This window comes from Apostichopus japonicus, chromosome 9, assembly GCF_037975245.1.
Source record: "Apostichopus japonicus isolate 1M-3 chromosome 9, ASM3797524v1, whole genome shotgun sequence".
In the NCBI taxonomy this organism is placed as follows: Eukaryota; Metazoa; Echinodermata; class Holothuroidea; order Aspidochirotida; family Stichopodidae; genus Apostichopus; species Apostichopus japonicus.
In genome coordinates, this window is record NC_092569.1 from 33,016,585 (window position 1) to 33,135,349 (window position 118,765).

The 118,765-nt window shown below is 34.9% G+C and overlaps 4 protein-coding genes across 7 annotated transcripts; all 4 read left to right on the forward strand.

Moving 5' to 3' along the window:
* The first annotated feature begins 4,567 nt into the window (after positions 1–4,567).
* LOC139973178 (uncharacterized) lies at positions 4,568–70,010 on the forward strand. Of its 3 annotated transcripts, none has more exons than XM_071979667.1 (8): positions 4,568–4,704; positions 10,315–10,345; positions 63,567–63,739; positions 64,085–64,349; positions 65,586–65,797; positions 66,338–66,649; positions 67,618–67,879; positions 69,466–70,010. In XM_071979667.1, the coding sequence occupies exons 1-8, from the start codon at positions 4,639–4,641 to the stop codon at positions 69,837–69,839; spliced, it is 1,695 nt and encodes a 564-aa protein (XP_071835768.1). In that variant the 5' UTR covers positions 4,568–4,638; the 3' UTR covers positions 69,840–70,010. The 3 variants fall into 3 exon arrangements, with proteins under 3 accessions (XP_071835768.1, XP_071835769.1, XP_071835770.1); XM_071979668.1 differs by lacking the exons at positions 63,567–63,739; positions 64,085–64,349; positions 65,586–65,797; positions 66,338–66,649; positions 67,618–67,879 and adding exons at positions 10,999–11,171; positions 11,546–11,810; positions 12,663–12,874; positions 13,570–13,878; positions 14,614–14,875 and having other exon boundaries at positions 4,573–4,704; positions 69,466–69,996; XM_071979669.1 differs by lacking the exons at positions 4,568–4,704; positions 10,315–10,345 and adding exons at positions 61,010–61,036; positions 62,663–62,693.
* Positions 31,416–33,775, forward strand: LOC139973809 (fibrinogen-like protein A). The gene is made up of 3 exons (XM_071980678.1): positions 31,416–31,608; positions 31,951–32,221; positions 33,525–33,775. Exons 1-3 carry the CDS (start codon positions 31,534–31,536, stop codon positions 33,773–33,775), a joined length of 597 nt encoding a protein of 198 aa, XP_071836779.1. The 5' UTR covers positions 31,416–31,533.
* Positions 41,217–54,827, forward strand: LOC139973810 (uncharacterized). Its single transcript, XM_071980679.1, has 9 exons — positions 41,217–41,333; positions 48,646–48,676; positions 49,563–49,735; positions 50,118–50,382; positions 50,727–50,935; positions 51,424–51,633; positions 51,888–52,187; positions 52,431–52,692; positions 53,904–54,827. The coding sequence occupies exons 1-9, from the start codon at positions 41,217–41,219 to the stop codon at positions 54,404–54,406; spliced, it is 2,070 nt and encodes a 689-aa protein (XP_071836780.1). The 3' UTR covers positions 54,407–54,827.
* Positions 70,011–85,631: 15,621 nt separating the features above from the next.
* On the forward strand, positions 85,632–117,178 carry LOC139973179 (uncharacterized). 2 transcript variants are annotated; one of them, XM_071979671.1, is made up of 8 exons: positions 85,632–85,783; positions 91,352–91,382; positions 92,034–92,206; positions 92,576–92,840; positions 93,686–93,897; positions 94,436–94,747; positions 94,946–95,207; positions 116,838–117,178. In XM_071979671.1, the coding sequence occupies exons 1-8, from the start codon at positions 85,718–85,720 to the stop codon at positions 117,161–117,163; spliced, it is 1,647 nt and encodes a 548-aa protein (XP_071835772.1). In that variant the 5' UTR covers positions 85,632–85,717; the 3' UTR covers positions 117,164–117,178. The 2 variants fall into 2 exon arrangements, with proteins under 2 accessions (XP_071835772.1, XP_071835771.1); XM_071979670.1 differs by lacking the exon at positions 116,838–117,178 and adding an exon at positions 96,796–97,454 and having other exon boundaries at positions 85,634–85,783.
* The last annotated feature ends 1,587 nt before the right edge of the window (positions 117,179–118,765 follow it).

The following is a 118,765-nucleotide window of genomic DNA, read 5'->3' on the forward strand; positions in this document are numbered from 1 at the left end:
TTTCCAGTCTTACATATCAGTGCTTGCATTTTCTCCCATCCCATTAAATACCAGGATAAATAGTTTTATGTCTATAAATACCAGGATAAATGTAATAACGATCAATTCTTGTTCATTTCGTCTTGCGTTTACCAATATGGAGAATCGTCATCCAATCACATACAATCAACAATACAACAAGAAGCTTTGCAAAAGTTTGCCCTCATGATAAGTAGCTATCTTTGCCACAGTCTTTCAGACACTAACTGTTGTAAAGAAGTCATCATCGTTACTACACTTGATACCCGTACCAGATTGCCTGGTTTCTAATGAACTATCATCGTATTTCACCACTATGTATGTTGCTGTAAAAAAGGTTTGACATTCAATTCAATAAAACATAGATAATAAAAAAATGCACAACGTTTGCAAAAAAGTCAAATAAGTAATACTAAAGGATCAAACAAGCTTAGAAACTGTGAAATGGAAACCAATGTTTTTGAACATTTTAATTTTGGTTTCCACCTCATTTCTCTTGCTTCCTGATTCGAGGTCAATCATATTAACAAAGCATTCCTATCAACATAAAACATTATTTCAAATTATCATGGAAATAAAAATATGTCCTTTTTAACCGTTTCAGAATGTTTTCAACTTTATTCAGGTCACAATCCGTGTTGGCTAATTTTAAACAAAGCATGGAAAACAGTTATTAATAAAAGAAAAAGTAGAAAATGATCTAACTTGGCTTTCTTTCTTGTCCCAAACATTTTATTAGTATTTCCTCTACTACTGTCTTGCAAAGTATATGAGTATGGTATTAAGATAACTTCTATCATCACGAAAATTGTAATTATTCTTGCAGTCTTCAGAGTGAAACATGTCACCATGTGACAACCTACAATAGCTATAGAGCACGCCGGTTAGACTTCAGCAATCCTTGGTTCTATTTGATTTCTTTGAAAATATTTTCTGAGGATATCCTCTTATTTAAGGATATTTATCTCAGTTAAGACGGGTTCCCATCTTCTGCTTCTTCTAATTTTTTGACATATAGTTGGCAACCAAAATAAAAAATATGATATTCAAAAACTTAATATAAAATGTTTAATAATGACGTAATTTAAATAAAATGACGAGATACACTTTAAGTTTAAATAGCAAACTTTGTTAAATTTGTAAAATTGACAATGATTGTATCAAGTCTTGCATTTCTCATTTTCTTCTGACGAGTACTTTACAAAACAACTAGATAATTCTTGAGATTTATTGTAAAACTTATTTACTGAAGTTATTTTGTTCGAAATTTCTGTCAACTCTGCAATTTCTCAACGGTTGAATTATTGTCGCATGAAATAATTGGTAATATATGATATGATATAATATGATGTCAAATTTTACCCCAAAAATTGGGAAATATGTTTCTTTTACGTGTCGAAATTCGGCTATACACTATTCAAAGGGGAGGTCTAAAAGAATTCATATTTCAGAGTAAAGTGTAAATTACAGACAAAACAGCAATATTATAGTTTCTGTTCCGCGCCCGAAAAAGGACAGCTCACATGGGAAATCCTGTTTTCTTTTCTTTCCAACTATAGTCACTCCAGAAATAAGGAGGAATACTTCCAAAATTTGGTTCATGCTTCTTCTTTTTTTAAGATTCCTACTGAATGCGCTCAAAACTTAATGTAGGGCATGACAAAAAATCGACTTTTATCGAAACGTTCCAATTCTTATTACCACCGTATCCCAAAAGTTCAACCAGTTTACGTATTTGTTTCTGTAAAATGTACAAAGAGAGAGTTAGACGATTTAGCACTGCCATGGATTGCACCTTCATAGTTTAAAAGAGTAAGAATTGTATTTATTTATTTTTTATTTTATGTGCATACCAGGCATTGACGAAAAAATTCAATTAATCTATGATTGTACTATTTTAGACCTACTCACGGAATGTGTGTGAATTGCATAATTGCGATGGAGTTTGAGTTGACGCTTGTATTGATAAGATTTTGCATAACAAATACAGCCTGTACTATGATAGGCAATTCAAATTTAAGGGACACAAAATTGTTCTGACGTCCGTATCAGGACGGGCTTAAGGGGTGGGGCCTACGGTAAGTAGTGTCAGAGATCTTAGAAGCAATATGATACTATCATTACCATTATTTGAACTACATTAAGGTGCTTTATAAAATACTAACTATTGCAAGAAACCTTGGGTTCAGGGCAAGTACTTCTCCCGTGGTCCCAATGGCTACGGCCTTGTTTATATTAACGATATCAAACATTTACAAATACATATTAACACTGGTAGGTAAACACATTTATCTCCTTTCTCACGGATCTTATATTAAAGACGACAATCCACTGCCGTACGACACGGAAATTTTACTAGAAGTATCGAATACTGACTCAAAGTTAACTTAATGAGGTAAATATCTTTCTATGCTAAGGAGACTATATCTAAAGAGGGAAACCTGAGTAGCAGATCACACCGTGCTGTTAAATTAGCTAGCCTATCCAAAATCATACATCATAGCTATTTATTCTTTTGTTTAATTTCTTTGCCATCCCAGTTTTCACACCGCAAATCCTGTGTGAATGGGGGAGAGTATACATTCCATCTACCCCTGGCTACGCCACTGTCACCGAAATAATACTTTGGTGTAGGCATGCTGGTACTCATTTAATTATTCATGCTAGAACATCGCGGGCAGTTGTCATCCGTTGGCTAATACTGTTGGGAACCAACCCTCAGGACGCTCCTGAGAACTGCGGGCCAGGATAAATTAACTGCTTGAACCACCTATAGCTACGCCTTACAATGTATAAAAGGTTTATGTCAAAGCAAAGTATAATATGAATGTACCATATGTACCAAACGTATAAAGAAGATATGGATGTAAATCCTATAGTTCATTTAAAAGTCCTCGTCCAATAAAACAGCTGACATTGTTGTTCAATGAGATGTGAGAATACTCGATCCCGCACACAGGATGTGACGTAGGCACAATAAAACAAGGAAGTATTGTTCATACAGTATGCCGCTTCACAACTATTCGATACGGTGTTAATAAGATATTTGTACATATAGATATAGATATATGAGAATGTATACAAATATATATTTAACACCGTTTCGAATTGTTTTTCAGCGGTATACTGTATGAACAATGCTTACTTGTTGGGAGCAGGTAGTGGGTTTGGTGCACAATTAGGGCTATTTTGAGTACCACATCTTTTAGAGATGTGTCCAACATGATGAAAAAAATTGAAAAAGAAAACCTTATAGTGTGTTATTGGTGATAATGTGTAGATGCACTATACATTAGTTCATACATTTGTATGGTGTAGAAGAGTCCATATAATGTGTATATTGTACACCGTAATGCATACATTGTGTATGGTATATGCTTGTTCATACAATGCGTATAGAGTATACATAATTCATACAATGTGTATACTTTAGACTAGTTCAAACAGAGCGTAAAATGTAGACTATAGTTCACATTGTGTATAGTTCGTGCAGTGAGTATAGTATATACAATATCATACCTTGAATAGAGTGAATACTATTTCATACAGTGTGTATAGTGTGGACTAGGTAATACCTTCCATATAGTGTAAACTAGTCAATACAGTATGTAAAGTGTACACTATAGGTCACATCGGGTATAGTTTGTATAGTATAGATCAGATCATACCTTGAATATAGTGTAAACCAGTTCATACAGTGTGCTTATTGTAGACTAGATCATAAATTGTATAGTGTAGACTAGTTAATGTAGTGTTTAACTTATATACTACATCATACATTGCGTAAAGTGTACACTATTTCAAACAGTTTGAAAATTGTAGATTATTCCTTGCATGATTGATAGTGTAGTATATAACTCATACAGTACATTTCACTGTTTACACGATATAGTGTACCAGTTCATGCATGTTATAAAGTGCTGACTAGTCCAAGTAGTTCAATAACACTTCCATTCATCCAGTCGACACTTCTTGAATTTTATCCTGCCAAAAAAGCGTTGTAACATAGCTAACGTAGCTAACTGAATATCGAAATGACATCTTAACCACAATCAGCAAAATCAGCATTCTGACTCTTTTTATCGACTAGGTAGCCTGAACGTTGTTTAACACACCACTACAAAACCCTTGAACATGAACCATGCTAAATATAATATGCATTAAAAGCGACCAAAAAGCTAAAATATATTAACAGTTATTGAATTTGCAATACCATTGCTGTCCTTGGAACTAGAGACACGATATTCTTTAGCTATGCAATACGTGTTTACGATGGCTTTATTGGAGCAAGGACAATTCAACATTATGCAACTGAAGCTTACTGTACTATTGACTAAAATCTCAAGATATAGATAGCTGTAAATAATATTAAGTTGGATTGCGCATGTCGAATAGTCTTCTTTACATACAAGCCAAAGAATACTCTATATGTACAGTACGTTTTGTATAAGCTGTTCAGCTAATCATGTTTCAAATAAAACGATGGCATTAATGGACATCCATACTACTACCGTCATTTCAATAGGGTGTTGGTAACCCCTAAATGGATACTCTGTGTCATTTGTCATCTTGCCCTTCATTAAATATACCTCAGCGTGGCATTTCTTCAAACCCGAAATAATGGAGAATTTTTTCAAAGTTTGTTTAACTGTTTTGACGATTTGGAACTTGTTTGGAACAGAAATGGTAAGTCATTCCATCTTTTTATTCTTTTTTTTTAAAACATATTACTCTATTGAATATCTTCTGACTGTTTCAAGTTTTCAAAGCTAAGTCGCATCAATGTGCTGCTGCGCCAATCTTATTAAAGTTAAATGTTAAGACAAACTGAGTGTTAGCATCTCAAACGAAATAGGTAAACACGGATTAAAATACTTAATGACATTCAGTAAGAAAGCCTTCAATTTAAATACTGAGTATTTTCAACTTCGCTAAAGGACAACTGTGTTTCGCCTTAAAACATAACGTTCTAACTGTATAATATATACATAACAACTTTGTTCTTTAAAAAGTGCTTTCATGTACAATACTAAGAATAAAAGCCAATTATACATCTCAAATTTTTTTGTTACGCACCAATTTGTAATCAATAACGTTTCGTGATGTGGCCAGGTAAAAATATACTTTTTCATATTTCGAGTATACAGCTTACCAATATCACGTACATAACGTCAGCGCACAAGGTTCCCCTCAAATATCCAACCCCACTGTTTAACCGTATACCAACACGTTACAACAATCCTTCATTACATCTTACAAATTATTGAGCTTTGATTCTGATGTTTTTTATTTTAGTTTAAATTCATGCTCCATATGCCATTTTTCTCTCTTCTAGAATAATAACTAAATACGAAACAGTAACATTCAGTTATTTCAAGATTCATAATTTCAAATATATATATATATATTTTTTTAAATCAATCCTGCCATTCCCCTATCGAAACAGAGCTTTACTCTTTGTATGGGTAATATACAATATTCTCCTATGCAGTCTAAAGTTGAACAGATGTTTTATAAAGCCTTTGTTATTTTTACATAAGCTTTATACGTATAACTTGAGTCTAATCTGTACAAAGGTAACTTCCCTTGTCGGTTCTGTTATTTTGATATGATTTCCGAGCAGTTATGTTATTCATTGTCCTTTTTCAAGTTGTCGGTATTAAATTTTAAAGCAACATTGACGTTTGATAATCTAAAAACAAAGACAACATTTCTATGTCAAAATACCAGTACAAAGATAATTAAGTTAGCCTATATTTCAAATAGTACACAGTATTATAGCTACTGTGAATACAACTATAATGATATGGTACATTCTTTTAGTATGATATCTTAATTTTAAAAAAGTGGAAGGTTCCATTCTTTGTAATCAAATTTGAAGACATTTTCAATTTAAGTTTGGTGATATTGCTGCAGCGAACTACCATCTAAACGCGAAATTTTTGCAGCTCGAAAATGTATAAAGAGTGCCGAAATGGTTACATCTTTCACATGCTCATAGATATCAATTGTTTAGATATCATTATTTATGTAGCTATGTTTGGCAAACAGTCTGCAACAAACAATAACGATATTTGTTATATGTTATATGATCATTCTTTTTAAACACATATTCAAAGAAACAAGGTTGATAAACATTAAAACTAACTGGTTTACATGTCAATGTAACTTAAAGAAATTTAACAAGGTGATATAAATATAAACATATGGACGGAATAATGCTGAATATCATAAATTTAGGTTACTCGAGTTTATTGCAGTACAAAATTAGCAAAGAAAAAAAGACTGCTACAAAGCCCAAACATTGACAATTACCTTTTGTGAGTGCTACGTCTATTTTCAGACACTACTATATGGCTTTAAATTGCTTTCACGAAAGAATGGTATGCGATCATAAGAGATGTCTCTGGCGATTTTAGTGTCTAGCCAACGGTGTTTTCCTGATTCTGTGTTTCTTTTCTCATCTATATTGTTAGTTGCTTCAAGTAAATATAATTTAGATACTATTTGATATTGATTAATAGAACCGTTTGACCGCACATTCGCAAAGATACTAGATATTACGAGTAGAAAAACTTTAAGATATGATGAAGTTTGTAAAAAAATATCTATATCGCCTGCATTTTGAAGTGACAGTTAAATGAGATAGATTTCAAACTAGAGAGTATATGTATTTCCCCAATAATTTGAGTTGTAAAGAGAAGTAATATAACTTAACCAAAAGTAACTGTGAGATAGCAACTCAGATTTAATGTCGTATTACAATACCAATGTAGGGGAGAATCGAAAGCACGAAAATAAATTAAGAACGGAAAACTTAAATCTGAATTTTATGATACCTAGTTACGAAACCGAAGATTTATATTTAAAAAATAGGTGCTTGTATTGCATTCATTCAATAAATCAATTTAAATATTAAACAAAGAATTTACTTTCTTCTAAATACACATATGATCATTGTCCTATTGTTATGTCTGTTCTAATTTTTATGAGTTAAAATGAAATACCTATCAAGTATTGTTTGTCAAATTTGTGCGACATGTTTAACTATCTATCACTTATTCACGTGTCGCGCTATTATAAAATGTTCTTAAAAGTTAATCTAGTAAGTGGAATCGATTTTGGCGATGATAATTTCAACTAGTAGTAATGTAAAAGCATTATTGACAAAAAAATAAGTACTGTGACACGAACATGATATTCAATCAAATAAACTGGAAGAAAACAAAAAGAAAGAAAGTCGAATTCAAAGCCATAGACGTTACTTATACGTATAAGTTGTTTTATAACTGATGTTTCCTTTATAAGATCTTACAAGTTGCCATTTTGGTACTTTTTGAATACTTTCTTCCAATCCTTCGAATAAATATAATTATAACAATTTAGATGTAAGCTAGTGTTGGATCTCTCGTTTATACCCTTTAAATTTCAAAACCAACCATTAAAACGAATCAATGTGAAGGCTAAATGTAGATAAAAGCGAATAATAGTTAGCCTCTTTGTATACAATCAGACACAATATAAAACTCCTAACAAGACCATTTTTAAGTAAGTTTGAAATCAAGTCAAACTACAAGTAATACAAAGAAAATTGTTTAAAAATCTACATAAATGCCTTGTCAAAAAGTTAATTTCACTCAATTTCACCACAAATTTTAATTTTTTTTTTTTTTTTTGGGGGGGGGGGGGTTTAAAGTTAAAAATATAAGCCATATTCTGGACATAGTTTGACAAGCAAATGTACATTTTCACCAATCATGAAAAGAAATAAAAGGGCATAAAATAACTGCATAGGGACGTTTCAATGCGGAAATCATGTTTAACAATAAAAAAAACCTTATTTTTATTCTGCTTGTTTGTCCTAAAATAATTTTAATGTTCAACACTAAATGAAAATTCATTCATACACACTCTTTTTTCTTTCTTAAATTCAAATTGGGATATAATCTGTAACAGTAACATCAATGCAGGAACAAGTGAGACAACATAATTGCAGATAGACAATTTCCACCGACAAGTAAATTTCATTTCATTTTAATCGAGAACAACCTACTTTCTACATAATCCAGTTTAACAACATTTAAATGACAATCTGCAATAATTTTTCTCCAAACTTTGGAATACAACAAGCTAGTTTATCGTGTTAAGAAATCAAAGGTTTAATACATATGCTAAATACAAATGTGATAGGCGTAGTCAGCGACGTTCACCCACACCCAACCCTTTTCGCTGGCCGTCATCACACCCTCCCACACGACTCTCACCTTCCCTTCATGTTACCATGTGGCTGGTTGGTGGAGTACTGACCTTAACGTTCGTTTGTCGTTTTAAAGTAACATGTAAACTAATTCGGTATACAAAAGGAAAATTTTCCTATGCCTCAAACAAAATGGATAATAGACTTTTAAAAATTAAACAAATTTATCAAATCTGTTACACTGTATCTAAATGTCGCTTTACTAGCACATGTTAGAAAAACTGGAAAGTATATCATAACACTTAACAACTCCATACATGGTAATAATTCGCTTGAAACACTTTCGATTCAGTGATTTGTTGAAAGATACCTAAATAAATTCCTCCATATGATATTTTGTGGCTATCGTTAGAAGGAGCAACATATTCAAGAAAAACACGACTTGTGACAATCAAATTACTGCGATAAACACAATAATAAATGCAGATAGAACAGTATAACGTCTCACACAGTCTGAGTCATTGCTTCCTCAAAAGCGTTATCGGCATAAAAAAAGCTAATTTGGCTATATCCCAAAATATTCGCCTTTGACCGCGTCAATCTCTTTGTATAACAATGGTACATAGTGTACCACTAGGGGAGCTAACATCAAAATTCTTAATTATTTCGATTCTATTGATTTTATTTTTCATGACTTAAGTTAAAGGTGATTTCATATTCTTTTATCAAAGGAACATATTCTTCTCCAAACCGTGATAAAGTAAATCTTGACATGATAAACGTGTTATCGCTATAACGACAAGATGACCCGTGTGCAGACGTTGTTTTAAAAAATCAAACATTTGATGGAGACAAAAATATATCAAAGAACTGTTGACATTTCAGGAAAGAACTAAAGCGTGTCCCTTCGTTTATTCAGAGAGTTGTCTAAATTCACTTCATCTCCTGGAAATGCTGTACAATATTTTTGTCTTGACAGATAACATCATAATTTCATGACAATTAAACTCCCATATACTCGTCTGTTCTGAAATATCAGTATTCGGAATTTACCAAACAAGAAAAATGTAAATGGTTAAGTTGCTAAAGATCATTCTTACTGTAACAAGTTTAAAGCCGACGAATTGTACAACATAAGGCAAAACAATTATAGAATTGTATTTATTGAATGTCTTTGTCTGAAAGGAAGAAAACATTTCTTATTTCTTTGAAATCTTCCTCATTATTGTTTGTCCATTTCCTGATAAAATTCTTCATCTCTTGCAATTGTCATCATTATCATGTAATAGAAGACAAATTTTAATGTTAAGTTTTCTATTATTTTTCTATACCACGTACATTTGTAGAATTAGCGTTTATCTTGGTTGTCCTATATTCTCTAGTTCATAACGTACTGCTATATTGTAATAAATTTTACCTTTTAATGTTGTGAAATTTTCAAGAAACTGAAAAACAATTAAGACAAAAATTATCGCAGACTATGTTTTTACTATTTTACGCCTTATAGTTTAATACAACATATGCATCCCCCTCAATCTCGTGCCTTAATAATTTGAATGGAGGTTTTTATTTAGTAAGATATACAAGTCTGTGACGAAGAACTTACCTTACATTTAAAATGACACCTTTTAAATCTCAGAATTACCATTTGCTAAGTAATGATCAAGACACGGTAATCATATTCCAACAAGAATAGCTGGGACGATATAAAAGATCCGCCCGTTTAATAAAGGACTGTTAAACACAAATGCGTTACATATCATGTCTGAAATGTTCTGTCAAAATATCACTTGAACAAAGAACATCTGTCTGGAATGCGCAACTAAGTTTAATTAAGGAAGCATCCGGCTATTGCCTTTGTTCTTTTACGTTAGCTTACATATCTAATCCCGGAAAATGCCATTAATCTAATATTTCCTGGATGGAAGTGGTAATATGAAGTTCAGTTCTGTGTTTATTGACTTGCAGACTAGATATTAATTTCAGTAGAAGACTAACGAAACAACCACTGCCTTAAACTAAAACAAATCGGACCAGTTTGCCTAAATGTTGTTTCTTCCGATCGAACAGATTCAATTGATCCTTCTTTTATTACGCAGGTTATCGTCAGTGCCGAGGTACGGTCTTCAGGTAGGTGTAGTAGTTATGCCATCCGACTTACCTTATTATGACAAGTAACCTCTGTGAGTTATATCAGCTATGTATTATAAATGTTAACACTAAGTTGGCCAGCTGAATGGCTAAAACATTGGCTCTTTATAGTGTTTGCTCTAAATGTGTGTTTTTCAATCGTGTCAACATTTCCGAACATTTATTATGAGATTGATTTTCTCTGAGTCGCGTATTTTCGGTCTCTTCACACCCTACGTGCTACATCGATATTTTCTCAGGTACGCTCAAAAAAATGGGATTGGACTGTCTTCATGAGTCTTTTGATCTCACTTGGATAAGACTGATAACTACGGAAGTTTGATGAAAACTAAATTCAAGTTATTTGGTCTTTGAATATTTTATTGCAGGCTGAAAACTAATCAAAGCTAATGATTCAAAACAGTTACATCTGAGAATTCAATAACGATTACCGTATATAATTTTAGTCGCGAAATATTCTCCTATATTGCAGTTGAGTAATAGTTGGCATTTAAACTGATGTATAACCTTAACTCCTATGTAACGAAACTAGTTCTCTTACAATTGGCTGAGAATCTAAGGCAATACTTTCGTTAACTGAAATGATTTTTCAGTCCCAATAAAATGTTAACTTTGTTTTACTTTCCATACAGGTTCTTCATACTTTGTTTTTCAACAACCTGCGTATCCGAGAGATTGCAAAGAAGTATCGAATGCTTGTTCCTCTACCCACAATACATCTGGAGTGTACCTTATTAAACCAGATGGCCATCCGGAACCGTTTGAGGCTTACTGTGATAATGATCTTGATACTGGTGGTTGGACGGTATGGCCGATTACTTGTTGTTTCCTTTTCAACTTGAAATAGATATGTAAAAAATTCCTTTTTTACAATTTTGCATATAGTAATGTATAGCGGTGTAATAAAAGTCGTTATTTCAAATAGAATCTTGATATTTGTTATTGAAGCTAGTGTTTAAATCAATGATGTTATATATTTTTAAATTTAAGAACAGTGTAGTTCTTCTTCCAAGAAAACAGTAAACTTCTAGCCCACACACTATAAACTGAAGTTAGAAATATAAATTCTTATTTCTGTGTAATAATTGTTAGCAACAAATCGCATTGCAGCCTAAGGGAACGAATATACATATTTAATCACGTCCCGGTTAACGCTTAACTTTTTGATATTCGTTGTAGGTATTACAGCGAAGAAGATTGGATTCTGTAAATTTTAATAGAAGTTGGAAAGACTTCAGAAATGGATTTGGCTTTCTAGGGAGTGAGTTCTGGATCGGAAATGAGAAAATTGCCTACTTAACAAATCAAAAGCGGTACCAACTGAGAATGGACTTTGAGAACGTTGCTGGAGAAACTTACTATGTCACATACGACGATTTTCGTATCTCAGATGAATGGGGGAAATATTATATATCAAGTTTAGGTAAATTCCTAATATCAGATGGTAAGTGTCTTTTACATTCTAATTCAATATAAAGCCAAATAATAAGAATATCATTTATGTCAAAAGTAAACGTGCATAAACTGAAAGGTGTATTCTAAGAACGAATTGATCTTTTGGAGGTAGACTTTACATGTCAATTATCTTTTCTTAGTTTGAAGAAACTGCTTCAATAAATATCGTACACGTATACATATAGTAAATCAGCGAGTACAATGACGATACAATGCATATAGCAGCGATAACAGTATGATCATATGATTGTGAGTACAGGCTCAAAGCGCGAGTGTAAATACTTAATCTTGCATTAGTATCTATACTATATTTCAAAATACCTCCATAAGTTAAAGTGTGATTACGAACTCACTACGAGACTGCCTTGTACTCAACACTAACCTTGTCTCTGACCAAGGAACCGTATGTAACGTTTGTACAACAGAACGCTTACACTGAATACAGTTACGTCCCCCAGTTTCATCAGCACAACCAACGCAAACGAAATTTGGAAGTCTCTATTAATTGTCTTTTTTGTCAGAGAGCAGTATACTTTCACCGAGAGAAACCCTATAACAAAAGCTATGACTATCTGGCTTCAGTTGTACAACAAATGATGGGGTGTTATCTCGTAATGTTCAATAACTATTAATATAAATGTGACAAAGGAGCGGTCACTGCGTGATTTAAAATGTTCTGAAGTCATTCGAACTGCCTCTGAAAGTGTGTTACTTTCCTTTAACCTTCTGACAGCCAATTATTACAGTAATTAAAAAAACATTTTCTTTGGCACTTGTCATATTCGTTGTGTCTGTATCAGGTTACTTTTATTTACCATTTTTTTCCTTTCCTGTTGTCTAGAATTAAAAATTGAATGGTGTCCAGCTAATGAGATATTTAGCAATGAGACATGTGAGAGGACTTGTGAAGACCCCGATACTTGCATCCCGGCTACCTCTCGCACAGAATCAGAGCAATGTGTTTGCGTCAGCGATTATCTGAGAGAGCAAGGACAATGCATCCCTCTCAACCAATGCAACTGCTTCGTTGATGAAAAAGGAAGTGTATTAGGGGTCAGTACGATTCTTTCAGGACTTTTTTAAGCTTTACTCTTACTTCATTGTCCATATCATTAGAAGAAAATCTTCTATTATTTAAACTTGTTGATTATCACATTACATTTACAGATAACCGAGTAGCGCTCACATCGTGGTTGGGAAAGGGGCAGTTCTGGCAAAACTGTCAGTCAGGAACGTATTACATTAATCAGGAAGATAAGACATACGAGTTTGCATCCACTTATAAACCAAAAACAAAATTCATAGATACCTCATACCATAGTCTTGCGGTTACAACTAATTGTAGGCCTAATGTTAAGTCGCAATAAGCCGTTGAATGCAACATTTGACGACTACCTTTGTTCTTGATAGCGGATCCATAGGCCCCCTACATCGGAGTTGGTTTAAAAAACAACATAAAACTTGTCTAACATTGGTCATCCATTGTTGACATCCTGTTCATTTCACTGTGAAAATTTGTGACAAATAATTTATTTACTATTTTTTTTTTCTTCTCTGAATATCTTAAATTAGGAGGGCAAGTTTTACATCAATTCAAGATGTACACGAAATTCAACTTGTAGGAACAACCGTCTTATAGATGAGAGTTACCAGTGTAGTGATGACGCAACCTGTGATGAGAGGAACGATGTCCGTAAATGTTACTGCAATAACTTGTTTATTTGTTGTTTCTTTTTGGCTTAACACAGGTTGGCGATTTTTACGTCAATTCAGGATGTACACGAAGATCAACTTGCCAAAACAACCAGATTATAGAGGCGAGTTACCAGTGTAGTGATCACGCAACCTGTGCTGAGAGGAACGGTGTCCGTAAATGTTACTGCAACACAAACTACGAAGGGGACGGAGAGACGTGCACAAGCGTACTCCCAAAAGATTGCTACGAGCTTTATGTTTCCGGTACACGCAGTGATGGTGTTTACACCATTTACCCTGATGGTTGGTCAAGCGGCATTCAGGTTTACTGTGAGATGGAAAGTAACGGAGGAGGATGGACAGTGAGTAATTCAAACAAGGCTTTGAATTGTTACCTTTTACACAATGTAGTTTGCATTTTGCAAAACGATGCACTGAAGATCTCCTTGAGTTGAATTTGACCAATAGAAAAAAGTTCTATCACAAGAAACTTATATATATATATATATATATATATATATACACACAGGGCGGGTTCGAATCCCGGGGGAGGCTGGAAGTTTTTTCACTCTTCTGGAATATTCTTTTCATTACGTTTTCAATTATATATATTCATTTGCCTTTGTCATTTACCTCCATTTCATTAACAAGAAATCTGTTCAAAGCATCTCTTTCGAGATCCGGCTTTAGGAATCACAAATGATTTCGAGTTGGTTAGCAATTTGTTTGATCTCTAGAGTAAGGCAAAATATGTCACCGAAAACAGAAGTAGTACTGTTCGATACATGTCAAACGCCTACAGTAAAATAAGACCTTCCTTACCGGTTTCGAACCTCTGGATATACAATCAGCGTCCATAGCCGAGTTGGTTAGGGTTCGAATCCGGTGGAGGCTGGAAGTTTTTACACTGTTCTGGATTTTTCTTCTCAATACGTTTTTTCAATATATATATATATATATATATATATATATATATATATATATATATGTATAGATCTTATATTAATCTTTATTAACTCTTCTACGGCTTTGAATGTCATACCCTTAAGGATTAGTAGATGAAACAATTGGATTACCTTTTTGTTTTCATTTCATAGGTTTTCCAGCGACGATCGAGTGCCTCCGTTGACTTTTATCTTGGTTGGTTGGACTACAAGAACGGTTTCGGTAATAAGAATCAAGACCACTGGCTAGGTAATAAATATATCCACTCTATGACCAACCAGAAAACGTACCAGCTTCGTATTGATCTAAGGGATTCCGCTTCATCATCGTATTACGCCATCTATTCGACTTTTAGCATTACTGACGAGGCAGACAAGTATCGACTATCAGTTGGATCACACAGTGGAAATACAGGTGAGTAGTTGATGTTCTAATCATTGAAGCATACATAAATCTGGAACGATTACGTCAATTAGGATAAGCGTGAAGACCCCCCTCCCCCCCAAAAAAATACGACAACACAAAGAAACGTGCCAACCAAGGAGGATCACGTGACGTGCTCCCCTATAGCAATTCATTCTTGTAGTACTCCTTAAATGTTTATTCTGCAACAACTAATGTCTTGATCTCATAGCTACCGTATTTCTGGCTAAATGATATATGAGTTCAATGTTTACAGCAATTTTCAATTCCAAACATTGCTATTTTCTTTCAAACGTTTGAACTACAGCTGGAACGCACGTAGGTTTTCAGGACTGTATACAATGTGTGCAGACATAAGAAGCAGACGATTAGATTCGCTTTTCATTGGCAACACAGGTCTCCTTGCCGTGTTTGCACGTAACAAGCACCTAACAATATATAAAACTATGACAGTAGATATTCTAATAGTAGCCAAGCTCTATGTATTTCTGACACAGAGAAATTAAATCTCAACATCACTATCATCCCAACCTAAACGAATATTCTGAAATTTGACGTAAATATCTGTTGCCTTACCGCGCGCTGTTGCCTACGAAACTCGCAACACTTACAAAGGGGTTAATAATATATGAGTAGTACCTGGAAGTATGTCACATGTGCCTTCACGTAACTGTGGTATGTATATTCGATGATTCTCATATCTGAAAATGTTGAGGCGCTATGTTAATATAATCATGTTATATATGAAGTCATCTAGGGTTTATCATTCATAGAACATTGAAACAGAGGAATCAGAAAGGATGTAGTTTTCAATATTCGTCTGTATAGATTAGAGAAATTGTAATCAATCAATCAGCCGGTTCGAAAAAGTTATACATACGAGACTAGATGGCACATGTCGACAAGAACTAAATATTTCAATTTCAATGGTCAATATCTTTCAAGATTTTCATAAATGTAATATATCGACGTTTGGTTAGTTTCTCGAAACCTAAAATATTAGCTACTACATTCATAGTAAATTCTCTTTATACAATGTCGGTTCTATTCTTCATTAAAACATATTTATTTCATGATTTGTGTATAGTGTAAATTTCAATCTACGTTTATAGTCCAACGTATGAGCTCAGGTTGAAAGATACAAAGATTACAAAGTGCTATAGATATAGGGTAAGGAATTGAACAATCGATGGCAATAATACCCGGTATACCATGTATACAGCAGAACAGGGAACTTGGAGCCGGCCAGATATTATATTACAACCATAATATTGACAGAAATAATTATGCCGTCTATTTGATTTTTGTTTTACTGGGAGATGGCCTTTTCAGCAAAATGCAATTATTACTTTGTATGTAATAAAAACAAGTAAGATTACTCAGGACTAGATCCTCCAACGATACCCTTGTTTTCCTAAATTGAATAATATAGGAAGCTACATCACACAGCCCCCCCCCCCCCTCACACCCTCCTTATCCAAGTTCGAAGAGAGCCTTAGTTAGCCTATGTGGTACAATAAAAAAAAATAAGTATTGGGTTGAATGAGGGCATAAATGAAAAGTTGGTTATGCAAATTAAATTATACATCATATTATTCAACAAATTGCAACATTAAACCCCGTGACAAACAAGAAATTTATAACTAGAGTTTGACAGAGTTAGTAAGCTTATTTTTTACCTTCAAAATAACAATCAAATAAATAAAAGAATGAATAGTAGTGTTAAATGCCGATAAATAAAATAAAAATGAAAGAGCGATATTAGCAACATTAGTAACCCAAACGTAGTATTTGGTTAAAGTAGTTTCCACATCTGTATGTTACTCTTGTAGCGGCACTGTATTTCAAGCGGAACAAACATTAAAAAAAAGCATAAAAACGTCCTTGCAAAGACAAAATACCTACTTATTTATCTTAGTTAATGAACACAAAAAACAAACAATGAGCGGAACTGACGTTATTATCTTGTCAGGACAAAAACGCACTGCCCTCTAACTTGTATACACTGTTCGATCGTTCAAAGTCGATAAATTGATCGGTTTATTTAGTCTTTCTTGTTTCTTGCAGGTAATGACCGTTTGTCTGGTAGCAAAAATGAAGAATTCAGTACAAAAGACCAGGACAACGACGGATACATTAGTTACAACTGTGCGGAGGGACATCGAGGAGCCTGGTGGTACGGTTATGATCATTATTATTATTATTATAGTTACTGCCGTACTAGTGGATACTATTGCTGCTATTTCCCTGATGGCAAATACTGCCGTCGTTGTGGATATTCAAATCTCAACGGAGACTACGACGGCTCTACTCGAGGAACGCACATTTTCTGGCGTAGTGATAGTTTGAACGGTTACGGATGCAGCCTGCAATACACAGATATGAAAATACGGCCGGTGTAGACAAAACACTGTATAAATAACAAGTTGCACAAAAGAGCAGTTTTTACTAAGAAAAGTAAGAAAAGATCGATACATATCTCTGAGCATCGGACAGCAGGACGTGCCATAGACAAGAAAGAAGAAGAAAATGCAACAAATGTTACGAATGGGACGATTCAACAAATAATTCATTTTTAAGGGAATGAGAAGATATCATCAATTGAAATTGATGTCAAATGATATTAATATTAACCAGATTGTTGTTGCTTAAAAGTTCGTAAATTGATAATTGTATGAGTCTCACAAAAGAATAAAATCAGAAATCAAAGTGAACATGTCCATTTTTCTTTTCGTGTTTTCAATTTCAACCCTCACCTAGCCCCCCCCCCCAAAAAAAAAAAAAAAAACGTTTATCAGAAATTAACAAGAAAGTGGTTTCCAGGACCACACCTACATATTATATCATACATCGATGGAAGTGTAAAGATTCAATGTAACATACACTTGAAAGGATATATATATATATATATATATATATATATATATATATATATATATATATGTATATATAGATATATATATATATTTTATGTTAATGCAATAGAGGTAAACGACAAAGGCAAATGAATATATATATATATATATATATATATATATATATATATATATATATATATATATATATATATATATGGTTTGTTAAAATGGGAAAAAATTATAGGGTCTCACCCCTTTGTCATTTTTCCAGCCTCCTCGGTCACTCGTCTTTTTATGTTGTGCATCCTTGACTTGTTTTAAAGCCTCTTGAGCTTTCCCTGCTTCCCTTTCTACTTCTTCCGCCCACTATTTTAGCCAAAATTTGAGATAACATATTTTTTTTTTCAATAGCAACCAAATTTGAATATGTAAACTAGACAATGATCTTATCAAACCCCAAATTTCTTCTTTACTTCTGACAGGTCTGTTTCATTAAAAGAAGAAGAAATCTTTTAAATCTACTGTAAACTTAATTTATTTTACTGGAGTTATTTTGTTCGAAATTTCTTTAAACTCTGCAATTTCCCAATGGTTGGATTTTTGTCGCATGAAACAATAAGTATAATATGGAGGTCAATTTCACCCATGGAAATTGGAAAATGTGTACATGTCAAAATCTGCTAAGTTATTCAAGGGAAGGTCTAGGATAATTCATTTTTCAGGGAAAAGTGTAAATTAAACAGACAAAACAGCACTACTATAGTTTCTGTTCCGCGCCTGAAAAGGGCCGCTCATATTGGATATTCTGATCTCATTTCTTCCAACTATAGTCACCCAAATAATAAGGAGAAATACTCTCAAATTTACTTTGTATATTTGTTTTCTTCAAACTTTCTACTGAATGTGCTCAAAACTTAAAGTTCGACATTTATATGACAAAAAAAAATCGACTTTTATCAAACGTTCCGCTTCTTATTACAATGGTATCCCAAAAGTTCTACTGGTTTACGTAATTTTTCTATAAAATGTACACAAGTAGAGCTAGACAATTTAGCACTGTCACAAATACAGCCTCTACCCTCTACTACGAAAGACAATTGAAATATAAAGGACGTAAAAATTGTTCTGACGTCCGTACAGGGAGGGGCTAAAGAGGTGGGGCTTACGGGAGGGAGCCTATGAGATGAGTTTTCTGTCGATAAGAGATCTTAGAAGCTAAACGATGATGTCATTTCCATTATTTGACTACATTAAAGTGTTTCATAAAATGCTAACCATTGCAAGAAAATTTGGGGGCAGGGCAGGTACTTCTTCGCGTGGTCCCAATGGGGGAGGGGTACATTCTATCTACCTCTGGCTACGCCACTGTCGGCGAAATAATAATTTGGTGTAGGCATGCTGGCACTCATTTAATATTCATCACTGGCAGTTGTCATCTGTTGGCTAATACTGTTGGGAACCAACCCTCAGGACTCCCCTGAGAACTACGGGCCAGGGACATATTAACTGATTGAACCACCTGTAGCTACGCCTTTCAATATATCATAGGTTTATGTGAAAGCAAAGTATGATATGAATGTACCTTATGTACCTATTCTATATAGAAGATAGCATGGGTGCCCCCCCCCCACCCCGAGGTAAGGAAAGGAAGGAAAACTACAATGGCAACTGTTGATATGTTAACTGGCATATCTGTATATGGCACAACTGGCAAAGGAACTTCAATATATCATCCTCACTATATGGCGCAATGAGAAAATAATAATAATACACATTAAGATTCAAGGATCTCAGAGACTATACAAGTTAAGTGAATAAAAATGTCTGTCTGTGAATTTAATTCCTTGTGCGTCCATTTCCTTAATTGCATTTTTACGTTTTGAAATTAAATCTAGCAGATCTATGCTGACATATAAATAAACAAAAAAAATATAATGAAAACAAAAATTTGTTTGCCATTTTACATTCTTCTCGTCTAGCATCATCCAACCTACCTGAATGACGGTCTGTCTTTACGGGTCAAAAGTCAAAGGGATCTACGTTGTCCGTACTACCCGTAATCCAACATCCGCGCGGATATCCGGCGCGTATCCAGGCCAGGGGGGGGGGGGTGCACCTCTATTCAACACAACACATACAAAAAAAGTGAATATTATAGCACAACCGTGCGTATATATCTAATTTAAACCTAGTTGTAGCATTACTACATATGCCTCTTAATGCAGTTTCAAATCTATGTTTTTAATTCTTTTCCAACCAAGGGTCACCCGCATAGCTGTTTAAATTCTGGATTCTTACGTGATTACAGAAAAAGTAAAGCATTCTCTATTGACAAACAATAATTGTCAGCAACTCTTTTGACCATGCTGTTTATTTAATTATACTCTGAATAAAAGGGAAAAAATGAATTAAAAGTTGTTCAGAATCCAATGAAAGTATTACACTATCATCTTCAAGTATGTCTGCATTGTCATTGTGTAGATGTTTATAATATTGATATATTGATCAACAGTTATCGAACTTGACATATATCGATCAGGTAGCGGTAGAAATAAAACAGTATTGTCGCGTTCAAACGGATGCGGAAGCGGATGGCGATCGCGGAATAGAAAATATCGAAAGAGTTTGTCGAGGGTGTAACATAATCATACTCGTAAGAAACTCTGTGGTTCTACACAGACTCTGTAAAACTCGATTTTCAATATACACGATTAAGATAAACGTCAATCCTCTCTGAGTCTCTCTTCCATCATATTTATATAGTCTTACCAGACATCCAACTTTTACATGGTGGCAGCGATTCAAAGGTTACAACACCAGGAACACGCCGAAGGTAAACACTGTCCTAGCTTCATCGACATACGCCAGAAATCAACGATTTTAGAGACGGTATCTCCGTAAGTACCACCGGAACGACAGGCCAAGCGCTATCACTCAGTACACATAGGCCACAACGACACTATTGTGTATACGATACAACGGGATACGGCGATTCTCTAACGGGTGTCCTAACGATTGCCTCTCATACAAAGTTTGTTTTCGCGCTCATCATTAGTGTGGCGCTATTCCAACACTCTTTAAGCATCCCATCACAGAGAATTGCCAACACAGATCAACCATGGCAGATAGTGTACCGAAAATGGATTGGAATTCATCGAACCAGGGAGAATCATTCAAGCTGTTCAAACAACGACTTGAGCTCTATTTCCAAATAAAAAAGATAACCGGAGCCGACCAAGTTCCCATTCTGCTTCTCGCTGTTGGGGAGGAAGGCTTACAGCGATACAACAGCTGGACTTTAACAGCTGAAGAATCAATATGTGCCAGTACCCTTTTTGGAAAATTTATGGCACAGCTAGAACCAGCAGAAAACTTCAGAATTGCACAACTGAAACTACGAAACTACTATCAACAACCCGGGGAAAAGCTTGATGATTTTGTCAACCGTTGCAAGCTACTTTCAAAAAAATGTGATTTCACGAAAGAAGAAGTGGACGAACGTCTAGTGGAGCAAATCATTGCTAGTACTCCAATTTCTGAATTTCAGAAAGAACTCTTGAGTCAGCCAAAAGAATTTACGATCCAAAAAGTCTTAGAGCTAGGTCGTAGATATGAAGCAGCTGCAGCACACATCACTGACATACAAGCTATGCAATCGAAGCCAACTTCTTAAATTGCCACGATCAACAAGAAAGGCACTAGATGCCGGAACTGTGGTGGTGATCACGTCAAAGGTAACTGTCCCGCACGAAACGATCAGTGCAGAGCATGCGGAACGATGGGCCATTGGGCCAAGTTATGCCTCACAACAAAGTTTAAAAAAGGTGGGCAATCGAAATCAAAGTCAAGACAGTCTCATTCCAGAGGGGCACACAGAAGTCGTAACAACTTTGACTCCCACAGTAATAACCAGCCACGTACAAACAAACATATCGAGTCCATCCAACAGTTACCGGACAGAGAGGATCAGATCGCAAAGGAGCTGGAATCATTTCCCTTCAGCTCTATCAAGGTGTCATCAATGCACTCTTCTGAAACGAGAAATCAAGTACATGCCAACATCGACATTAAGCTCAACAACAAGCCAGGTGTTCATTTCCTAAACATAAAGGTGGACACAGGCGCAGAAGGAAATACCTTACCCATGAGAATCTACAGAAACATGTATCCTGAACATATTGATCATACAGGAAAACCAACACCGGGTTTTCTAAAGGAGACAAACTGTGTATTAACTGCATACAATGACGAAGTAATCAAATGCTTTGGGACTACAACACTCGAATCTCGTTTCCAAGAGGAATGGCTCCAAACAACATTCTTTGTGGTCGACGTAACAGGTCCAGCAATACTAGGATTGAACTCTTGCAGGGATCTACACCTCATCACCTTGCACTGCGCCATAACAAAGGAACAATCAAACATCAACAGTATTCAAGACCTGAAGCAAGCCTATCCAAATCAGTTTGACAAAATAGGCGAATTCCAAAATGAGCACAAACTTGTCCTGGATCCAAATGTGCCAAGCCACATAGACCCACCAAGAAAAACACCAATCGCTCTCCGAGGAAAGATCAAACAAGAGCTGGACTCAATGGAAAGCCAGAGCATCATCAGACGCATCGAGGAACCAACCGAGTGGGTCAGCTCCCTCACGTACGTCACAAAGCGAGACGGAAGCCTAAGGGTGTGCTTAGACCCAAAGCATCTCAACCAAGCGCTCATAAGACCTATCCACAAGACACCAACGCTTGAAGAATTAAACCACAAGTTCTCAGGGGCAAAGGTGTTTTCGAAACTCGATGCAAAAGCCGGATATTGGGCGTTCAAACTCGATACCGAAAGCCAAAAACTAACAACATTTCAAACGCCTTTCAGGAGATATTGCTTCCAACGCCTACCCTTCGGTCTAACAGTAAGTCAAGACATCTTCATTCTTTTGAAATGGATAGAATTCTTGAGAGGTGCAACGGAGCATGTGGCATAGCTGATGACAGTAATATTTGGGAAAACGGACAAGGAACATGATGAAAACTTAATCAACTTCATGGAACAAGCCAAGAAACATGGCTTAGCCCTCAACTCAAACAAGTGTGTCGTCAAAACAAACAGCATTTCCTTTTTTGGAAACGTTTACACCAGCCAGGGCATACACCCAGATCCAGCAAAAGTCGCAGACATTCAGTCCATGACACCTCCAAGTAACAAAACAGAACTCCAACAGTTTCTTGGAATGTTGACATACTTGTCCAGTTTTGTAAAGGACTTCAGCAGCAAAACATCCACACTCAGAGATCTACTCAAAGCAAACACAGAGTTTTTGTGGGAAGCTCACCACCAATCCACTTTCAATCAACTGAAGCAGGAAATTTCAGCCTCATCCTTGCTTCTGTACTACACCTCAGAAGAACCTGTGTATCTCCAGTGTGATGCCAGCCTCAAGGGACTCGGGGTGGCCCTTCTTCAAAAGAATGAGGATGGATTTTTGCAGCCAGTGGCATATGCAAGCAAAAGCCTCACACAAACAGAGCAAAGGTATGCCTACATTGAAAGGGAACTGCTTTCAATTGTTTTTGGTTGTCATCGTTTTCACACCTACCTGTTTGGCCGAGAGTTTCACGTGATCACAGATCATAAACCCCTTATCATGATCACCCAAAAGCCAGTCATATCAGCGCCGCCACGTCTGCAACGCATGTTGGTAAAACTTCAAGGTTACAATTTCACCATCGAACATCGCCCTGGGACCGACAACCAACTGGCAGATGCTCTGTCAAGGTTTCCCAACCCAAGAGAGTCAACAATCATTGACCTTGACATTCGAGTCGACCTAGTGAGGTTCTCAACAGAGAGGATGGTACAGTTGCAGAGGGAAACACGACAAGACCCACTGCTCCAACAACTATCAGAGATCATCGTCACCGGCTGGCCAGACCATATCAAGGAACTGCCGACAGACATACGACCATATTGGGGCTTCAGGAATGAACTCTCTGTCGACAACGGATGTATCCTCAAAGGCCAACGTGTGGTCATTCCGAAAACCATGAGGCAGAACATACTACAACAGCTTCATGTACCCCACCTTGGTCGGGAAAAAACCAAGCTGCTGGCAAGAGAAACAGTATACTGGCCAAATATCAACAAGCACATCGACGACCTGGTGCATTCATGTGCCATATGTCAAGAACATCAACCATCTCAACAAGCAGAACCGCTATTACAACATGACCTGCCAACAAAACCATGGAACACCATTGGTGTTGATCTATTTGAGTTCAGCGACAATCAGTGGTTGATAATAGCCGATTATTACACAAAGTATCCCATCATAAGGAAAATTCCTGGAAACTGTAGTAGTCACGCTGTTATCGTTGCCATGAAACAGGTTTCAGTGAACATGGGATACCAGAAAAGGTTGTCAGCGACAACGGACCTCAGTTTGCCAGCGAACTCTTCAAGCAATTTGCAAGTGCGTGGAGTTTTGACCATGTCACTTCATTTTGACAAACATGCTCTCCCCCAGACACTTCCACCACTTTACCCAGGTCAACACGTCCATGTGCAAAACCAAGACACAGGACACTGGTTCCCTGCCACAGTAAGGAACAAAACTGCAGAACCAAGGTCCTACATCATTGAAACACCCAACGGAGAAGTAGTGCGAAGAAACCGTCAGCACATCAGAGAAGCTGTAGTCTTACCCACATTTCCGTCAACCTCCAATACAACGGACTCATCCCATCAATCAGGCAACGCAGACCCAGCCAAGCATGTGACGTTCTACACACCCGCTGCTGAGGCATCAAGTGACAGAAGCAGATTTGGAAGACTTCTTCGACCACCTCAGAGGTTCTCGCCAGATTGATCACCCTTGTAGACATTAAAAAAACATAGCCTGATGTATATAGTTTTGTTTTATTTGCTAACCACCTTCCATATATATTTCACTCAGCATCGTCTTTTCTCGTTATTAAATTCTTCAACATAACAACAAAAATCTTTTGATTTACCTTGATTCCATCTTAAACTGAAAAAGGGGGATGTAACATAATCATACTCGTAAGAAACTCTGTGGTTCTACACAGACTCTGTAAAACTCGATTTTCAATATACACGAATAAGATAAACGTCAATCCTCTCTGAGTCTCTCTTCCATCATATTTATATAGTCTTACCAGACATCCAACTTTTACAGAGGGGTTTATATTAACATCTTCGAGACCTTTACAGTCCAAATGATAATTATGGAACTAAAATTACGCTATCACATTTACTTAGTGAGACACGTGTATACATGTCGCAGAAAACCAGGTCCGATCCTGAAGATCTTTATGTAACGGGAACCTCTTTGTGAAGCCTTTGATTTTCCTGAAGTATATTATGATATTGAGGAAACACTATTCTCTATTCAAAATATATTCAGGGCTGTACCTCTCCCAACCCCTCCCCTCTGGTCAGATCTATGTAGTTACTCAAGAAATTGATAGACTGTCTAATTGATGGACTGAATACTCGAAAACTGAAAAAAAAAACTTCATATTTATGTTGGTCGCGAAGAAGAAAACCAAGAGATGAAAGATGACATAGGAGTAAAGAAAAACAATAACATAACTTAAATTATGGATAAACTCCAAGAAATAGAACGAAAGAATAAATACACATAAGAGATGAGTACGGCTATTTATAATATATTTATAATGAATAGCATTATATGGTATAAGAACAAGAAATACACCAATGTCTTTTCGAAGGTGATTAATCCAAATATCACTCTTCGTAAATTGTTGATTCCAGTATGCTTATCAGCTGAGATGAATATTATAAGAAACTGATAACACCAACAAGTCAGGCAAAGCAAGTTTTATAATCTATCACTCTGTTTATAAATCAATTCATCGCTTTATCATTTATAATATTTAGTTCATACCTACTTATGATTTGCTCCTTAATATTTCATAAAGATGGTGTCACTAAATAAAATTGAAGCTTTATGTTATTTAATATAATAGTGCAAATCAGTGCATATTGTTTACGTTATTTTTGTAGTATGCTACTCTTTGTTTATATAATCTAGTAAATAATAGTGTTTTTGTGAGATTCAAATCCATCGAAAATAGAGAATATTTTAGCAGGCAAGATTGGAATGGGGCGAAATTAACATCATAAATACGAATCGTCTTTCCTGGAACAAAACATGTGACAGGGAAATCATCATGTTTGCTTCAGAAACTAATAATGTTCAAACTAAAAGGAGTATATTCCCGTTATCTATTTCATATCTATCTATCTTTATATCTATATTTAGTAAGTGCATCTGGTAATAACAGAGAGAGTGATGTCATCAGTGCATGTAAGTTGAATAGTTTTTTTTTTTAATATAATATTTTAATCATTTATGCTTGGAGGAAACAATTCACATGTATCAAGTTTGAAGGATTAATCAACATAAAGTCTATAATAGACTATAAATAAAAGTTTGAAGAGTAACTGCTTTTGTGACATGCACACCCAAAAATTGATAAAATTTTAATGAACTATATTTGGAGTTAGGGACAAGGTATTGAGATTTAGCTTTCAACCAACAGTGAAGGATAATATTAAGCATATGATGACAGTACCTTGGAAGTTATTAGTCATTTCTAGCAATGATACAACGCCCACCTTTCCACATATTTATAAAATAAAAACGACAGGTAGCGCTTGGCTCATGTAGTGGTGTGGTGGCAAAAAGAAAAAAAAAAGTTGAAGGCAAATGGCAGTGCTGGAAAAGACTCTGGTTCGGAAATGTTGACAACTTAACCTATAGTCGTTGCATTTTCAAAAGGAACGTTCAAACTTCAAGAGGAATAATGGTGTATTCTCCATTTTGAGAAAATTTGAAGAGAATAAGGAAAGTACTTATGTGTGAAACTCTTAGTTATCAAACAAAGTATTATGTTTACGTACTTCACAGGTTTCTCTTACAATCGCAAAAAGGATACATTTGAAAAACTCTAGTGTGTTCAGCGCATGTCGTCATAAGATGTTATATAAAAAAAAAATGTCTTATTTTTCAACAGAGCATAGACAAGATGAGAAAATTCAAGAATGACAACAGCGATGATGGGATACATTGTCCGTATTATTATGTAAAAGACAAATCCGATTATTGTTTAACTCACATCACATACTGCTGTATGTTACCTAACTTTATTCCCCAATATTCATATTGACTTTACGATCTCATGGCGCACTGGTTCAATGCTGCCTGATTGCTAAGGTTTCTTTTCCTTACTCATAACAAATAGAGATCAATTCTACTCTTCCGTGTATGCGTAGACCTCTACATTCATGAGTATATGTAAAGTAGTATCTATCTTTCAACATCCTATATACGGTTCTAACACCAACCACCACATCAAGTTCACCATTGTGTACAAAAAACAAAACAAAAAAAAAACAAAAACAATACAAGCTTAAAGTTGGTATTGTGGAATAATGACTATTGAATATAAATCAAACACATTATAACATTTCCATTAAGAACTGAACCAAGTTTTTTCTTCAAATTCATATGTTTATCTTCATACCAATTGAAGCTGATGAATATTCAGTATAAGGATATGAGATAATTCAAGGTCTCCTTAGTCTTGTCAACTGTTTCCTTGATTCATAAGATGTATCGTGTTAAGTTGAGATTTCTTCATTCTGCTGATAGACTCTCTCCAGATCACTTCATTCTATAAAGTTCATCGCTTCACACCATAAAACATGAAGTTGACGTTATTGTGTTTGTGCGTCTTTGGTGTTTGCCTGCAACGGTTGGATTTCACCGAATCATCGGGCAGGTGGTAAGTCTTCAAACATTTTCGCGTTTTCAACGTTTGGTAATAGACCATGGCTTAATTTTAACGTAAATCTCTCTGTTTACTGTTCTTTAACTTCTTTTCGAAGCTTCTTTATGCTAAGTTGCAGCAAAACTTAAACTTGCAAATGCATTTTATTCAAAGCACTTAAAAAACGACGACCTATACCAAAGCAAGACCAAAACAGATAAACGAAGCAACTCTGTGTTCTAATAATCTGTGTATCCTTTCAACGCTTAACTATAATCCAGTTATTTATATGATTTTTTTGTTTATAGGACTTAATTCTTCAAAACTGGAGCGATTTTCTTTATAAATTAGTCACATCTGTCATAAATATACTAACATTTAGTTCGCAAGGATCGAAGTATCTTCCCCCGTTAGTGCTAAATATGTAATTTACAGACAGAAAAAAAGAAGAATAAAAAAATGATACTATCTTGTTTCTCAAAGAAATGTGAACCATTCACTAGATATGTATCAGCCACAACAAGTTGTATAACTTACAAAAACACCATCTAAAGACTTGTATCACCTTGTTTTAATTTTTCAATGTAAATTAAATATAACAATATTTATTCCCAGCTCGAACATATATAGCAGTATTTGATCTTTCGACGACTCAATTTAAGATAATTTTTGAAGCAAGCTCGTAAATTTAAATCTAGTTGAGAATGTACAGAATTCATCAAATTTGTTCTAACTAGCTTGTTTGAATACAGTCATGTTGTCTGTGATTTAGTGCGTTTTGCATGTGAATTAAATATTTATAACAATATCTTATCCCATCTTTATGATTAGATTGAAGCTATTTTTTATATAATCTTGCCCTCGAAACTGTCAAATGTCAAATTATGTTACACCAGACAACATTAATAGATCTGATACTCTGTAATGAACATCGGTTGTAAGATTATACTAAAAATGACTTACAATTCTACTTGTACTTGTACGGTGATGTAGGAAATATATATAATAATTAATTACCATACAAAACTGTTGACTATCTTCAATCTTTAATTTTTCGTTGATTAATACTGCTTAAGAAAAAGAACGGGACATGTTTATTGATTTCTAGCTCGTTATCTGTCATTTGGTTAATAAATTGTGACGCGAATTGATGACAACTGAAATCTCATTATGAGTACTTCTCGATATGTAAAATAGTAAATTTAAACATGAAAACGTGAAAACCAAATCAACAGTAGTCAGAACTGTAAACTTTGTCGAAAATATTAGCGATCTTATAGCACTCATATTTACTTTTAGTAGTATCGTCTGATGACGAATTGAACAAAATCCTTTATTTTTTATAAAAGTTGTCGCAATGCTATAGTTATTACACAAATATAAACATATGAAAATCACTTCAAGCAAAGAATATTCGTCTCCTTTTATTTTTACAATTCTTTGTCTGTTTCACTACAATTCATTGATCAGCAAGTTTAAAATTATTTTAACAATAATTAGGAGTAAGTTATTAGAAATACAAAACATAAAACCACATTTGGTCGGTAATCTTTACCATACCCTCGTGTACACCCTTACTTGTTCATTCGTATACTCAATCTATACTAATATGAGTATTCATTCTTGCGATCCTTAAACTTTGGTTTACTCATAAATTGGTCAAATACGCGCTTAAAATATTAACTTTTTAAATTGAAATTTTTAGTTTTAGTTTAAATTTGTTACTTTGAATATTCCATCGACATTAAAAAAGAAATAGCAGTGCGTTTCATTGGCAATTTAACCGTTGAATGTATGTTATTTTAAGATCACAATTAAGTTTGAAACTTTGAAATAAAACAGCTATCGAAATCAAACTCGATAAAATCACATAGTGCAACTTTCTTTATCACTATATCTTTAATTTAATATATTTTATAATCGTTTTGTTAATTGTTAAAATAAATAAACAGGATATTCTGAATAATTTAAAGTTGTACGATTTTTCTTTCTGTAAATATCGCAGAATGGGCAAACTTTACTCTCCATCCAAGCAATTTACCTTGTGGCAGTATTTTTGTTGTTGTAGATGTTCTGTTCTTGTTCCTAGCGTTATCAGGTCATACTGATGGTATTATATTCTATTACTTTTTGTTAGTTGCTATACAACGTTCTAAGTTTAATCTCTCTGCTATCTTTACGTGTTAATGACGAATATTTAGTTGGGATTGATTCTTAAAGAAATTGGTATGATTCCTCGTCTATAAAGATTCCTAAATGATACCAAACTTAATAAAAGAACTTAACCTTCTGGATAATGTTATAAATACGATTTTTGCTTTAAATATTATAGAGAATGGGGAAATTTCACTTTCCGTGATTTATAAAGGTCATCTAGCAATTTTTTTTTGAGAATACTATCGTTATGTTATGGACTATAGTAACTGGATAATCATTGAAAAAAATATGTTGAGAACTATCCCATGGAGAACAAATACGCTGATAACATTTATATGTTTATCATAAACCTGCAGCTAAAATTGACTGTGTCCTTCGGCTGTGTTTTACGGTGTATACTTTTCCCTAAATATTTTTAACAGCTTTCTCACTAAAAAAATAAATCTTCGATTGTCATAATTTATGCCCATCAAACAAATGTAGGTTATTAGTACAAAATAAGCATATTAATGATCCAATTATTAATTAATTACCATACAACATGTTTTGGATTATCTTGAATCCGTAAATTTGCACTTTATTAACACTGCTATAAAAAACAGAACGGTATAAGTTAATTAATCGCTCTTTATCTTTCATTTGGTAACCAAATTTGGACAATTGAAATCTCATTTTGAGTAACTATTGACATGTTAAATAGTAACTATCGACATGTAAAATTGAAAACCAAATCAACAGTAAACAGAATTGTAAACTATGTCGAAAATATTAGCGATATTTGAGCACTTATATTTAAGTTGCAGAAGTATCCCCAGATGAAGATTTTAACAAAACCCTTTATTTTTATAATAGTAAACGTATTGCTATAAGTATTGCCCAAATTTAATCATACGAAAATCAAATTACACAAGGTAAAGTCTTCTTTTATATTTGCAATTCTTTGTCTGTTTCACTACAATATATTAATCAGCGATTTTAAAACATCAACTGATTTCGTGATATTACTTAGAACAGACTACATATTTGTTTTCAGGTGTAATGCACCACGAATAACATATTTTATAGTTGTGTTATTAAAACGAACAGTAATATACCTAACAAGTCCATTTCGAATCCATCGTCGAATCTATGATACCATTCTATCTACTAAGAACTTGTTGATTTGTTTACATATTTACAGAATGATCTGGGACCTTCTGAAAAGATCAGTAGAAACAGACAAAGAAGTGAGACTGAAATTAAGTAATTGTTTTCAAAAGTAAACTATTAAGTTCTTTCTGTGTTCGAAATGGGTTACAGTGTTTTAAAAAAAAATATATATTTCTAAGTTTTAGTATTAAACATCAAACCCGTGTTAAAGTTTAGCTTTTGCTACCTAGCCTTATAGCTTAAAAAAGTGTTTTGAGCAATGGAGTTATTTGAATATTAGCTATGACGAATATTAGCTATTACGAAATGTTAGCTATTACGAAAATTAACTTTTTAACATACTTTTACGAGATGTCATCGCCTTTTCTGAGAAAAAAACGATAGAAACTTAATAAATATACATTTAAGATTGTATTATAATGTATCAATGTGAAGGGAAACAAAAAGGTAAATATCTCTATGTAAGAAGGGCATCATATCTCTGAATTACTTATATCTGGTAAATCTGGTTATTAAGAGAGTTTTTTACAACACACATTTTTGTATTTTCATCTCGACGACTATTTTATCAGGTTCCTCTTACTTCTACTACCAAGAGCCTCAGTATCCGAGAGATTGCAAGGACGTCTATGAACAATGTGATGATCAAACTGAATCTGGTGTTTTCATGATTCAGCCTGACGGTGGTCCTGAACCTTTCAACGTCCACTGTAATAATTCAATAGATGGAGGTGGATGGACGGTGAGTTGGCTAAATTTGTGTTATTCTTGTTTCGTGATTACGGTGTGAGCGAGGCGGGTGGGGGGGGGGGGGGATTGCACGGAATGTCAAATCCTAAGGATTTGTCTTCGTTAACCAATATTAATTTTGGGCTGAAGTATTGCAACCATCGGCAAACAATGAAATTGTTGTAGAAGAATATTTTTCAGTCACTCCCAGAAAATGAACCACGTGCTACGAAAGGTATATGTAAGTATACTGTAGACAACTTGAATTTATATTACATATATATCAGCCTTTATATGAATATTACGGAGTTTAACTCATTAATCATTAAATCATTCCTGTTTTTTTTCCCAATAGGTATTTCAACGTAGGATTGATGGAGCTGTGGATTTTTACCGACGTTGGGACGACTACAAAGACGGATTTGGGTTTTTAGAACGAGAATTCTGGCTCGGTAACGACAAGTTATCCTACATAACTAACCAGGGTGACTACGAGCTACGTATCGACCTGGTCAGCAGGAATGGTATTTCCTACTTTGCCAAGTACGACCTCTTCAGGATCAGCGATGAAATCAGTAAATACAGAATGACAGATCTTGGAACCTATCTGCCTGAAAGCACAACAAGTTAGTTTATTTTTTATTCCCATGTAATTAATACATTTCTACAAACAGTTGACGCATGGGAGAGAAATTCTACTTCGCAATATTATAACAAAGATGTTGCTGGAAAGAGGTTAACAAACTTAAATTGGAAGTGTGGAAGTTAAAACCAGTTATATGCTAATATGTCATTAGGTCCAAAGTCACCTTCATTGTGTTTTTGGGGCAATATCATTCTATTCCATGTTTTGTTAATGCAAATATAAATTAAAGGAAATTCGATCATAAATTCGTTTTGATAATGTATACAACAATGGTTTGAAGTACAGGTAAAACTTAACGTTAGACTAATCATAAACGAGCCCCTTACTCGTTTCCCCTATGCGATGTTATTGGGAGGGGGTACCTTCAACCACATGAAGGGCTACATTTAAGAGATATCCAAAGGAAATATATTTGCACGAACAAAAGAAACCGTTTTCATTTGCTTACATTCTTCACGAAAACAAAATCCCCATGGATGTTGGCAAGTGAACGGTAAGGGCAATCATGGGGTATTACAATACACAGATTGATACCTCATCCTGTAAGCTTACAACTGTACCAATGCTAGTAAGGGTTGTTTGTGCTCTTTGAGCTTGTCGATAATGTAGGAGAGATAATAACGTAGAAATTACTCTATCGGTGACAAAAACCAACAACAAACAAACACGTTCAAGCCCCATTAATATACTTTACATTAAAATATTGCTTTATGAAAGTCAACACACAATGCACTGTTATTTATACATATGCGAAGTTATAACAATAAGTAAGACATGTTATCTTTGCTTCTAGAGAAATAAAAATATAATTTAACACAATCAACGCAAAATATTAACAAGAACAACGGGAAAGACATAAAACAAGTGGCTTCGAGTCAAAACTTTTTAAATATCTGAAATAACTCATTTCCCTCGTCTTTTGCGATAAACAATAGGCCTTTATATAAGAAAAGCGGTGACCTATCTGTTACTCCTATGAATGAAAAATGACGAAGGTAGCCAAATTTTGAAAACGTGTACAAATGAAACCATGGAAATATTTAAAAAACGAATTGTACTTGGATTAAAAATAAAATCTTTGCTACAACGTGTGTCAAAAATTATTATTTCCCTTTTGCGAATGACTCATATTGATGTTCTTAACCCACCTTGATGAAGTTTGTGGAATGCTTCATCGTAAAATCTGGTATGTTTTGATACAAGAAAAATATTTCGTAAGTTTCTCGTTTACTAATATGACGATAACGCTAACTACAATGTTTTATCTTCTTTCTTCATTCTAGATTATGACCGCATGGCTTATCATCGAAACATGTCCTTCTCTACCTGGGACAGGGAAAATGACAAGCATAGTAGTTATAATTGTGCATCTTATTATCATGGTGCCTGGTGGTTCAATACTTGTTATCACTCTCACCTCAACGGTCTCTACTTCGACAGCCATGACTCTCACAAGACCATTTCTTGGTATAACCTTCCTGGTGGGCGATATAACATCAAATATACAAAAATGAAACTACGCCCCGATAGTTAGAAAGGAGAGGAATCCATGTAAACAAGTAGAATCTTCTCAAAATATTTTTGCGGATATCCATTAACAAATTTCTAAACTAACTGTTCCATAAAAAAAAAACTATGCGACACAGACAATCGAATTCGATTATACTGAAAAGCTTCGTGTGTTAACTTCACATTATTCTGAAAATTGTTGAAACTGTTTGGACTATTTCATTATATATCTCATTTTCATAAAAGTGTAGAGTAACTTTGTATTAATTAAGACTTGAAAGACCTAAGACAATGCAGCGTTGTTAAGGACTGGTTAATACAGTTAATAGTTCTTTCAATATCTTAAACATATATAACTTCACAACAACACAATCATCGTCTTACGTATTAAAGAAATAAAAGCAATATGTGTTAACATTCTTACAATTACAAATTTCTTTGGGCTAGAGATTTTTTTTTAAATGAGTATCTTACAATACTCTCATTTTGTCTTCCTGTTAGCGACCCCAAATACATACACAACGCTTTAACTAGGCGTTCGATAAGTCAGTGTTCAAGTGGGTAAGGGTGGCCTAATCAACGTTTGATGTATGGAAGCATACTGAATCGATAGCGTCACAAACGTGATTGTACTGTTCAAATGTATGTGGTTTGGGGCCATTTCTTATCAGCATGTGAATCAGATGAATGCATGAGGTATAGTGTAGAACTACTTTGTACTGTCTAAATATCTTTGATAAATGTGAAGACTTAAATGATATATTCTTCTTTCTAAAGAAAGAGATGAAGATGACATCTTATATGACAACTGATATGTATAATATATATATATATATATATATATATATATATTTATATATATATATGATAGATGGCATTAATTCCAGGTGAAGAGTGCTCAATATACCTGGGTATAGAGCTGGATAGATATAAATAATGTACACTCGTACAAAGTTTGCGTTGTTACTCGAGTTTCATGCTTCTTCGCAATCGTCAGATAGCTAACGATCAGGTTGTCTGTCTGTAGCGTGGTGCTGTTATTTTTTCCGCTTTTTTCTGTGTCGACACTTTGACAAAAGCTCAGTTCTTTTATTCAGCAGATTTTGGTTTCTCAGCCGAAGTTTTTCCACCTTCTCCTCAATGCAGAGATTACATTGATCCGATGTACGCATTTGTGTATTAGATTCTCGGATTATTTTCCACGTGATGCTAAAATCTTTGCTTCGCTTTTTGAGCTCCCAAACGTATTTTGATAGTTCTGTCTCCTTCGCGTGTCTTTCGTGTTTGAGTGATTTTTTGTGACTGTTGTACCTTAGTTTGAACGGCCCCCCTGATAATCCAACGTAAGTCTTTTGTTCGCCCCCCGATGTTACGTCCGCTCTGTATATTACTGCCTCGGTCAGACATTTACCTCCGAGGGGGCAGGCCTGCTTGTCCCTGCAGTTGCATTTTCTTTCACTTGCGTCTGGTTTTTCGTTGCTGATAATCTTGCTGTTGTGTGATCTAATGATTGATTTTGTGTTCTTGGTGCAGCTGTAGCTTATCTTATTCTTACTGGCGATTTTATTATTCATGTGGATGATCACACTAGTACTGATGCGACTAAATTTACTGATATTATGAATACGTTTAGTCTCCAGCAACATGTCTCCATTCCAACTCACGACTCCGGACACACTCCGGACATGATTTAATCATCAGACGATCCACTAACGATATCGTGTTATCATCTCCACAAGCTGCTTTAAAAGTGTCTGATCATTGGTCAATTAGATGTTATCTTGACCTTCCTATTACCAAACATTCAACCAAAGAAATTAAATACCGGAAATATCGAAGTATTCATATTGATCAATTTTGTACAGATATTTTGCAATCCTCATTATGCACAACTGAATGGCTTGATTTAGAGAGTTTAATTGAATGCTATGATCGTACTTTAACATCTGTCCTTGATATCCACGCACCAGTTCTGACCAGAGTAATTACCGTTAGGCCAACAGTACCTTGGTTCTCCGATCATTTGAAAATACTACGTTCCGCTTGTCGAAAGGCTGAGAGAGTTTTCCGCAAATCTGGTCTTGAAACTCACAGACGGGTCCATCGCTCTTTGCGGAATGAGTATTCATTCCATCTGGACTATGCTAAAAAGTCCTTTTATACATCAACCATCCGGGACTGTGAAGGCGACACCAGGAAACTGTTTACTGTTGTAAAGTCATCGTGTAATAAAAAGCAAGTTGTTTCTTATCCGCCACACCAGAATACTATGGAACTTGTTAATGACTTCGGACAATTTTTTATATCTAAAATTGATAAAATTAATGCAAACATTGATTTCATTGCTACTGGTACTTTTGAACCTTATGTTCAACAGCATTTCCAATCGAAGTTGACTGGGTTCAAGCCACTTTCTAACGATGAAGTTCGCACAATTATCAAATCCTCCAATACGGCTACCTGCAATCTTGACCCAATACCCACTTGGTTACTTAGAAAGTGTCTTGACCCCCTTTTGCCTGTATTGACTACCATGATAAATCTTTCACTTAAAGATGGTAATGTTCCTGACAAATGGAAGATAGCTACCGTTACTCCATTGTTAAAGAAAGCAGGTTTTGGACCCAGTATGACAAAATGTGTTACATTCATAATTCATAAAAGATAATATTGTAATAGGTGCATGAGAATCAGAATTTGTAGCTTCATTGAGTGTACTGTTTTAATTCATCCATGCCACTACCCATTACAGTACCCTAGAAATGTAACCATGCAAGAACACTAGAAATTGGCATATACTGTAAGTTCCTATTCAGAAACCAAAAGCTAGGAGGAACTACTGTTAGTGAAAGCCGTAATTTCCATACAGTAAATCCCACCTTGGGATCATTCAGTAGAAGCTACCAAAAGAAATCATGAGTAACCATTTTGTGAATTTGAAATAATGATAACCCGTACTTGACAGGACATACAGTACATGTGCAAGTACTCTACTTACATATCACAGCGCACAGACCAAAAAAAAAACTACTTGATTGTGATCCAATTTCAGGAATTGGCATCGCAGTGCCAATCCCTAAACATGGCGCTAAAGAACAAAGCCACATATTCTCATTATTTTTTTTTTACTTTGTGTGAATATAATATATAATTGGTTTTGAAGTTATTTGTGTGTAGTTTGGTAATCTTCAACTAGAGCATTGGCTACCTCAATCTGGACGGGCTGGTGTAAAATATGCTCTCTGAAAACACAAAAATGGCTTTTACCTTAAACTGTACTAAATGATGGAACTGTACATTCTCTCTGTGACTTTCTACCGCACACTCCCCGCAGAAGATAGGTCTTGAGGTGCAGTCTTCACACATTACTGGTTCTGAAATTACAGTGTTGCAGGAATCACACATGTTGGAGCTTGGGGCAACTGACTCAATGAAAGCCTTGGTAAGCTTGGAACGAAGTGCCTGCCAAGCATTTGCAGCTTCTCTCTTCCTGTTTCTCCAGCCATCAGATGATTGTGATGATGATGCTGACAGAGAACGAATACTGAGTTCTCCTGTGAGAGGGCTTGGATCACCTTGATGGAGCTCCTCAGTAGCATGTGGATATGGGTATGTCTCCCCAGCAAATAAACTGCTCTCAGGGTATGTCCTAGTCAAAGGGCCACTCCTCTCCATCTGTTGACTACATCTTGTGTACTCAAATGGGGACCTCGTCTGGGTCAGGTCGTCGTTTACCTTTGTATGGAAAAACTTTAATTTTTGTTTTTTCATTGGTGGCTTCGGAGGCATGATACTCTGTGAAAAGATGATAAGTATTTTTACATCTTTTTTTTACAATCCTGTACATGTCTGGCAGTTGGTTTTACTTTTCTTTGGTTATATTGCCACATGCAAGCTTGAATGACTTATTGTAATTTGGCAAAAAACACAGGCATTATTTTAGAGCTTTAGAGAGTCACTTCTAGGTTCAGAGGGATGCTGAGTAACCAACGTAACATTTTATCGAAGTGGTGAGTAAGCACGAATTTTCTATACAAATTTGATGTGAGAAAGCTTCTCCTCTGTTGCACAATATAACAGCTGTGAAAATATGTGATTCATTTAACTACAATGTTTCCTAGGTAAAGTTTCAAGATATAAAAGATATAATTTCTATGCATGATGCAATGGTTATGTACATTAATTAGCGATTTGTCAAATCTTCCCTTGAGGTATCATGTTTACAATGTTTTCACAATTTAACCACTGTTGACCCAAATGATCTCTGATCTTCACTACAGCTCACAAAAATAATAGGCGTCTGGTACTCAATTGGGTGGTACACTTCATATCGCATATGTGATTTCTCCAAGCTTCACTTCTTGTCAGATGCTAATAGAACTTGACTACCTGAAATTGATGCCATCTGCCCTTTAACTAATTAAACTAAAAACATAGATTTCAACAGTTTAATCCTATATAGTGGTATGTGGAACATGATCTGCCCTGCTCTGTGCCTATAAATTCCTGGGCAATATCCTTGCAATATCCACACTGGTGAGCTGTCTCTGAATAGTCTTGAGTTGTGAAACCACGTGATACATTTGTCTTGTTTATCAAACTGGATGGATAAAAGATCCATGGTGCAAATAAATGCACATCAGTTATCAAATAAAATTTATTCAACAATTTAGAAAGTGTAATATTTTATAAAAAGAGAGATTTTAGTGTGGAAATGATCTAAAATAGATATTCAAATGATGTCCTTTGTGAAATCCATACGTAATGATGTATGCAGGCAGGTTTCTACAGCAGACAACATGCTGTTCCCTAGCAATTATGAACATCTAGCCTAATATACTACCTAAACTATTGTTGAATATTATAAGACTACTCAGGTGTCTTCCATTGGTGGAAAGCTATACATTGTCCAACTAAGTACTGCTAGCTAGGATGCCATGACAAACATGGAACAGTGAGATTTTTCAGATAGTGGTAATAGAAGAGCATTGACCTAAGCCTAATATCATACAGCAGCAGGGAACAAACTGTTTATGAAATGAAGATGGCACTATAGTTGTACATGGACCAATGTGACGTTGAAATGTCATTTCTTACCCTTCTTGTGGGTCTATACTGTACTGAAGTACATTACAATTACTGCACCGTCGGATATTGGGAAATAACAACTGTGCCGCCATGGGATATGTCACATGACTCTCCATGCAGGGTATGTGCACACCCACTGGCTAACAGATTTGGTTTTTCAACTGTCTGGTTACCAGCAACTACATGTAATCACCAAATGTGATAATCACACATACTGTAAACAAATTAGCAGTGACATTCATTTAGTTGCATACAGATTGAGAAGCTGAAGAATTATCACCCCTTTGAAAACTAGCTATAGCAGACATTTCTTAAGGGGCAAATTTCATCTTCCAATGCACAGAAGACCTATCTTAGACTTAGCAAGTTAGACTAAATAATATTAGACTAGATAATATACAAAGAATTAAACACCGTACACAGCAATACTTGTGTTGAAAACTGCACCACCTTGACTGAATTATTGGCATTTGCAAAAAAAGAAAACAGCGCTATGTAGGACACACCTTTAATGTCTTTGACAGGCTTTCAGTTAGGTTTATCACAAATAGTGGCCATTTTTGTTTCCTAGCATTATACAATTTCCAGGGTAGCTGTTAATATATTTATGCCTATGCGAGAAGGAGAAAAGCTCCTCGTCAATCTAGCACCAAACTCAAAAGAAAAAAATCCTATTTCCTCTGCCGTAATTGCATTCAATTTTACCCCTTCAAATTACGTACGAGTGTTCCATAGGTTTTTCTCATGCATTTAGTATATATAGTTTACAGCTCAGCTCAAACCAAAAGGTTATACTTTGCAGTGACAAGGTATTAACGATTGCATCAAGTACCTGTTCTTTCCGAGACTTAAGGGCAAGGACCGACAATTTGGTGCTACATTGCTTAAAAGTGATTCGCCTTCTCGTACATAGGCCTGTCTGTCAGTTTAGTGACCGTTTAGGCCTAACATAAATGTCACAAAAATACCTATGGTTTCTCCAACTACACACGCCTTTATGAATTAGGGTCAAAAGGGGTACTTACCACTTAGAAAAGTGCATGCCTTTCCGCCGTTTTAGCACCATGGCGGTAAAGCACTTTTCTATGATAGCGGTAATACTAAGAGTAGGCCTACATAACTGTGGGTATGGGTAACGTTAGTATGTAGGCTAGGAATAACAAGGAATGGATTGTTAGGATGGGGTAAAGATGGGCTAGGGAACAAGAAATTCCCAGAATTATGTCCCCAAATAGGTCATCTAGAATCTGTCAATTTTTATTTTAATTCAATTACTTCAACCAACCATTGAACATTTGAAGACGGTGTACCTCTCCTTCCATGCGATTTAAAGTAGGTTTCACCGGAAACACCGCCTTCTTCAAGTTCGATCATGCTGGAAAGTCAGCAGCTAGCACCATTAGCAAAAGTCGAAGGACTGCAGTACCACACCAAGACCAAGGTACATTCCTGTACACCAGGGTAAAGTACTTTCTAAAATGTACGTTTCCGCCCTAGGTAGTGCCATGGTGGAAATGCTCGAATCCTATGGCGGAAATGTATGGCGGCATGTACCTAGGCTATGGCGGAATAGCACTAGATCAAGATTCGGGTTAAATACTTCTAAAGTTTACTTTTGTTATGGTAAAGGTACCTGGCATAGAGGCTGTACGACTTTAATAACCTAGTGTAACTTGTGTTAAATTCTGGCCATCAAACACTCCAGCATTTGCAAAAACAAACGGGTATACTGTACTAGCCTAGTAGTAGTAGTACCTGCCGAGTCATTATGCTGGTAAACTATTGTATTACTGTTACTAGGCTAGGCCTAATTTAGAAGTGAATCTGTTTTGTATCTATTTGAGACTTGCACACACTCACCAGTCCGTGAAGAAGGTTTCAATTAAATGGATTTACCAAAACGATTGGAGAAAAGTTAAGATACCTTCTGAATCTCGTATGCAGTTTAAAATAACCGCTGCCGCAGTGTGTCGGCTACGTGTTGTGCCAGCGCCGACAATGCACTCCGTAGTCCGAACGGCTAGGGAGTAGTCTTCGTTACCCAGCCGCCGCGCATTTTCAGCTTTCGGGCTCGTAGTTCAACGTGTAACAGCTTTGCAGTAGTTACTGTGCCACCTGTAACACATGTTACCGTGTTACGAACACAGCACAGTAGTTACTGATGCACGGTGGTGGAACATGAACAGTAGTTACTGTACTAGCTATGAGTATCGGGTGAATCACAACATAGGTGATATACCTATACTAGGTTATATGAGGAAGGGGGTATGCAAATGAGTGAACACAAGAAGTATAAACTCCGATTTCTTGGCACAGATAATAACGTCTGGCAATATGCCTTTTTATCATTGTAGTAAAGAATCCAGCCACGATTCGTCATGATTCAAGATGTATTTCCTTGTGATGTCATCATATTGAACACGTGGAACAGTGCTACGTGGCTCAAACACATGATATCATACGGTTTATACGTCCATCAGATTCCATTAAGTATCGTGAGTTGCCAGCCACGTTGTTTATCATATAGCAGCTTGTACATACCAGCAAGGAAAATTAAAGGCATTACCTTGTAAATGATCGGTAACGTTAAAGCAGTTAAGGTACTTCGAAATCATAATAAATATTATGGTGTACATCAATTTACGTATGAAATGGGTAGTTCCTGGTTATGATCATTTAAAGTGAATTACATTATTTCAACAGTTCACAGCATGAGTGAGATTGTAACAAATAATTTAATAATATGTATAAAAACCCACCGATGCTCATAACTAGCACAGTAAGTACTGGTGCCACCTGTAACACATGTTACCGTGTTACGAACACAAAGTAAATATTAATGATGCACGGTTGTGGGACATGAAAAGTAGTAACATGTGTTACAAGTGGCACCAGTAGTTACTGTGCTAGATATGTGTTTGAAGTAAAGTAGGTACTGTACCGTGTGATTCCAGTTCACAACTCTCTTTAAAAACAACCATTCTTATCCTTTCCTTGTGGTAAAATCAAGAGTTCTTAAATTCTAACTAACGATTCGAGATAAAAGAGCTTATAAGTAAAATATAGCACATAATTACCCTGTAATGATAATGACACATACTTAATATACAGATGCCGATATGGGACACACTCGATTGCATAACATAAATTATGGATCTCAAATGTGACCAACTGATAAATTACGTGGTGTAAATGGACATCCGTACGTATGCAGGTCCCTCTTTGTGTAACGATTTTACGTTCATTACTTCTGTCACTGTCTCAGAAGGTCAGCAAGTATCTCCTTTATTTCGTGCACCCTTTTTTCTATGTTTCATTTTGGATCAATGGCAGAACTTCGAAGCAAATGTATTTTCGTCTTTGCGGTGTTGCTGCTTTTAAACTCAAGTGGTTTTCGGGTAAGTCTCTAAAATATTAATAAAATGAAATTAATTTCTTCAAAGTAAAATTGAATTAATATGGTTTACTTGTATAACTTTTGTTCACTGATTGACAATTTGGAACCAAGTATTTCATTAACTTCATATTAACAAGTTCCTGTACTTTTTTGTCTACATATAAAATATAACAACGGTCTACCTGCGCTGACTTGTTACCTCGAGTCTTTGTAGAAATATTACGATTGGTGAGCTATCCGCTCTATTCAACTGTAACTTTTTGGAAATTTTGATGTTTTTTTTTTTAAATGTTGTGCGTTATCCAGCATTATTCTGAACACAATTATCTCTCTTTATTACTTTATTCCATTTATGATCTTGCCCTTATATTTTTCTGCTGATAGCCCCACTATTCGTACTGTTCATTCTGTATCATTTGTTGATATCCAATTATGAATTACATCATTTGATTTTTGAGAATCAAACAAAAACGTAAAAAGAAAATCTACAACAGAATTTTACTATGCAGAACATCTATCTTTTACATGTCTTTTTAGATTCTAAACTATTTAAAATCAACACGAATATGTTTGGAGGAGAACTCTGAAACATACAAAAACATATAAATATTGAAATGTCTCAATGTTATTACTTAAATATATCTCAAATTCACACAATTCTGTTTTTAATACAAGTTTCTCGTACATATTGAGTGCAAAGCCTAAACGGTGTTGTTACGAGATCATAAGGGTTTAATACCCCTACTTTTGATTAAGTATCCATTAACCGATGCTAATAAAAATAACGTTATGATTAACTTATGAACTAATCATTTGTTTATCAAAGAAAATATCGGAAGAAATTTAAAATGCAAATGCAAAAAGTAACAATTTCAAGAAACAACTTGAGAAGTTATTCCTTCACGATGACAATTCCTTCCTTTAATTCATAAAATAATTCCATATTTTCCGAATACAAAATTTACCTCTCCGTCAAAATGACTGTCCAACTTGTATTCTAAAGTAAATAAAGTTCAGCTTTTGATTTTCTAAAAGAACAATATCCATACGGAAATGATAATTAAGCCAAGTTGAATAAGTTTAATATCTAACTTGCTATATTTATTACGCTATACTGATATGATCAATCTGTTGGATTTAGTATTCAAAAAATATTTCCTAATACACAGAAGTTTAATTTTGTCAAAAATACAGTATTGATAGGTTCTTAGTGTAAACAAAAAGAGCAGCTTTACGCAGTATAGCTGAAATGTTTTTTTTTTTTTTTTTTCAAAACGAGCTTAGAAAACCTCAGTATTGTAACAGTTAACATTAGAGCAATCAAAGCACTTTTAAATTGGCTTTTCACAAAATTGTAAATATACTTAGTATTACAATATATAACTGATAACAACTTGGAAATTTGCTCGCTGGGCAGGTGTTTGTAAAACATTACACAATAAACGCATTCATGTAAAACACTCTTCAATACAGACAAGAACGTACAAATATATATTGATCAGTTTATCATGTAAATACCTCAGAGGAAATATAATGTATCTTAAAATGATCAACAACTATTTTCCAAACATCCCCAAAACACCTTATATTTGATACAAGTAATTTGGCAACCAATATTTAAAATCCAAGTATCAACGTTTTATAACAGAATTATACTGAAAAATCGTCTGCATTAGTGTTATGTACAATCTTAATAATTCTGTATTTTATCTTGAAACATTCTTTTTCATGACAAAGTAATATCAATCTTAATGTTCCTTCTTAAAATGTATCACCCTCTTAATTTCAATCGTTCCCTTTACTATTTAGCGTGTTAAGGTAGCACTGTTTGTTCTCCAACGTTTTGTTTTCCCTCTGGCGGTCATCGCGTCGTATTACACATGCATCTGTTATAAATGTAGTTGATTCGGTCATGTGCGTTAATCTTAGGAATGATTTTTAACGCATGTCAATATAATAATATAATAATAATCATCTGCTAAATGTAAATATTTAAATAGTCGACATATTTGTAAGAATTTTGCACGAAACGCTGCTTTAAGAATAAAAATAAAGTACGACAATTATAAACAAAATGTTATGAAAAGTTATAGGAAAAAAAGTTTTATAAAAAAAAATCAATGTGAAAAGTTGTTACTTTTTGAAATTTTGCCTTTAGCATCAGAAAGAGCGTCTACTAACCGACAATAACAAACAAATTCATGCTAAGAAAAGGAAAATTGTACCAAACCAATATCAAGAAAAAGGGAAACAGTAAAAGAGACTTGTTTATTAGCATTACTCAATCATCTCAGACAAAAACCAAAATAAATGCATACAGCTTTCCGCTGTGCGTTTCCTTTGTAAAGTTCTTGATTCTGTTTTGAACAGAACAAAAATGTAGAAATGTTATAAATTATGATTTAGAGCCTTCTTCCTCGGCAAGACAGGCTTGTAGCCATCATTTCCTCGTTTCTTCCTTGCAAAGTCTGTAATTAAAAATATTGAAAATGTTACCATACAACACGTGATCACGTAGACGAGAACCTTTATTTCAAACCGTGTTGTTTTTAGTGAGTCTAGACGAGGTTTATTGCCAAGAATTTTCAAAATGGATTTAATTTTATAGAAACTCTAATATTTTTTTACAAGAAGCCTAAACGTTCTTGTAACGAGAGCATATTTGTTCGAAGCCCTACATATGATCAATTATCCATTAACCTATGCTAAAAAAATAACTTTATGATTATCTTGTAAACTTATCATTTGTTTATCAAAAAAAAAAATATCGTGTGAAGTTTAAATCGCAAATTTATAAAACAAGTAACAATTTCAAGAAACAACTTGCGAAGTTATTACCTTCACGATGCCAATTTGTTCTGTCAATTCATATTTTCCGAATACAAAATTGACCTCTCCGTCAAAATGACAGCCCAACTAGTACAAAAAATAGATAAAGTTCTCCTATGATTTTTTATAAGAACAAATATCCATACGGAAATGATAAATACACTTTTGAATAAGTTTAATATCCAAATTGCTATATTTACAACGCTATACTGATATGATCAATAAGTTGGATTTAATATTCGAATGAAGCATTATTCCTAATCCAAAGACATTTGATATGTCAACATAAAGTATTGATAGGTTTTTCGTGTACATTAAAATGGCGCAATTTAGCTGAATATTTTTATTCAAGCCGAGCTAAGAAAACCTCAGTATTGTAACAGTTTATGTGTGAAATATTTAACAATCAATGTTGAACTACAAAAACAGTTATGAATCGATTGACCATTAGAAGCATTCCAAGCACTTTTAAATTCTCGTTCACAAAAGTGTTAATATGTTAAGTATTACAAAATAAACCTGACAACAACTTGGAAATTTGCTCGCTGGGCAGGTATCTGTAAAACATAACACAATAAACGCTTTAATGTAAGACACTCTTCAATACAGGAACGTACGTACGCATATCTATTGATCAGTACGTCATGCAAATACACAACAGGAAACAGAATGTATCTTAAAATGATCAACAATTATTTGCCAAATATCCCCTAACACCTTATACAGGTAATTTGGCAACCGATATTTGTAAGCCAAGTAACCCTTTTTTGTACTAGCTCAATACTGAAACATCGTCTCTAATAGTTTCATGTACAAAAATTTTTCGTGTTAAGGTAACACTGATTGTTCTCCAATGTCTTGTTTCCCTTTGGCGGTCATTGGGGTATTACTCATGCATCTGTTAATAATATGTTCGATTCGGTCATGAGCGTTTATCATAGGGATAATTTTGACCCTATCAATGTAATAATCATCAACTAAATAAAGTTATTCTAATAGCCAACATGTTTGTAACAAGTTTACACGAAACGCCGCTTTAAAACTAAAACTAAAGTACGAAAATTATGACATCAATGTTATGAAAAGTGATAAGAAATTGAGAATAAAGTATAATACAAAAAAGTCACTATGAAACGTTGTTAGTTTTGAAATTTTGCCTATAACATCAGGAAGATCATCGACTAACTTACAATAATAAAAAAAAAATCATTCCAAGATTTTCTTTTTTAAATTGTACCAAACCAATGTCATAAAAAAAATGAGAATAGTAAACAGACTTGTTTATTAACATTACTCAATCATCCCAGACAAAACAATAAATAAATGCGTATGCCTTCTCGCTGTGCGTTTCCGTTGTAAATTTCCTGATTCTGTTTTTTAAAAGAACAAAAACTGTAGAAAGGTTATAATTTATGATTCAGAGCTTTTTTGTCACGTTGTCGACAAGAGAGGCTTATATCCATCATTTCCTCGTTTAATCCTTGCAAAGTCTATAATTTAAGAATATTGAAAATGTTACCATACAACACGTGATCACGTAGACAAGAACGGCTATTTTTCAAAATCCTGTTGTTTTGAGGGAATCTAGATGATGTTGATTGTGAAGAATTTTCAAAATGGATATAACTTTACAGAAACTCTATTAATTGTTTTACGAGAAGTCATATATGAAATGTGATGTGTCTGTTACCTATCATTTATTTCAAATTTAACATATATCGTTTATTTACACACTTAGATTTAATCATAACTACTTTGACAAAAATATCTTTTTGAAGAAGAATTTGTGCACGACTGATGTATCATTAGCTTCTTTCTCCCGACATACTTAATTAACGAATTTTCGGATAATGTCAGCACATGTATAAACCATGTAAGAGTTGTCCTGAACCAACGCACATATAAAATAATAACTAATTCAAATATGTTATATTCAATAGGATAAATGTGATGTTTAACTTTTATTCAATATATCTGAATCATTTCCTCCTTCAACGTAGTATCTTATTTTCTTTCATGAAAGCTTTGCGTACAGGCGTCAAATGACAATTCCTTTTAAATCGAGAGAAAAAAATATGTGTCGTTATGATATTATGTGTTATCCTTGATTTAGGATACTTCAGAGAATTACGCCAAGCAAAGGTCAAAACAAAATATTCATGCACGTTTTCTTATACACAAGGATGCGTTTTCATGGGAGCTGGGTTCATGTGGATGTTCTGGGGCGTTCGAAAATTGTTTTCTGTCTTAATGTAGATACAGTAAACGTAAAGTTGCGGAAAGAGTATCCGCTTTTGCTGATGTTCACACAGGGTAATCAAAACAGTTTTCGTTATGGATACGCTAACTTGTATTTTGCTATACATGAGGTTATTTTGATTGGGCGTGATTCTTCAATTTTAGCATTTCTCGTAAAAAGTTCGCAATCATTCCATCACATGTCTTGTAAATATTTTCATCCTTTTTGTTTGTTTAGATAATTAACTTTAGATAAGTTGAAAAACAATAATCAGGAAGTTCCCATTAAGTGTTTGGCTTTGCCCAAATATTTTCTAAGGCGATCTTAAACTTGTTTTTTTCTTATTTACAAAAATATAAATTGTGACTTTAACCATGTTTTTGTAGCTAACAAATAACTTTGCATAATGTAAACACATCAAAAGCTTTAATTATTGCATACGTTCTGAGTGCAATATTTCCAAATAGATCGACATATTTTCTATGATAAAGCAAAAAGTTGTAACAACAAATGTCGTAAAACGTAAACGTGTTTTGTGATGTTGAAAAAAAAAAGATCTATTGTGTTGTTGTACTTTTCTAAGTCAATTAAGTGGCTTGCACGTATCGCAACAAACAATATTCTTCTTCAAAACCGATGAATTTTTAATTTTTATACGTTTTTGTTGCTCTTTTTTTGGACATATTTTCAAAACTTGGCTAATTTCAAATTTTTGAGGCTAAATTGCACGTTGTCCCAGTGTATAAGTACCTCATTAGTATAATATATCCAGTTTCCCGCTATAGATAATTGTACTTAGCTTACTGTACGAACACCACTAGGAGATCAAAGTTTTCGGATCATGAATTTTCTTCATTTCTTTTCAAAAAGAACAGAATAAATTGTCTCATTGTGAAAAAAAATAATGAGAATAAGACGTATTCGAAGACATGCAAACATACATATAATCATATTTTCAAACATTAAAGTTATTCAATAAAAAATACTTTTTAATAATAATTATAAGCAGTAAAATCAATGTTAAATAAATATTAAGATTTTGAAACATTATATTACGGCTTAAATTTTTGGCCATTCTTATCACCTTTTTCTATTAAAATTTACAAGTTGGAAATTGTTCATTTATTTGAATAAAAAGAGAAATCAAATTTATTTTAATGAGCTATAAGATTTTGTTCTATATATTTAAACTTAAAATGATAGAATCTGTTAAAGTAAAGGTGTTATAGATATGCATATGTCCCGTATTTTGTGATACATTGACCTTCGTACAACATTCTTAACTCGATATAGAATGTACTTTACTTAATCGTACATCCCCTTTAATTTTGTGTTACTTCAGATATCGTCAAGCACAAGAGTCAACGATTCAAGTAAGTTTTTGTTCTGTAAGGGTAATGATTAATATAAACTTACGAGAAATAAACAATTAGCAGACATTGGTTATATAACAAATAGTTAGGAAAAAAGTTTAATTTAGAAAGAATCTAGATGTATTCATATGTGGTACTTTCATCTATTTTAATTTATAAGATAAATAATGACTTACAATTCCCAACAATTTCCTTGTATTGTGTACTGAAGTAGTTTTAGCGCTGATTGGGGTAAATTGTAGATTCTCATCGATAATAAAACTGAAAGAAATACAAGTCATTAGTCAATATATATTTACAGGATAAAGGAAGTTCCGATTATATTTATTCATACTTGTCAGTAATTTGTGCAAAGTAGGTTGGCCTGATGTTTCAATCCTAGCAGGATCTATTTCAGAGGCTAAATGGCAAATAACAGTAACAGTAGGGACAAAACACGCACTTTGTTTAGACTTTGTATACTGTAGGCTCGTTCAATAATTTGACACTTTCAAATTTCAGGTCGGTGCTGATGAACGTTAGATTGTTGTAAGGTGGAAATCGGTCCAAATCATACCCAATGATGAGGAAAGCTATTACTAATCATGCTTGCTTCTGTGACCATGTTGCCACAGAGTCACAGTAGTTTTTTGCGTTAGATTTTCATTTCAAATAAAATAAACTTGCTTAAATTAGCCCCCATGAATATTAACCGAAAATGATTGGATACATTTTCTTATGGTTCATAGAAGTTACCACGTCATGTTTACTGTGTAGTTTAGACAAAACTAATGCAATGTAGCCATATATCACATTTCTCTTGAAATAATTCTTTACATATGGCACTGTATCTGCAACAGTTTTACGATTTGTTCTCATCTTCTTCCCCACATTATCTTGGTGCTAGACTTGCAGTATTTTCTATTCCAAACTCCGGAGTATCCAAGGGATTGTCATGAAGTACTTAACCAATGTTCTTCTACCAACGCCAAATCCGGTGTATACCTGATTAAACCTAACCAGTATCCGGAACCATTTCAGACATATTGTGATCATAACACTACATCTGGAGGTTGGACAGTAAGTAATATATTTTAAGACGTAAACACTTACAATCACAGACGTTAATCTCCAAGACACACTTTGAAGGACACATTAGAATTTTCAGTTCATTTTTGTTTTACAGTGTGTTGGATTATGTACCTTGTACGATGTATGAATATTTGAAGGCTAATATTGGAAACAAAAGTACCCAGAATAATTACATTGAATTTTAATACAATTGTAAAATTTATATTTTCTCTGCACACCTAGGTAGTGATCTAGATATGTATTAGGATAAGATATAACGCAACATTACAAATGTGTTCTGCAAAGAGAGCCGCAAATTTTGGCTATAAGGTTTAGATCATATGATATTGAAATTATCTGTAGTTGTCTACCTATCTTTTGAATTCTTCAGGTCATACAAAGACGTGTTGATGGCTCCATCGGTTTTAATCGAACCTGGGACGAATATAAAAGCGGAATTGGTTTCTTAGGCAGTGAATTTCTGATTGGTAATGAAAAGTTAGCTCACTTGATAAACCAAAAGAGATACCAGCTGCGCATCGAGCTAGAGAATTATGCAGGCCAGTCATATTCCTTGACATACGACAACTTTCGCATTGCCGATGAATGGGGGAATTATTCTATAACAAGTCTTGGTGTTGTCGAAGGAATAACAGGTTAGACTTTTTTTAAATTATGTTCTCCATATCTTTGTACTCAACACGGAAATTGAAGAATGCTTAAAGAAATGATTATCATACACAACTATATTTATTGATTCCTATAAACGAATACTTGAAAATGTAATATTATTTTGTATGTGTGACATAAATGAGTATAAGTTGAATGAGCTTGAACATTAAAAAATCCGGCTTACATTTGATCCTATGTTAACAATCAGCAAATGTTCCGAGCGGCCAGCGCATAACAATGGTAACACGAGTCGCTAATAACGTAATTTAATATCAGTGAGTTAACACTTCAAGCTATGAATAACTTGTTTTGGTTTTAATTTTCCCAGATTTACCCATTACCTGGTGCTCATCCAACAAGGATAATTATGACAATACATGTGAAAGGACTTGTGAGAATCCGAATGATTGTGTCATACCGGATCCAGCGGATCCAGAGAGATGTCTTTGTCCAGAAAACCACATGATTCTTGGAGATAGCTGTATACCTCAGGAGCAATGTGGCTGTTACGTTCAAGGGGAAGGCGTCGTATTAGCAGTAAGTTTATATGATGCCGTTCACAACTCTTAATATATAACATGAAAAGTACAATATAACTTAAAATCTTGGATTTCAATTGATTGACCTTACTCTTTATTATATCTGTTATTAATTCTCATTATTATTGATGATATTGATTGTCCCCCTATTTCGGTTTTACATGTTCTTGCAAAAGTCCTCTTATTGAGACCTAGCAAAATAAGGCATCCAAAGGAACTACACCCTGAATAATGAACTTTACCTAACATATTTAAAATGCTCACGACCATTCAATAGTAGAAATTCAGTTTTACTCTAACAGCGTTACCAAGCGTTGTACCAAATAAACTTTGATTTTACTTTCACTGGAATATGTCGTTTAACATTTATCATTTCCAGGAGCGTGTAACTTACATTAATTTTGACTGTTAAACTTGTCGATTATCGCAATACATTACAGAATACATTTACAGATTTATTTGTTTCTGCTGCATATCTTAAATTAGGAAGGCGAGTTTTACGTCAATTCAAGATGTACACGAAGATCAACTTGTATCAACAACCAGATTATAGAGGAGAGATACCAGTGTAGTGATCACGCAACCTGTGATGAGATGAACGGTGTCCGTAAATGTTACTGTAATCCAAACTACCAAGGGGACGGAGTGACGTGCACCCACAACTGCTTCGTTGCTGCCAAAGGAAGTGTAGTAACGGTCAGTACGATTTTTTTTTTAGGGTATCTTAAATTCTTTGCCGGTAATTCATTTAGACCTAGCGAAAATACATAGATATGGCAACGCAATTATGATACACCTAGAACGATGAACGTTACCTAATATATATTAAAAACGCTCATGAACGTATCTTAGTTCTAATCCAGTGTGTCATCAAACGTCGTTAAAACTGTAACAAATTAACATATATTTTACTATCTTTGGAATATGTCGTCTAACATTTATCTTTTCAGGAGGGTGAATCATACATTAATTATGACTGCTCCTTACGAATAACCTGCAACAGTAACGTACTTACTAGTGAGAGGTACAGTTGTAGTGCAGACGCAACCTGCGAGGAGCGGAGTGATATCCGTAGATGTTACTGTAACGAATGGTTCGAAGGTGATGGTGTTACATGTGCCCGCAGTGGACCGAGAGATTGTTCTGATCTTCACACAGCGGGTAGAAGAAATAACGGAAAATATACCATTTATCCCGCTGGAAGCTCTGAGTTTGAAGTTTTTTGTGAATTGTCTAGTGTGGGATGGACAGTAAGTTTAGCCATTGGCAAGCAAATGCTTTAACTTCTGTTTTCTCATATGACAGGACTTCGTTCACTAACATTGGAAGTGAATCATAACATTATCTAATTAAATTGATCCATCTCCCTATCAGTTTAAAACAAATCGGATTATTGACCTTCACCTATTAATTTATCTTACGTATTGCAGTACAATGATACATTTCATATATTACTCACTTGCAATCTATAAACTAGTTGATTCTCTTTGTAGATTTTGCAACGACGTACAGGTAGATCCGTCAGCTTTTATCGAAACTGGAATGAGTACAAAAACGGGTTTGGAATTCCAACAGGAGATCATTGGATTGGCAACGATAAAATATACAAATTGACAAATCAAAAAACCTACCAACTGCTAATAGAAAAGACAAACAGGGAAGGATCAACATACCACAGCCGTTATACATCTTTCAGAATCAGTAACGAGAGAGACAAATACCAACTGTCATTGGGTGGCTTCAGTGGAAATGCTGGTATGTATTGTGCTAAATGTCAATCATACGCAGACTTGTAGTTATTACGTAATATCATTCTAGCATAACTACCTGTAGTCGTAATCACACTGTAGGATTTGTACTCGTACATTTACTCAGGTCATGTTACAAATATAGTGTAGATACTAATGTATGTACTAGACCTCGTGCCTACAGTCTCGTACCCAGTGTTGATTGTACAATTGCTTTACACTTCATCACGTGTTTGTATAATTATATATCGTAACATCATGATATACCATATCAACCTTGCACTTTCATTCAGACTTTGTCAATCTTAGAAAAGAAAGACAAAATAACTCGCCTGGGAACCTAGAAATTTCATTAAATATGACTTTACCGTTTTCAAAAGAGAAGCAAATTAAGTTTCATTAAACCATTGAATATTCGTTCATGGAATTATTAAGAGGCCTATAATATTACAATGATAATAGAAAAATATCAAATAATTCGGACGTTTTTTGAGAGATAAATTGAGATACGTCCTGTGTGTTACATTTCCAAATAGCATTACCGGCCGTATTTATCATTATATGTATGAATGTATAATCAGAATATAGGTAAATCATTTTTTTTGTCATGATCAAATGGATGTAAAATCGCCAGATGAAAGATGAGACGTTTCACAAAAGATGGTTGTGACAAAGATGAAAAAATCCAACACTTTACATATTTTTCCTCTTATTTGAAAACATAGTAGTTTAAAAATCAAAACTATACTTTTCAATTGGCAGCAATTGAGTACTTCAAACAATTAGCTGTTAACATTTCTACTCATCTCACATGTACCTTTAAAACGCTTTACTATGATATTCGTGGCAAAGCGAAAGAGTACCATAAATTTTACTATTTGAAATATGTTTTTTAAGTATATTTTAAATATATATTATTTAATTATGAACGATGTATGAACTAAGGTTGCCCAGAAATCGTCAAAATTGAAACCTCTCCAGAAACTCTGAAAACTGACACCTATTTTCAAATAAGAAATTGCGAAAGGAAAGCTCAAGAACTTCCATATGAAACCTACAAAGTAATAGTCAAGCCCAAACATGAACTAACACAACAACAAACGCACTAACAACCGACAATTACAGCAAACTAACCCACGGTAGTTTAATAACGTCCAGTATGCAAATAAGATCTGACAAAAATATAACTTCACTAAGTATTTGCTCACATCCTTCCAGGTTATAACGCAATGGGAGCAAATTCAGGACATCGATTTAGTACGCACGATCAAGATAATGATGGATCGAGTACCTTCGACTGCGCAGAAAAACACCGAGGTGGCTGGTGGTATCCAGACGATAGTAGTACGGGCTCATCCAGCAACTGCTACTCATTCAGCAACCGCGTAGCTACAGGTGACTACGAGTACTCTGACTGTACCTGTTATCTTGATTGTGACAGTTATTATAATTGCCCTTCTAGTCGTCCACATTATAAATGCTATGATTGTGACGGCTGTGGTTATTATTATTGTTATATTTTTAATTATTATTATTACTATAAAAACAGATGCTGCGCAAACAAAAACCCGATCTATGAAACAACCTTCTATTCTTGCGGATACTCCAATCTCAACGGTGACTACTCGTTGAACGGTAACCGCGGTATCTTCTGGAAGAATCTTCACGGTTCGGATTGCGGTATAACAACAACAACAATGAAAATTCGCTCAGTTCAATGATAAAAATAGTAAGGTAAAGTCTTCATGATAACAAGGATATGAAACGGTTGGCGATATACTTACATATATTTAATATGGAAGTACATATCAAAGCTTGGCAAAGTTTGTGTATTGGAAGATGAAAGTGAATGAAGGATACACTAATGAGCCGAGGAACATTTTATAGTTATTACATCACGTACAGTATCCTTAACATCGATCTGTTATGCCCAAAGACTACTTCCAAGACATGCATATGTTTTGAGGGACAATACCAAATGACAGTGAACTGTATAGCTCATGGAACTCGATGCCTTTTGATACTTTGTCTGTTTCCGATAAATGTATTGAACTTGAACAATATTTATTAAAAGGTCATCTTTAATAATGGCACTGAGTATGATATCAAATAAAATAACAAATAAAAGTATATGAAACAATGCATCAGAATGCTTACTAGTATTATTTTTTTTTCTTCAAATGTTGCCATTATGTTGTATAGAAGCCCTTGGCAACGTGGGAACGATATCATATACGTTTTGATATGCTTTCTGAGCTATTTAGTTAGTATGTCTGACGATCAGTTATTCCAGTAGACTCCTGAGTTAAAGCCTCTGTTAAAAGCCTCTGTTATATTCAGAAAGAACACACCCAGACGAAACCACCATAATATGTGCCTTCCTTATTCTCGAATCACCTTTCTTACAGTGACACATAGGGGAATGTATTAGCGTTCGATAACTAAAGAAGCGTTTACATTCACACGAAGTTGATCATATAAGCATGGTTCCCGACGAGTCCTTTCATGAGTTATTTGTCAAAGAATTATACTCAACCAGTTTTACTAACGTTGTCATTAGTCTACATAACTGTATTTATCCCTTAGTTATATCCATGTGAGAATATGATGTAGTGTTTATTCATTTTATCGTCTGTTTGATTGTCCCAAATATAAAAAAAAACTATCGTCCTCCGAAATACTAGTTAAGTGCGATAAACACCTGTCTGATCCCTATCAACCCCCTTCTAGTCCAGCGTGTATTTAAAGCTTTACTATTGTGTTTAAAATATACAAATATGAGAGATATTCCGCCATAAAACCCTTTGATACTAACAATTCAAAGGAGAGTGTCATTTAAAAAAAAGAACACAGAAATTGGAGGGCGGGGAGAGAGGTTAGAGGGGGGGGGGATGAAACACGGGATGACAGTGGATTTTGTATTCAACAACAGATAATGGCGTTGTACATTACAAAAAAAACTGGCGTTCATATATAAAACACATTATCTTCATCGAATATCTGGTATAAATTTCTCTCAACTTCAAGTTTTAGTTCACAAATAAATTCAAGCAATGTCGAAATAGGAAGTATAGGAGTAAACCTTGAGTATTAGTAAATAGAAATAACAATTGTTAGAAAACATAAAACAAACAAAGGCTGATAAGATGTTAGCAAAGTCTCTAATACCCACATATTTCATTGAAATTACCCTATCCGCTCTTTCCTCAAAGTAGATTACCTAAAATGTGACTAGAATTTCTTCTAAAATATCATAGCTTTGTGTTCATTTATGGATGCAAATTACTAAAACGATAAGAAAATGCGATGTGAAAAACCGACTGTTTTGTATCCCTTATTATGTAGAACCAACATCAATGTTATACTATTGCTCTTTTTCCTTCCGTTTACCGAATTTGTAAGCCGAATTTCCGATTGTGGACAATACATTAAATTCAATTCAAATGACGTAGAACATATATCAAGAAAGGAGAACAAGATAAACGGACTCGACGTATTATCCTTGTCCATGAAGTTACATTATTTTTGTTTCGTACAGACAGGATTGTTAACATTGTTATTGATTTTAGGTGACTCAAAAACATGTTTATTGTTTTTTATTGTAGTATTTCTACCTATATCGGCAGAGAAATTTCTCAAAGATTCATATTTACACGGGTCGTATCTTTATCTCAGAGAACAGGATGTTTTACGTTTCCATTTAAGGAGATTGATGAGTATATTTTTTTGGCACTTTACCGGACCATTTTCCATAATCCTTAACCCTCACATATCAGCCCACTAGAGCAATTTATAACAACCAAATAGTCTTCCCACAAAGGATAATAATTGATAAATGATGATATTAATATCGACGGATATTGCTAAAATATACGCTTATCAAATCCATAAATAAACATTTCAGTAAATTATGTAAAGATTCTCCTGCAAAGCGTGTACTTTTCGAAATCGAATAGAAGGGCTCTTTCAATGATAACGACAGACACTCAGTTTTGTAACCATTTAGAAATCGTACTTCAAAACGTCGAAGAATGTTCCGACAAATTTTCTTTTACACTGGTCGTAGTACGGTATATAAGCATGTCCAAATAGAAGAATGTCTATGTTTAAATAAGCATGTCGAAACTCATATAAGTATGTCCATAAATAAAATGAGCATGTCCCAAAAAATTAGATGAACATGTCAAATGTAACTGCTAATTTCATATTTGTAGTGAACATTTTGGCGTTTAATTTCACGCCATTCGTTGTGTGTCCAAATGTCCAAAATAATATAGACATGTCCAAAATAAAGGAGTATGTTCAAAGTAATATAAACATGTCTAAACTAGTTTAAGTATGTCTATAAATAATTTAAGCGTGTCAAAATAATATTAGAGTGTCGAAAAGTTATACGAGAATGCCCCAAATAAAAACTTATACAAAAGTATCGAGTGTAACTGCTAACTTCAACTTTGTAAATAACATGTAGGCGTTTGAAGTTACAAAACGTATTTTCAGTGGTATTAATATATATATATATATATATATATATATATACTACTTCTACTTCTACCGGCCATTTCAAAGTGTGACAAAGCCTCCTAGTGTTGTTATTGTCATTTTTCATCAACTTAGAATAAAGCAAGAGAGGTTGAGTTAGGTGTTGTTTAAGTCTGTTTTGGAAAAATTAATAAAGCAGGAAGTCTAAAAATACTAAGTCAATGAGAGCCCCATCAATCAAAGGAGAAAAACCGCATTTAGCAACCACAAATAATCTACTACAGTGCTTGAAAAACTCAACTAAAGCTATGTGTGAACTACAATACAGTCACAACGAACTACTCAATTCAATAACAAACATTTGAAGTAAAAAAAGGGTTTTAAAGCCCTAATATTTATTCTGTTACTAACCTTCTGTCTTTTTTTCTGTTTGTAATATTGTGAATTTGATAACTATAAAATATTGACATTAAATATATAGTGCATTTTGCAACAATGTTCTAAATATGAGATAATATTGAATCATTAAGGTAAGAAAACGACTTGAAGCTCTTCTTTCAGTTTTTCACATATATTTGCATTTGAAAGACATTTGTCTAAATGAATTAGCGAACATAAGTAGTGATGCCTGCTCTCACAGGATTAGGAGGTGTGTCAAACCTTCAAAACACTCGATGAGTTTATCTTTAAAATAATCATTTTGTGAAGTAATATTCATCTTCTTACTTTATGTCTCACCCCATTATCCCATCCCCCCTCAACAAAAACCCCCAGCTCCTTCCTACCCACAACAACATTGGGCTTAGCCTTGTCATTAATTAATAGCATCAGTATAAGTTAACATGATATCATGCTAATTATTTACTTCCTCTCATATTTGGGAAAGGTTGTGTGTTTGGGAGGGGGGGGGGGCTAGGTTGCCATGTTCCTCATCATGCAATCATTTTATTCAGGAGCCCATGGTTGTTTGATCATGATTTCTGAAACAAATCCCAACAAATGGGATGTGCATGTGCTCTGTTGAGTACACAGTCCTTTTGTTAGGAATATAATCAATTTTATTTAAATTTAAATATACAATAACATGTGGTCCTAAGTTCACAAACAAACTAATAATTGCATTGCTTTTTTGGACGGAAAATAGCACATTCAAACTGACCTTTAGTACTACTGAGAAAGTGGCATCACCTGATTTTACTTGATTTATCATAAAAATTATCACCTTTTTTCTAAGCTTCCTTTGATAAAGATTCTTAAATATATGTGGACCTGGATCGTTAGTGTTGATTATTTTAAAATGTGAGATTCTTTACAATATACTACAAGAAATGTATGTAATTATCGATAGTGTTACTTAAATAGTATATAATCAGCGACACAACCAAACTGAATGATAAAATGACTTTATAAATATACCCTCTAACTGTAGTAAAAATAAAATACAATGATAATCTTACTACTAAAACCTCTAAATATTAATAAAATACAGTAATACAGTTTGGAAATATGTACAGATCAAGGTGGACGTTAATTATTAGCAAACAGTACAAAGATGAGAATACTGGGAATTATAGGATTATAGGATTATTATAGCCACATAAATAATAAAAAATAACATTTATAAAATGAGGTTTTTAATTAATTAAAAGGACATTTTTGGAAACATTTGTAGGAATTTCGAAGTCGGCAAACAAACTGTTTAAAATGCATAGCTGGTGGTTTTCGACATTCTCTAATCCTTTCAATCAGTGGCGTCGCCAAGGGGCGCCAGGGGGAAACGTGCCCCCCCCTGGAAAACCTAGTGCCCTCCCGAGTGCCCCCCACCCATCTGAGATTTGGGTTGGTAACAAAATATATATATATTTTTGTATATTCAACTCCCATCATCTGAGAAATGTGAGAATGTGAGGGTCCGCAGGCACCATACTTGCCTATATTTGTGGACCCATAACCCTGTTGTGTAGGGGGTGCAGAGGTCATTTGAGGTCAGATGCTTGTAGAAACAAATGGCGAATGTTCACACCTGCATAATGAGCCATACTCGATGTGTGAGCGAACTTTGGATTGCATGGTGAGATCCCTTGTAGGAGCCAATAACGATGCTGGAACCTGTTACATCTTAATAGAAAATGGGAGAAAACGAGAAGGACAAGAGAGGAGTCGGGGGTCATGCTCACATTAATTCCACAAATGTAGGTTCTATTGATAGGGTTAGGCATAATATCGACAGCATGTGGTTCATATCCTCTGCAAAATTCTGCAAGTTATTAAAATCATTACCTCAAAAATAGCAATTTCTGGAGATATCTTCAGATCGAATTTAGCATCAAATGTGGCACCATTTTGCATCTAGCCCATCCTCCTTATGCGAAAATTTTCCAAAGAGGAGGGGGCACCCCTCCCCTTAAACCCCTCCCCCATGACGGAGATCCGTATCCACCTAAGTGCCCCCCATCAAATGCTGGTGCCCCCCTGTGCCCCCCCCAGACTGAAAAGTCTGGTGACGCCACTGCTTTCAATTGTATGTTACATTGAATCTTTACAGCTGTACCCTTCCATTGATGTAAAACTTGATCAAACCTAGCACTTTTGTACAAGGAATTTACTCTTTTCGCATACATTCCTAAGCGCTCAGATGACTGCAGGTTACCCCCTGACGTACTTGTGCCGAGTCTCTTAGGGTAAAATTTTAATGAAAGCTATTCACTTCAGCACTAACACTACGCCGATACGACACTCTGTCATACTGTTACTATCAAAATGCCATTGAATTGTGTAGTAGGAGGTTGAAAAAACACTTCAGAAAACCAAAGTTTAAGTTTCTTTACGTTTCCCAGTCATCAAACCGACGAAAAACGTAACAGGTTTTGGATTAATTTTGTACTGGGTTTCTACAGGCAAACACTTATAGGCAGTATAGTCTATGCAGAGGCCCTCTAAAGGTAGTCTCACTAATTTGTTTTATATTTGCCTAAACTTATTAGCCACAACTGCCTTGTTATTCTAATGCGCATGCTCAATTGTTTATCTTCAGCCGTGATTTAACCCCATAGGTGCTATGGCGGGCCATCAGTCTCAAGTCGTGGGGAATCTACATATTCCGATTTAAACCGACATATACCAGTTTAATTCTACATATCATCGATTTATATCGATATATACCAGTTTAATTCGACACGATATCTCGTGTTTATTTTCAATTATTCGCCCGCCTTGTCAGGTTATTGCACGTGATGTATCTTCACATGTCAATCATCACTGAAATTAGGATTTGGAATATGTAACTTAGCTAAAGATATGTCGATTTAAATAGGTACATTTCAATTTGAGCTGCTAGAAACTGGTTTAAGTCCATCGAAATTGACTTCTACCGATTTAATTCCACAGATTAAACTGGAAGATGTCAAATTAAATTGACATATACCGATTTATTTAACATATCATCGATTTAAACTGGAAGATGTCAATTAAATTGACATATTCCGATTTATTTTACATATCATCGAATTAAACTGGAATATGTCGATTTAAATTGACATATACCGATATATTTTACTTATCATCGATTTAAATTGGTATATGTCTATACAAATCGATGATATGTCGAAGTAAACTGGTATATGTCGATTGAAAGAAATATCTTTGGATATCAAGGTGACCAATAATGAATACCAGAAATATTCTGTAGCTAACCAACTTACTAATGTGAGCTGCTTTTTTAACATTTTTGGAATTTTGGTCATGAATGACTTGGTCTAAAAGAAAAAGGATTAAATTCCTCGTTTCTTCCTTAACTTCCTTTTTTTCTTTTGTCCTTCTGTTGACATTCTTTATCTCTTTCAATTTCTATCATCATCATGATCATCATGGTATTTGATCCAATTTTAATGCAAAACGTCTATTCTTCTAACTGTACCACGTATATTTGTTGAGGTAGCGTTACTATTGTTATCTTACATTCGCGGTGCCATAACGTACTTCTACCATGACTTCGAACAGTCAGGCCACTTAACGTTACGTACATAGAAGTCTTTGTAGCGCTTTATAGTACATTTCACCTGTCTATATGACTAAATGTATATAACTACAGTTGTAGCTTACCACACTAACTTGCACAGTGCTTCTGAGTCCTCAGCTGAGAATAACATTCATAACACGTAGACACAGCCTACTGAATCATTCCAAAAATTGTGTATCTTTTAAGAAGCTGCAAGGAGTGCATGGATGCTTTTTTTTTAGAACATAAGTGACTGTTGAAAAGGTTGTATTTTGAGAATCACGTTTGTGTATCACAACTTGTTTCTGGTTGGTTAACAAATAATTCAAAGACGAGGCACTTCTAATTTTGGCTAGGCTTAGTTGTCAGTATAGCCGGCAAGTGTTAGGATATAATTTTAACGGAAGTTAAAAATAAAGAAAATATTGTGGTTATGTCTTTTCTTCATGAAGTCAGTTTTATTCATAACTCGATGTCATCTTTTGCTAAGAAATTCGTGGCTTTATGTGACGACATTTTGTATAAGACTTGCAGCTTAAGATTTTAGCGTAGTGGGTCAAACAGAGTAACGAACAGAGGTAACAGAAAGAATGGAGTTGTGTCTTTCCAAGAACAAAATGCTAGCACACAGTTTTCATCTTGTTGGGGACTATGTTCATTCAGTTAAAAAGAGTTTAGGGCTAGTATAATAAAATAGGCACAAAGGAATTATCAAGTGGTTACTGTTTGTGAGTTGTGCAATATAATATTTTACGATAGTCGATTATAATTCTGATACTTTATGTATAAAAGTATGACTTAAAGTGCGATTTGACATTCATTATGTCTGTTTAAAAATTACAGGTATAGGGGCCGATATTGAGATTGAAATATCGGATATCGGCCAGGTCCGATATTGGCGATATCGGCACAGCACTAGAAACAATTATTTCAAATAGAAGCTTATTTTAGCTTCTGCAGCGCTGCTACAATTGTTTAGTTCGTAAGATACACAAATCAATGGCCATGAACTTACCTTACAAGTAAAATTACACCTTTCAAAACTCAGTTTCATTGTGCACGGTAAGTATCAAGACACGGTAATATTAGTCCAACAAGAACAGCTGGGACGATTTAAATGATCCCTATGTGTTAAAGACTGTTAACGTGAACTTACGTATCATGTGCCAGAGTAGCTGTACAACCGGAAAAATGTCAGTAATCTAATGTTTCCTGGAAGAAAGTTGTACTCTGAATTCCTAAGTGATCTTTGACATGTAAATTAGATATGGATTATAGACAAAAGAAAAACATCATTGTAAGTGGTTATCTGGAGACTTTATCAAAGTGTAAATCGACTTAATCTTAAACTAACATATTTTGGACCAGTTTGCGAAAAGTTTTTCTTTCCCTCGAATTGGTTTTTATTAACGTATGATTTAATCTGACCCTGCTTATTGTTGACTGCAATAGTATGTTTGTCTTGTAATGAATTTATTAAATGTATTCTATTACACAGATAATTGTCAGTGCCGAGGGAAGATCTTCAGGTAGGTATATTATTTATATTATATGATTTTATCTTATAATGAGAAGTAACCTCTGTAATTTATATCACTTATGTATTGTAAACGTTAACAACTCAGTTGGACAACTTGAATGGCTGGAAATGGCTCATTAATGGTCGCTCTTGACGTTTTGTTTTTCAATCGTGTTACTATTTCCGAATATCTGTTTCGAGGTTTATTTCCTCTAAGTAGTATACTTTCGATCTTTTCATATCCTACGTGCCACATCGATATTTTCTCAGGTACTTTAAACAAATGGGATTTGCCTGTTTTCGTGAGTCTTTTGATCTCACTTGGATATGATTGATAACTACGGCAGCTTGGTTTAAAAAGAAATTCAAGTTACTTGGTCTTTGAATTTCAATTGCATGCTGAAAACTAATCAAATATAATGCTTCAAAATAGTTACATCTGAGAATTCAATTACGGTGACGTCATTTAATTTTATGGGTGATATCTTCGACTTTATAGTAGTTGTTGAGTAATAGTTGGTATTAAAACTGATGTAATGCCTTAAATCTCTTAGTAACGAAACCAGTTCTGTTACAATTAGCTCAAAAATCTTAAAGTAAAAAAACAAAAAAAATTGATTCCTGTAGCGCTTTTTAACAGCGATAGATTTAAAGCGCTTTACAGACGTTATATTACCCCAGTCAATGGTAACCTGTCCCAGAGACAATCCCTCCAGTCGGCAGCAGTTATATACTGCGCCCAATAACAGGTTACCTCACATGTACCCATTTAACCCTTGGGTGGAGAGAGGCAATTGAGAGAAAGAATCTTAGGCGATATTTTCGTTAGCTGAAATGACTTTTCGTCGCAATAAAATGTTAACTTTGTTTACTTTCCATCCAGGTTCTTCATACTTTGTTTTTCAACAACCTGCGTATCCGAGAGATTGCAAAGAAGTATCGAATGCATGTTCCTCTACCAACAATACATCTGGAGTGTACCTTATTAAACCAGATGGCCATCCAGAACCGTTTGAGGCTTACTGTGATAATGATCTTGATACTGGTGGTTGGACGGTATGGCTGATTACTTGTTGTTTCCTTTTCAACTTGAAATAGACATGTAAAAAATTACTTTTTTACAATTTTGCATACAGTAATATATAGCGGTGTAATAAAAATCGTTATTTCAAATAGAATCTTGATATTTGTTATTGAAGCTAGTGTTTAAATCAATGATGTTATATATTTTGAAATTTAAGAACAGTGTAGTTCTTCTTCCAAGTAAACAGTTAACTTCTAGCCCACACACTATAAACTGAAGTTAGAAATATAAATTCTTATTTCTGTGTAATAATTGTTAGCAACAAATCGCATGCAGAATGGAACGTTAACATTTAACTTCTTTGATTCTCGTTGTAGGTACTACAGCGACGAAGGTTGGATTCTGTCAAATTTAATAGAAGTTTGAAAGACTTCAGAAATGGCTTTGGCTTTCTAGGGAGTGAGTTTTGGATCGGAAATGAGAAAATTGCCGTCTTAACAAATCAAAAGCGGTACCAACTGAGAATGGACTTTCAGAACGTTGCTGGAGAAACTTACTATGTCACATACGACGATTTTCGTATCTCAGATGAATGGGGGAAATATTATATATCAAGTTTAGGTAAATTCCTAATATCAGATGGTAAGTGTCTTTTACATTCTTATTCAATATAAAGCCAAATAATAAGAATATCATTTATGTCAAAAGTAAACGTGCATAAACTGAAAGGTGCATTCTAAGAACAAATTGATCTTTTGGAGGTAGACTTGACATGTCAATTATCTTTTCTTACTTTGAAGAAACTGCTACAATACATAAAGTACGAGTATACATATAGTAAATCAGCGAGTACAATGGCGATACAACACATATATTAGCGATAACAGTATGATCATATGATTGTGAGTACAAGCTCAAAGCGCGAGTTTAAATACTTAATCTTACATTAGTATCTAAACTATATTTCCAAAATGCCCCCCAGTGGCGTAGGAAGGTACTTTTGAGTGGGGGGCTGAAGACTGATGGCCAGCCTGGGGAGGGGTCAAAGGGGAGGGGGTGTCCCCCTCCCCTTTGAATTTTTTTTTTGCATTTCCAGGTGGCCTCAGATGCAATTTGGTGCAATATAGCACACTTCAACCCACCCACTCCATTTTGTATATAATTTTGCATTTTCACCTGGCCTTAGATGCAATTTGGTGCTCCAAATGAGATTTTTTTCTCATTTGGAAATGAAAAAGGGGTTTTCTGACTTGCGAAGCGGGGGGGGGGGCGGAATGATACTTCCGCCCCTCCATATTTTCCACTGGGGGGGTGGGGGCTGGCGCCCCCAGCCCCCCGGTTCCTACGCCCTTGATGCCTCCATAAGTTAAAGTGTGATTACGAACTCACTACAAGACTGCCTCGTACTCAACACTAACATTGGCTCTGACCAAGGAACCGCATGTACCGTTTGTACAACAGAACGCTTACACTGAATACAGTTACGTCCCCCAGTTTCATCAGCACAACCAACGCAAACGAAATTTGGAAGTTTCTATTAATTGTCATTTTTGTCAGAGAGCAGTATACTTTCACCGAGAGAAACCCTGTAACAAAAGCTATGACTATCTGGCTTCAGTTGTACAACAAATGATGGGGTGTTATCTCGTAATGTTCAGTAACTATTATTATAAATGTGACAAAGGAACGGTCACTGCGTGATTTAAAATGTTCTGTAGTCATTCGAACTGCTTCAGAAAGTGTGTTACTTTCCTTTAACCTTCTGACAGCCAACTATTGAAGTAATGAAAAAAACCTTTTCTTTTGCACTTGTCATATTCGTTGTGTCTGTATCAGGTTACTTTTATTTACCATTTTTTTCCCTTTCCTGTTGTCTAGAATTAAAAATTGAATGGTGTCCAGGTAATGAGATATTTAGCAATGAGACATGTGAGAGGACTTGTGAAGACCCCGATACTTGCATCTCGGCTACCTCTCGCACAGAATCAGAGCAATGTGTTTGCGTCGGCGATTATCTGAGAGAGCAAGGACAATGCATCCCTCTCAACCAATGCAACTGCTTCGTTGCTGACAAAGGAAGTGTATTAGGGGTCAGTACGGTTCTTTCAGGACTTTTTTAAGCTTTACTCTTACTTCATTGTCCATATCATTAGAAGAAAATCTTCTACTATTTAAACTTGTTGATTATCACATTACATTTACAGATAACCGAGTAGCGCTCACACCGCGGTTGGGAAAGGGGCAGAAACCCCACCTCAGTCGACAGTTCTATCAAAACTGTCAGTCAGGAACGTATTACATTAATCAGGAAGATAAGACATACGAGTTTGCATCCCCTTATATACCAAAAACAAAATTCATGGATACTTCATACCATAGTGTTGCGGTTACAACTAATTGTAGGCCTAATGTTAAGTCGCAATAAGCCGTTGAATGCAACATTTGACGGCTACCTTTGTTCTTGATAGCGGATCCATAGGCCCCCTACATCGGAGTTGGTTTCAACAAAAAAAAAACATAAATTTGTTTAACATTGGTCATCCATCGTTGAAATCCTCTTCATTTCACTGTGAAAATTTGTGACAAATAATTTATTTACTATTTTTTTTTCTCTGAATATCTTAAATTAGGAGGGCAAGTTTTACATCAATTCAAGATGTACACGAAATTCAACTTGTAGGAACAACCGTCTTATATATGAGAGTTACCAGTGTAGTGATGACGCAACCTGTGATGAAAGGAACGATGTCCGTAAATGTTACTGTAATGATGGCTACGAAGGGAACGGAGTGACGTGCACCCGCGAGGTGATCCCAAAAGATTGCTACGAGCTTTATGTTTCCGGTACACTCAGTGATGGAGTTTACACCATTTACCCTGATGGTTGGCCAAGCGGCATTCAGGTTTACTGTGAGATGGAAAGTAACGGAGGAGGATGGACAGTGAGTAATGCAAACAGGGCTTTGAATTGTTACCTTTTACACAATGTAGTTTGCATTTTGCAAACCGATGCACTGAAGATCTCCTTGAGTTGAATTTGACCAAAACAAACAAAGTTCTATCACAATAAACTTATATATATATATATTAATATATATATATTTATAATATATATATATATATTTATTTAAATATATATATATACATATATATATATATACATATATATATATATATATATAAATATATATATATATATATATATATATATATATATATATATATATATATATATATATATATATATATATATATATATATATATATATATATATATATAGCAATATGTTTGATCTCTAGAGTAAGGCAAAATATGTCACCAAAAACAGAAGTAGTACTGTTCGATACATGTCAAACGCCTACAGTAAAATAATACCTTCCTTACCGGTTTCGAACCTCTGGATATACAATCAGCGTCCATAGCCGAGTTGGTTAGGTTTCGAATCCGGTGGAGGCTGGAAGTTTTTTCACTGTTCTGGATTTTCCTTCTCAATACGTTTTCAATATATATATATATATATATATATATATATATATATATATATATATATATATATATATATATATAAATATATATATATATATATATATACATATATATATATATATATACATACATATATATATATATATATATATATATATATACATATATATATATATATATATATACATACATATATATATATATATACATATATATATATATATATACATACATATATATATATATATATATATATATATATATATATATATATATATATATATATATATATATATATATATATATATATATATATATAGATCTTATATTAATCTTTATTAACTCTTCTACGGCTTTGGATGTCATACCCTTAAGGATTAGTAGATGAAACAATTGGATTACCTTCTTGTTTTCATTTCATAGGTTTTCCAGCGACGATCGAGTGCCTCCGTTGACTTTTATCTTGGTTGGTTGGACTACAAGAACGGTTTCGGTAATAAAAATCAAGACCACTGGCTAGGTAACAAATATATCCATTCTATGACCAACCAGAAAACGTACCAGCTTCGTATTGATCTAAGGGATTCCGCTTCATCATCGTATTACGCTGTCTATTCGACTTTTAGCATTACTGACGAGGCAGACAAGTATCGACTATCAGTTGGATCACACAGTGGAAATACAGGTAAGTAGTTGACATTCCAATCATTGACGTATACATAAATGTGGACCAATTACGTCAATTAAAAGAATCGTCTTGACCCCCCCCCCAAAAAAAAAGAAGAAAAACATGCCAACCATGGATGATAAGTGACGTGCTCCCCTATAGCAACTAATTCTTGTAGTACTCCTTGAATGTGCATTCTACATCAACCAACGTCTTGATCTCATAGCTACCGCATTCCTGGCTAAATGATACATGTTTTCAATGTTCACAGCAATTTTCAATTCCACACATTGCTATTTTCATTCAAACGTTTGAACTACCGTTGGAAACGCACGTAGGTTTCCAAGAATATACAATGCGAATAGACATAAGTAGCAGACGATAATATTCGCTGTTCCTTGGCAAAACAGGTCTCCTTGCCGTGTTTGCAGGTAACAAACACCTAACATGATAGGAGTGACCGTCATACGCAATATATATGACTATTACAGTAGATGTTCTAATATTAGCTACAACATTTATAGTCAATTCACTTTATGTCAGTTCTATTCTTTATTTAAACTTATTTATCTCATGATCTTTCATGTGTCTGGTGTAATCTACGTGTAAACTCCAACATGGAAGCTCAGGTTGAAAAATCTAAATACTACATTATGCTATAAAAATCGGGTAAATAATTGAACAATCGATGACAATTAACACGGACCCTTCTTGCCATGCCCAGTAAAACAGGGACCTTTGATTACTCAGGATTGGATCTTTAAATGATACCCTTGCTTTCCTAACTTGAAGGATATATTTAGGTACCTCATTCACCCCCCCCCCCACCTCCCTTCCCCCTCCTGGCCCAGATTCGAAGAAAGCCTAAGTTAACAATTGTGGTACAAGCACAGAAATGAACATTCGGTTATGCTAACTAAATTACACATAATAGTTTTCAAGAAATATACGACTTGATACCGACACGCACAAGAAATCTATAACTCGAGTTTTGATAGTATAGGAGACTAATCAGATGGGGACTTAGAAATAAGAATCAACTAAAAGAATGAATGAAGAGTATTGCCAATAAATGCCGGTAAATAAATGTAAAATAAGAGCGATATTAACGACCCCATACTAACCAAACCCTGGCAATTGCTTTGAGTAGTTTCCCCATCTGTATGTGGCTCCTGCTGTGTCATTGTATTTCAAACGGGATAATTACAAAATTGTATGAACGTACATAATATACAAATATAATGAAAGAATATTATAGTAAAAAAATGTCGATAAATATAACATAAAGAGCGATATTAACAACACTAGTAACCAAACTCTAGTTTAGTTTCCCCATTTGTATGTGGCTCGTGCTGTGGCATTGTATTTAAAACGAAACAAAAACCAAATTGTATAGTAACGTACTTGCAAAGACAAAATACCTACTAATTGTATCGTAAATGTTCAATACACGCAAAACCAAACAAAAAAAAGCAAAATACGCGGAACTGACGTTTTCATCTTGGTAAGACAAAAACGCACTGCCCTCTAACTTGTATCCGATGTTGGATTCATTCAAAGTACATAAACTGATCGGTTCATTTACTCTTTCTTGTTTGTTGCAGGTTATGATCGTTTGTCTGGTAGCAACAATAAACAATTCAGTACAAAAGACCAGGATAACGATGGATGGAGCAGCTACAACTGTGCGGAGAGACACAGAGGAGCCTGGTGGTTCTACAATGACTGGGACTGTAGACGTTATTATTATTATTATTATCATTCTGCTTCTTATTGTCCGTCTACCTGTCCCAGTCATAGCCATTATTGTATGTTGTTTCCCGATGGCAGCGACAACTGCGCTTATTGCGCTCTTTCTCACCTCAACGGAGACTACGACGGCTCTACTCGAGGAACGCAAATGTTTTGGGATAGTTATAGTTTGAACAGTTATGGATGCAACCTGCAATACACAGATATGAAAATACGGCCGGTGTAGACAAAACACTGTATAACACAGTGCCCAACAGTGCATGCTTTACTTAGAAAGTAGGGAGAGATCCATACAGATCTTCGAGTGTCGGAAACCAGGACGGGCTGAAGACAAGAAAAAAGCAGAAAATCCACAAATATTCAAACCAGAGCAATTCGACAAATAATTCATTTTTAAGGAATGTTTTAGCAGATTTTAGAAGATTTATAGCAATTATTGGATTCAATGTCAAATTGAAAATTGTAAATGTTAACAAGGTTACTGTTGTTTGATAGTTTACAATTGATTATTGTATGAGTCTCACAAAAGAATAAAATCAGAAATCAAAGTGAACATGTCCATTTTTCTTTTCGTGTTTTCAATTCCAACCCTCACCTAGCCCCCCCCCCCCCAAAAAAAAATAGTTTGTCAGAAATTAACAATTGCGTGATAGTGGTTTCTAGGACCACACACCTACATATTATATCATACATCGATGGAAGTGTAAAGATTCAATGTAACATACACTTGAATGGATATATATATATATATATATAGACATATTTTATGTTAATGCAATGGAGGTAAACGACAAAAGCAAATGAATATATATAAATGAAAATCGTAATGAGTTGGTAAATCAAGAACAGTGAAAAAACTTTCAGCCTCCACCGGTATTTTCCAACTCATTACGATTTTCATATATATATATATATATATATATATATATATATATATATATATATATATATATATATATATATATATATATAATGATATATATATATAATAATATATAATGAGTTGGTAAATCAAGAACAGTGAAAAAACTTTCAGCCTCCACCGGTATTTTCCAACTCATTACGATTTTCATATATATATATATATATATATATATATATATATATATATATATATATATATATATATATATATATATATATATATATATATATATATATATATATATATATATATATATATATATATAAATACAGAAATACAGTGGTTTACGGCGTATGGCACTTAATGATGGTGAGATTGGGCATGCTTCCGGTAAGCCAACCGACGGTACTGGGGCCTTGAAACAATAGGCCCTTTTGGCCCATGCACTGGACAAAACTATGGCCTTTCTCGACAAGAGGATACTGACGCTTTCGGCACCTTAAACCTGCAGCACATTCTACGCCTCGCAACCACGACGAGCCAATTTCCAGACGGATAGGACCATCTTCCTTTACTAAGCATATTCTAGCCTATACTGATAGTATAACTAAGGGTGTTTACGCCTAGTCAGACTCTTTCCCCCTCTCCGCATTTCTTATTATACAATTCGTCATTCTTCTAACAAACTGAAACAACACGGAAGAGCAAAGAAACGGAATTGCTCAATATATTGTTCATTAATGTTATTAGTCACCAATTACTCTCAACAAGAATGGTTCTCCTTATTATCACAATGCTTCAAATCATGGATGTGTTATACCGTGGTTCGACCACGCACTCTGTTAGTCTACATGTGTATACCGTCCTATATCTAACTATTGATCAAAGTTACTAGTTTGTGGAGGTAGTACACAAGAACTAACGCGATATCGTCGCCTCATGCTATTGGATGTTTTGTACGAATTCATTGCAAATATATATGCTATGCACAGACATTACATGAACAATTTGATGTCGCGTTGTTTCGAAGAAGTTCATCAAGTCTAAATTCCCCTTTGTTTATTTAGGTTACCCGGACATCTCCCCCCCGGACGAATTTCCCTCGGACGATTACCATTCGGACGATTCCTCCTCGGACAATTCCCACCCGAACAATTCCCAATTCTGACAATTGCCCCCCCCCCCCCGGACAATTCCCACCCGGACAATTGCCAAACTTGACAATTGCCCACCGGAGAATTCCCACTCCGGACAATTCCCAACCATAACAATTGCCGCCGGACAATTCCCCTGGACAACCCCCCTCCTCGGAAATGTCGACGATTGATTGACAGCCGATGTAGGCGGGTTTAAACCATTAGTCCAGTAAGAATGGGGGTTTACCAAGAACTAACTGCTTTCTTTTTCACATGTTGTTGATGCTTCCCCACTGAAGCATTTAAAGATATTGTTCGAAGCCCCGCCCACACATGAATATTAATGAGATTGGCACCACAAACAATAGGGACCATATACTCACTAAAGGTAATCCACCACCCAAGTATGGGAATAATGAAAACTTGCGTTATTGACTTTTCAACGAAATTACATTTGGCCCGCCCCTTATGAATATTAATGAGATACGATAAGGTATTTACCTACGCATGTACCCCACCTCTTAGCAATGCCACGAAACAAGTAAGAACAAAATCGGCGATTCGGTTACCGAGATACGGAGTCCGTCCATTTATGAATATTAATGAGATTGGCACCAAAAAAGATAGGGACAATTTACTCACCATTGGTAACCTACCCACCAAGTATGATACCGATCGGATCTTGCATCATTCAGTTATCGTGATTACAAGCCGGCGTCACAGAAATTCACACTCACATGCGTGACTGCATAGATTCCTATTGCCTCTGGCAAGGAATAAAACAGAGTCAAAGAAAAGTCTACCCGGAAACAAATGCAGCTATAGTGCGCGCGAAGTGCGCAGAAAATGTTAAGGTTATCTAGCTAACATGCATGTAGAAAGGAGTAAATAATTCTCACAGCATCGATGAAGCTAGGACGCGCGAAGCGCGCCAAATCTATTTTGTCACAAATGTACTAAATTGACGCCCAAAATATTATCATTGTGTCAGTGTAGCTAATAGTATACACAATGCACGCGAAATAAAAAAAGTGTTTTTGGTACTTTGTCTCCTAAAATACAGTCCTTTTTGCTTTTCAATTCAGCGGTGTGCGTATGTTTTACTACATTGCAAAATGATTACATTGTCAGAGTGACAGGACGAAAGTGGTAATTCAGATATCTTTGTAAGTAGACCAAAGTAAACCAATATCTCACAACTTTATGTTGAAAAATTAAGCGAAAGTCACTCTCTACAGGGCAGACATGGTTTACACACAGAAAACCGGAAATAAATAAATATATCAGTAATGCACGAGAATCTCGCACAAAGATAAGAGTTGTTCGTATCTTTAACTTCGCGATTAATTTTTTTCTCAGGTGAGTTGGGGCTGTTGGTTATGCTGATATAAAATAACATAGTACACACACACACTTTTATTGGTAACTAGCGTTATAAAATCGTCCCAATTGGTTGCTCCCGAATTGGCAATTATCTGTGGGCCAATTGTCCGGGGGAAATACTCCTGAGGGGTCCAGGGGGAATTGTCCTGGAGGGTAATTGTCCGGGGGGTAATTGTCCAGTGGGGAGTCGACAGGGTGAGAATTGTCCAGGGGGGGGGGTTCTGGAAAAAAATGAAAATCTTCGGTCAAAATTGACCTTTAATAAGTCATATTTACCACGTTTTTGTTGCCACGTTGAGAAATTGTATCTTGCGATCGTTATAATCCGCCATACAAAACTTCGTATGATTTGTATACTCTAAAAGTCTAAATAAATGCCTAATAGTTCTACCGTACAACGTTCGACAGCTTCAATTCGGTTTATACATGTACTAATTTTGCTATTGGGTGGGTTGACCCTGTTCATTAGCTTCAAGTAAGCTTCACGCGCACAAACATGCACACACAGTCATTCAACTGCTAGTCAAGTCAAGAAACTTTTCTTAAATTTTGTTTACTTTTTTTTAAATGTTAAGTTTGTTTTCTTTAAATTCGAAGTCATAACAACTTTTGCCTAATCTCATAGTTCCTATTACAATTTGTTTTTTTGGATTAAAGTAAACGATAAGATGCACAAGCATTGTTTCTAATCTTTTCTCGTTGGAGATATTCACTTTAAAAGTATGCTAATATCTCTGGGGTGCTTTAAGGTTATAGGGATGGCGACGTCGTGCTTCTAAGTGAATATACATCAACAAATTTCACCAAAGGTGATAATCTCCCTCACAAGTGGAAAAATACACCATCTTATTTTATTTTTCAAAAGGAAAATATTTTATTCATACTTTAAATCATGAAATATACAAAATAAAATCATTCAGATGGGAAATGTTGACTTATCAACGGTAAATCAACGTTGATGCTGCATGCTACTTTTATATAGTGCTTTGTCATGTTCGTGTGATTTTTAATGTACATGTCCATACCGAATCCACAGTTTGTCATCAGAAGCTTAAATATAAACCTGACAAAAATATGCATGTTAATGCGTTTTTAAGGAATTAAAAATATGAATTCATAACAAAATGGAAAACAATATTGGAAAAGAAAAAGAAATATGAACCTTTACTCTTATATTCTGTCAGAGTGAAATGAATTATGAAATTGCTGAAAATTATCTGCTTGTTATGTTGGCTAACAATTGATAAATTGATTAGGAATATAACATTATTTTAATTAACAAACTCATACTGTGCATGACTCTTTTCGTCCATGTTGATCCACAAGAGTGCATAACCAGAGCAAAGACCCGTTTGCCATTAGGTGTACCCGTATATAAAGATTATCTCTACCTTATACCTCCTCTAAGTCCCACTTCATATCAACCACCCTTAAAAACGAAATGCACACTGTAAACGTATATATATATATATATATATATATATATATATATATATATATGTATATATACACACACATATATATATATACAAACACATATATATATATATAATATATATATATATATATATATGTATATATATATATATATATATATATATATATAAATAAATGAAAATCGTAATCAAGAACAGTTAAAAAAACTATATATATATATATAGTTTTTTATATATATATATATATATATATATATATATATATATATATATATACATATATATATATATATATATACATATATATATATATATATATATATATATATATACATACATACATACTTCTACCGGCAATTTTAAAGTGTGACAAAGCCTCCTAGTGTTGTTATTGTCATTTTTCATAAACTTAGAATAAAGCAAGAGAGGTTAAATTAGGTGTTGTTTAAGTCTGTTTTTGGAAAAATTAATAAAGCAGGAAGTCTAAAAATACTAAGTTATTGAGAGCCCCATCAATCAGAGGAAAAAAAACGCATTTATCAACCACAAATAATCTACTACAGATCTTGAAAAACTCAACTAAAGCTATGTATGAACTACAATACAGTCACAACGAAATGCTCAATTCAATAACAAACATTTGAAGTAAAAAAAGGTTTTAAAGGTTTTAAAGCCTTTTATTATTTAATATTTATTCTGTTACTAACCTTCTGTCTTTTTTCTGTTTGTAATATTGTGAATTTGATAACTTTAAAATATTGACATTAAATATATAGTGCATTTTGCAACAATGTTATAAATATGAGATAATATTGAATCATTAAGGTAAGAAAACGACTTGAAGCTTCTCTTTCATATTTTCACATATATTTGCATTTGAAAGACATTTGTCTAAATGGATTAGCGAACATAAGTAGTGATGCCTGCTCTCACAGGATTAGGATGTGTGTCAAGCCTTCAAATCACTCAATGAGTTAATCTTTAAAATAATCATTTTGTGAAGTAATATTCATCTTCTTACTTTATGTCTCAACCCATTATCCCCTCCCCCCCCCCTCAAAACAACCGCAGCCCCTTCCTACCCACACCATTGGGCTTAGCCTTGTCATTAATTAATAGCATCAGTATAAGTTAACATTATATCATGCTAATTATTTACTTTCTCTCATAATTGGGAAAGGTTGTGTGTTTGGGAGGGGGGGGGGGGGGCTAGTTTGCCATGTTCCTCATCATGCAATCATTTTATTCAGGAGCCCATGATGGTTTAATCGTGATTTCTGAAACAAATCCCATCAAATGGGATAGCATGTGCTCTGTTGAGTACACAGTCCTTTTGTTAGGAATATAATCAATTTTATTTAAATTTAAATATACAATAACATGTGGTCCTAAGTTCCCAAACAAACTAAAAATAGCACTGCTTTTTTGGACGGAAAATAGCACATTCAAACTGACCTTTAGTACTAGAAAGTGGCATCACCTGATTTTACTTGATTTATCATAAAAATTATCACCTTTTTTCTAAGCTTCCTTTGATAAAGATTCTTAAATATATGTGGACCTGGATCGTTCGTGTTACTTATTTTAAAATGTGAGATTCTTTACAATATACTATACAAAATGTATGTAATTATTGATAGTGTTACTTAAATAGTACATAATCAGCGACACAACCAAACTGAATGATAAAATGACTTTATAAATATACCCTCTAACTGTAGAAAAAATAAAATACAGTAGGAAATATGTACAGATCATGGTGGACGTTAATTATTAGCAAACAGTAAAAAGATGAGAATACTGGGAATTATAGGATTATAGGATTATTATAGCCACATAAATATTAAAAATATAACATTTATAAAATGAGGTCTTTAATTAATTAAAAGGACATTTTTGGAAACATTTGTAGGAATTTCGAAGTCGGCAAACAAACTGTTTAAAATGCATAGCTGGTGGTTTTCGACATTCTCTAATCCTTTCAATCAGTGGCGTCGCCAAGGGGCGCCAGGGGGCACGTGCCCCCCCGGAAAACCTAGTGCCCCCCGAGTGCCCCCATCTGAGATTTGGGTTGGTAACAATATATATATATATATATATATATATATATGGTTATATTCATCTCCCATCATCTGAGAAATGTGAGAATGTGAGGGTCCGCAGGCACCATACTTGCCTATATTTGTGGACCCATAACCCTGTTGTGTAGGGGGTGCAGAGGTCATTTGAGGTCAGATGCTTATAGGAACAAATGGCGAATGTTCACACCTGCATACTGAGCCATACTCGATGTGTGATCAAACTTTGGATTGCATGGTGAGATCCCTGGTAGGAGCCAATAACGATGCTGGAACCTATTACATCTTAATAGATAATGGGAGAAAACGAGAAGGACAAGAAAGGAGTCGGGGGTCATGAACACATTAATTCAACAAATGTAGGTTCTATTGATAGGGTTAGGCATAATATCGACAGCATGTGGTTCATATCCTCTGCAAAATTCTGCGCGTTGTTAAAATCATTACCTCAAAAATAGCAATTTCTGGAGATATCTTCAGATCGAATTTAGCATCAAATGTGGCACCATTTTGCATCTAGCCCATCCTCCGTATGCGAAATTTTTTTAGTTAGACCCCTCCCCCAGGACGGCGATCCGTATCCACCTAAGTGCCCCCCCATCAAATGCTGGTGCCCCCTGTGCCCCCCAGACTGAAAAGTCTGGTGACCCCACTGCTTTCAATTGTATGTTACATTGAATCTTTACACCTGTACCTTTCCATTGATGTAAAACTTGATCAAACCTAGCACTTTTGTACCAGGAATTTGCTCTTTTCGCAAACATTCCTAAGCGCTTAAAATTTTGATCAAACTATTCACTTCAGCACTAACACTACGCCAATACGACACTCTGCCATACTGTTACTATCAAAGTACCATTGAATTGTGTAGTAGGAGGTTGAAAAAAAAAACACTTCAGAAAACCAAAGTTTAAGTTTCTTTACGTTTCCCAGTCATCAAATCGACGAAAAAGTAACAGGTTTTGGATTATTTTGTACTGGGTTTCTATAGGCAAACACATATAGGCAGTATAGTCTATGCAGAGGCCCTCTAAAGGTAGTCTCCCTAATTTGTTTTATATTTGCTTAAACTTACTAGCCACAACTGCCTTGCTATTCTAATGCGCATGCTCAATTGTTTATCTTCAGCCGTGATTTACCACATAGGTGCTATGGCGGACCATCAGTCTCAAATCGTGGAGAATCGACATATTCCGATTTAAATCGACACATACCAGTTTAATTTCACATATCATCGATTTATATCGATATATACCAGTTTAATTCGACACGATATCTCGTGTTTATTTTTAATTATTCGCCCGCCTTGTCAGGTTATTGCACGTGATGTATCTTTACATGTCAATCATCACTAAAATTAGGATTTGGAATATGTAAATTAGCTAAAGATATGTCGATTTAAATAGCTATATTTCAATTTGAGCTTCTAGAAACTGGTTTAAGTCCATCGAAATTGACTTCTACCGATTTAATTCTACATATTAAACTGGAAGATGTCAAATTAAATTGACATATACCGATTTATTTTACATATCATCGATTTAAACTGGAATATGTCGATTTAAATTGACATATACCGATTTATTTTACTAATCATCGATTTAAATTGGTATATGTCTATACAAATCGATGATATGTCGAATTAAACTGGTATATGTCGATTTAAATCGATGATATGTCGAATTAAACTGGTATATGTCGATTTAAATTGGTAGAAGTTAATTTAAGTTGCTTGAAACTGGTATAAGTCTGAGGAAATTGGTATATGTCGATTTAAATCGGTATAAGTCGATTCCCCACTATTTGAGACTGATTGCCTACCATAAGGTGCAAGGAAAAAAGATCATTTTACACTAGAGAAGTTGTACACTGCTATACAATAGGCCCCAGGCGTGACTCAGTTCTCTTTAGCAGAACCAACGACATGAAACGACTCACACTTACATGTGCATTGTAGGAATGTATATATTTTAACATTTTTTTACATTTGAAACTAGAATATGGAATATTGAATCTATCAGGTGCTTTTTTTTACGGTGATGTTCCCTTTACTTGTGTTTCTGCTCTCGTCGAGTTGTGACTTTCTGAAACCCTTACTTTGTGGCAGCGAGACTGAGACACACCCAAAGCTTTTTGTTTAATGGATTCGATTAAAATTGCATATTCTGACTGGAAACTAACTGCAAACACGATTAATTGCAACAACAAATGAAGATATACCAGAGATGTTGACATATTTCACAAGGCAGGCCTTTCAATTGCGGCAACACCTTCATATCGTACGGCACAGTATGTATACTGGCCTATAATAGAAACTAATCTTACGAAATATGACCAGTTAAGTTAAGTTAAGCATCTGAACTTGTTTTTGTCTTAAAGAATATTCTGTTGGCTTAAGTTGATTGCTGAACAAATTGCTGAATATAAATCTTACCGTGAAAACCACATCCGCATAGCTTTTTGTATTGTGAAGATAAGAATGTTTAAAATTAAGTGATATTTCCAAACAAGCAATTGAGTCATGTTTCAAGGACAAATAAACAGAAGATTATAGTAGTCTTAGTAAAGCTTCCAAAGAGCCTTTTTCCAAGATGATATCACAGACCCCTACCGTGATCCAACTTCCTGTAGTAGTTGAGGGTTTAGCCAGTACAAAACGTTCATGGTATGATATTGAGATGGGGTTTATAACTATCAGTGTGGAATAATTTATATGTTTACAATTTTCTGTCACCAGAATACCCTATTAAACATGTTTTCATTCAGTGAAACCACACAAGCAGAACTTTGAATGAATCAATCATCCAGCTCCGTCTTCAAACAAATTCACCTGGCGTGTTCGCTAGCTTACTATGATCCTTTAAGATTGAAAGAAATATCTTTGGATATCAAGGTGACCAATAATGAATACCAGAAATATTCTGTAGCTAACCAACTTACTAATGTGAGCTGCTTTGACTCAGATGGTAATGGTTAGTGATCCAGTAGTTATTTCTGTCTTAATTTTTTTTTGTCCTCCTTTTAACTCAGTTGGAGTGATTCCTCCTGCCCTTTGCCTCTCACGCTCCAGGACATCTTCTTCCGTTGCTGACGACTGTTTAATGATAAAATGGAATATTTATATGATTACTATCTGAAAGATGATTACATTTTACATGTATTTTACATGATGTGGATTTTGTAACCCATTAGACTAACAAACCGCAAACAGTTGATTTACCTGCCAGTCAATGGATTATTACAGTAGACTAATGAAGCATCTTCCTTTTGGCATTAAGCTCACACTCACCCCCATTTATAACGTATAATAATGGTAGCTTCAAACTTAACAGTATCTGCCCCCCTCAACCCACCCCAATCTAACCCCACCCATGTGCCTCACAAAACCACCCTAACTTACAATTATATGCCCTTTGACATTGTCTCTAACACTTTACACCAGTAATGTTTTATACTGTTAATTCCACTGTATTATTATGAAAAATAAACATCTCCAGTCTGCTTACTGGAATGTACAGTTTCTGCAGATAAACTTCCAGCCAAATAACGTAAATTTCATGACAAAGAATATCCAAAGGGTTTCTTATATTTAATCGCCATTTCATTGTAGTATATAGTGGTGCATTCTTGAATTACAAACAATCAACTCAGCGTTTCAGAATACAGTCATTTGTAAGAGATATGCTACTGGTCTATGAGTTCACACAAACTTTAAAATCCCAAACGTCTGGAATAAAATGTAACCACGTTTGCTCAGAGCATAGGCATTACTGTCTGCTGGCTTCTGCCAGAAGAACTATGCTGTTAAAAGTTTTAATACCTAACACATAAAATTTCATTTCATATTCATTCAGCAATTTCTATGACCACAGTCTGTTAAGATTTGGAAGACATTATTTAATTACATGAACTTTACAACAACTGGACAGCTTGGACCCTATCAGTATGGTCACCAACGATGGATATCGATGAGTAATAAAATACTGATTTTGAGAGGTGAAATGCAGAAGGTGGGGGACTGAAATTACTTTATGTTGAACACACATTTATGGAATGACATTTGAATGTTTAAGCCAAATAGCTACATTGTAATGAAACTATGCCTTGGAACAAACTTGATGTGAGGCAAATTGCTATTACACAACAATGCAGGACACGAAACTCACCCATGCAAAGAATATAGCAGCCCCAGCACTGATATCACAGATTTGTTCCAAGTCATAGGCAGACAGGATGCCTTTCACTTTGGTAGTTGTCTCAGGACGTATTTTATTTGGGTCAGTTTCCATGACTCGTCTTTTCAAGCCTTCCTTTCCAGTCTTACCTGTCAGTGCTTGCATTTCTCCCATCCCATTAAATACCAGGATAAATAGTTTTATGTCTATAAATACCAGGATAAATGTAATAACGATCAATTCTTGTTCATTTAGTCTTGCGTTTACCAATATGGAGAATCGTCATCCAATCACATACAATCAACAATACAACAAGTAGCTTTGCAAAAGGTTGCCTTCATGGTAAGTAGCTATCTTTGCCACAGTCTTTCAGACACTAACTGTTGTAAAGAAGTCATCATCGTTACCCCACTTGATACCAGTACCAGATTGCATGGTTTCTAATGAGCTATCATCGTATTTCACCACTATGTATGTTGCTGTAAAAAAGGTTTGACATTCAATTCAATAAAACATAGATAATAAAAAAATGCACAACGTTTGCAAAAAAAGTCAAATAAGTAATACTAAAGGATCAAACAAGCTTAGGAACTGTGAAATGGAAACCAATGTTTTTGAACATTTTAATTTTGGTTTCCACCTCATTTCTCTTGCTTCCTGAATCGAGGTCAATCATATTAACAAAGCATTCCTATCAACATAAAACATTATTTCAAATTATCATGGAAATAAAAATATGTCCTTTTTAACCGTTTCAGAATGTTTTCAACTTTATTCAGGTCACAATCCGTGTTGGCTAATTTTAAACAAAGCATGGAAAACAGTTATTAATAAAAGAAAAAGGTAGAAAATGATCTAACTTGACTTTCTTTCTTGTCGCAAACATTTTATTAGTATTTCCTCTACTACTGTCTTGCAAAGTATATGAGTATGGTATTAAGATAACTTCTATCATCACAAAAATTGTAATTATTCTTACAGTCTTCAGGGTGAAATATGTCACCATGTGACAACCTACAATAGCTATAGAGCACTCCGGTTAGACTTCAGCAACCCTTGGTTCTATTTTATTTCTTTGAAAATATTTTCTGAGGATATCTTCTTATTTAAGGATATTTTTCTCAATTAAGACGGGTTCCCATCTTCTGCTTCTTCTATTTTTTGACATATTGTTGGCAACCAAAATAAAAAATATGATATTCAAAAACTTATAAAAGCTAATTAATGTCTCTTCTTTGATCACATTTGCTTTAATTAAATGGGAACAAATTACAAATCTTCTGCTTTCTCGGCTTGTTTTATAGCCTCTTGAACTTTCCCTACTTCCTCTTCTTTCGCCAGCTCTGCTGCCCTCTATTAGCCAAAACTTAATATAAAATGTTTAATAATGACGTAATTTAAATAAAATGACGAGATAAACTTTTAAGTTTAGCAAACTTTGTTAACTTTGTAAAATTGACAATGATTGTATCAAGTCTTGCATTTCTCATTTTCTTCTGACGGGTATTTTACAAAACAACTAGATAATTCTTGAGATTTATTGTAAAACTTATTTACTGAAGTTATTTTGTTCGAAATTTCGGTCAACTCTGCAATTTCTCAACGGTTGAATTTTTGTCGCATGAAATAATTGGTTTAATGTGATGTCAAATTTTACCCAAAAAATTGGGAAATATGTTTCTTTTACGTGTCGAAATTCGGCTATACACTATTCAAAGGGGAGGTCTAAAAGAATTCATATTTCAGAGTAAAGTGTAAATTACAGACAAAACAGCACTATTATAGTTTCTGTTCCGCGCCCGAAAAAGGACAGCTCACATGGGAAATCCTGTTTTCTTTTCTTCCAACTATAGTCACTCCAGAAATAAGGAGGATTACTTCCAAAATTTGGTTCATGCTTCTTTTTTTTAACATTCTTACTGAATGCGCTCAAACCTTAATGTAGGGCATGACAAAAAATCGACTTTTATCGAAACGTTTCAATTCTTATTACCACCGTATCCCAAAAGTTCAACCAGTTTACGTATTTGTTTCTGTAAAATGTACAAAGACAGAGCTGGACGATTTAGCACTGCCATGGATTGCACCTTCATAGTTTAAAAGAGTAAGAATTGTATTTATTTATTTTTATTTTATGTGCATACCAGGCATTGACGAAAAAAATTCAATTCATTTATGATTGTACTATTTTAGACCTACTCACGGAATGTGTGTGAATTGCATAATTACGATAGAGTTTGAGTTGACGCTTGTATTGATATGATTTTGCATAACAAATACAGCCTGTACTATGATAGGCAAGTCAAATTTAAGGGACACAAAATTGTTCTGGCGTCCGTACAAGGACTTGCCCGCGACACGGACGTGTATTACTTGTGTACTTAGCACTTCGTAAGTCGAATGCGGAGCATTCACATCGGTTGCACAGATAATACAAGGACGGGCTTAAGGTGTGGGGCCTACGGTAAGTAGTGCCAGAGATCTTAGAAGCAATATGATACTATCATTACCATTATTTGAACTACATTAAGGTGCTTTATAACATGCTAACAATTGCAAGAAACTTTGGGGACAGGGCAAGTACTTCTCCCGTGGTCCCAATGGCTACGGCCTTGTTTATATTAACAATATCAAACATTTACAAATACATAGTAATACTGTTAGGTAAGTCTACACATTCATCTCCTTTTTCAGTAATCTTTTATTAAAGACGACAATACAGTGCCATACGACTCACGGAACTTTGACTAGAAGTATCGATTACTGACTCAAAGTTAACTTGTTGAGGTACATATCTTTCTTTGCTAAGGAGACTATATCTAAAGAGGGAAACCTGAGTAGCAGATCACACCGTGCTGTAAAATCGAGTAGCATATCCCTATATCATATATCATAGCTATTTATTCTTTTGTCAAATTTCTTTGCCATCCCAGTTTTCACACCGCAAATCCTGTGTGAATGGGGGAGAGTGTACATTCCATCTACCCTGGCTACGCCACTGTCACCGAAATAATACTTTGGTGTAGGCATGCTGGTACTCATTTAATTATTCATGCTAGAACATCACTGGCAGTTGTCATCCGTTGACTAAAACTGTTGGGAACCAACCCTCAGGACGCTCCTGAGAACTGCTGGCTAGGGATTCAATAACTGATTGAACCACCTGTAGCTACGCCTTTCAATATATAAAAGGTTTATGTCAAAGCAAAGTATGATATGAATGTACCAAACGTATATAGAAGATATGGATGTAAATCCTATAGTTCATTTAAAAGTCCTCGTCCAATAAAACAGCTGACATTGTTATTCAATGAGATGTGAGAATACTCGATCCCGCAAACAGGATGTGACGTAGGCACATTAAACAAGGAAGTATTTTTCATACAGTATACCGCTTTACAACTATTCGAAACGGCCTTAATTAGTTATTTGTACACAATTATATATATATATATATATATATATATTATATGTACACAAATATATATTTAACGCCGTTTCGAATTGTTTTGCAGCGGTATACTGTATGAAAAATACTTCCTTGTTGGGAGCAGGTGGTGGGTTTGGTGCACAATTAGGGCTATTTTGAATACCACATCTTTTAGAGATGTGTCCAACATGATGAAAAAAAAAATGGAAAAAGAAAACCCTATAGTGTGTTATTGGTGATAATGTGTAGATGCACTATATATTAGTTCATACATTTGTATGGTGTAGAAGAGTCCATATAATGTGTATATTGTACACCGTAATGGATACATAGTGTATGGTATATGCTTGTTCATACGGTGTGTATAGAGTATACATAATTCATACAATGTGTATACTTTAGATTAGTTCATACAGAGCGTAAAATGTAGACTATACTTCACATTGTATATAATTCGTGCAGTGTGTATATTGTATATACTATACCATACCTTGAATATAGTGAATACTATAACATACGGTGTGTATAGTGTGGACTAGGTAATACCTTCCATATTGTGTAGACTAGTCAATACAGTGTCTAAAGTGTAAACTATAGTTCACATCGGGTATAGTTTTTATAGTTTGTATCGTATAGATCAGATCATACCTTGAATATAGTGTAAACCAGTTCATACAGTGTGCTTATTGTAGACTAGATCATGAATTGTATAGTGTAGACTAGTTAATGTAGTGTTTAACTTATATACTACATCATACAGTGCGTAAAGTGTACACTATTTCAAACAGTTTGAAAATTGTAGATTATTCCTTGCATGATTGATAGTGTAGTATAACTCATACAGTACATTTCACTGTTTACACGATATAGGGTACCAGTTCATGCATGTTATAAAGTGCTGACTAGTCCAAGTAGTTCAATAACACTTCCATTCATCCAGTCGACACTTCTTGATTTTTTTCCTGCCAAAAAAAAAGCGTTGTAACGTAGCTAACGTAGCTTACTGAATATCGAAATGACATCTTAACCACAATCAGCAAAATCAGCATTCTGACTCTTTTTATCGACTAGGTAGCCTGAACGTTGTTTAACACACCACTACAAAACCCTTGAACATGAACCATGCTAAATATAATATGCATTAAAAGCGACCAAAAAGCTAAAATATATTAACAGTTATTGAATTTGCAATACCATTGCTGTCCTTGGACCTAGAGACACGCTATTCGTTAGCTATGCAATACGTGGTTTAAATGGTTTTATTGGAGCAAGGACAATTCAACATGATGCAACTGAAGCTTACTGTACTATTGACTAAAATCTCAGGATATAGATAGCTGTACATAATATAAAGTTGGATTGCGCATGTCGAATAGTCTTCTTTACATACAAGCCTACGAATACTCTATATGCGCAGTACGTTTTGTATAAGCTGTTCAACTAATCATGTTTCAAATAAAACGATGGCATTAATGGACATCCATACTACTACGGTCATTCCAATGAGGTGTTGGTAACCCCTAAATGGGTACTCTGTGTCATTTGTCATCTTGCCCTTCATCGAATATATTTCAGCGTGGCATTTCTTCAAACCCGAAATCATGGAGAATTTTTTCAAAGTTTGTTTAACTGTTTTGACGATTTGGAACTTGTTTGGAACAGAAATGGTAAGTATTTTAATTTTTTAATTTGTTTAAAAAAATATATGACTCTATTGAATATCTTCTGACTGTTTCAAGTTTTGAAAGCTAAGTCGCAACAATGTGCTGCTGCGCCAATCTTTTTAAAGTTAAATGTTAAGACAAACTGAGTGTTAGCATCTCAAACGAAATAGGTAAACACGGATTAAAATACTTAATGACATTCAGTAAGAAAGCCTTCAATTTAAATACTGAGTATTTTCAACTTCGCTAAAGGACAACTGTGTTTCGCCTTAAAACATAACGTTCTAACTGAATAATATATACATAACAACTTTCTTCTTTAAAAAGTGCTTCCATGTACAATTTTAAGAATAAAAGCCAATTATACATCTCAAATTTTTTTGTTACGCACCAATTTTTAATCAATAACGTTTCGTGATGTGGCCAGGTAAAAATATACTTTTTCATATTTCGAGTATACAGCTTTCCAATATCATGTACATAACGTCAGCGCACAAGGTTCCCCTCAAATATCCAACCCCACTGTTTAACCGTATACCAACACGTTACAACAATCCTTGATTACATCTTACAAATTATTGAGCTTTGATTCACATTTTTTTTTTAATTTTAGTTTAAATTCATGCTCCATATGCCATTCTTCTCTCTTCTAGAATAATAACTAAATTCGAAACAGTAACACTCAGTTATTTCAAGATTCATAATTTCAAATATTTTTTTTTTTATAAATGCAATCATGCGATTCCCCTATCGAAACAGAGCTTTACTCTTTGTATGGGTAATATACAATATTCTCCTATGCAGTCTAAAGTTGAACAGATGTTTTATAAAGGCTTTGCTATTTTTACATAAACTGTATACGTATAACGTATAACTTGAGTCTAATCTGTACAAAGGCAATTTCCCTTGTCGGTTCTGTTATTTTGATATGATTTCCGAGCAGTTATGTTATTCATTGTCCCTTTTCAAGTTGTCGGTATTCAATTTTAAAGCAACATTGACGTTTGATAATCTAAAAACAAAGACAACATTTCTATGTCAAAATACCAGTACAAAGATAAATAAGTTAGCCTATATTTCAAATAGTAAACAGTATTATAGCTACTGTGAACACAACTATAATGATATGGTACATTCTTTTAGTATGACATCTTAACTTTAGAAAAGTGGAAGGTTCCATTCTTTGTAATCAAATTTGAAGACATTTTCAGTTTAAGTTTGGTGATATCGCTGCAGCGAACTATCATCTAAACGCAAAATTTTGCAGCTCGAAAATGTATAAAGAGTGCCGAAATGGTTACATCCTTCACATACTCATAGATATCAATTGTTAAGATATCATTATTTATGTAGCTATGTTTGGCAAACAGTCTGCAACAAACAATAACGATATTTGTTATATGTTGTATGATCATTCTTTTTAAACACATATTCAAGGAAACAAGGTTGATAAACATTAAAACTAACTGCTTTACATGTCAATCTAACTTAAAGAAATTTAAAAAGGTGATAGAAAAATAAATATATGGACGGGATTATTGCTGAATATCATAAACTTAGGTTACTCGAGTTTATTGCAGTACAAAATTAGCAAAGAAAAAAAGACTGCTACATGCAAACATTGACAATTACCTTTTTGTGAGTGCTACGTCTATTTTCAGACACTACTATATGACTTTAAATTGCTTTCACGAAAGAATGGTATGCGATCATAAGAGATGTCTCTGGCGATTTTAGTGTCTAGCCAACGGTGTTTTCCTGATTCCATGTTTCTTTTCTCAACTATATTGTTAGTTGCTTCAAGTAAATATAATTTAGATACTTTTTGATATTGATTAATAGAACCGTTTGACCGCACATTCGCAAAGATACTAGATATTACGAGTAGAAAAACTTTAAGACATGATGAAGTTTGTAAAAAAAAATCTATATCGCCTGCATTTTGAAGTGACAGTTAAATTAGATAGATTTCAAACTAGAGAGTATATGTATTTCCTCAATAATTGAGTTATAAAGAGAAGTAATATAACTTAACCAAAAGTAACTGTGTGATAGCAACTCAGATTTAATGTCGTATTACAATACCAATGTAAGGGGGAATCGAAATGACGAAATACATTTAGAACGGCAAACTTAAATCTGAATTTATGAAATATCGTTACCAAACTGAAGATTTATATTTAAAAAAAAGGGTGCTCGTATTGCATTCATTCAAGAAATCAATTTAAATATTAAACAAAGAATTTACTTTCTTCTAAATACACATATGATCATTGTCCTATTGTTATGTCTGTTCTAATTCTTATGAGTTAAAATGAAATACCTATCAAGTATTGTTTGTCAAATTTGTGCGACATGTTTAACTATCTATCCCTTATTCACGTGTCGCGCTAGTATAAAATGTTCTTAAAAGTTAATCTAGTAAGTGAAATCGATTTTTGCGATGATAATAACAACTAGTAGTAATGTAAAAGCATTACTGAAAAAAATAACTACTGTGACACGAACATGCTATTCAATCAAATAAACTGGAAGAGAAAAAAAAAGAAAGTCGATTTCAAATGCCATAGACGTTACTTATACGTATAAGTTGTTTTATAACTGATGTTTCTTTTATAAGATCTTACAAGTTGCCATTTTGGTACCTTTTAAACACTTTCTTCCAATCCTTCGAATAAATATAATTATAACAATTTAGATGTTAGCTATGGTTGGATCTTTAAATTTCAAAACCAACCATTAAAACTGATCAATGTGAAGGCTAAATGTGGATAAAAGCGAATAATAGTTAGCCTCTTTGTATAAAATCAGACACAATATAAACCTTCTAACAAGACCATTTTTAAGTAAGTTTGAAATCAAGTCAAACTACCAGTAATACAAAAAAAATTGTTTTAAAATCTTCATAAATGCCTTGTCAAAAAGTTAATTTCACTCAATTTCACCACAAATTTTAAAGTTTTTGTTTGGGGGGGGGGGGGTAAAGTTACAAATATAAGCCATATTCTGGATATACATTTTCATCAATCATGAAAATAAATAAAAGGACATAAAATATGTGCATAGGGACGTTTCAATGCGGAAACCATGTTTAACAATAAAAAAAAACTTATTTTTATTCTGCTTGTTGTCCTAAAATAATTTTAATGTTCAACACTAAATGAAAATTCATTCATACACACTTTTTTTTCTTTCTTAAATTCAAATTGGGATATAATCTGTAACAGTAACATCAATGCAGGAACAAGTGAGACAACATAATTGCAGAGAGACAATTTCCCACCGACAAATAAATTTCATTTCATTTTGATCGAGAACAACCTACTTTCTACATAATCCAGTTTAACAACATTTAAATGACAATCTGCAATAATTTTTCTCCAAACTTTGGAATACAACAAGCTAGTTTATCGTGTAAAGAAATTAAAGGTTTATACATATGCTAAATACAAATATGATAGGCGTAGTCAGCGACGTTCACCCACACCCAACCCTTTTCGCTGGCCGTCATCACACCCTCCCACCTGACTCTCACCTTCCCTTCATGTTACCATGTGGCTGGTCGGTGGAGTACTGACCTTCACGTTCGTTTGTCGTTTTAAAGTAACATGTAAACTAATTCGGTAGGGCCTATACAAAAGGAAAATTTTCCTATGCCTCAAACAATATGGATAATAGACTTTAAAAAATTAAACAAATTCATCAAATCTGTTACACTGTATCTAAATGTCGCTTTACTAGCACATGTTAGAAAAACTAGAAAGTATATCATAACACTTAACAACTCCATACATGGTAATAATTCGCTTGAAACACTTTCGATTCACTCATTTGTTGAAAGATACCTAATTAAATTCCTCCATATGATATTTTGTGGCTATCGTTCGAACGAGCAACATATTCAAGAAAAACACGACTTGTGACAATCAAATTACTGCGATAAACACAATGAAAAATGCAGATAGAACAGTATAACGTCTCACACAGTCTAAGTCATTGCTTCCTCAAAAGCGTTATCGGCATAAAATAGCTAATTTGGCTATATCCCAAAATATTCGCCTTTGACCGCGTCAATCTCTTTGTAACAATGGTACATAGTGTACCACTAGGGGAGCTAATATCGAAATTCGTAATTATTTCGATTCTATTGATTTTATTTTTCATGACTTAAGTTAAAGGTGATTTGATATTCTCGTATAAAAGGAACATATTCTTCTCCAAACCGTGATAAAGTAAATCTTGACATAATGAACGTGTTAAAGCTATAATGACAAGATGACCCGTGTGCAGACGTTGTTTTAAAAAATCAAACATTTGATGGAGACAAAATTATATCAAAGAACTGTTGAAATTTCAGGAAAGAACTAAAGCGTGTCCCTTTGTTTATTCAGAGAGTTGTCTAAATTCACTTCATCTCCTGGAAATGCTATACACTATTTTTGTCTTGACAGATAACATCATATTTCATAACAGTTAAACTCCCATATACTCGTCTGTTCTGAAATATCAGTATTCGGAATTTACCAAACAAGAAAAATGTAAATGGTTAAGTTGCTAAAGATCATTCTTACTGTAACAAGTTTAAAGCCGACGAATTGTACAACATAAGGCAAAACAATTACAGAATTGTATTTATTGAATGTCTTGGTCTGAAAGGAAGAAAACATTTCTTATTTCTTTGAAATCTTCCTCATTATTGTTTGTCCATTTTCGGATAAAATTCTTTATCTCTTGCAATTTTCATCATTATCATGCTATAGAAGACAAATTTTAATGTTAAGTTTTCTATTATTTTTTTTATACCACGTACATTTGTAGAATTAGCGTTTAACTAGGTTGTCCTATATTCTCTAGTTCATAACGTACTGCTATATTGTAATAAATTTTAACTTTTAATGTTGTGAAATTTGCAATCAACTGAAAAACAATTAAGACAAAAATTATCGCAGACTATGTTTTTACTATTTTACGCCTTATAGTTTAATACAACATATGAATCCCCCTCAATCTCGTGCCTTAATAATTTGAATGGAGGTTTTTATTTAGTAAGATATACAAGTCTGTGAAGAAGAACTTACCTTACATTTAAAATGACACCTTTTAAATCTCAGAGTTACCATTTGCTAAGTAATGATCAAGACACGGTAATCATATTCCAACAAGAATAGCTGGGACGATATAAAAGATCCGTCCGTTTAATAAAGGACTGTTAAACACAAATGCGTTACATGTCATGTCTGAAATGTTCTGTCAAAATATCACTTGAACAAAGAACATCTGTCTTCAATGAGCAACTAAGTTTAATTAAGGAAGCAGCCGGCTATTGCCTTTGTCCTTTAAGGTTAGCTTACATATCTAATCCCGGAAAATGCCATTAATCTAATGTTTCCTGGATGGAAGTGGTAATATGAAGTTCAGTTCTGTTTTTATTGACTTGCAGACTAGATATTAATTTCAGTAGAAGACTAACGAAACAACCACTGCCTTAAACTAAAACAAATCGGACCAGGTTGCCTAAATGTTGTTTCTTCCGATCGAACAGATTCATTTGATCCTTCTTTTATTACGCAGGTCATCGTCAGTGCCGAGGTACGGTCTTCAGGTAGGTGTAGTAGTTATGCCATCCGACTTACCTTATTATGACAAGTAACCTCTGTGAGTTATATCAGCTATGTATTATAAATGTTAACAGTAAGTTGGCCTGCTGAATGGCTAAAACATTGGCTCTTCATAGTGTTTGCTCTAAATGTGTGTTTTTCAATCGTGTCAACATTTCCGAACATTTATTATGAGATTGATTTTCTCTGAGTCGCGTATTTTTGGTCTCTTCACACCCTACGTGCTACATCGATATTTTCTCAGGTACGCTAAAAAAATGGGATTGGACTGTCTTCATTAGTCTTTGATCTCACTTGGATAAGACTGATAACTACGGAAGTTTGATGAAAACTAAATTCAAGTTATTTGGTTTTTGAATATTTTATTGCAGGCTGAAAACTAATCAAAGCTAATGATTCAAACCAGTTACATCTGAGAATTCAATAACGATTACCGTATATAATTTTAGTCGCGAAATATTCTCCTATATTGCAGTTGAGTAATAGTTGGCATTTAAACTGATGTATAACCTTAACTCTTATGTAACGAAACTAGTTCTCTAACAATTGGCTGAGAATCTAAGGCAATACTTTCGTTAACTGAAATGATTTTTCATTCCCAATAAAATGTTAACTTTGTTTTACTTTCCATACAGGTTCTTCATACTTTGTTTTTCAACAACCTGCGTATCCGAGAGATTGCAAAGAAGTATCGAATGCATGTTCCCCTACCCACAATGCATCTGGAGTGTACCTTATTAAACCAGATGGCCATCCGGAACCGTTTGAGGCTTACTGTGATAATGATCTTGATACTGGTGGTTGGACGGTATGGCTGATTACTTGATGTTTCCTTTCAACTTGAAATAGATATGTAAAAAATTACTTTTTTACAATTTTGCATACAGTAATATATAGCGGTGTAATAAAAATCGTTATTTCAAATAGAATCTTGATATTTGTTATTGAAGCTAGTGTTTAAATCAATGTTATATATTTTGAAATTTAAGAACAGTGTAGTTCTTCTTCCAAGTAAACAGTAAACTTCTAGCCCACACATTATAAACTTAAGTTAGAAATATAAGTTCTTATTTCGGTGTAATAATTGTTAGCAACAAATCGCATTGCAGCCTAAGGGAACGAATATACATATTAATCACGTCCCGGTTAACGCTTAACTTTTTGATATTCGTTGTAGGTATTACAGCGAAGAAGATTGGATTCTGTAAATTTTAATAGAAGTTGGAAAAACTTTAGAAATGGCTTTGGCTTTCTAGGGAGTCAGTTTTGGATCGGAAATGAGAAAATTGCCGTCTTAACAAATCAAAAGCGATACCAACTGCGAATGGACTTTGAGAATGTTGCTGGAGAAACTTACTATGTAACATACGACGAGTTTCGTATCTCAGATGAATGGGGGAAATATTATATATCAAGTTTAGGTACATTCCTAATATCAGATGGTAAGTGTCTTTTACATTCTTATTCAATATAAAGCAAAATAATAAGAATATCATTTATGTCAAAAGTAAACGTGCATAAACTGAAAGGTGTATTCTAAGAACGAATTGATCTTTTGGAGGTAGACTTTACATGTCAATTATCTTTTCTTAGTTTGAAGAAACTGCTACAATACATATCGTACAAGTATACATATAGTAAATCAGCGAGTACAATGACGATACAACACATATAGTAGCGATAACAGTATAATCATATGATTGCGAGTACAAGCTCAAAGCGCGAGAGTAAATACTTAATCTTGCATTAGTATCTATACTACATTTCCAAAATGCCTCCATAAGTTAAAGTGTGATTACGCACTCACTACAAGACTGCTTCGTACTCAACACTAACATTGGCTCCGACCGTATGTACCGTTTGTACAACAGAACGCTTACACTGAAAACAGGAACGTCTCCCAGTTTCATCAGCACAACCAACGCAAACGAAATTTGGAAGTTTCTATTAATTGTCATTTTTGTCAGAGAGCAGTATACTTTCACCGAGAGAAACCGTGTAACAAAAGCTATGACTATCTGGCTTCAGTTGTACAACAAATGATGGGGTGTTATCTCGTAATGTTCAATAACTATTAATATAAATGTGACAAAGGAACGGTCACTGCGTGATTTTAAATGTTCTGAAGTCATTCAAACTGCTTCTGAAAGTGTGTTACTTTCCTTTAACCTTCTGACAGCCAACTATTGAAGTATTGAAAAAAACATTTTCTTTGGCACTTGTCATATTCGTTGTGTCTGTATCAGGTTACTTTTATTTACCCTTTTTTCCCTTTCCTGTTGTCTAGAATTAAAAATTGAATGGTGTCCAGCTAATGAGATATTTAGCAATGAGACATGTGAGAGGACTTGTGAAGACCCCGATACTTGCATCTCGGCTACCTCTCGCACAGAATCAGAGCAATGTGTTTGCATCGGCGATTATCTGATAGAGCAAGGACAATGCATCCCTCTCAACCAATGCAACTGCTTCGTTGATGAAAAAGGAAGTGTATTAGGGGTCAGTACGGTTCTTTCAGGACTTTTTTAAGCTTTACTCTTACTTCATTGTCCATATCATTCGAAGAAAATCTTCTACTATATAAACTTGTTGATTATCACATTACATTTACAGATAACCGAGTAGCGCTCACATCGCGGTTGGGAAAGGGGCATAAACCCCACCCTCCGTCGGGTTTGCCTTCTGGCAAAACTGTCAGTCAGGAACGTATTACATTAATCAGGAAGATCAGACATACGAGTTTGCATCCCCTTATAAACCAAAAAACAAAATTCATGGATACTTCATACCATAGTCTTGCGGTTACAACTAATTGTAGGCCTCATGTTAAGTCGCAATAAGCCGTTGAATGCAACATTTGACGGCTACCTTTGTTCTTGATAGCGGATCCCTAGGCCCCCTACATCGGAGTTGGTTTAAAAAAAACCATAAACTTGTTTAACATTGGTCATCCATCGTTGAAATCCTGTTCATTTCCAGGGAAAATTTGTGACAAATAATTTATTTACTATTTTTTTTTCTGAATATCTTAAATTAGGAGGGCAAGTTTTACATCAATTCACGATGTACACGAAATTCAACTTGTAGGAACAACCGTCTTATAGATGAGAGTTACCAGTGTAGTGATGACGCAACCTGTGATGAGAGGAACGATGTCCGTAAATGTTACTGTAATGATGGCTACGAAGGGGACGGAGTGACGTGCACCCTCGAGGTGGTCCCAAAAGATTGCTACGAGCTTTATGTTTCCGGTACACTCAGTGATGGAGTTTACACCATTTACCCTGATGGTTGGCCAAGCGGCATTCAGGTTTACTGTGAGATGGAAAGTAACGGAGGAGGATGGACAGTGAGTAATGCAAACAAGGCTGTAAACGTATATATATATATATATATATATATATATATATATATATATATATATATATATATATATATATATAGATCTTATATTAATCTTTATTAACTTTTCTACGGCTTTGGATGTCATACCCTTAAGGATTAGTAGATGAAACAATTGGATTACCTTTTTGTTTTCATTTCATAGGTTTTCCAGCGACGATCGAGTGCCTCCGTTGACTTTTATCTTGGTTGGTTGGACTACAAGAACGGTTTTGGTAATAAGAATCATGACCACTGGCTAGGTAATAAATATATCCACTCTATGACCAATCAGAAAACGTACCAGCTTCGTATTGATCTAAGGGATTCCGCTTCATCATCGAAATACGCCGTCTATTCGACTTTTAGCATTACTGACGAGGCAGACAAGTATCGACTATCAGTTGGATCACACAGTGGAAATACAGGTAAGTAGTTGACATTCTAATCATTGACGTATACATAAATGTGGACCAATTACGTCAATTAAAAGAATCGTCTTGACCCCCCCCAAAAAAAAAGAAAAAAAAAGAAAAACATGCCAACCATGGATGATAAGTGACGTGCTCCCCTATAGCAACTAATTCTTGTAGTACTCCTTGAATGTGCATTCTACATCAACTAACGTCTTGATCTCATAGCTACCGCATTCCTGGCTAAATGATATATGTTTTCAATGTTCACAGCAATTTTCAATTCCAAACATTGCTAATTTCATTCAAACGTTTGAACTACCGTTGGAACGCACGTAGGTTTCCAAGAATATACAATGCGAATAGACATAAGAAGCAGACGATAAGATTCGCTGTTCATTGGCAACACAGGACTCCTTGTCGTGTTTGCACGTAACAGGCACCAAACCTGATAGGAGTGACCGTCATACGCAATATATAAGACTATTACAGTAGATGTTCTAATATTAGCTACAACATTTATAGTCAATTCACTTTATGTCAGTTATATTCTTCATTTAAACTTATTTATCTCATGATCTTTCATGTGTCTGGTGTAATCTACGTTTAAACTCCAACATGGAAGCTCAGGTTGAAAAATCTAAAGATTACATTATGCTGTAAAAATTAGGTAAAAAATTGAACAATCGATGACAATTAACACGGACCCTTCTTGCCATTCCTTGTAAAACAGGGACCTTTGATTACTCAGGATTGGATCTTTAAATGGTACCCTTGCTTTCCTAACTTGAAGGATATATTTAGGTACCTCATACAGCCCCCGCCCTCCCCCCACCTTCCCTCCACCTTCTGGCTCAGATTCGAAGAAAGCCTAAGAAAGCCTAAGCCTAAGCCAGAAGTGAACATTCGGTTATGCTAACTAAATTACACATAATAGTTTTCAAGAAATATACGACTTGATACTGGCACACACAAGAAATCTATAACTCGAGTTTTGATAGTATAGGAGACTAATCAGATGGGGACTTAGAAATAAGAATCAACTAAAAGAATGAATGAAGAGTATTGCCAATAAATGCCGGTAAATAAATGTAAAATAAGAGCGATATTAGCGACTCTATAGTAACTAAAACCCTGGCAATTGCTTTGAGTAGTTTCTCCATCTGTATGTGGCTCTAATTGTGGCACTGTATTTCAAACGGGATAATTACAAAATTGTATGAACGTACATAATATACAAATATAATGAAAAAATATTATAGTAAAAAAATGTCGATAAATATAACATAAAGAGCGATATTAACAACACTAGTAACCAAACTCTAGTTTAGTTTCCCCATTTGTATGTGGCTCGTGCTGTGGCATTGTATTTCAAACGAAACAAAAACAAAATTGTATAATAACTTCCTTGCAAAGACAAAATACCTACTAATTGTATCGTAAATGTTCAATACACGCACACACACAAAAAACAAAATACGCGGAACTGACGTTTTCATCTTGGTAAGACAAAAACGCACTGCCCTCTAACTTGTATCCGATGTTGGATTCGTTCAAAGTTTATAAACTGATCGGTTCATTTACTCTTTCTTGTTTGTTGCAGGCTATGATAGTTTGTCTGGTAGCAACAATAAACAATTCAGTACAAAAGACCAGGATAACGATGGATGGAGCAGCTACCGCTGTGCTGAGAGACACAGAGGAGCCTGGTGGTTCTATGAATATTATCACTGTAGGAAATATAGTTCTGCTTCTTATTGTCGGTCTTATTGTCAGTATAGTTATTATTGCTATTATTTTCCCGATGGCAGCGACAACTGCGCTTATTGCGCTCTTTCTAACCTCAACGGAGACTACGACGGCTCTACTCGAGGAACGCACATGTTCTGGTATAGTTATAGTTTGAACAGTTATGGATGCAGCCTGCAATACACAGATATGAAAATACGGCCGGTGTAGACAAAACACCCTATAACACAGTGTCCAACAGTGCATGCTTTACTTAGAAAGTAGGGAGAGATCCATACAGATCTTCGAGTGTCGGAAACCAGGACGGGCTGAAGACAAGAAAAAAAGCAGAAAATGCAACAAATATTCCAACCAGAGCAATTCGACAAATAATTCATTTTTAAGGAATGAGAAGATTTATAGCAATTATTGAAATCAATGTCAAATTGTAAATGTTAACAAGGTTACTGTTGTTTAATAGTTTACAATTGATTATTGTATGAGTCTCACAAAAGAATAAAATCAGAAATCAAAGTGAACATGTCCATTTTTCTTTTCGTGTTTTCAATTCCAACCCTCACCTAGCCCCCCCTCCCCCCAAAAAAAATAGTTTGTCAGAAATTAACAATTGCGTGAAAGTGGTTTCTAGGACCACACACCTACATATTATATCATACATCGATGGAAGTGTAAAGATTCAATGTAACATACACTTGAAAGGATATATATATATATATATATATATATATATATATATATATATATATATATATATATATATATATATATACTTATATATATATATATATACATATTTATATATACATATATATATATATATATACATATATATATATATATATATATATATATATACATATATATATATATATATATATATATATATATATATATATATATATATATATATATATATATATATATATATATATATATATATATATATATATATATATATAGATAGATATATTTTATGTTAATGCAATGGAGGTAAACAACAAAGGCAAATGAATATATATAAATGAAAATCGTAATGAGTTGGAAAATCAAGAACAGTAAAAAACTTTCAGCCTCCACCGGGATTTTCCAACACATTACGATTTTCATTTATATATATATATATATATATATATATATATATATATATATATATATATATATATATATATATATATACCGTATATATATATATATACCGTATATATATATATATATAGGAAGCAGGACACTTCGCCCAACAACCATTTCGCCCAACTGCCATTTCGCCCAACCTTACCATTTCGCCCAACCAGCCTGGTCATTTCGCCCAACCAGCCTGGTCATTTCGCCCAACCAGCCTGGTCATTTCGCCCAACCAGCCTGGTCATCTCGCCCAACCAGCCTGGTCATTTCGCCCAACCAGCCTGGTCATTTCGCCCAACCTGATTAAATATGATACTTGAAAAGTAAACGTTCGGGAATTGTTAAAGTTACAGGATACGAACCGAATATTAAGGAAACTTGAGGACCGATCAGTGTGTTGGGGGTTAGGTTTGATAGTAAACGTTCGAATATTAAGGAATATTAAGGAAACTTGAAGTCCTTTTCTTTGTATAACTTTAGTAAGGAAACGTTACAGAATACGGACCGAATATTAAGGAATCTTGAGGATGGATCAGTGTTTTAGGGGTTAGGTTTGATAGTAAACGGTCGGGAATTGTTAACGTTACGGGATACGAACCGAGTATTAAGGAAACTTGAAGTCGTGGTTAAATTGATTAGGCCTACATATGTGATTACATATGTGGTTACATTGATAAATATTACGGACGGGTTTTATATATATATTGTTTTTCACTTAACGTTCCGGAATTGTTAGTCAGTAGGATGGACCAGTATTTTAGGGGTTAGGGTTAGGGGATCGATATCGAGCGGACCTCACTTTATTTACCTATTGCGAAGTAACCTTACCCAAAATAAATCAAATTGAACTGGTGGAATAGAAAAAGTAATATTATTCTGACTGAATATTAGTAAAAATAAGGTTGGGCGAAATGACCAACACGGTTGGGCGAAATGACCAACACGGTTGGGCGAAATGACCAACACGGTTGGGCGAACTGACCATGCTGGTTGGGCGAAATGACCAACGCGGTTGGGCGAAATGACCAGGCTGGTTGGGCGAAATGGCACTTGGGCGAAATGGTTGTTGGGCGAAGTGACTCGCAAGCTATATATATATATATACACCGTATATATATATATATATATATATATATATATATATATATATATATATATATATATATATATATATATTTTTTTTTTTATGTTAATGCAATGGAGGTAAACGACAAAGGCAAATGAATATATATAAATGAAAATCGTAATTCCAACTCATATATATATATATAGGAATAACGGAAAAACTGTTAAACAACTATGCTGCATTTAGAGAAAGGCTGGATCTCGAGTGAGATACAATAATTGAATTAGGTAAGTGATTGGAAGTAAAACAGCCAATGTTTGGTTTTTGCAGAGCTTTCGAGCAAAACTAGCTCTTCTTCAGTGCATGATCACCGAAAGTGACAAGGAGTAGCAGGAATTGAAACTGTTTTGTAGAGAAGATGTCGGCATGGTAGTATATATATATATATATATATATATATATATATATATATATATATAAATATATAAATTTTTAATATTTATAAATATATATAAATATATATAAATATATATAAATATATAAATATAGCAGTTTACGGCGTATGGCACTTAATGATGGTGAGATTGGGCATGCTTCTGGTAAGCCAACCGACGGTACTGGGGCCTTGAAACAATAAGCCCTTTTGGCCCACTGGACAAAACTATGGCCTTTCTCGACAAGAGGATATTGGCGCTTTCGGCACCTTAAACCTGTAGCACTTTCTACGCCTCGCAACCACGACGAGCCGGTTTCCAGACGGATAGGACCATCTTCCTTTACTAAGCCTATTCTAGCCTATACTGATAGTATAAGTAAGGGTTTTTATGCCTAGTCAGACTCTTCACCCTCTCCGCATTCTTATCATTCAATTCGTCATTCTTCTAACAAACTGAAACAACACGGAAGAGCAAAGAAACGGAATTGCTCAATATATATTGTTCATTAATGTTATTAGTCACCAATAACTCTCAACAAGAATGGTTCTCCTTATTATCACAGTGCTTTGAATCATGGATGTGTTATACCGTGGTTCAACCACGCAATCTGTCAGTTTATATGTGTACCTTTCCTATATCTAACTGTTGATGAAAGTCACTGGTTTGTGGAGGTAGTACACAAGAACTAACGCGATATCGTCGCCTCATGCTATTGGATGTTTTGTTCGAATTAATTGCAAATATATATGCTATGCACAGACATTACATGAACAATCTGATGTCGCGTTGTTTCGAAGAAGTTCATCAAGTCTAAATTCCCCTTTGTCCGCTTAGGTTACCCGGACAACTTCCCCCCCCCCCCGGACGAATTTCCCCCGGACGATTACCCCTTGGACGATTCCCCCCCCCCGGACAATTCCCACCCGAACAATTCCCAATTCTGACAATTGCCCCCCCCCCCGGACAATTCCCACCCGGACAATTGCCAAACTTGACAATTGCCCACCGGAGAATTCCCACTCCGGACAATTCCCAACCATGACAATTGCCGCCGGACAATTCCCCCCCCCCCGGACAATTCCCACCGGACAATTGCCAAACTTGACAATTGCCCACCGGAGAATTCCCACTCCGGACAATTCCCAACCATGACAATTGCCGCCGCACAATTTCCCCTGGACAATCCCCCTCCTCGGAAATATCGACGATTGATTGACAGCCGATCTAGGCGGGTTTAAACTATTAGTCCAGTAAGAATGGGGGTTTACCAAGAACTAACTGCAAGAGGAGATTTCTTTTTTACATATTGTTGTTGCTTCCCCACTGAAGCATTTAAAGATATTGTTCGAAGCCCCGTCCACTCATGAATATTAATGAGATTGTCACCACAAACAATAGGGACCATATACTCACTATGGGTAATCCACCACCTAAGTATGGGAATAATGAAACCTTGCGTCATTGACTTTTCAACGAAATTACATTTGGCCCGCCCCTCATGAATATTAATGAGATACGATAAGGTATCAAGCTACACATGTACCCCACCTCCTAGCAATGCCACGAAACAAGTAAGAACAAAATCGGCCATTCGGTTACCGAGATACGGAGTCCGTCCGTTTATGAATATTAATGAGATTGGCACCAAAACAATAGGAAAATTTACTCACTATGGGTAACCTACCCACCAAGTATGATAACGATCGGATCTTGCATCATTCAGTTATCGTGATTACAATCCGGCGTCACAGTAACACACTCACATGCGTGAATGCATAGATTCCTATTGCCTCTGGCAAGGAATAAAAAAGCGTCAAAGAAAAGTCTACCCGGAAACAAATGCACCTATAGTGCGCGCGAAGTGCGCAGAAAATGTTAAGGTTAACTAGCTAACATGCATGTGGAAGGAGTAAATAATTCTCACAGCATCGATGAAGCTAGGAGGCGCGAAGCGCGCCAAATCTATTTTTTCACAAATGTACTAAGTTGACGCCCAAAATATTTTCATTGTGTCAGTGTAGCTAATAGTATACACAATGCACGCGAAACAAAAAAGTGTTTTTGGTACTTTGTCTCCTAAAATACAGTCCTTTTTGCTTTTCAATTCAGCGGTGTTTGTATGTTTTACTACATTGCAAAATGATTACATTGTCAGAGTGACAGGACGAAAGTGGTAATTCAGATACCTTTGTAAGTAGACCAAAGTAAACAAATATCCCACAACTTCATGTTGAAAAATTAAGCGAAAGTCACTCTTTACAGGGCAGACATGGTTTACACACAGAAAACGGAAATAAATAAATATATCATTAATACACGAGAATCTCGCACAAAGATAAGAGTTGTTCGTATCTTTAACTTCGCGATTATTTTTTTCTCCGGTGAGTTGGGGCTGTTAGTTTTGCTGATATAAAATAACATAGTACGCACATACACTTTTATTGGTAACTAGCGTTATAAAATCGTCCCAATTGGTTGCTCCCGAATTGACAATTATCTGTGGGCCAATTGTCCGGGGGAAAATAATCCTGGGGGGGGGTCCAGGGGGAATTGTCCTGGAGGGTAATTGTCCGGGGGGTAATTGTCTGGTGGGGAGTCGACGGGGTGGGAATTGTCCAGGGGGAGTTTTCTGGAAAAATTGAAAAATTTCGGTCAAAATTGACCTTTAATCAGTCATATTTACCACGTTTTCGTTGCCACGTTGAAAAATTGTATCTTGCGATCCTTATACTCCACCATACAAAACTTCGTATGATTTTGAATACTCTAAAAGTCTAAATAAATGCCTAATAGATCTACCGTACAACGTTCGCCAGCTTCAATTCGGTTTATATATGTACTAATTTTGCTATTGGGTGGGTTGACCCTGTTCACTAGCTGAAATAAGTTTATATTAGGGGCGTAGCCAGGGAGGGAGGGGGGGCAGTGGGAGCAACTGTTCCTCCCTTTCAGTGTCAAAAAAATGTTAAAAACTGTTGTTTTTTGGCATGGTATTTTGTCAGTGCTCTTTTGATCTTGATACTCGTCAGCTCCGTTAACTCGATTATAATCGTAGTAACATTCAGGCCTACTGATTCACCTACTTGGTTAGACAGATTCAATAGCTAAATTTAGCCTAAAGCCTATTACCAGCCTACAGTTGGCTACTGCGTAATAAAATACATATAGCCTACCTAACCGCACTCGGTGGAGAGTCACGAACCGTATGCACAACGACGACGACAACAACGTGCGTTCTCATCCTTTATGATGCGTCATAAGTTGTTGCACGAACAGCATGTTATGAAGCTAAGCTAAAATCGTACGTGATACGCGCTTCCTATAAATAATTATTACACTGCTAAATGTGAAATTTAAATTGTCCATCAGTTAAGTTCATCAAATGAATTTAAGTCCAGACATTGGACAATAAACATGAATCATCCTACTGGAAACATTGTAAAAGAGCACTATGTTTGTCTTTCTGATAATATGTAAAAGAACATGTAAGAGAATAATTCAAACCGGAAACAAAATCGCTGATAAAATGATATCATATGATAATGAAACTGGCAAAACATTGCACCAGACGCATCTAAGAACCTTCAATTGTTCACAAATGTCTCAAAGGGAGGGGGACACCCCCTCCCCTCCGTATCCGCGTTGACGAGTACCAGCGGGGTGGGGGGGGGGGGCGGGTAAAAGGCAGAAGTCGGAATTTTCTGGCTTCAAAACCCATCCAGTTGGAATTTCAGCCACTACACCCCTCCCTCCCAATCATCAGGCCTTAGCTACGTCCCTGGATACGAGATTAATAAAGTGTGCCGGGATATTCATAATGGTACGAGAATGTTAGTTTGTTTACCGCTCACAATTAATTAGTGTAAATAAAATATATAGCCAATATAAAGCTAAATCATCTTTCTTTCTTATTTGTCCTCTTTTCCTTGGCGGCGGAACTTTTGTATTCCTTCAGTCTGTTGCATGATGCTTTTATCCAAACTGTCATAAAAGGCTTTTCTCTTTTTTTGGTTTTGTTTTGCAGTGGTCGGATTAAGCGCATCAAGGCTCCGGTATCAAGGTATCCGATCTATCGATGCACTGTATTGGCCTACACGCGCAGGTCTGTCTGTGTACACTGTACATGGGCTTTCAGTATACAGCCTTTATAAGCAGACACTAACTTAACACTATCTTCGATGGGACTGGGGTTGAGAGTGAAACGAGACTGGGATTGTTTTTTGTTTTGTTGACCTTTGGTCCGTGTCCGTTTTCTTTGCACGTAAAAAGCACAAGTTGTTTGTTGTCACACAGGCTCGATTTTGGGTGACTTTTCTTAAAGTAGTAACTTCAATTGCACACTTCGGAATACATGATCTTCTTCATAGTTTTGGTACTGAGTTAAATTTATCAGGGGCGTATCCAGGATTTTCTAACCCGGGGCGCCAACTTTCTAAACGGAGCGCCACCATCGGTTGGCGCGCAGCGTACAAGAAAATTTCGGGTTTTGATACCCCCCAGATCACCGGAAATGGCACTTCTCGGGCTTGAAATGACCAACCAAATGTACAATTTTGCCTGAGAACCAAGAATTTCCCAATAGTGTTTTTTTCATCCATAACCTTTTTGAAGATTGTCACAAGTCACACATCCTGTTCGACCTCATTGCATCTCCTGTGGATCATTGCTTTTTGTAGGTGATTCTATACGTCGCAGCCCACAATACCCGTAAGCACCATTTTGAAGGTTTTAAGCCCATTATTTGTTCAGAATTTGAAAATTCACAATTCTCGTGAATAAATTCACTTTAAAAAACCCATAATGTTGCACAAATATTCATCTATAGACAACAATATAGAAAAACCTCCTTCAACCCTAACGGACCGGTCAAAATTGCACGAGTAGAGGGAAGTATGATCATGAACGGTGGTCAGGGAATTTTAGAAAATTCAGACACAGTTAATTTATTGGTGTACAAATATTAAACCTCTTATAACGGCTACTATAAAACTTCGTTGAAGGAAATTAAAATATACCAGATATTTCCAGAACCGAACACTACGCACATCTACAGTTTTGAGGCTGTCCATCCCGGAACACCATTTTCATGCTCATTGATATGATGTGATATCTGCAGTTTGCTTTAAAAATTCGAATAATTGAAATGAGACTGTAATAAATAACTATTATCTGTTTATTGTGCAATGCTCCATCAGTGGCGTAACGATGAGCCTGGGGGGGGGGGCTCCTGGCCCAAAGGGGCCCCCTATCAGGAGGCCTAGCAACTACTGAATACTATCTAAGCGGAGCGCCACCATCGGTTGGCGCGGTGCGTACGCCGATTTTTTGCCAAAAAATACTCCTAGATCGTCGGAAAAGGCACTTCCCGTCCAAGTTGCATTTACACACTGGTTATTTTGAGATCTCATGTCTTAGGATTCTGACTTTCAATAATCTAAGTTATGCATTATGGGTCAGTATGCAATGAACATAACTAGAGAACTGTTGGTTGGGGGAAATCATTGAAATGTCAAATGCTTAACTTTGTTTTAATTTTCCAGGGGTGGGCAAATCCCCCCCCCCCTACTGTATGGAGTATAATAAAGACTACTGTACAAATACAGTTATCAAACCTAAGCATAGGGCCCATAGGAGTTGCGCCCTACATTCTTTTCATTTCGAAAGACGCACAGTTTCAAGTTCATTAAACACTGAAGGCTTCAATTCTCTATCTGCCTTCAGTTTATAGGGAAGATCTTGGGATTTTTAATCGCTAGATATTGCTAGATATCTATACAGTACAGTGCCCTTTGGATTTTTCGGGGCCTGATCTTGGGAAATTGCAAAGTCGGGAGAGGTCACACTCCATGTTGGTCAGTGCACGACCTCTAGACGTCACTACGGAAGCATAGAAGGGACATTGCATTGACGAGTTACCAACTCGACAAAACGACAATTATGTGCAAATTGACGAGTTGACGAGATGGTAACGTGACAAAATTCAGAAAATTGACGTTTTGACGAGATAACGGATCTCGTCAATGTATCAATTTTCTGCAAATTGAAAAAAAATCGACTTTTATCGAAACGTTCCAATTCTAACTACCACCGTATCCCAAAAGTTCAACCAGTTTACGTATTTGTTTCTGTAAAATGTACAAAGACAGAGCTAGACGATTTAGGACTGCCATGGATTGCACCTTCATAGTTTAAAAGAGTAAGAATTGTATTTATTTCTTTTTATTTTATGTGCATACCAGGCATTGACGAAAAAAATTCAATTCATTTATGATTGTACTATTTTAGACCTACTCACGGAATGTGTGTGAATTGCATAATTACGATGGAGTTTGAGTTGACGCTTGTATTGATATGATTTTGCATAACAAATACAGCCTGTACTATGATAGGCATGTCAAATTTAAGGGACACAAAATTGTTCTGGCGTCCGTACAAGGACTTGCCCGCGACACGGACGTGTATTACTTGTGTACTTAGCACTTCGTAAGTCGAATGCGGAGCATTCACATCGGTTGCACAGATAATACAAGGACGGGCTTAAGGTGTGGGGCCTACGGTAAGTAGTGCCAGAGATCTTAGAAGCAATATGATACTATCATTACCATTATTTGAACTACAATAAGGTGCTTTATAACATGCTAACAATTGCAAGAAACTTTGGGGACAGGGCAAGTACTTCTCCCGTGGTCCCAATGGCTACGGCCTTGTTTATATTAACAATATCAAACATTTACAAATACATAGTAATACTGTTAGGTAAGTCTACACATTCATCTCCTTTTTCAGTAATCTTTTATTAAAGACGACAATACAGTGCCGTACGACTCACGAAACTTTGACTAGAAGTATCAATTACTGACTCAAAGTTAACTTGTTGAGGTACATATCTTTCTTTGCTAAGGAGACTATATCTAAAGAGGGAAACCTGAGTAGCAGATCACACCGTGCTGTAAAATCGAGTAGCATATCCCTATATCATATATCATAGCTATTTATTCTTTTGTCAAATTTCTTTGCCATCCCAGTTTTCACACCGCAAATCCTGTGTGAATGGGGGAGAGTGTACATTCCATCTACCCTGGCTACGCCACTGTCACCGAAATAATACTTTGGTGTAGGCATGCTGGTACTCATTTAATTATACATGCTAGAACATCACTGGCAGTTGTCATCCGTTGACTAAAACTGTTGGGAACCAACCCTCAGGACGCTCCTGAGAACTGCTGGCTAGGGATTCAATAACTGATTGAACCACCTGTAGCTACGCCTTTCAATATATAAAAGGTTTATGTCAAAGCAAAGTATGATATGAATGTACCATATGTACCAAACGTATATAGAAGATATGGATGTAAATCCTATAGTTCATTTAAAAGTCCTCGTCCAATAAAACAGCTGACATTGTTATTCAATGAGATGTGAGAATACTCGATCCCGCAAACAGGATGTGACGTAGGCACATTAAACAAGGAAGTATTTTTCATACAGTATACCGCTTTACAACTATTCGAAACGGCCTTAATTAGATATTTGTACTCAATTATATATATATATATATATATATATATATAGATAGATAGATATAGATATATATATATATATATATATATACATATATATATGTATATATATATATATATATATATATATATATATATATATGAGAATGTACACAAATATATATTTAACGCCGTTTTCGAATTGTTTTGCAGCGTTATACTGTATGAACAATACTTCCTTGTTGGGAGCAGGTGGTGGGTTTGGTGCACAATTAGGGCTATTTTGAGTACCACATCGTTTAGAGATGTGTCCAACATGATGAAAAAAAAAATGGAAAAAGAAAACCCTATAGTGTGTTATTGGTGATAATGTGTAGATGCACTATATATTAGTTCATACATTTGTATGGTGTAAAGAGTCCATATAATGTTAATATTGTACACCGTAATGTATACATAGTGTATGGTATATGCTTGTTCATACGGTGTGTATAGAGTACACATAATTCATACAATGTGTATACTTTAGACTAGTTCATACAGTGCGTAAAGTGTATACTATAGTTCACATTGTGTATAATTCGTGCAGTGTGTATATTGTATATACTATATCATACCTTGAATATAGTGAATACTATTACATACGGTGTGCATAGTGTGGACTAGGTAATACCTTCCATATAGTGTAGACTAGTCAATACAGTGTCTAAAGTGTAAACTATAGTTCACATCGGGTATAGTTTTTATAGTTTATATCGTATAGATCAGATCATACCTTGAATATAGTGTAAACCAGTTCATACAGTGTGCTTATTGTACACTATACACTGTATAATAGTAAGCCTCTTTGTATAAAATCAGACACAATATAAAGCTCCTAACAAGACCATTTTTAAGTAAGTTTGAAATCAAGTCAAACTACAAGTAATACAAAGAAAATTGTTTTAAAATCTACATAAATGCCTTGTCAAAAAGTTAATTCACTCAATTTCACCACAAATTTTAAAGTTTTTTTGTTGTTGTTGGGGGGGGGGGGTTAAAGTTAAAAAATATAAGCCATATTCTGGACATAGTTTGACAAGCAAATGTACATTTTCACCAATCATGAAAATAAATAAAAGGACATAAAATAACTGCATAGGGACGTTTCAATGCGGAAACCATGTTTAACAATAAAAAAAAACCTTATTTTTATTCTGCTTGTTTGTCCTAAAATAATTTTAATGTTTAACACTAAATGAAAATTCATTCATACACACTTTTTTTCTTTCTTAAATTCAAATTGGGATGTAATCTGTAACAGTAACATCAATGCAGGAACAAGTGAGACAAAATAATTGCAGATAGACAATTTCCACCGACAAATAAATTTCATTTTGATCGAGAACAACCTACTTTCTACAAAATCCATTTTAACAACATTTAAATGACAATCTACAAATATTTTTCTCCAAACTTTGGAATACAACAAGCTAGTTTATCGTGTTAAGAAATTAAAGGTTTATACATATGCTAAATACAAATATGATAGGCGTAGTCAGCGACGTTCACCCACACCCAACCCTTTTCGCTGGCCGTCATCACACCCTCCCACCTGACTCTCACCTTCCCGTCATGTTACCATGTAACTGTTCGGTGGAGTTCTAACCTTAACGTTCGTTTGTCGTTTTAAAGTAACATATAAACTAATTCGGTAGGGCCTATACAAAAGGAAAATTTTCCTATGCCTCAAACAATATGGATAATAGACTTTAAAAAAATTAAACAAATTCATCATATCTGTTAAACTGTATCTAAATGTCGCTTTACTAGCACATGTTAGAAAAACTAGACGGTATATCATAACACTTAACAACTCCATACATGGTAATAATTCGCTTGAGCACTTTCGATTCACTCATTTGTTGAAAGATACCTAATTAAATTCCTCCATATGATATTTTGTGGCTATCGTTTGAACGAGCAACATATTCAAGAAAAACACGACTTGTGACAATCAAATTACTGTGATAAACACAATGAAAAATGCAGATAGAACAGTATAACGTCTCACACAGTCTAAGTCATTGCTTCCTCAAAAGCGTTATCGGCATAAAAAAAGCTAATTTGGCTATATCCCAAAATATTCGCCTTTGACCGCGTCAATCTCTTTGTAACAATGGTACATAGTGTACCACTAAGGAAGCTAATATCAAAATTCGTAATTATTTCGATTCTATTGATTTTATTTTTCATGACTTAAGTTAAAGGTGATTTGATATTCTTGTATCAAAGGAACATATTCTTCTCCAAACCGTGATAAAGTAACTCTTGACATGATAAACGTGTTAACGCTATAATGACAAGATGACCCGTGTGCAGACGTTGTTTTAAAAATCAAACATTTGATGGAGACAAAAATATATCAAAGAACTGTTGACATTTCAGGAAAGAACTAAAGCGTGTCCTTTTGTTTATTCAGAGAGTTGTCTTAATTCACTTCATCTCCTGGAAATGCTATACAATATTTTTGTCTTGACAGATAACATCATAATTTCATGACAATTAAACTCCCATATACTCGTCTGTTCTGAAATATCAGTATTCGGAATTTACCAAACAAGAAAAATGTAAATGGTTAAGTTGCTAAAGATCATTCTTACTGTAACAAGTTTAAAGCCGACGAATTGTACAACATAAGGCAAAACAATTACAGAATTGTATTTATTGAATGTCTTGGTCTGAAAGGAAGAAAACATTTCTTATTTCTTTGAAATCTTCCTCATTATTGTTTGTCCATTTTATGATAAAATTCTTTATCTCTGGCAATTGTCATCATTATCATGTTATAAAATACAAATTTAATGTTAAGTTTTCTATTATTTTTCTATACCACATACATTTGTAGAATTCGCGTTTAACTAAGTTGTCCTATATTCTCTCGTTCATAACGTACTGCTATATTGTAATACATTTTAACTTTAAATGTTGTGAAATTTGCAAGAAACTGAAAAAAACAATTAAGACAAAAATTATCGCCGACTATGTTTTTACTATTTTACGCCTTATAGTTTAATACAACATATGCATCCCCCTCAATCTCGTGCCTTAATAATTTGAATGGAGGTTTTTATTTAGTAAGATATACAAGTCTGTGACGAAGAACTTACCTTACATTTAAAATGACACCTTTTAAATCTCAGAGTTACCATTTGCTAAGTAATGATCAAGACACGGTAATCATATTCCAACAAGAAAAGCTAGGACGATATAAAAGATCCGTCCGTTTAATAAAGGACTGTTAAACACAAATGCGTTACATATCATGTCTGAAATGTTCTGTCAAAATATCACTTGAACAAAGAACATCTGTCTGCAATGAGCCACTAAGTTTAATTAAGGAAGCAGCCGGCTATTGCCTTTGTTCTTTTACGTTAGCTTACATATCTAATCCCGGAAAATGACATTAATCTAATGTTTCCTGGATGGAAGTGGTAATATGAAGTTCAGTTCTGTTTTTATTGACTTGCAGACTAGATATTAATTTCAGTAGAAGACTAACGGAACAACCACTGCCTTAAACTAAAACAAATCGGACCAGTTTGCCTAAATGTTGTTTCTTCCGATCGGACAGATTAATTTGATCCTTCTTTTATTACGCAGGTTATCGTCAGTGCCGAGGTACGGTCTTCAGGTAGGTGTAGTAGTTATGCCATCCGACTTACCTTATTATGACAAGTAACCTCTGTGAGTTATATCAGCTATGTATTATAAAAGTTAACACTAAGTTGGCCAGCTGAATGGCTAAAACATTGGCTCTTTATAGTGTTTGCTCTAAATGTGTGTTTTTCAATCGTGTCAACATTTCCGAACATTTATTATGAGATTGATTTTCTCTGAGTCGCGTATTTTCGGTCTCTTCACACCCTACGTGCTACATCGATATTTTCTCAGGTACGCTTAAAAAAAATGGGATTGGACTGTCTTCATGAGTCTTTTGATCTCACTTGGATAAGACTGATAACTACGGAAGTTTGATGAAAACTAAATTCAAGTTATTTGGTTTTTGAATATTTTATTGCCGGCTGAAAACTAATCAAAGCCAATGATTCAAAACAGTTACATCTGAGAATTCAATAACGATTACCGTATATAATTTTAGTTGCGAAATATTCTCCTATATTGCAGTTGAGTAATAGTTGGCATTTAAACTGATGTATAACCTTAACTCTTATGTAACGAAACTAGTTCTCTTACAATTGGCTGAGAATCTAAGGCAATACTTTCGTTAACTGAAATGATTTTTCAGTCCCAATAAAATGTTAACTTTGTTTTACTTTCCATCCAGGTTCTTCATACTTTGTTTTTCAACAACCTGCGTATCCGAGAGATTGCAAAGAAGTATCGAATGCATGTTCCTCTACCAACAATACATCTGGAGTGTACCTTATTAAACCAGATGGCCATCCGGAACCGTTTGAGGCTTACTGTGATAATAATCTTGATACTGGTGGTTGGATGGTATGGCCGATTACTTGTTGTTTCCTTTTCAACTTGAAATAGATATGTAAAAAAATACTTTTTTACAATTTTGCATACAGTAATATATAGCGGTGTAATAAAAATCGTTATTTCAAATAGAATCTTGATATTTGTTATTGAAGATAGTGTTTATATCAATGATGTTATATATTTTGAACAGTGTAGTTCTTCTTCCAAGTAAACAGTAAACTTCTAGCTCACACACTATAAACTGAAGTTAGAAATATAAATTCTTATTTCTGTGTAATAATTGTTAGCAACAAATCGCATGCAGAATGGAACGTTAACATTTAACTTCTTTGATTCTCGTTGTAGGTATTACAGCGACGTAGATTGGATTCTGTAAATTTTAATAGAAGTTGGAAAGACTTCAGAAATGGCTTTGGCTTTCTAGGGAGTGAGTTCTGGATCGGAAATGAGAAAATTGCCTACTTAACAAATCAAAAGCGGTACCAACTGAGAATGGACTTTCAGAACGTTGCTGGAGAAACTTACTATGTAACATACGACGAGTTCCGTATCTCAGATGAATGGGGGAAATATTATATATCAAGTTTAGGTAAATTCCTAATATCAGATGGTAAGTGTCTTTCACATTCTTATTCAATATAAAGCCAAATAATAAGAATATCATTTATGTCAAATGTAAACGTGCATAAACTGAAAGGTGTATTCTAAGAACGAATGGATCTTTTGGAGGTAGACTTTACATGTCAATTATCTTTTCTTAGTTTGAAGAAACTGCTACAATATATATAGTTCGAGTATACATATAGTAAATCAGCGAGTACAATGACGATACAACACATATATTAGCGATAACAGTATGATCATATGATTGTGAGTACAAGCTCAAAGCGCGAGTTTAAATACTTAATCTTGCATTAGTATCTATACTATATTTGCAAAATGCCTTCATGAGTTAAAGTGTGATTACGAACTCAATACAAGACTGCCTCGTACTCAACACTAACATTGTCTCTGACCAAGGAACCGTATGTACCGTTTGTACAACAGAACGCTTACACTGAATACAGTTACGTCCCCCAGTTTCATCAGCACAACCAACGCAAACGAAATTTGGAAGTTTCTATTAATTGTCTTTTTTGTCAGAGAGCAGTATACTTTCACCGAGAGAAACCCTGTAACAAAAGCTATGACTATCTGGCTTCAGTTGTACAACAAATGATGGGGTGTTATCTCGTAATGTTCAATAACTATTAATATAAATGTGACAAAGGAACGGTCACTGCGTGATTTAAAATGTTCTGTAGTCATTCGAACTGCTTCTGAAAGTGTGTTACTTTCCTTTAACCTTCTGACAGCCAACTATTGAAGTAATGAAAAAAACCTTTTCTTTGGCACGTGTCATATTCGTTGTGTCTGTATCAGGTTACTTTTATTTACCCTTTTTTTCCTTTCCTGTTGTCTAGAATTAAAAACTGAATGGTGTCCAGCTAATGAGATATTTAGCAATGAGACATGTGAGAGGACTTGTGAAGACCCCGATACTTGCATATCGGCTACCTCTCGCACAGAATCAGAGCAATGTGTTTGCGTCGGTGAATATCTGAGACAGCAAGAACAATGCATCCCTCTGAATCAATGTAACTGCTTCGTTGATGAAAAAGGAAGTGTATTAGGGGTCAGTACGGTTCTTTCAGGACATTTTTAAGCTTTACTCTTACTTCATTGTCCATATCATTAGAAGAAAATCTTCTACTATTTAAACTTGTTGATTATTACATTACATTTACAGATAACCGAGTAGCGCTCACATCGCGGTTGGGAAGGGGCATAAACCCCACCTCCGTAGCCAGTTCTGGCAAAACTGTCAGTCAGGAACGTATTACATTAATCAGGAAGATAAGACATACAAGTTTGCATCCCCTTATAAACCAAAAACAAAGTTCATGGATACTTCATACCATAGTCTTGCGGTTACGACTAATTGTAGGCCTAATGTTAAGTCGCAATAAGCCGTTGAATGCAACATTTGACGACTACCTTTGTTCTTGATAGCGGATCCATAGGCCCCCTACATCGGAGTTGGTTTAAAAAAAAACAACATAAAACTTGTTCAACATTGGTCATCCATTGTTGACATCCTGTTCATTTCACTGTGAAAATTTGTGACAAATAATTTATTTACTATTTTTTTTCTCTGAATATCTTAAATTAGGAGGGCAAGTTTTACATCAATTCAAGATGTACACGAAATTCAACTTGTAGGAACAATCGTCTTATAGATGAGAGTTACCAGTGTAGTGATGACGCAACCTGTGATGAGAGGAACGATGTCCGTAAATGTTACTGCAATAACTTGTTTATTTGTTGTTTCTTTTTGGCTTAACACAGGTTGGCGATTTTTACGTCAATTCAGGATGTACACGAAGATCAACTTGCCAAAACAACCAGATTATAGAGGCGAGTTACCAGTGAAGTGATCACGCAACCTGTGCTGAGAGGAACGGTGTCCGTAAATGTTACTGCAATCCAAACTACGAAGGGGACGGAGAGACGTGCACAAGCGTACTCCCAAAAGATTGCTACGAGCTTTATGTTTCCGGTACACTCAGTGATGGTGTTTACACCACTTACCCTGATGGTTGGCCAAGCGGCATTCAAGTTTACTGTGAGATGGAAAGTAACGGAGGAGGATGGACGGTGAGTTTTGCAACATTTAATGATTTAAATTTTGAACTTTCTCACATTATACTTTACTTTCCTCAAAATGATGCACCGCAGATCTCGTTGAGATGAACTTGACCATTTTAGGAAAAAAATCAAGAAAAAAATACTCAAAAAAAATATCTCAATTTCACAATATCCATTTCTTTGTTAACTACTTTACGGCTTTGGATGTCATGCATTATACAGTTGGAGTACCTTTTTTTCTTCATTTCATAGGTTTTCCAGCGACGATCGAATGCCTCCGTTGACTTTTATCTTGGTTGGTTGGACTACAAGAACGGTTTTGGTAATAAAAATCAAGACCACTGGCTAGGTAACAAATATATCCATTCTATGACCAACCAGAAAACGTACCAACTTCGTATTGATCTAAGGGACTCCGGCTCATCATCGAAATACGCCGTTTATTCGACTTTCAGCATTAATAACGAGACAGACAAGTATCGACTATCAATTGGATCATACAGTGGAAATGCAGGTGAGTAGTTGATGTTCTAATCATTGAAGCATACATAAATCTGGAACGATTACGTCAATTAGGAAAAGCGTGAAGACCCCCCTCCCCCCCCAAAAAAAACAACACAAATACAACAACACAAAGAAACGTGCCAACCAAGGAGGATCACGTGACGTGCTCCCCTATAGCAATTCATTCTTGTAGTACTCCTTAAATGTTTATTCTAAAACAACTAATGTCTTGATCTCATAGCTACCGTATTTCTGGCTAAATGATATATGAGTTCAATGTTTACAGCAATTTTCAATTCCAAACATTGCTATTTTCTTTCAAACGTTTGAACTACAGTTGGAACGCACGTAGGTTTTCAGGACTATATACAATGTGTGCAGACATAAGAAGCAGACAATTAGATTCGCTGTTCCTTGGCAACACAGGTCTCCTTGCCGTGTTTGCACGTAACAAACACCTGACAATATATAAAACTATGACAGTAGATATTCTAATAGTAGCCAAGCTCTATGTATTTCTGACACAGAGAAATTAAATCTCAACATCACTATCATCCCAACCTAAACGAATATTCTGAAATTTGACGTAAATGTCTGTTGCCTTACCGCGCGCTGTTGCCTACGAAACTCCCAACACTTACAAAGGGTTAATAATATATGAGTAGTACCTGGAAGTATGTCACATGTGCCTTCACGTAACTGTGGTATGTATATTCGATGATTCTCATATCTGAAAATGTTGAGGCGCTATGTTAATATAATCATGTTATATATAAAGTCATCTAGGGTTTATCATTCACAGAACATTGAAACAGAGGAATCAGAAAGGATGTAGTTTTCAATATTCGTCTGTATAGATTAGAGAAATTTTGATCAATCAATCAGCCTGTTCGAAGAAGTTATACGTACGAGACTAGATGGCACATGTCGATAAGAACTAAATATTTCAATTTCAATGGTCAATATCATTCAAGATTTTCATAAATGTAATATATCGACGTTTGGTTAGTTTCTCGAAACCTAAAATATTAGCTACTACATTCATAGTAAATTCTCTTTATGCAATGTCGGTTCTATTCTTCATTAAAACATATTTATTTCATGATTTGTGTATAGTGTAAATTCCAATCTACGTTTATAGTCCAACGTATGAGCTCAGGTTGAAAGATACAAAGATTACAAAGTGCTTTAGATATAGGGTAAAGAATTGAACAATCGATGGCAATAACACCCTGTATACCTTGTATACAGTAGAACAGGGAACTTGGAGCCGGGCAGATATTATATTACAACCATAATAATGACATAAATAATTATGCAGTCTATTTGATTTTTGTGTTATTGGGAGATGGCCTTTTCAGCAAAATGCAATTATTACTTTGTATGTAATAAAAACAAGTAAGATTACTCAGGACTAGATCCTTCAACGATACCCTTGTTTTCCTAAATTGAATAATATAGGAAGCTACATCACACAGCCCCCCCCCCCCCCCACACCCTCCTTATCCAAGTTCGAAGAGAGCCTTAGTTAGCCTATGTGGTACAATAAAAAAAATAAGTACTGGGTTGAATGAGGGAATAAATGAAAAGTTGGTTATGCAAATTAAATTATACATCATATTATTCAACAAATTACAACATTAAACACCGTGACAAACAAGAAATTTATAACTAGAGTTTGACAGAGTTAGTAAGCTTATTTTTTACCTTCAAAATAACAATCAAATAAATAAAAGAATGAATAGTAGTGTTAAATGCCGATAAATAAATAAAAATGAAAGAGCGATATTAGCGACTCTAGTAACCCAAACGTACTATTTGGTTAAAGTAGTTTCCCCATATGTATGTTACTCTTGTAGCGGCACTGTATTTCAAGCGGAACAAAAATTAAAAAAACATAAAAACGTCCTTGCAAAGACAAATTACCTACTTATTCATCTTAGTTAATGAACACAAAAAACAAACAAGCGGAACTGACGTTATTATCTTGTCAGGACAAAAACGCACTGCCCTCTAACTTGTATACACTGTTCGATCGTTCAAAGTCGATAAATTGATCGGTTTATTTAGTCTTTCTTGTTTCTTGCAGGCTATGATCGTTTGTCTGGTAGCAACAATAAGCAATTCAGTACAAAAGACCAGGACAACGACGGATACAGTAGTTACGACTGTGCGGAGGGACATCGAGGAGCCTGGTGGTACGGTTATTATTATGATTATTATTATAGTTACTGCCGTGAGGGAAACACTTGCTATTTTTACCCTTATGGCAATAACTGTCATTATTGTGGATATTCAAATCTCAACGGAGACTACGACGGCTCGCGAGGGACGCACATATTCTGGCGTAGTAATGGTTTGAACCGTTATGGGTGCAGCCTGCAATACACAGATATGAAAATACGGCCTGTGTAGACAAAACACTGCATAAATAACACACTGCTAAAAAGAGCAGTTTTTACTAAGAAAAGTAAGAAAAGATCGATACATATCTCTGAGCATCGGACAGCTGGACATGCCATAGACAGGTGTTTTGTTTGTAGAAGCAGACAGGGTTATCCTCCTCTTCTTGTGGGGTCACTGCCCCTTTAACTAAATCTATCAGTTCAGGGTCACGACTTTGTTCTAAAATCAATTTGTTGCGGCTCAAAGGATCTTCTTTCTCTACCTTTTGGTTATCTCCCGAACTACTTTCTGTGTCATTCAACACCTTAAAAAATGTGTCTTCCAAATTGAAGACATCACCCTGACAGCTCTCAGACTCCTCCACTTCCGAGACTGCCTTTTTACTCATTGCCCTAGTCATTACACACGCAGGATATATTTCATCTTCCTCGTGGCTACTAACATTAGAATGCGTATATGTAACAATGGGGTTAGGGAGAACCTTATCCCCTGCCAGGTCATTTCCAAGCATCATGGAAACACCTTTTATCGGCAATTCCGACATAGCACTTGGCCGGACACCAAACCACACTCTAGGTTTACTCTGTGTAAGGGAACACTGATAATCTCCATCTTTATCCCATGAATTAATGCACATGTTCCAGTCGAACTCTGTTCACCAAAGGGCAACGTTTCTTCTAAAATGAGCGACTGTGAACAACCTGTGTCCCTAAAAATCTTAATTTGTTGGGGCGAAACATCATCACTAATTGATATGCTACCCTCCATAATGAATGGTTGGAATACCTTATTCACTTGAATTTTAGCAAATTCCTTCTTTTGGATTTCTTTGTTAATTTGATTCGAATTCCTCTGTGAGGCAACATATCCAACTGTATTGGGGGGTGATTTTGAGAATCCCTCCTGTTTTCTTTGAGAATTTTGATTTTGTAGCAGATAACATTGTGACATGAGATGACCAGGTTTGTTACAATTATAGCAAGTAACTTGCTTTTTGAATCCACTCCCACTTGGTGGTTTCGTGCCCCCAGAATTCCATTTGCCGTTGTTTCCCTTTGAATCGGGTGTCCCTTTTACCTCTGTTTTTATTTTGGGTTTCTGGCTCCTAGCCTGGTAAAACTTATTTGGGCTCAGTTTGTGGGTCAGGGCATAGTCATCTGCTTTCGTTGCAGCATCATGCAAGGTGTCAATCATTCTCTCATCAATATGAGTTTTGATGTCGGGGTGGATACATCTTTTAAATTCCTCAATCAGGAACAATTGTCGTAATTTGACAAAATTCTCCCCTACATCCTTAGAGTGGAGCCACCTATCAAACATTTGCTCCTTTATTCTGGCAAATTCTACATGTGTCTGATTATCATTTTTTTCTAGCCCCCCTAAATTTCTGTCGGTATGCCTCTGGCACCAGCGCATAGGCTTTGAGGATCGCCTGCTTCACTTCATCGTAGTCTTCACTCTTTTCCATAGGGAGAGCCGAATACACTTCCCGTGCTTTCCCAACAAAACTTCTCTGTAAAAGCAGCGTCCACACCTCTCTCGGCCACTTCATATTCGCAGCCACTTTCTCAAAGTGTCGAAAATATTTATCTACCTCTATCTCGGTAAAGT

Excerpts from the sequence above, each read along its gene's own strand:
- LOC139973178 (XM_071979667.1), top strand. The coding sequence starts at position 4,639 with ATGGAGAATTTTTTCAAAGTTTGTTTAACTGTTTTGACGATTTGGAAC. Across the intron at positions 4,705-10,314 it reads ACTTGTTTGGAACAGAAATG|GTTATCGTCAGTGCCGAGGT; the intron begins GTAAGTCATTCC and ends TTTATTACGCAG. Across the intron at positions 10,346-63,566 it reads TGCCGAGGTACGGTCTTCAG|GTTCTTCATACTTTGTTTTT; the intron begins GTAGGTGTAGTA and ends CTTTCCATCCAG.
- LOC139973809 (XM_071980678.1), top strand. The coding sequence starts at position 31,534 with ATGATTCAGCCTGACGGTGGTCCTGAACCTTTCAACGTCCACTGTAAT. Across the intron at positions 31,609-31,950 it reads TAGATGGAGGTGGATGGACG|GTATTTCAACGTAGGATTGA; the intron begins GTGAGTTGGCTA and ends TTTTCCCAATAG. Across the intron at positions 32,222-33,524 it reads TCTGCCTGAAAGCACAACAA|ATTATGACCGCATGGCTTAT; the intron begins GTTAGTTTATTT and ends TCTTCATTCTAG.
- LOC139973810 (XM_071980679.1), top strand. The coding sequence starts at position 41,217 with ATGATTCAAGATGTATTTCCTTGTGATGTCATCATATTGAACACGTGG. Across the intron at positions 41,334-48,645 it reads ATCAGATTCCATTAAGTATC|ATATCGTCAAGCACAAGAGT; the intron begins GTGAGTTGCCAG and ends GTGTTACTTCAG. Across the intron at positions 52,188-52,430 it reads TGTCTAGTGTGGGATGGACA|ATTTTGCAACGACGTACAGG; the intron begins GTAAGTTTAGCC and ends TTCTCTTTGTAG.
- LOC139973179 (XM_071979670.1), top strand. The coding sequence starts at position 85,718 with ATGGAGAATTTTTTCAAAGTTTGTTTAACTGTTTTGACGATTTGGAAC. Across the intron at positions 94,748-94,945 it reads GTAACGGAGGAGGATGGACA|GTTTTCCAGCGACGATCGAG; the intron begins GTGAGTAATGCA and ends TTCATTTCATAG. Across the intron at positions 95,208-96,795 it reads ATCACACAGTGGAAATACAG|GCTATGATAGTTTGTCTGGT; the intron begins GTAAGTAGTTGA and ends TGTTTGTTGCAG.